This window comes from Eleginops maclovinus, chromosome 8 (genome assembly GCF_036324505.1).
Source record: "Eleginops maclovinus isolate JMC-PN-2008 ecotype Puerto Natales chromosome 8, JC_Emac_rtc_rv5, whole genome shotgun sequence".
Taxonomy (NCBI): domain Eukaryota; kingdom Metazoa; phylum Chordata; class Actinopteri; order Perciformes; family Eleginopidae; genus Eleginops; species Eleginops maclovinus.
Window position 1 is genome coordinate 12240358 of NC_086356.1, and position 125773 is coordinate 12366130.

The 125773-nt window shown below is 40.0% G+C and overlaps 12 protein-coding genes and 1 long non-coding RNA gene across 22 annotated transcripts; 8 read left to right on the top strand and 5 right to left on the bottom strand.

The window, feature by feature from the left end:
- The first annotated feature begins 3691 nt into the window (after window positions 1-3691).
- On the top strand, window positions 3692-7390 carry LOC134868865 (PR domain zinc finger protein 12-like). Its single transcript, XM_063890213.1, has 5 exons — window positions 3692-3983; window positions 5382-5572; window positions 6134-6289; window positions 6534-6648; window positions 6954-7390. The coding sequence occupies exons 1-5, from the start codon at window positions 3767-3769 to the stop codon at window positions 7388-7390; spliced, it is 1116 nt and encodes a 371-aa protein (XP_063746283.1). The 5' UTR covers window positions 3692-3766.
- Window positions 7391-10038: 2648 nt separating this feature from the next.
- LOC134868793 (uncharacterized) lies at window positions 10039-11243 on the bottom strand. The gene is made up of 3 exons (XR_010166315.1): window positions 11117-11243; window positions 10531-10620; window positions 10039-10448 (listed from the first exon to the last, which is right to left on the bottom strand). It is a non-coding gene; the product is annotated as an uncharacterized LOC134868793 (long non-coding RNA).
- A 1395-nt stretch (window positions 11244-12638) lies between these two features.
- Window positions 12639-20941, top strand: fbxw5 (F-box and WD repeat domain containing 5). Of its 3 annotated transcripts, XM_063889770.1 has the most exons (11): window positions 12640-12753; window positions 13404-13684; window positions 14578-14773; window positions 14901-15058; window positions 15216-15399; window positions 15541-15689; window positions 16037-16351; window positions 16431-16614; window positions 17025-17172; window positions 17460-17672; window positions 18625-20941. In XM_063889770.1, the coding sequence occupies exons 3-11, from the start codon at window positions 14587-14589 to the stop codon at window positions 18911-18913; spliced, it is 1827 nt and encodes a 608-aa protein (XP_063745840.1). In that variant the 5' UTR covers window positions 12640-12753; window positions 13404-13684; window positions 14578-14586; the 3' UTR covers window positions 18914-20941. The 3 variants fall into 3 exon arrangements, with proteins under 3 accessions (XP_063745841.1, XP_063745840.1, XP_063745838.1); XM_063889771.1 differs by lacking the exon at window positions 13404-13684 and having other exon boundaries at window positions 12639-12753; XM_063889768.1 differs by having other exon boundaries at window positions 13404-14773.
- Window positions 20942-25051: 4110 nt separating this feature from the next.
- traf2b (Tnf receptor-associated factor 2b) lies at window positions 25052-38780 on the bottom strand. 2 transcript variants are annotated; one of them, XM_063889127.1, is made up of 11 exons: window positions 38600-38780; window positions 34251-34453; window positions 33320-33398; window positions 33039-33137; window positions 30579-30740; window positions 29451-29525; window positions 28914-28988; window positions 27789-28013; window positions 27381-27684; window positions 26987-27135; window positions 25052-26441 (listed from the first exon to the last, which is right to left on the bottom strand). In XM_063889127.1, the coding sequence occupies exons 2-11, from the start codon at window positions 34424-34426 to the stop codon at window positions 26223-26225; spliced, it is 1563 nt and encodes a 520-aa protein (XP_063745197.1). In that variant the 5' UTR covers window positions 34427-34453; window positions 38600-38780; the 3' UTR covers window positions 25052-26222. The 2 variants fall into 2 exon arrangements, with proteins under 2 accessions (XP_063745197.1, XP_063745198.1); XM_063889128.1 differs by lacking the exon at window positions 38600-38780 and adding an exon at window positions 38147-38303.
- On the top strand, window positions 38292-44273 carry coq4 (coenzyme Q4 homolog (S. cerevisiae)). The gene is made up of 7 exons (XM_063889129.1): window positions 38292-38922; window positions 39573-39725; window positions 41852-41948; window positions 42055-42157; window positions 42272-42401; window positions 42952-43045; window positions 43776-44273. Exons 1-7 carry the CDS (start codon window positions 38721-38723, stop codon window positions 43957-43959), a joined length of 963 nt encoding a protein of 320 aa, XP_063745199.1. The 5' UTR covers window positions 38292-38720; the 3' UTR covers window positions 43960-44273.
- Window positions 44274-45922: 1649 nt separating this feature from the next.
- On the bottom strand, window positions 45923-53404 carry bspry (B-box and SPRY domain containing). The gene is made up of 8 exons (XM_063890049.1): window positions 53367-53404; window positions 52961-53084; window positions 51663-52085; window positions 50916-51014; window positions 48537-48767; window positions 48363-48388; window positions 48147-48271; window positions 45923-47176 (listed from the first exon to the last, which is right to left on the bottom strand). The coding sequence occupies exons 1-8, from the start codon at window positions 53402-53404 to the stop codon at window positions 46641-46643; spliced, it is 1602 nt and encodes a 533-aa protein (XP_063746119.1). The 3' UTR covers window positions 45923-46640.
- A 2186-nt stretch (window positions 53405-55590) lies between these two features.
- Window positions 55591-61942, top strand: zmynd19 (zinc finger, MYND-type containing 19). Its single transcript, XM_063889130.1, has 6 exons — window positions 55591-55943; window positions 57516-57575; window positions 57687-57793; window positions 58961-59101; window positions 59372-59552; window positions 60310-61942. The coding sequence occupies exons 1-6, from the start codon at window positions 55893-55895 to the stop codon at window positions 60451-60453; spliced, it is 684 nt and encodes a 227-aa protein (XP_063745200.1). The 5' UTR covers window positions 55591-55892; the 3' UTR covers window positions 60454-61942.
- Window positions 61943-64170: 2228 nt separating this feature from the next.
- Window positions 64171-66386, top strand: tmem141 (transmembrane protein 141). The gene is made up of 5 exons (XM_063888863.1): window positions 64171-64358; window positions 64539-64605; window positions 65602-65685; window positions 65786-65896; window positions 66165-66386. Exons 1-5 carry the CDS (start codon window positions 64305-64307, stop codon window positions 66224-66226), a joined length of 378 nt encoding a protein of 125 aa, XP_063744933.1. The 5' UTR covers window positions 64171-64304; the 3' UTR covers window positions 66227-66386.
- A 3793-nt stretch (window positions 66387-70179) lies between these two features.
- sapcd2 (suppressor APC domain containing 2) lies at window positions 70180-83416 on the top strand. 2 transcript variants are annotated; one of them, XM_063890133.1, is made up of 6 exons: window positions 70180-71179; window positions 76048-76181; window positions 80386-80532; window positions 81101-81202; window positions 81718-81828; window positions 81931-83416. In XM_063890133.1, exons 1-6 carry the CDS (start codon window positions 70399-70401, stop codon window positions 82057-82059), a joined length of 1404 nt encoding a protein of 467 aa, XP_063746203.1. In that variant the 5' UTR covers window positions 70180-70398; the 3' UTR covers window positions 82060-83416. The 2 variants fall into 2 exon arrangements, with proteins under 2 accessions (XP_063746203.1, XP_063746204.1); XM_063890134.1 differs by having other exon boundaries at window positions 81721-81828.
- Window positions 83417-86175: 2759 nt separating this feature from the next.
- hcar2 (hydroxycarboxylic acid receptor 2-) lies at window positions 86176-90307 on the top strand. The gene is made up of 2 exons (XM_063889283.1): window positions 86176-86826; window positions 88263-90307. Exon 2 carries the CDS (start codon window positions 88291-88293, stop codon window positions 89161-89163), a length of 873 nt encoding a protein of 290 aa, XP_063745353.1. The 5' UTR covers window positions 86176-86826; window positions 88263-88290; the 3' UTR covers window positions 89164-90307.
- An 80-nt stretch (window positions 90308-90387) lies between these two features.
- On the bottom strand, window positions 90388-94698 carry LOC134868273 (zinc finger protein 436). The gene is made up of 2 exons (XM_063889282.1): window positions 93721-94698; window positions 90388-93180 (listed from the first exon to the last, which is right to left on the bottom strand). The coding sequence occupies exons 1-2, from the start codon at window positions 93917-93919 to the stop codon at window positions 91568-91570; spliced, it is 1812 nt and encodes a 603-aa protein (XP_063745352.1). The 5' UTR covers window positions 93920-94698; the 3' UTR covers window positions 90388-91567.
- Window positions 94540-105464, top strand: LOC134868272 (PH and SEC7 domain-containing protein 4). Of its 3 annotated transcripts, none has more exons than XM_063889280.1 (17): window positions 94540-94771; window positions 95689-96089; window positions 97799-98500; window positions 98817-98898; window positions 99063-99384; window positions 99707-100681; window positions 101374-101454; window positions 101568-101680; window positions 101782-101840; window positions 101948-102037; window positions 102130-102173; window positions 102277-102449; window positions 103004-103074; window positions 103608-103756; window positions 103859-104003; window positions 104195-104341; window positions 104658-105464. In XM_063889280.1, the coding sequence occupies exons 3-17, from the start codon at window positions 97985-97987 to the stop codon at window positions 104937-104939; spliced, it is 3249 nt and encodes a 1082-aa protein (XP_063745350.1). In that variant the 5' UTR covers window positions 94540-94771; window positions 95689-96089; window positions 97799-97984; the 3' UTR covers window positions 104940-105464. The 3 variants fall into 3 exon arrangements, with proteins under 3 accessions (XP_063745350.1, XP_063745349.1, XP_063745351.1); XM_063889281.1 differs by lacking the exons at window positions 94540-94771; window positions 95689-96089 and adding exons at window positions 97294-97443; window positions 97663-97684; XM_063889279.1 differs by lacking the exons at window positions 94540-94771; window positions 95689-96089 and adding an exon at window positions 97254-97443.
- A 6533-nt stretch (window positions 105465-111997) lies between these two features.
- Window positions 111998-123841, bottom strand: pax8 (paired box 8). 4 transcript variants are annotated; one of them, XM_063888884.1, is made up of 12 exons: window positions 123718-123841; window positions 121209-121366; window positions 118488-118629; window positions 117937-118134; window positions 117577-117653; window positions 117247-117372; window positions 116603-116781; window positions 116253-116373; window positions 115789-116028; window positions 115331-115432; window positions 114012-114098; window positions 111998-112947 (listed from the first exon to the last, which is right to left on the bottom strand). In XM_063888884.1, the coding sequence occupies exons 2-12, from the start codon at window positions 121228-121230 to the stop codon at window positions 112877-112879; spliced, it is 1365 nt and encodes a 454-aa protein (XP_063744954.1). In that variant the 5' UTR covers window positions 121231-121366; window positions 123718-123841; the 3' UTR covers window positions 111998-112876. The 4 variants fall into 4 exon arrangements, with proteins under 4 accessions (XP_063744954.1, XP_063744953.1, XP_063744956.1 ...); XM_063888883.1 differs by having other exon boundaries at window positions 118488-118653; XM_063888886.1 differs by lacking the exon at window positions 121209-121366 and having other exon boundaries at window positions 118488-118653.
- Between the last annotated feature and the right edge of the window lie 1932 nt (window positions 123842-125773).

Below are 125773 nucleotides of genomic sequence, written 5' to 3' on the forward strand. Positions count from 1 at the left end.
CCCCATACCGTCCGCTGCATTGATGCGCTGCAGCTGTTTCCAAATCCAGCCCTTGATTTTGATCCTCTTCCTTTTTTAACACACCGTCCCCCAGGACACTCCTGACCTGGGGGTCCTTTGTGGCTGTCTAATGATTTAGTTGTTCCAGGATCCTTCTCAGACAGAGGTATGATTAATATGTATGTAGACCAACTTCAAACTTTATTTATTTTCATTTTTTCTCTTTTTCAAGCTGGATTTGTTTCGTGCTGCAGTAATTGAACCCTCCACATAAACAGGCATTGAGTTTAGGAGGTGGTGTGTTTGTTTGTCCCCTTCCTTATGGACAGAGGAACAAAAAAAAACGTTGGTTCAGATCTTTAAAACATTTTTGAACATATTACTTAGTGGAGTTAAAGGCACAATCTGTACTCAAAAATGACCAACATATCAAAGAACAATATTATACACTTTGCAAACTGTTGCAGGTGTATAGAACACATTTAATTCGACATTAAGATATGGATATATTGCAGTTTCTGTAGGCGTGTACTCTACTTTAAATCTGAGGGAAATGTTGCACTTTATAGTCTACATTTTTATATAAAGAGACTGTAATTCATTTAGAGAATTTAGCTGCATTCATTCAACAATCATGTTGTTTTACAGAAGTTGGATTTAAAATCAAGACTTTCTTGTGTTATTTTTTTTACATGCTATATCTACTACTATTCTTTCAGCACCAAGGGCTATAATTTAATTCACTCCTTTAAAAAAAAAATCCCCTTTAAAGTACTGAATGGTTTTCTGTGTCTTATTGATCCGTTTGTATTGTCTGTATAAAGAGCAGTGGAGAAGTATTCAGATCTTTTAGAAAAAGCAGATATTTTAATTGAGGTAGTGCCAAAGGTCATGCATTTAACTAAAAGTTCAAAAGTTTTAGCATCAAAATATAATCAAAGTATTTTAAAAAAAAGTTAATTTCAGAATCATTTATTATGATTGTATTATCAAAGTAACTAAAGTAGTAGTTGGATAACAAGGAGAGCCGTATAAAGTTAATGTAAAATATAATTAAAATCGCATCAGATTTGTCTATAAACACAGTACTCATGCAATGAATCAGATGCCTGTGGATGATGATGGTCTTGCATTGGGTGATGTTTATATTACAGAGGAAAAATCTGCTTTTCTATTTAATATTTAAGGCATAACAATTTAAAAATGTTTTTCTTGCTGTGTAAATTGAGGAACACAGTTCCCTCAAATCAGGCAGGTGTCTTTGTTGACTCCCCCTCTTCACTCCAACAACCGAGGGGGGAGAAAAAGGCTCTTTTAGGGGGGAGGAGGGACTTCCAGCACCTCACTCACCTTTGCAACAGATGAGCCGACCCTGCACACTGTGGCGGATACCTTAATCTGCTTTTAGTGTGTGTGTGTGTGTGTGTGTGTGTGTGTGTGTGTGTGTGTGTGTGTGTGTGTGTGTGTGTGTGTGTGTGTGTGTGTGTGTGTGTGTGTGTGTGTGTGTGTGTGTGTGTGTGTGTGTGTGTGTGTGTGTGTGTGTGTGTGTGTGTGTGTGTGTGTGTGTGTGTGTGTGTGTGTGTGTGTGTGTGTGTGTGTGTGTGTGTTTCTCCGCAGCAAGTCTGAGTCACTGCTTCATAAAATGTGTCTAGAATGTGACTATTTAAATCGCGTGTGTTTTTATGGGGATTATGTTTGTTTATACTTCACAAATAATTGTTGTTACTTTATTATTTCTAAGATGCAAAATGCTTTTGTTTCAACCAAAATCTAAGATTTGATTTAGTTACTTTGAATTTTATATTCAAAGGCGTCTTTTATTTTCAGTTATTTGGTCATTAAAGCTTAAACGTTCACATGTATTATTTAAACATGACCGAGTCTTTTTTCCCCCTTTTATTATTCTCCCCTGATAAGCGTTAAATTCTGCTTTTCATCCACAAACAAATGCTTTTCTTTGATAGGTTTCCCACCAGCTCTTTGAAATAAAACAATTACCGCATTCTTTGTGCAATAATTGTCAATCATCCACATTAAATTGATAAGCTTTAAATGGACAGAATAATAGCTTAAATAGTTTTACAATGGAACAGCTAAGCAGGATGATTTGCTATTGCTGACATGCCCGCGGCTTTACCAGGTCCACATAATGCCATAGGTTAATGCATAAATAAGCAAATCAAATCCATGCGTTACCCCAATTCAATTCATTTAATTCCTCTTTAATAAAGAAGCGGCCCCACCCCCTGTCCCCCGCCATTTACCTCGGATTTGTGCGATGAATGCTATAAATGTAAATCAATCTAGATGAGAAAGAATCCCATTGAAAGAGCAGAGAAATTTCATCTGGGAAAAGGAGACAAATGTAGGAGGGGCCCGCTCATAAAAAGCAGCTGTTTCACAGTAATCTTTTTTCGTGCCCTGTCACTCACCTTGCCTTTTCACTATCTCCACAGCTAAAAAAAAAAAAAAAAAACCTCCGCTATTGTATTTAGTTGCCATATCTTCTTTCCCATTACATTGCCATAATCCATATTCGTCCAGAGAGGGAGAAAGAAAGAGAGAGCACAACTTGCCCATTTCTCGGACAATCCCCTTGTAGTTGTTGGAGTGAAAAGAGGAGTGCATGGATGTCAAATTGCCCTCAAAACACCATGAAAGATTGATTTGCAGCACTTTTCAGGGGCCTGACATTACTTGGAGGGGAGCTGAATAGGAAACCTGTGAGCCGGGGATGGAATAAAGATGTCCTCTCTGCTGGAAAAGAAGGAAAACTGCCCATTTAGCCCCAGTCCATCAAGCCCGAAAAATAGACGAGAGGAAAAAACACAGAAGAAAAGGGCCGTATATACTCATCTAAACGTTGTCACAATACCGAGGGGGCTCCGAACATCCATGAATATTAAACCGCTTACCTCAACAAGGGCTTGAAAAAGTGAACCACGTCAAAGCAGCTTTGCATTTTTTGCATGCGAACAATGCTGTAAGAAAAAACTCCACGTCGAGCTTGTTGCCATTCTTGTTATTCCCGCGCTAATTCCTCACAAAAAAAAAATAATATTACCACCGCATGAATACCAAACGCATGAGAAAAAATGGGCGAGCAACTCCCAGACTCAATGACCCACTTCTGCGGGCAGAAAAACTTAAACCGTCAATTAAACTTTCAGTAAACGTGCATTTTTCTTATCTTCTGAAACAGTTATTTTTAAAATATTGTACAATTGTTTAAATGTATATTCTAAAGAGAGCAACCTGTTGTTTTCATGCACCATGATCTATTTTTACAACACTATAGGCTTTTTTGCAGCTTTAATCTTTCCATTTTCTGATCTTCAAAATACTCAAAAACGTATTTATCATCATTTAAAGCAATTATGATGAATTTGCAGTTTTCACAAAAACCTCGTTTTCATTTAAATAACTTGGATTAAGTGCAGAGAATGACAAATAACTTTTGGCCCTTCTTATTGGTTCTCTGCTGTGTGTTTTAGTGTCTCTGCTGGTGTGCTGCAGCGGGCAGGTCCTCCCGGTGAGGGGTGTGTCATTAATAAGTAATTAGACAGGGGTCACACCAGCCACTTATATAAAGGGACCCTCACAGCCTGCAGGGCAGCTTTACGCACAGACTGTCTGCAGCAGAAGGACGCACTGAGGAGCAGCTCTTGGTGTCCAATTCTTCTTCTATACTCCTTACTGCTTTCTTTTTGTCGCTTCACTTGCAGCTGTTTATTATTTTAGAGGGTTTTCTTTTTTTATTTGCAACATGGGCTCCGTGTTACCCGCAGACGCTTTGGCTCTCAAGTCTGGATTTAAGTGTCCGAGCCGCTCGCTGTCAGACGTGATCACCTCGGACATCCTGCACAGCTTCCTGTACGGCAGGTGGAGGAACGTGCTGGGAGAACACCTGGCAGAGGAGCGGCACAGCAGCAGCCCCAAGACCGCCTTCACTGCCGAGGTGCTGGCCCAGTCCTTCGTCGGAGGTAGGCTGACATCCTGGTTTATTATGGGGCTGTATTTAATACATGTAAATCCTGTTTTATCATACTGTTGTGCATGTTTGGACGTTTTTAGTTCAGGTTGGCTGCCTAATTTTAGTATGTTTTTATACGTTTTAATTGTATTGAATGTGTGTTTTATGGAAATAAAAAATAAGATTGTATATTGTTATGTTCTAAAGGCTGCACTCACCTATGTGTCCCCTCTATGAAAATTCCCCAAAAGTTTATAACTGAACTCCATGAGGACTTTATTTATTGCAATTACAGCTAAATTTGGGCATTTTCCCCCAATGATAATAATAATAATATAACTTCCCACATACTGCAGAGACACTAAATTTAACTTCCCTTTCCGTCTTAAACATTTATTTTGCAAAGTTTTTCTCACTAACTTGTTGCTGTTTTACTGCTTTTCCCCTGATTTTGCTGCTTTTATTTCGACCCATTAAACGCGTTAACCCTATAGCGCTCTGGACCTCGCGTTTAGAGGCTTGTTAGGCGTGTAACTGCCGCTGATTGAAAGACGCAGGGCATTAAATTCATTTGGTTAACTTTGTGCTTGACCTGGGAAAGTTTCCACTTAAACCTCGAGCAGAGAAAGGTTTCTTTTCTTTGAGATGTCCCGGGTTTTTATCCCGCATTCATCAATCTCCGGACAGTCTCTTTTCCTCTCTTGGCAGCTATGGGGCTCCGGAGCTTTTCTCTTTCTCTCTCCTTAAAAGATTTGCTGTTCCTCGCATAATGCACCGTGAAGGCTAAATCTAATGCTATTCATTGCATGTCAACCATCTAATCGCCTTTCCATTTTTTTGTTGCCGAAATTCCTGAGTCTTTTAAACAAGTCCTCGTTTCTTTCAGCGCAAATTTATTGCTACAAAGTTCTTAAAAGGATAATGAATTTGGAATTAGCCGTTTCTTTTCCAGTAAACTTTAATGAATATCACATCTGAAGCATGACAAATTGTTGGACCCTGGGCAATAGAGGACCATTTAACCCCTGCTCGGCTCGGCTCACAGAAAAAAATCTTTGATTTTGACATTAAAGAAGCGCACGATTTTTTTCTTTTCTCCCTTTCTGGTGCGGGTGAAAATGCTTTCCTATGGAGTTTTTCTGCACAACAAAAAGTTTCAATTCAACCAGATAATCGAATTAAACGGAGGATCAGGTGTAGCTTAATATTTCGTGACTAAAATAAGATCCAGTCGATTTGCTGCTTTCAGGACTTATTCAGCAATCCTGTTTCATGAGATCCTGCTGAACAGTTTAGTCTCCTGGAGTTGCATTTTTGCGCAGTTTTACTCATGCATTAAAACAGATATAATGATTTCTGACATTTTGTTTCCATTTTGCATGCTAACCTTTCTTCTTTCTTTTTGCAGAGGTGCAGAAGCTGTCCAGCCTGGTGCTGCCCAGTGAAGTGATCATTGCGCAGAGTTCGATCCCTGGAGAAGGTCTGGGCATCTTCTCAAAGACCTGGATCAAAGCAGGGACCGAGATGGGCCCGTTCACAGGGAGGGTCATATCCCCGGAGCACGTGGACCTGCTCAAGAACAACAACCTCATGTGGGAGGTGAGCAGAAAATTCCATTTTTTAATGGATGAATATCACATGATATGACCAGAGATGTCCAGAGTATAATGGCAGTTCTTCGCCAGTTGATCCGACAGTGTTCAAGATTAAATCTTTTTCAGTTCAGTATAAAGTCATAGTGCACAAAAAAAAAAAAAAAAACATAAAATATCATTATTGTTTTTAGTTTAAATAACGACTTTGTTGCAATTTTAGTTTAGCTACTTACTTTACCGAAATGCTGTTTGGGTTAATAAAACAAATGATGTTACAGCAAAATAATATTTTATTTCTTAATATTTGGTGGTATTTGTTTTAGTAACTTGGTTTCAATTTATTTAATCACATTACTGGAAGAAGAACAAAAACATTCCTGTTATTTTAGGCCAAGGTTACAGCATAGTATTAGCTGCAACACTATCACAAACCCTGTGGCCCCCCTTTTTTGAATGGGGGCCACAGGGGAATCCAAGCACAGTGTTGGTCCGCCCATGATCCAGAGGCTGCATTTTATATGTTCCTCATTATATTGACGCCTTTTTCCTGCTGTTGTGCTCTCAGGTGTTCAATGAAGACGGCACGGTGCGTTACTTCATCGATGCCAGTCAGGAGGACCAACGTAGCTGGATGACTTACATAAAGTGCGCAAGGAATGAGCAGGAGCAAAACCTGGAGGTGGTGCAGATCGGCAGCAGCATCTTCTACAAGGCAGTGGAGGTGAGAATCAATTTTAAGTAATTCTGTTTATCTGTAAACAATGACTCGGCCTTTGGAGGCTTAATAGGATTTTATTGACAACCAACAAGCATGTAAATGTATTTTAGAGCAGCGCCGCCTGTTGGCTAAAATGAAAATTGATTATGTGATTTCTGTAGTTTGGCATATTTGGTCGTACGGTTGCACCAGAGAAGCAACTTTAAATCACATATTTATTTGCGGACTTTTTTCGTGTTTTTCTCAGACTATCCCACCGGACCAGGAGCTTCTTGTCTGGTACGGAAACACCCACAACACATTCCTGGGAATCCCTGGAGTTCCGGGAATAGACGAAGAACACCTGAAGAAAACCCGGAGTGGTGAGTCATTTTATGGAACAATGTTAAGGGTTACAGCCTTTTGAATCTGTCTATTATCTATCCCAAGTTGGGAAATTATTTTTGTCACAAAAGCATTTTGACATTCAATGTACAATAATTACAACATTTCTTTAAAAAAAGAATAACATCCAAATACATTCAAATGTAAAAACTAAAAACAATATAAACATATTTTCAGTAGCAAATAGAGTACCACACAAACTTTAAAACATAAAAACTATAAAACATCCAAATCTGAGCCAAACTTTAAACTCATCCTCCCCTCTTTTTGTCTCCTCTCTCAGATGACTCCCACCCCTGTGACGGCCCTGCCTCGTGCTCCCCTCCAGCCCCCTGCACCACAGCAGGTCGCATGCGATGTGTCATCTGCCACCGTGGCTTCAACTCCCGCAGCAATCTGCGCTCTCACATGCGCATTCACACGCTGGACAAGCCCTTCGTCTGCCGCTTCTGCAACCGCCGCTTCAGCCAGTCCTCCACTCTCCGGAACCACGTGCGCCTGCACACCGGCGAGCGGCCCTACAAGTGCCACGTGTGCCAGAGCGCGTATTCCCAGCTGGCAGGCCTCAGGGCTCACCAGAAGAGCGCGCGGCACAAACCGGTGGCACACGCGGCAGAGCTCGCCTCCAAAGTGTCCCCCCCTCCCCAGCAGATGACGGTCATGTCCCACCAGCACCAGATGCCCCCTATGGTGCACCACATCCCCACCATGGTGCTATGATGACAGAAACATGTAGGAGAAAGACAGGCAACGCTGCACTTTAGACAATGGGAGTAAAATGGACCAGGATGAAGAGACAGGCCTTCATAAGGAACTGAATGACTTGATGTGATAAAGCATCTCATACATTGTAATATGTTGCCTTTTTGTATTGCTTATAGTGATGTGACTGAAATACAACTCTGAAGATTTTTACAAACATGTTGTTTTCTGTGTGAGCTTTAATCCAAGTGTCATATATCACTGTCATATTTAAACTGTGTTTATTTCACATCACAACCTCACCAGCTCAGGTGAAACACAGTCAGAGATTTATACAACGAGTAGAATCCGGTGTGCATTGTTTCAGCCGCATCCACACCCACACTGTAAACTGAGATTGTCACTTTAAACTTGCACATACTGTATACTATACTGTTGTGTAATTGTAAAATTGTATTGTATGCTACTGTACATGTGAATGTAAATACATTTGTGCTCTCTTCTATTCTAAATAAATATGATATGATATTACAACAGTGGCGGGCCGTGCATTTCACACCTAGGCCTTCAGTGATATCCTACAAAGTCCTACCTGAATTATTCCACCTCTTAATACCATCATTATGACGCCATGGCTCTAGAAACTATACATTTAGACAGAAACGCAGTATAACCGGGCGTTGCATCACCTTAACATAGTCAAGTACAACAGAGTTATATTAATATTTCCGAAGCATTTATAATCAATACATCAGCATTTACAGTTAACTTAATTAATCAGATTATCTGACAAACCGCTCCTTGACACCTGTGTCTGTCACATAACGCAGAACAAGTGCCAGCTGTGCTACATTACCCACATCTGACGTCTCGTCCACCATAACAGCGACAAAGGGAGCTTTTTTAATCTTCATTTTGATCTCTTCTCCCATCACTTCAGCAATAGCATAAATCAGGTCGTTTTGTATTTTGCCTGACGTCCCAGTAAACATGTTGTTTGTGGACAGGTGGTAATGCAAATCTGTGTTGTTCTCAGCAAGAAAAGAAAGAAGCTCCACGTAGTTTCCTGTTTCTGGACTCGGCGCTTTCATCGTGTCCCCTAAATGAAAGTTCCTGTTTACCCAAAAACAGGACACAATCAATCAGTCTTTCAATAATTCCCTATTTTTGTTCACCCTTTCGTTGTGGAGCTCCGTTTCCCTGCGCAATTTGCAGTGCCTCTCGGAGGCTGTGAGCCAGGGGTACCGCTCGTAGTTTCCCTGCTGTGCTAGGCTCACTAGCGTTGGAGTTGGTCGTTCCCTTTTCAAGATGTGTAGCTTTACTTGAAAGTTCGTTTTGAAAATGGCGTTGTAATTATATCTTCGACCAAATTGATCTCTTCTCCTCCTTCAGCCATTGTGGGTTGAAAAAAATAGCTTGTAGAAATCTACACAAATTAGCTCGCTCAAGTTCTAGTTCTGTTTGCTAGCTTTGCCCATAGACTGTATGGCTCTGCCTACTGCCTAGCTCTGCCTCTCAATAGTGCGTATCCAATCAGAAGATGTGCACGTGCTAACGTTAGCGTACGCCTGCTAGCTGGCCCGTTGTCGCCACCTCGAAATCTGATTGGTTAACGCCACAGTTTTGTTTGCGTTCACTTTAAGCTACAGCCGCCCGCACTGTTGATTCTGAAGGCCTAAGGGCAGATTTCTTTGACCCTAGCAACACATTATGGCTGAAATATGATTGGATAAAAGCTCTAACATAAAGGCCAGCCCTCCAAATCTCGTTCTGAGGCTGGAAGCAGCGCAGCCAAGACGAACGCTATAAAATGAAGAGAATAGACTATGGGGAATAATTTAATACGTATTTGTGGAAAAAATATATCAAAATTTAATTTATATTCTGATGATGTTTAGGCCAGCAGAGAAGGCCTTGCTGGCCCTGACGGCCCACCACTGTATTACAATATGTTGTGTACGTCTCTTTCATATAGTTAGACAGTGATTTATCTTATGATATAGTACCAAAATGTAGGGGAAATAGTCCAACACTTAAATGCTTCTTTTATAAGTGATCTTTTAGACAAGTATTCAGAATGATTTTAATCATAAAAATCCCTTTGTTAACTCTGTGTCAACTTGTCCTGTAAAGAAGTGATTTATTGAGATTACATTTGAACCTTTTTTTGGGAAGGTACCTTTTGTTAATGTTTATTTTATAACCTTGATTATATTCATACAGTCTTGCTGCAGAATATGTTATAGTTCTTTATACATGCAATTACAAGACATTAAAAACTAAATATTAAAAAAACTAATATATTAAGAAGAACAAAAAAACACCCTTTCCAACTTTCAAAAATTAATTAATATTAACATCAAGCATTTCTTTATACAGTATCATGTTTTTTTCTTAAATGTGTTTTTATCTTTTTATATAAAATGCCAGTTATGAATGGTGGACTATGTATAATGTGTACTCTGAATTAGTGATTCATTAAATTCCCTACGATGAGCTAGAGAGTTAAAAACTTGTTTTGAATATTATTCAAATACAAAATCTTATTATTTGAAATTGCTATACTTAAATGAAGCAGTTTCCTGTCTCTTTTCAGTTAACTGCAGTTTCCTTTTCTTCCACATGCCGGCGCTAGATACTCAGGAAAAAAGAGTCTTGAGCGTCACTTTAATGACACCTAATGTTTATTGATACATGATCTTTACTTCTAGCGGGAGAAGATGGATGGATCTTTACAACCATTTATTCATTTGAGTGAATGTATTTTCTGCGCTGACCACGTTGCATTTCAACTATATAAATGTTGTGTACATACAGCAAATGTAAACCTTCGAGCCACTGCTGAACTTGTCTGCTGTCAGACATTACCCAACTTCCCAACAAGGAGTTTTCAGGACAAGTCATCATTAAAACAACAACAGAGCAACACAGATCAACATGCTGCAAGTACATACATTTAAGAAGTAAATAAAATGGAGGAGAAAGGTGGGCTTCTCTTCTGTCCAGAGGTATTAGGAAGAATTTTGACTGGACGATTTTCCATCACTGGAGACTGTCCACACCTTCTGCTCATCACCTTACAGAACACCAGAGAGTTTAGACCATCTACATTGATATTCATTTAAATAATGGTACCATCTCACCCAAACTAAAAGCACCTTTATACTGGTATAGACATCCTGATGTAGTCCTGTTCTTCTTTGGAGAACCACAGCAGGAAGCTACCATCTCAGAGGCATGGCGCAGAACTGAAGGAAGACAATATGTAACATACATTAATATATTTTATCCGTTTGTTGTATCAACCACACTGCTTGTGAGATAATGTTGTGGCAGGTAACCTGACTCCACCCCTATCAGGTTAAACATGCTCCATTTTACAAACGAACTTTGTTTTTTCAGGTTATTCATTGATTCAAATATTCATAGTTTTCTTTATCATATGGCAACAGTTAATGTAGTTGGAAGTACACACATTAAATCCCATGCTCCTCTAACGATTCAAAAATAAAGTGATGATCTAAAAAATTAATTTAAAAAAGTGAAAGAGACATACTGTTGCAAGTAAAGTTCAGGTATAATAAAATACTACATATAAAATACATAAGATGAAACAGGAGGCATTAGGGCTTTACTTCAATGTGTTCCTCACCAAACGAATAATGCTGTATACTGTATGTATTTCATAACAAATACATTTTTTTATGTTGCCATAAAATTGTATCATGATGTTTGAATACTCACCGGAGAACAGATATCACAGCATGGCTCCACTTTGCGTTATTCCTGACCAGTGTGTCCTGCAGTCATCTGCTTTCTTGTGATCAGTCTCTTGGGTAATGATGTGTCTGCACTGACACTATGAGACAATGACACAGCATTTCTGCCCTACAGAGACACTGGTACTCAGTGTCACCACACAGATACAGGAAGTATAGTATTACTTATGTTTCCATTTCACTTCAAAGACATGAAAACGAGGAAAAAAGGAGTTATTGCCACTGGCAGTAAGATAATAACAGAAGATGATGAGGGATCTTAAAAATAATAAAAAATATCAAGTCATATGTCTATCATGAGCATTTGGTTGTGATAACAACTGCAAACAAGGTGCAAAGACTGGGAAGTATATTTGTCAGTATATTTTATTAGATAAATGAAGTGACAAACATTGTGTCATATTAATGCCAACAACAAAGTATATCCTTTATTTAACCAGATAAGTCTCATTGAGATTAAAATCTCTTTTCCGAGAGAGACCTGGCCAAGAAAAGCAACAAGAACAGTGTTACAACAGGCGGACGAATACAACACAAAACACAGAAGACATGGTAAAAATCAGTCAGTATGGAAATAAAGATACCGATAAAAGCAGCCAGTCAGTATAGAAATAAAAGATACTGTTTAAAAGCAACCAGTCAGTATGGGCCTCTTTTCTCAATTTGTAATCTTCCCCATTTCCAGATAAAGCTGACAGTTGATACATGGTTGTAACAAATAATAGATTGTTTTTGATCAATTTGACAAAATTAAAAATAAATAAAACGTTTTAGCAGGAAACTAACAGAGGTAAACAGTACTCAGATATTTAGTGTAGAAGTAACCATACCACATTTAGTAATACTGTATCAAACATTTGACTTGAGTGGAAGAAATGTATTTACTTCAAAGTCACTGTTTTTTTGTTCTTTCTGAATGAGCCATTTCAGAATAACATTCTTTATATTAGCCTATATTATTGGATAAGGATGATTGATGCATGTACATCACTTTAATGTTGCAGCTGGTAAAGGTGAAGACAGTTTTGAATGTGCAATGTTTGCCTCCGAGACAAAGAGGTGTCGAAGTATTTAGTAACATAATATGCTTCACGTTTCTTAAACAATGTCAGTGTTTGGGTTTCACGGTTTCATCTGAGCTATATGAAAATCAGGAAATACTTTAATATAGACATTGTATCGAAACAATAAAAGTATAATACAATAATAACAATGTTGTTTTTATTTTATAAAAAAGTTTGAAAAATAATATATAGACAATATAAATAAGGAATACAAAAAAAACAAGCAAAGGGACAAGACACTATCAGCCTTGACATATTTACATTATGAGACATAATCTTCCAGAAGAATTGCACACTTCCTTTAAACCAAATAGATTAGAAATACATGTTATTGTTCTACTGTTTTATAATACGATGTGCGGTAAATCAGGGATTCACTGATTTTGCCTTGTCGGTACGATAACTCTGTGATCTGTTGGTAGAGTCTGGTTCTCGTTGATTCACCGCTGCTGTGGAGGATTGTTGTCATTTTTCAGTAGCTAGCCTTTAGTGCTAGCTAGACGTCTGATTTTCTCTTCAACATACTTTGATCCAGCAGGTGGGTCATAGTTCATGTCAACAACTTTATACTGAGACAAGCGTGTTAACTACTGCTACGTAAGCCTCTGTTTATAAAAGTAACCACGAGTTCTCAAAAATAAATGTCGTAGTTAAAAGTTGAAAACAAATGTCAGCTAACAGCTAGTTAGCTAGCTTAACGTTAGCTGGATTGACATTTCTGGCTAGCATAGCTATACATTAATCTGTTAACGGATTTTGCTGAAAACACACACAAAATGCCCGCTAACTATCAGATGTGTAGTCGGTTAATATGTAGTAGGACAGTAGGAATGGTGGGCAGTTTATTATCAGTGTAAACACAGTAACTTGTTATGGGATTTACGCACAGTGAACAAATGTCCATGTTAGGTGATCTTTACACGACGGGTTGGTTCTCCAGGGAAGAATTGCATTAATTTAGAAGGAGAAAGACCAGAGTACTGGTTGTTTGTATTTAAGTTGATTTGCTTGAAACTCTTTTACTTGGCTCGTAATTGAAGAAATGCCACGCTAGCATGGATTTGTTCCATTCTGCTTTTGTACATAAACGCCTTCTTTATGCTTCCCTTAACACGGTAAAAAAAATACGGTAAGAGGCCATTATGGAGTATCCATCCATCCATCCATCTTCTCCCGCTTTTCCGTCAGGGTCGCGGAGGTAACAGCTCCAGCAGAGAGCCCCAAACTTTCCTTTCCTTGGCCACATCAACAAGCTCTGACTGGGGGATTCCAAGGCGCTCCCAGGCCAGTGAAGAGATATAATCCCTCCACCTGGTCCTAGGTCTACCCCTCGGTCTCTTCCCAGCTGGACGTGCCTGAACACCTCCCTAGGGAGGCGCCCAGGTGGCATCCTCACTAGGTGCCCGAACCACCTCAACTGGCTCCTTTCAACGCGAAGGAGCAGCGGTTCTACTCCGAGTCCCTCCAGGGTGACTGAACTTCTCACCTTATCCCTAAGGGAGATGCCAGCCACCCTGCGGAGAAATCCCATTTCGGCCGCTTGTATCATGTATTATGGAGTATCTGTAAATGTAATGACATGCCAAACATGATGATGGTATCTTTATCGAGCTGTTCTGACAGCAGGAGACTTGTTTGGCTGAACACAACTCAGTTCTAGGTTTTGCATTGTAACCCAAACCAGAGTAACAGCCCTCAACTGCCAGGCTCAAATTAGTCTCCTGAGAGGGGGAAGGGGGCTGAAGTTATTTAAGGATGCTGGGGGCAAAATAACATGAACATGGTTATACCAATGCGGTTTCAGAGTCTTTCTCCTAAAGTCATTCCTCTATTTTTTTTTAAAACTGCAACAAACACGTATTTATTTATTATTGTTTATCTGCTATTTACAAGATTCTAGATCTTCCTTCAGAAATACTAAATAGTTTTTCAGACATGTACCCCTTACAATACCCAATAGTACTCTGGAGATCCCCTTATTGTTTGTACCTTGGAATAATTTGATATAGGTTTTTTAAAATAAATACATATACTACTTATATAATAAAAGGAAAAACCTGTATTTATGTCATGACATTTTAAATCAATCAACAATATATCAAATACAAATCTGGCTGAGATTTTGAATAGAATATTACTCAAACATGTATTTGATTAAATGGTAAAGCACTAAAAAACGTAGTTCAACCTTTTGTTATCATTTAATATTTTAAGAAAAAATTGTTGATAGCAAGATGGAAATAGATTATTTAGAATAAGATCTTATCTTTCATAATAATCTTTAATGACTGCCAAACTCTATGTTAAGGGGTTAAAGTGTATTTCAAATAACTGTGTGTGTGTGTGTGTGTGTTGTACACAGGATGTTAGGATGGAGTGTGGGCCAGTTCTGCCGGACAGCCTGGTGTTGGAGATTTTCCTGCGTCTGCCCCATGAAGCCGTGCTAAGTGCTGGTCTGGTCTGCAGACAGTGGCTGGCTGTCTCCAGAGATGAGTTCCTGTGGAGGGAGCTGTTCTACAGCTTCTACCGCATACCTCGCTCTGTACCTCGACACCCAGGTAAATAATCAAATGTCACTGAAGAATATAAGTCGCTCAGTAAAACAAAACTCACTGATAACAGCTTTGTGGATCAATTCTTGTACTGTTTACACCCTTAAGTAACTCCTTATCTTAATTTGTGCAGCATCGGTGTCATGGTACAGGGAGTTCAAGCGTTTGTTTGACTGCATCCCCTGTGTGGAGGTTCAGACGCTGGTAGAGCACACTGACCAAGTCCTCCACTTGGCTTTCTCTCACCGGGGTCACCGCTTCTCCTCCTGCTCCAAAGACTGCACCGTTAAGGTAGGCATTAAACGATTATTCAGGTTACTGTCATTGCACATCTTATTTTCTTATCTTCTGCTGGCGATGTTTTTTCTCGGCTATTTGCAGCCCATAACTTAAAGATAAACATTCACTCTCTTCTTTCTAAACCTGTCCTCTGGCTTCTTGTGTGCAGCTATGGGACACAGAGCGGCCAGATGGAAATATCTCCATGGTGCACAGCTCCAGCATGCGGCAGTTTAACTGGGGCTACACCCAGTTCTCCCAGTTCAACGCTGACGACACCCTGCTGCTGGTGTCTGGTGTCTACCTGGGCCCACACCACTCCTCATCTGGGGAAATAGCTGTCATTAGTCTGGGTAGGAACAAAAAAAAATACCATAATAGTCATGCTTCATTATTTTCTGTTAATCTTTTATTTTTCACAATCATCTTTGGTGGTGGTCTTTCCTGAACCTGTGTTTCCCACTCTCCCATTCTCCTCATGTCTTAACACACAGATAATTACACACTGTTGTCGCGTGTGAGGAACAAGCCGTACGATGTGTTTGGCTGCTGGCTGAATGAGACCCACCTGATCTCTGGGAACCTGCACTGGATAGGCAACATGACGTCCTGCTCCGTGCTCTGGCTCAACAAAGCCTTCCAGGTGAGACGCAGCCCAGCAGCCGTCGTCAGAGATGTGAAGATGAAGCATTACAGGAAAATAGTTTGGCTTGTATTTTGTGGCTGGGTAATGTTCACAAAGTTGTTTTTCTCTTCAAGTCTTCACACAGTTCTCTAACACATGCTGGATTGTTGTGTTTTTTCCACTGTTGCAATCAACATAGAATAAATATGATATTAATAGTTATTATAAATGTGGTCTTTGTGAAACATTTTGGTTTAACTTAAAAGCTCACAGTTTTGAAATATAGAAGTATGTTCTCTTGAATTAGAATAAAACACGTCCTCCGCATTGTCCGACCTCCTCATCCTTTTCTCTTCCTCTAACAGGATGTTGAATCGGAAAACGTCAACGTAGTAAAGCGCCTCTTCAAGATCCAGAACGTCAACGCCAGCACCATCCGCACAGTGATGGTGGCCCACTGCCGTCGCCATGACAGCCCGGACTTGCTGCTGGACTACGAGGCTCAGTCTCAGGCTCGGAGGCAGAAAGAGCAGCAGCAGCAGCACCAGCCGCTCCTCTTTGACCTTGGGACCTCCGGCAGTGAGGAAGAAGAGGAGGAAGGGGAGTGGGGTGAGGCTGCGAGGCTCCCCACCGGCCGCCATCCTCAGCCCACCATCTCCGGCCTGGATCACGTTATACAGGTGAGTAAGGTTTAAAACTGTAGCTGTTCCTTTAAGTGATATTGTTCTTCATTCTGCCTCTTTTCGTCCTTCCTGTTAGAGTCGTAAAAATGTAGGGCAAACGGAGATGGCGATTGAGACCCATTTGGCTAAGATGATGGGCAAAGCGCACACGAAGGCCCCTGACCCCAGCCTCATCGTGCCCTCTGAGCCCGGGGAGGGAGAGGACAAAACGTACTTACTCTTCACTACTGGCAGCCTTACGTACTCCCCCCACCAGATAGGTAAGATCCATTCAAAGCTAAAGCATGCCGTTATAATGACAGAAATGTGCTGAAACATTTATTAGAAGTTGCACACAACGCAGTGAAGACGCAGTCCTTGTTCCCTAAGAGCTGTTTCAGCTGTTGTCCCTTAATTGTGTAATAGTTTTCCTGTAACAGTTACCTCTTCACCCCTCCATTGGTTTCCAGTCTCAAGGCACATCTCTTCTCTTAAGTGTCTTTATTATATGCACGATAGCAGGCCTGACCACACTCTGGTTTTGTGTTTTATTCTCAATGTTTCTGCTCTTATCAAACCGTACTATGCTTCTTCTTATATTCTCAAAGCTGTTCTTATTTGATTGTTCCCGTGTGTTTTCTTTCCTTCTGGTCAATATTTTAAATGTGCTCTCGAACAAACTCGATTTCAGGTATTAAGCTGATTAAGCCCGACCAGATGACCACCAGCGGTCCTGTGCTCGGGGAAGAGAGGAGTTCAGATGAGTTTTTTGATTCCTTGGACCATGTTATTGATATCCACGGACACATCATTGGAATGGGCCTTTCTCCAGACCACAGGTTAGTGAATGATGTTCAGATTCAATGTGGAAAATAACCTATACAGGCTCATACGTGTACGTATGAACTTAAATGGCGACTAAAGATAAATAAAGATGCTAAAACCTCCTTGAAAAACTTTCCGAAACAACAGAAGCTATCTAATCTGTGCGTCCTCATATTTATTGCCGTATAATGTGTGAGCACACTTTGCTTTCACAACCTTAAACCTTCATAACCTTTAAAAACACTGTATATCATAAAACAATTATCTATCTTGAGTGAACTCCTTTTCTTTCACTTATCAGGTACCTTTATGTGAATAGCCGGGCTTGGCCGGCTGGGTGTGTGATCTCCGACCCGATGTCTCCTCCTCCCATCGCCGAGGAGATCGACCTTCATGTCATTGATCTGAAGAGTTTGAGGGAGGAGAGGAGGAGCCTGCGTGCTCACCGAGCCTTCACGCCTAACGATGAGTGCTTCTTCATCTTCCTCGACGTCAGCAGAGACTTTGTTGCCAGGTGAGTAACAAACTCCATCAAATTTTCCACGATATATGCAGCTTTCACAAAGTGGCTGTGTGAGGGAAGTGATACTGCAAATTGACACAACCCGTGTCCTTAAAACATCCGTGTTTTCCTGGGAAATTATATAAACAGATGCATCACAATGATTCTGTTTTTATATTTCTCGCATGTTATTTATAGATTCTCTAGCTGATTTGGCATCGACATCTTACAAAATGTAGGAAAAACACTTGCAATATTACATTTAAGATTTCATTTAGGACTTCATAAACAACAAAAAAAAGGATTAAAATGAAATGTTTCTCTGAGACTGTAAGGAAGGATATAACTCTGTAGGATTGTCATCCCAGAGGGTTTAAAAACAAATACTCCAGATAGGACGTTCTCTTCGGGCTGCAATGACTGATACATAACTGAAAATATTTCTGAAATTTCCTTCCAAAAGGCATTATGAGAATAGAATCTTTCCACTTGTAAAGATAGTCTATGAGAGTGAAACCCCCCCACCACAGACAGAAGTGTATATGCTATGTGGGTGGCATCATAACATCCGGTTATGGTGTTTGAGAGGCATGGGTGACTCCCAAAGCAAATGGGGTCATCGACCACAAACTCTTTCAATGGGTACAGAAGTGAGTGTTGTGAGACCTGTAAAATATTTATATAACATAGAAAATTACCTTTTGCGCGTTAGTTTTGTCTATTAGCCGTTAGTGACTTAAAAAAGCCCGAAAAGAACTTGATATAGTCATTTTTTTATGGTTGGTACCACTTCGTTATTTCTAGTATATTACTATAAAAAGTTAAATGAATCAGAAGTATCATTTATGAGAAAAATAGTTGTTTATTTTGCTCTTTTAAAAAAATACTGACAATAATGTGGAAATAACTTCATCATGGAGGCTTCACTGACTATCTCCTCTCCCTCCCTCCCCCCCTCCCACAGCGGAGCAGAGGACAAGCACGGCTACATCTGGGACCGCCACTACAACATCTGTCTGGCCCGGCTGGCACACGACGACGTGGTGAACTCGGTGGCGTTCAGCCCCGCCGACCAGGAGCTGCTGCTGTCTGCCAGCGATGACTCTACCATTAAGGTGTGGCGCTCACCTCGCATGGTCCGCCTGGCGCAGACCCCCTCGCGACCGCGGCGACCCCGCGGCATCCTGTCGTCCTGGCTGAGCCGCAACAAAAACTCAACGTCTGCCAGCAGCTGCGTGAACGGAAAACCGTGAGTCAGGTTGGAAAACACTTGAAGCGGCAGAGAGCGAGGGGAGGAAAGTTTGATCCTCTGCGGTGTGAATATATTTATATACACTCCATGTATATGTACAGTGTGGTTACAGTAGGTGGTTTTGCTTGAGCTCAAGGTGTTGAGCCACACATCAGTGCTCAGGTAACCGGAGACGGGATGTGATGCGACTCAGGGTTCAGCCACAAGAGAGCGCTGCTGCACCAGAAAAGGACAGAAACAGACTGCTGACAGGAGCGATGTTCCCATGGGTAGAGAGAGAGTAGAGCTGACTGACACCTGAATGCACCAGACAGACGTCCAAACAACAGACAGTGTTTTTTCTGTTTATATCTTTAATGTTGAGCAGGTCAGGACTCCTGGACCTGAGGTGTAAGTATGTGTGAATGTTCTGCATAGACTTTGTCAATTTAAAACATTTTCTAACAAATCTTAGTTGATAAAAAAAAAGCCCAATCTTCATATTTACTCTTATTATCAGCAATCTGAGGCTTCTGTTTCAAGGAATGAGCTGCCAACAAAATACATGAAACCCTAAAGACAGATGGGATGTAGGCTGTGTTTTTTCTGAAAGCGTTTTAAGTATCATGCATTATTCACCTACATTTGATTTGTTTTGCTACCTTATAACTTCACTTTTGAGACAATATTAGCCTCTATAAGTGGCCCAGCTCTCCGTATATTTTTCTGTATGTGGCCCTCGGTGAAAATTGTTTGGACACCCCTGTAGTAGAGCAAACCCCCTTTCAAGACTTCTGAGACATTTACAAGAAGACTCTCCTGGCTGTTTTTTATTTAAAAATATATCCGCTTTCCTTTACATCTTCCCCTCTTGAAGTCTAAAAATGAATATGATATTGAATGAAAACGTTCAGTAAATTGGCATCTCATTAAAGTTGTATCTCTGTTCAAAAACGTCTAAATGTAGACATGTTTAGTAAGAAATGCCACATAAATCTTTCATTTAAAAACAATATGTGTGGTACACCTTAAATGAAGCACATAGCCATCATTCGATTAATTTGAAAGGGATATCTTTAAGTAGGACAGGAAAAAGTGGAAAAAACCTTCTGCTGCCTCAAAACCAAAAACAAAACATAAGCGATCAACGTTGATGCTTTCAGTTGCGGTTTAACCATCACAAGGTTCAGGTACTTTACTCGGTAGATGTATTTCTGTTGAGAGTCCCTTGTGAATAAAGTGGTGACTGATTGATCATTTAACTACGAATGTGGGTGCATTTGCACGTCATATGTTCAGAGTAACCTGTGGGAATTTCTTTATCATCTGAATCTTCCAACTGAAAAATATTTCCCTTTTGAAATGTGTTATAAGTCATGAACTGGTTCCTTTTTACAACTTTCTTATCTGTAATTTCTTTTATTGTAGCTCCATCAAGTCAATACGTTTCCTGTCCTCTGATTTCCTTTTCTAACTCCCCTGAAATAAAAAGCATGCCATGAATGGCCAGACGTCTGCAAAAGTGTACGATTATTATTATTTTCAATTAAATATTTTGGTTGTTGTATCAAAGGGTCAATGCAGGATACCCTGCAACCTACATGGTAACCATTGAACACATTTCCTTGTACTGCTACTGTTATGGTGAATAAAAATGATCTGATTTAAATTATTTCCTCCATTGCATGTGGAGAGATATTTAACCCTGGTCCACAGCCATGCTAACATGCTAATCTAACTGCTCGCTGTAAACAAGGTCGTCTCAAATGTGACACCTCATCTCCCCTATGCATGGTTTACCCACAGGCCCCAGTTTAACCGAGCCGTGTTAATGTTCCATTTGTGGTGCAACACGAGGTCATGGAAACACCCGCATTTATTTAGCAACAACACCTTTCTTTTCAACAGTTTGACTTTTGTCGTCATACGGTTTGGTTTAACTTTCAAGAAATATGTTGGGGACTTTTACAGTCTCACCTTTTGTATAACCTCACCTACTGCTATGTGATGCATATTCAGAGTTGTGAATAAAATCTTGCAGGCAAATACATTTTCTTCGTCTTACTCAGTTTAGCTTTCAGCATTCAGAAGACGGGTAGCTGTCAACCACAGGGACCTAAGGGACCGTCAACAAATAAACGTTGAATGACAAAATACAATTTCATTAACTCTGCTACCTTGTTCATTCTTTGGGATGTGCGGGAGGGGACTGCGCAGTGGTCTGAATCTCCCATCATCAATACAAGATTTAAAAAAAAAGAAAAAAGAATGCAACTCTGGACAGAATTAAATGTTGTGAAATTGCAGAAGCTTGTGGAAACGATGCCACAGCGTTTTGGCCGGGCAGTGAATATATGCAGCCCTATATATATATATACATATATATATATATATATATTTTTTATATATATATATATATATAAAAAAAAATATATATATATATATATATATATTTTTTTTTTTATATATATATATATATATATTTTTTTATATATATATATATATATTTATATATATTTTTATATATATATAACAGTGGTATGCAAAAGTTTGGGCACCCCTCTGAGATTTCATGACAATTTGCTTTTCCTTTATAATAGAAGATCACAGCAACAACATTTGTTTTCCTACAAAGATGTAGACGTTTTAGTGTTTTCCAGACCAAAATTCTTAGGGTAGCATTACATAGTTTTATTATAATAAAATAAAATGCAAAAAATGGGATGTGCAAAAGTTTGGGCACCCTTATAAATAGCATTCATTTCAACACCTGTACGGATTTATAGCTGACAGGTTGCTGCACAAAATTGCTTTGATTAGCTCATTAGACCTTCAATTACAAAGACAGGTGGAACCAATCATGAAAAAGGCTATTTAACATAGGTAATAGCTGGCTGTGCCTGGCCTAGGTTCTTTCTTAGGGAGTGGCAAGATGGGGACCTCAAAACAACTCTCCACTGACCTGAAAGCTAAGATAATCCAACATTATAAATTAGGAGAAGGGTACAAAAAATTATCTGACAGGTTTAAACTGTCTGTCTCCACAGTCAGAAACGTAGTTGTGAAATGGAAGGCCACAGGAACAGTCCGTGTGAAGGAAAGATGTGGTAGGCCGACAAAAATAGGGGAAAGGCACAGGCGAAGGATGGTGAAAATGGTCACAGAGAAGCCACAGACCACCTCCAGAGAACTACAACAACATCTGGCTGCTGATGGTGTAGTTGTTCACCGTTCCACAATCCAGCGTACTTTGCACCAGGAAGAGCTCATTGGAAGGGTGATGTGCAAAAAGCCTTTCCTGAGTGTTAATCACAAGAAGAGTCGCATGAGGTATGCAAAAGCACATCTGGACAAGCCAGAAGCATTTTGGAACAAAATACTGTGGTCAGATGAGACCAAGATTGAGTTATTTGGTCATAACATGAACAGGTATGCATGGCGAAAAAAACACACTGCATTCAATGAAAAGAACTTGTTGCCCACTGTAAAATTTGGTGGAGGATCTATCATGTTATGGGGCTGTGTGGCTAGCACAGGTACTGGAAAACTTGTTAAAGTTGAGGGCCACATGAATTCCTTACAGTACCAGGAGATTCTTGACAAGAATGTTCTAGAGTCAGTCACAAAGTTGAAGCTACGCCGGGGTTGGATTTTTCAGCAGGACAATGATCCTAAGCACCGATCAAAATCCACCAAGGAATTCATGCAGAAGCACAGGTACAATGTTCTGGAATGGCCATCCCAGTCCCCAGACCTTAACATCATTGAAAATGTATGGATTTATTTGAAGAAGGCTGTCCATGCACGGAGGCCAAGAAACCTGACTGAACTGGAGACGTTTTGTGTGGAAGAATGGGCCAAAATACCACCTGCCAGGCTTAAGGGACTTGTCTGTGGCTACAGGAGGCGTCTACAGGCCGTTATTGCAGCAAAAGGAGGCAATACTAAATATTAATGGAATTATTTCTTAGGGGTGCCCAAATTTATGCACATGCCTATTTTTGTTTGAATGCACATAAACATGTTTCTGTTTGACCAATAAAAGTTATTTCACTACTGAGATGTTTCTGTTACCATAAGGTATAACATATGTTAAAATGAAGTTGCTGCTTCAAAAGCTCAGCAAGTGACAAACTGATGCAGTGGTTTTCCTAAGGGGTGCCCAAACTTTTGCATACCACTGTATATATATATATTTTTTTATATATATTTTTATATATATATGATTTTATATATACAGTGGGGCAAAAAAGTATTTAGTCAGCCACCAATTGTGCAAGTTCTCCCATTTAAAAAGATGAGAGAGGCCTGTAATTTTTATCATAGGTACACTTCAACTATGAGAGACAGAATGAGAAAAAAAAATCCAGGAAATCACATTGTAGGATTTGTAATGAATTAATTGGTAAATTCCTCGGTAAAATAAGTATTTGGTCACCTACAAACAAGCAAGATTTCTGGCTCTCACAGACCTGTAACTTCTTCTTTAAGAGGCTCCTCTGTCCTCCACTCGTTACCTGTATTAATGGCACCTTTTTGAACTCGTTATCAGTATAAAAGACACCTGTCCACAACCTCAAACAGTCATACTCCAAACTCCACTATGGCCAAGACCAAAGAGCTGTCAAAGGAGACCAGAGACAAAATGGTACGCCTGCACCAGGCTGGGAAAACTGAATCTGCAATAGGTAAGCAGCTTGGTGTGAAGAAATCAACTGTGGGAGCAATTATTAGAAAATGGAAGACATACAAGACCACTGCTAATCTCCCTCCATCTGGGGCTCCACGCAAGATCTCACCCCGTGGGGTCAAAATGATCACAAGAACGGTGAGCAAAAATCCCAGAACCACACGGGGGGACCTAGTGAATGACCTGCAGAGAGCTGGGACCAAAGTAACAGAGGCTACCATCAGTAACACACTACGCCGCCAGGGACTTAAATCCTGCAGTTCCAGACGTGTCCCCCTGCTTAAGCCAGTACATGTCCAGGCCCGTCTGAAGTTTGCTAGAGGGCATTTGGATGATCCAGAAGAGGATTGGGAGAATGTCATATGGTCAGATGAAACCAAAATAGAACTTTTTGGTAAAAACTCAACTCGTCGTGTTTGGAGGAGAAAGAATGCAGAGTTGCATCCAAAGAACACCATACCTACTGTGAAGCATGGGGGTGGAGACATCATGCTTTGGGGCTGTTTTTCTGCAAAGGGACCAGGACGACTGATCTGTGTAAAGGAAAGAATGAATGGTGCCATGTATCGTGAGATTTTGAGTGAAAACCTCCTTCCATCAGCAAGGGCACTGAAGATGAAGCGTGGCTGGGTCTTTCAGCATGACAATGATCCCAAACACACCGCCAGGGCAACGAAGGAGTGGCTTCGTAAGAAGCATTTCAAGGTCCTGGAGTGGCCTAGCCAGTCTCCAGATCTCAACCCCATAGAAAATCTTTGGAGGGAGTTGAAAGTCCGTGTTGCCCAGCGACAGCCCCAAAACATCACTGCTTTAGAGGAGATCTGCATGGAGGAATGGGCCAAAATACCAGCAACAGTGTGTGAAAACCTTGTGAAGACTTACAGAAAACGTTTGACCTCTGTCATTGCCAACAAAGGGTATATAACAAAGTATTGAGATGAACTTTTGTTATTGACCAAATACTTATTTTCCACAATCATTTGAAAATAAATTATTTAAAAATCCTACAATGTGATTTTCTGGATTGTTTCCCCCATTCTGTCTCTCATAGTTGAGGTATACCTATGATAAAAATTACAGGCCTCTCTCATCTTTTTAAATGGGAGAACTTGCACAATTGGTGGCTGACTAAATACTTTTTTGCCCCACTGTATATATATAGGGCTGCATATGATGATTATTTTCCTTATTTATTAATGTGCCAATTTTTTATTGTATAATCAATTATTGGTCTACAAAATGTCATAAAATAGTTAATAAAAATAAGGTAAGAACCAAAATCATTTCTAAATCTCAAAGTTATTTCTTTAAATATTTTAAATATTTAAATATTTACATTTTTCTATCCCAATTATTTTTGGGTTCAATGAAAATGTAAGAACTAAACTTTTCTGCTCTCCTCTTAGAAAATGGTAAACGTGAAATAAAAAACATATAAAAAGCCATTAGACAAAAGCAACAACAAATGTGTAATTTGTGAAATATGATTTAGAACTTTATTAGGATTTTCAAACAAGTTAACATCTTAATTATGTGTTAAAGATTAAGGCAACACGTACAACTCCACACATGAATAAAAAACAAAACAAGAGCACTAGTATGATAGTTAAATAAAACAATGAATGTAAAATAACTATAAGACAAATTGTTATGATATATAGGTTACTAGATTTCTAAATACTAGATGCAAAAACAGGAATTTGTGTTTTTCACAATTTGAGCTTCTATGAATTAAACTCCATTACTGTGTTTTGTCATGCCTTTTATTTTCCTCAAAATATTTAGTTTGTTTATTTTTCATTTCTCCTTATTTCTTATACATTCGAGCTATAAAGCGGTTAGGGTGTATGTTAGGACTGACCTAGTTTTGGTAACTGCAGCTTATTATATACACAGAAACAAGTTTTATTTCACAACTGTAATTGTTTGATTGGTTGTCTACGTGATAACAAGTTAAGCTGTTATCACACTTCTGCTTAGGACAAAAAGGCTTAACATCATGGAATTTAAACAATTTGATTTACAGGGAATTTCAGGTGGCGTGTATTATTTGTCTTTATTTGTTTGTCAGAGCGACCGATTGCACCTAGGTTTAGAGAACAACATATTGTAGATTGGAGTATGGAGTATTATAACAGTATATACCATAAATACGGTTTTTACTGAGCATATGTGTTATAAGTTATGAGCTTTTACTAAAATGCCAACAGGGTCCCATTAAGATGATGGAGGCTTCTTTATTATAAAATAAATATTTGTCTCTTACTGGATCAAGGAACTGCCGTTTCTTAACTCGTGATATTTATATATATAAATCATGAGGGTATATATGTATGTATCCATGTATGACACACTAGTGCCTGCATCCTTGATGCTTACAAAAAATGAGTTGCTCTACAAAAATAGATACTTAAACCACTACAGTTTCACTACCGTAATTCTTTAACTCACCCTTATACCTCCGTCTTAAAGGGACCACTGATGGCATTCTTAATATATATAGTTTAGATATAAAATGTCATGTCTTAGATACAGTGTATATTTATATGATATTATGTAAATATATATTCTATTATGTTCCTAACATTTTATTTCTGTCTTGTTGTCTCAGTTTGTCTTGGTGTAGCTTCCACAGTACACCCTACAAGCCTGTGAGGTCTACAATGGCTTTGATAAAAATGGTATCATCCCTCAGATATGGGCTCTTGCCAGCGAGTCTGGCGAGCGGACAGAAGAGCGGGCAGCCGCTGGCGATGTTCATCTCGCTGATCGGCCGCTGAAAAGAGGTGGAGGTGACATCTGGGCGGAAGGCATCGATGATGTGCTCCCTGTTGTTCTGATCCAAGAGCATCAGCGTCACCTGCGGATAGAGAAAGAGCAAGTTTTCAGCTAGTCACCCTGGCAGCTGTGGGTTAGCACTGAGCATGTCTATAATAGTATTCAATTATTTCAGGTATCTGTATTTGAGTGATTTGAGTCTTCAGAGAGACTTCTTTGGTACAACACATCATTAAGTGCAATGTGCTTGTCCAGCCTTCAGGTTTTCAGAGTCCAGAAAGGTTTCTTGTGTTTTCTTGCTAAACTTAACAATATCAATAACTATATTTGACCACTTTACTTTAAGCAACCAATGACTGCTTATATGCGAAAAAAAAGATTATAATGTATTATAGGTACCGGAATTATAAAACACCATTGTGCTTGCTAAAAACTTTTAATGAGGGACCAGAAAATATGAAATATTATGATACTTGATCTTATCGTCATTACAAAACGCTTTATAATGTGTGATAATCTGATGTGTATCATTTGTGATTTTAAAATATGAAGTATAATAATTCAGTGTTGTGAGAAGATTACGAAGTGTGTTTTTTTGTGTCACCACTATTGATGAAGATTTGCTACCTTCTGACTGAATGGCCATTTGAGCAGAGCGTCGCACTTTCCCCTCATGACGACAAAGAACAGCGAAAGGTGAGTTCCTCGACCCGTCCCATCGCCATTCAAATATAGCCTCAGACACATTTTGTAGCCGTATTTGCTGGAATAAAATGCTGTGAGGAGGAAAAAGAAGAATGGAATCAGAGCCTGGAAACAAGGTCATGTGAAACACGAGGGAGTAACATGTTGACTCCCTCGATAACAAGGGTGTAGGGAAGTGGAATTTCCCTCGACAGCACGCCAACCAATCATAGAAACCACATGATCTTAGCCTACTCAAGTTCAAAAGCAAACTTTTTAGCTGAGACAAGAGGCCTTTGAAATGGATGATAGGTGTTGATTACGTCTTTTATCACACCTGGAGAGAACATTGCAGGTGTTCGACTGGCCACCGCATCCTGTCTGCGGCGTGAGAAGTCGGAGATTTTCCACACAAAGATCCCGTCGTAGGTGCAGAACTGGAGTTCACGCACCAGTTGCTCAGTTTCAGACAGCTTCAAGTCCCTCATGTCGATTGTCCGTTCTAGCTGACGCACTTTACTGGAGAGATTTTCTATTTTGTCCTGGTCTAATCGATGCTGATGCGCGAAAGCCTCCAACGTAACTGAACTGCGCTCCACCTCTCGGTTCAGGACACACACAATGTTTTCCAACGCTTTTACCTGTCAAGAAAAACAAACAGCAACAGATATATTTAGACCCTCATTCAAAAATATAAACATACAGAAGGGTGTTAAGAAAGAGGATTTCATCCTTTGAGACTCACCTTTTTTTCTAGGTCCACAGACTGCATGGAGGCTGCAGCTCCAGACCCCATACTGACCCCCTCCTCAGGGGCCCTGTACAGGCCCAGACCAGAGTCCTCCTGCCACTCTCCGGGACCAGAAGCATCGGCGAGCGGCCCAGCCAAGGACAGCACCATGGGCAGCAGCAGACGCAAGTGCTCCATGGTGCTGCTGTGCTCATGGTCGCTCTGCTTCCCGTTCTCTATCTGAGAATCAACACAGAGCTTGGTTAGGTACTGCTCAACTGAAACCGTGAAAACTGCAGGACATAAATGGTGTTGAATAGAATTGGGGCGGTTGTAATAAGCAAAGTATAGAAACCGTTTTTCAGGATTTACCAATCATAGATTATTTTCCATATACAACATGAACAAAAGGAATCTCACGAAAACCTGCTTTGAAATCTTAACATTGATAATATCAAATGTTCCAAGACTACAGTTTACAAAATGTTTTTAAAAATGGTACATTATATATTTATTTTATTAGGAATCAAAGGGTTTAAGCAGACCAAACCCATCTAATCAACAGGACTGTGTGTGGAGGAGTCTGTCAGTTGCAATTACAATCTCAACAAGCCACAGGTTTGAATTCAAATGTTGCTCAATTCTGATTGGTGCACAGATGTATGTGACATCATCTTTTTGCGACTGAGCCCACCCACTGCTTACCAGTGAAGCCAGCTCAGAGAAAATGCTTGAGAAAAACATGTGTTCATACCACACTAAATCTGAATGCCAGAGGGCCTTTAGCCTAGCACAATGACTGGTAAAGATGGAAACAGCTGCTGGTTTCAACTGGGGAGTGTACTGGTCTATATTTATGTCTCTTTTAGGAAAGTATAATCATGTAGTTGCCTTGGCTGTGCTAGGCCAGCTCTTCGCACCCACTTTCCTTACATGTTTTTTTGCAGGTTTGGCTGGAAGGTGAGCTGGCAGATTTCCTTATTGTTTTATGTCATTCAGTTCATTGCTTTGAGCATGTGATGCAATATACAAAATCATTTTAACAGACAGTATAGTTTTATCTTATGTTATTTTATGGGTCTACTTCAATAGAAAAGAAAGTAACAACCCAATCAAAAATGAATATATTGTTGTACGTACCACATGTTTACAGCCCACATCACTGAAGGGACAGGCACTCTTTGACTTAGCACAAGATTTGCTGTGGTCACTGAACTGAAGGTAGAATAAAACAAAATTAAAGGTTAAGTGTCAGCTGGCAAACTTCCAACATTCTATCAATGTGAAAGGGAAAGTTTGTTAGTCAGACAGAAAGAAACTTAGGCACTCATTCCTTAAACCCCCATTTGAAAAAACACTTTCATTTTCAGGGTTACAATCTGGAATTCACATGCATCTCGTTTCATACTATTATCCAATTTGTATCATTTTGAGCATTTCTACAGCATTGTACATATGGATTAAATCAGAAAGTAATGTTGCATGTATAATAAAGCTATAAATGCTCTTTGTAGCATTAATCTATTCAGATGATTCAATATGCAGTAAAAAGAAGTCACCTGATGGTTGCAATAAAGGTTTATTTTAAGGTTATAGCAGCTAAGAGCCTTTATTTGGAGAGGAAATTGCTAAGCATTTTCCGTGCCAAGTAAATATTTAAAAAGGAAGAGCTCAAACCTTTTCTCTTGGTATCTTCTTCTTGCCACAGTCTTTGCATTGTAAGGGGAACTTTGGACAGATCTCATCATGGGCCTAAAAGACACAAAGGTTATAAATATAGTAAGTAAGGTCATGTTGTGGACCCGAGACACACAACATTAGAAAACAGAAACACATTAAGACACAGAAACGGATGAGGTTAAATATTATATTGTTACGTAACGAGCATAATAATGTGAAAACGCCACGTTGGTCCCAAGCAGTGAAATGCGCAGAGTCTCCCAATGATGGAAAGAATCGTACACAATATATAGAGAAACTTCACACACATACACATTCCAATCCTTGCACACTATCCTGCCCAGATACTTGTTACAGATGTGTAGGTCACTGTCTCTTGACCTTTCAGGCACCAGCCTCACTTTCCCAGAGTACAGAATAACAATGTCATGTTTGAGTGATTGTGCACACAGTTGAGGCCCCTTTCTGTAAACTTTTTGAATAACACTTGGTTCCATACATTGATTACATTAACATTCCCTCCTTTTATTCAGAGAGTTTCCAAAACATTCAAATAATATACTTGCAAATAACCTACTGAGTTCTGCCCTTGAAAGTCCCAAAAAACTTTCTGAAACATACTTATCAAATGGATAAGTATCCCACTCACAGCAGAGATCACAGGTTACATGCATCTACTCACAATAGACAAAAAACCACCTTCTTTCATTTTGACTTAAAATGTGGAAGAAAAGACTAATGCACTAATCTACTGATGCAACATCATTTAGGAATATGAAAGAAAAAAATAACTCTGTTTGATTAAAGAGGAAACAATCTAATAGTCCCATCCAGGTTTAAGAAACATCATGTAAATTACATCTCTAATAACAGGGGGATTGTAATGGCTCATCGTCAATCATAGAACCTTGCAGGAACTTGTACGTCCAATATAAGAGATCTACTCCTATTTGTGGATAGAAAAAACTCTGGTAGCAAATGTTCTTCAACAAGTGAGTCTTGAAGCATACTGTAACTGGCCTCCACTTGTTCTGCTTCTGTTGCTTTGTCCAGTCACAAATATTGTTTTGTGTCACATTTATACATAATCCACCAGCAACAGCTTTACACTAGGTAACGCCTCACCTTGATCTCTTTAAAGTTGAAGGATATTTTGCAGTATTTGCAGTTGAGCGTCCTTTCTTCACATTCTCTCTCATTGTGTCTGTCCTTCTCCGAGCGAAGGATCGTGTTACTGCAGGCCTCGCACTTTATCCGCTCAAGTTCACAACGGCCTTCATGCTGAGCCTAATAATGGAGGACGGAGACATAATTACATAATCGTGTCTGGTATTCACCATCTTTTTAATGATACCAAAGAAGGACAGATGTGCTCCACAATAGAACAGTACACTTGGCATGCAAAGGGTGTAATTCAATGGGAATATGATTGAATCTTGTCAGTTATGATAACGCACCCTTATCATTGTTAAGATTACATTTCTGTACAAATGCCAGACACACCCGTATGGGAGTATACAGGATGTTCTGACTGTTGAAGAACAAAACGTCTTTTAGGTGTTTGTTCTCCACAGCATACATAAAGAGGTGAAGGGTAAAAACACTTACTAGAATCAAAAAAGTAATTATGATAATGTAGTTTTGATTGTAATTGGGTATTTTCATGTTACCCATTTAGGGAACAAAAAAAGAGAACCTGTTCAAACATCTGACCGTAACTAGGGAATGGGAGATGAGGAATTAGGTACAAAACACAGAAGCTCCAAAATGAAAAGGTGAAGTTCAACAAACTGGAAAAAGGATCTTTTTATTTAACTCTCTAAAGCAGGGGTGTCCAAACATTTTTCACCGAGGGCCACATACAGAACAATATACGGAGAGCTGGGCCACTTATAGAGGTGAATATTGTCTCAAAAGTGAAGTTATAAGGTAGCAAAACAAATCAAATGTAGGTGAATAATGCATGATACTTAAAACGCTTTCAGAAAAAAAACAGCCTACATCCCGTCTGTCTTTAGGGTTTCATGTATTTTGTTGGCAGCTCATTCCTTGAAACAGAAGCCTCAGATTGCTGATAATAAGAGTAAATATGAAGATTGGGCTTTTTTTTTATCAACTAAGATTAGTTAGAAAATGTTTTACATTTTAAATGACTGAATTTATTTGAAAGTTGGGCTCATTAAAATATTTTAACAGATATTTGAGAAGTACAATATAAGACAAGCAAAAGCTTAATTTGTGGGGCCATATTCCATTATACTTTTAGAATTTGCTGAGGGCCGATTCAAAATGGCATTTGAAAAATGCCGGGAAAGGAAGGGTGGAGCTTGAATGTGAGGTGGAGCCTGTGGGTCTGAGCATGTTCGCATTCATAACCAACCCACAGCATGCAGGAGCCACAGAGCAGGAACTAAAGGTAGGCTATCATGTTTTCGCTTTACTTTTCAGATACGCTAAACCAATTCTCGAAATGAATAACAACACCCAATATGAATCATCTTTAACAGCTCTTGAGTCAAATCCCTCTCAATTCTGAACCACTCTGACACCACGTTCAGTCTTTTTTTCCATCTAGTTCGGTTCTTGGCTAACTAAAGACATCGCACATTTTCCACAAGACCGTTAAACGCTAAGACGGCAGCACACAAATGTTCACACAAACACACGAGTGTCTCACACAGCCTGGTAATCATTTATTTCAAACTGGAATTAATTATTAACTACGTTGTCGTGGAAAGCCAGCACATGGTTTTCTTTAAAACATCAGCAAGTTAACCAGTCGGAACCACATTTGCAAATCATGCAAATCTAATCTCCAGGCATCAGCTTGATGTTCTCATTTAAATATTTCCTGCCCTGATACTATCTTTGTGTCTCCTGTGTTGTGCCAGATCTAGATAGGGTTAAAAGAAGCTGTGTTTTTACAGATAAAAACAACTGGAAGTCAACTCTAAAATCCCCCTCCCCAAACACACAGTTACTTATATTAAAACTAGACATCCAAATGAAGATGACACACAGCTTTAATGATTATTTATGATCACAGCACTATGATTATGGAACGGGGCTTTTCTTTGTTTATAGAAACCACAGAGTGTCTGAATGACGTGGCTCGTTGTCTGAAGCTGTTCCTGTTTTATTGTGTGTACATTTAGGATTTCCCTTGTGAACTAGGTAAGCCAAAACCTATGTTCAATAAGTCATGGTTAAATCAACCATGAATAAGTAAATAAGCTAATCTCGAGTGTCCTACCATAGTCTGGTACTTTCCACTCTGAATACTCGTTATCCAAATGGGTAACATGGGGACTTTCCAGGCTGCGTATCAAGTTTCACTTCCTGTTTCTCTGCTCTTTCAGCATTGCTCGGAAGCATGTAACACACCCAAGGGTACAACATTTTCAGAATGTAGAATATTTAACAGAGAAAACCCAGTGTGAGAAAAAAGGGTTTCCAGATAATAAGAAATACTGACAGGACAGGTGTGGGTGCAGTAAACTGACCGTTTTTCATGGTTAAAAACACTCAAGCAGAAAGCACTGAACACATCCACAATGACAAAAGAACAAAGTATTTATACTTCACCTCATACTCTTTTATTGAGCCTGTCCAATCACAGCCCTCGTTCAGACACCTGGCAGGCAGGCTTGCTATTTCTCGGCCTGCAGCATTGTCTGGAAATGCCTGGGCGAAAAAAGAACAGGGATGTCAACTCACAGAGCACATTATTAAACAAGCAAATAAATGGCTCATTGTGTAAGGCTGTCGTGAAGTAAATATTCTTTTGAATCAGGGTGGGAGTGAGGCATGGTGAGCTGTCATGAAATAAAAATGTTGGCTGAGAAAAGGAATATTTCATAACTTACCTCATTACTATTTAGAATCGAAAAAGGTTCTTCGTATATCTCCTCTTCGCGGCAGGCTTCACAAGGCTTTGGGCCAGAACTGACAGACAAAACAGGTTTGTGACTTCATTGTAAAACACAGTTTCCTGCTGGTTTATTACAGAAATGACTAATGATCACTACTATGGACCATAACGTAATAATATGAATAAACTAAAAAAGCAGTGTAAAAAAGGTTTAGCACTAAACAAACTCTACGAGAATAATGTCTTAGCTTTTGCATGATTTAAGGACACACACACACACACAAAAGAAAATCCTGTCTTTTCAAATACCATGCATAAGAATCAGCACAAACACACACACACAAGTACATGTGAAATTATCATTGTAACATGATGTTTTCTCATATAGAAGGCAGAAGTGGTTTTCTAACAGGTCACGTGAAATCACCTCAACTTCAGATGGGGTTATGAAGGGTAAAGTTAGGTACATGTTGTTTTACACGTACTGAAATTCAAAAAGCACAGGCTCTTGAGGTTTAGTTGAAAATGTATAGTTGTTTCAGTTGTAACCGAAAATGATTCAGTTACCTTATGTTTAATCATACTGCCAAAGTATGATTAAACATCATGTTAAACAACAACCTATCAGTAAAGAATTGACTCAATGCATGAGGCAGTGAAATAAGGAACAGAAAAGGAAACAATGGACACCTTTAGAATGAGTCAGCATGGTCAGATCCTTGTGATTCACTCAGTAAAAGAGTCCAGTCATGTGAGGGATGAGTCTGAGTAAAGTAATTGATCTTGGGTGCAACAAAAACCCAGGAGGCGAGCAGAGATAAGAACAGAGGATGTGCTGAAGCATTTCCGGTAAGAGGGTAAGCATTAGGGGGTGAAGGGGTTGGAAATTCACATGGCTGTGGAGGGTCTGTGGATCTCCAGTGTACCTGGTGAGCTGCTTGAAGCAGTGTACACAGAAGCGGTGTCCGCACTGTGCTTGGACAGGCTTCCTCAGGACCTGGTGACACTGCTGACATTTGTACTTATTCTCCATGGGCACTGACAGCACACTTTGAGGAATCCCTGGTAAAGAGCTGGGGCAGTCCATCGAGATGTAGGCCATTCTTCTCCATCAATCTGGTGCAATATCCTGTGAATGAATACCAGACATAAAAAGCTGTCAAACGCAAACCGAGACATTCAGAAGTACAGAACATTTCCAAACATGTGTGCAATGTGTTTACTCTGACATAACTTTAGGGTACACCCTAATTCATTGGAGGGTCACCAATTGCTAGTGTGATTCAGAGTTACACCTATTGGGAGTGTCAGAACATGTGAGCTGTACTGAAAGTGCAATACCTCAATAATCCATGCCTAAAGTAAATATTTGTACAGTGACAAGATAATAAGGCTGATTTGTTACTGAGACTGTGGAACATTCAGCTGCTACAGCCTGCAAACAAACATGTTTTATATATGGCATGCTATCAATGAATGGGTTTCATAAAAGAAATGCAAAAAACCATTGGCTTTGCAAGATTCAAATGGATGTAAAAACGCTGCGGCTACAAAGGAGACTTTGAGCAAGTTCATTTTAACGAGACATCAGGAGAGGACATTTTTTTAGGCCATAATGTATTGGCTAATTCACCATGAGCATGCATTTGCTGAGAGCCTTAATCGTGCATTGTGGTAGAACGGCTTGTCCTTTCGCTTTCCTGACCCAAGAAGTCTATATGATATGAGATGCGTGCAAAGCATTATCTGCTGAGAGATACAGATCTTTGACTGCGATAAGTTGCTCTAGAGAGTAACCATGGTGGATGGAGAAGAGGGCTAAGTAAAATGATATAATGAGATTGTGTGATTCTTTATATATATGTTTGGTATCTTGGGTGTAATATTAACCTGTCTTTGGCTCTTTCTGCTGTACAAATAAAAATGTCCACTCTGTGGGACGAATGAAGGTATTCTGATTCTGATGATCGGCTGTTTGCAGCACCATCATGTGTTCAATCTTTCACCTCGGGATCTTTTTTGCTTGCATAACAAAAGTCTTTCAAATGTTGTGCAAAAAAGGTTGTGTCTATGAGTCACGAAAACTGCATGCTACAATACCTGACCCCAAAAGAATAATTTGCACTTCTCTCTGGGCTTCCACCTAGTGGTTACTATATGCTCTGCACATCATATTAAGAAAACAACACAATCCCTAATGGATCAGCAGTATTCTTTATAAAACCCTCTAATTGTATGGTATCTGTGTTTAAGATAATGTACGATTTTAAATGTAAAGCCCCCATTTTTAGGATTTGAATATCTCTTCCTTTGGTGCCACCTTGTGGAACAACTTTTTAAACTGTCAACGAGTCGTCCAATGAAATGAGTTGGCGATTCTGCACATTTTCCTACCAATTAAATAATATGTTGCTTTAGTATTGCTTCGCGCGAGATACGGTTTATCAAGTTTATTATGGTTACACAATAACTGACCTCTGCTTGTGTAAGTGACTCTTCACAAGTGGAGCAGAAGTCATGTTGTTTCATGCACGATGAACCACACTACTCCCCATAGCAATGTCAAACAGAACAGGACTATCCACCTCTATCCAAACAGTTATAACCTACTCACGAGGCTTAGGGCATGCACCATCAGCCATTACTTTATGTTCTTTTAACAACCAAAAACAAAACTCTACTGATTGTGGCTAAGATATATACTATCAACAGCTTCCAACTCAAAAGCTATGGAAGTGTTTATGACATTAACTCAAACTAGGCTGCCAGGGCCTCAACCTGTACTAGTTCAGTGGTGGCAGTGAAATTTGATCAGAGCACAAAGCCTATTGTGTGTATAGTTTCCTGCATGAAGTCAGAAAACAAGATGGAGATGGAACTAATTTTGCACAAGACATTTTTAAACCTTTATAGAAATGTCTGCTCTTTGAATTTCTTGTTACATGTTTAGTCTTTAAATAAATCCCTTATGGTTGTGAGTGGGGTGTGTTTTACCAATAAACCACTAGATGTCATATATTGTAGTTTCCCCCCACGCCTACGTTGAAACCTTCATGACTAAATAAGCATACAACTGTTCGCAAGTTAAAGAGCCTTCACAATGGTGCATGCAAGTAATATAGTTCAACATGTTAATGTAAGTGTCTTGGGAAACTTTGCTTAGAAAATGAGCAGCTTTGCATGCCACAACAGAAGAATTTAACCTTTTGAATCTTTCTTCTTGTGTGCAGGAAGAATGTGAATATGTAGGCCAAGTTTATCTGGTTTGAAGTCAGTATTGCACTGAGTAGTGCAAAATGCCACTGATGTTTACACAAAAAACACACAAGAAGTTCCATTGGGTTATTCTAATGTATTTCCCACCTTCATTATTTGAAAGTACACTATTTATCCAGCACAGAATGACAGGGAAACTAAGAAAATGACGAGCCTGTGTGAATAGGAAGTCATGAAGTCAGTGCTGATGTGGCTTAAAGTTAGGATGACATCTGTATAGAGGAGTGGGCAATAGTGGTTCTGGGCTCAATACTTTACTGTGGCCCTCAAACTAATTTGAAGTAGCTACACTGAAGTCTACAAAACACAACCTTCAAATCTAGTTTTCACAATAAACATGATCACAAGACTAAAAGCAAGAGTCTTGCTTATCATGGGACTTAAATTGTCCCAAGGGATCATATGACCAGTAATTAATTAGTGGCCTTTAGCAATAATAGTCAATAAAGTTACATAATCTTTCAAGCAACATGCATACTCCCTTGCATACTTTTCTATTTAATTCAGGATATTAAGCAGCTAAAGATACATTTATTATAAATAAACTGCATTATAAATCATTTTAACAGAGTTTAAAACACAATATGTTGTCATACTCTAAAGTTTAGAGTCATAACTATCATGATTTTTTAAATTTCTTAATGTTGATGCTGTTTTCTGTATGAGTTTAAAGGTAAACATATTAACATGGACACACACACACACACACACACACACACACACACACACACACACACACACACACACACACACACACACACACACACACACACACACACACACACACACACACACTCATTAAAAGCCCAATGCTGCTTATCATTGGAAACACACAGCCTGATATCATTCTGACACATCAGCAGGGCAGACTGTGACAAATTCAAATGTTGAAACATGTCCAAACGTAGGAAAAAAGGGAGCCAAGCCTTAGTTACACACTCTTTTTAAGTGTATGTATCCATAATAACTTTGAGAGAGCAGTTATTATACACCCAATGGGAACTATCATTAAATCAGGCATGGAGAAGCCATATGGTGATTTCTTTGTCATGGACTCCACCATGCTGAGTAGTGTAATCCAACGACCAGTACAGTCTGTTATGTTTCACTGAAAATGCCAGAAAGAAGAACTCAAGTACCATAAAAACAACTCTACTATTAAAAGACTGAGCTCTGGTTTAAAAAAAAGAAGAGAGAAGTATTTTCAAACAGGCTTTCAAGTTACAATTGCATAACAGTTGAATAATTGTGAAAGAATGAACACAAGTAGCTTCTCTTTCAATCAAAACATACCCTAGAATGTTAACTACAACAAAAGCAACCTTATAGTGTTCAGATTAATAACTTTAGTATGACAAACAACCCTCACGTCCTGCTTTTTACATCTAGTAGCAGCTATTTGAAGCCAGAGAAAACACATCCTCTCTCCGTGCCCACCCTATGTTGTTGCTCATGTTGCTCAGTGTTTCTTTGATCCCCTGCCAAGGGACTGCAAACCTCTCTGATATGCTGCACTCACATCAAATAAAAACTGAATTTAACTCACCCTGCTTGCTAAGTTTCTCTGTTATCCGACAACACGCATAACCCCCAACCTCAGTACTTATATGTTCACTCCCTCATGTCCCTCCCACAGTATATTAGAAAGACTCATATAGTGGGTTGTTCTGAGTCACATAAGCAGCACAACAGTCGAACATTGTCTTATGGGAAGTTACACCGTGCTTTTATAATACCGATTAAAATCTGCAAGTATCATACGTAATGGTTTCTGCATGTGTTATTGGCTGAAAAACAAGAAACAGGGTTGCTAAACAATTAGCTTTCTTGCACTTTAACGTAACGACACTTTTCGGTTGGTAGAGTTAGCTAACTTACACAACTTTAGGCTAATTTGCTAAGATACGCGATGTTTGACTAACCTATTACTTCTGTATCAGTTAGTAAAAAAGCTAAGCTAGTGCTCTGGCCAGCAGAAACACCAGCTCAGCAAACTAACCTTGGCGTCTGGACAATATCTCTGCAGAAAACAAAATATCGTCCGGTATTGCTTGAGAAGGGCAGTTCAACCTTTAGCTATGTTTACGTTTTTATTCCTCAGTGCGCTTATTTTGTGATATATGTCAGCTGTGGGGATCGAAACGGTGGACTGTGTAGTGTTAATAGTAAACTGCACGACTCCGCCCCCTCATCCGGGCTGTACCGGAGACGAAAGCGATTGCAAAGCTGGTGACGCACGCGCATTAGCGTCAACAATGTGGCTGTCCTTCAGTAGACATGTTCAGCGGTTGAATCATTCACCATACGTTTTGCTCTCGAAAGGTATGCATTTCTACAGCTAACGTTACATTTTATTTTACAACAATGATTAAGATGACAATGCTTTTAAGGAAATCTAGCTATCCAAATTAAATGTAACTGTTTTGATATAGATGCTGACGCATGTCGAAGCCTTGTTTGCAGAGAGTTAACAGTTTCACTATTCAGCTTACAGCTATGTTTAGCATTATCTAAATGTAAATAACCTATTCATTTTTATTTATACGTATTCAGATACTTTATTCCTAAGTAAGATTGTGTCCACATTGGGTGAACATTATTGCAGTTATCCCCAAATAAATGTCAGTAATTATGAATGACATTTCATAAATCAGCGACAAGTCAATGAGTATTATGCATGAAGACAAGCAGCTTTTAATCGATGATCTCATGCACTCTTTTATATATCTTGTTACACATTCAGGTTTTTAATCCAACATAAAAACACCCTGTCCCAGGACATGTGCTGTATGCTACATCTTGCAATATTATTTTGCTGGTTTTACTGGCTCCTGTAGATCAGTTGTATTAGGATTGATGTGCATGAGTTATTATTGTTGTAATAAAGCAACTATTAACTAGTGTGTAATTTCTTTGTCTTGGTCCAGTTGTCGAAAAGTCATCCAATGTTGCTTCTCCCTTTTTGTCAACAGTGTGTGTCCACCAGGTGCACAGCAGTAGCACTGAGTTTACGGACAGTTGCTATGATGGGCTGTATCCTGGACATATACACACCACTCCCATCCAGAAAGCCCTGTTGGCTGTGGGGTCAGGAGTGGCTGCTCTACAAAACCCCTACAGACATGGTGAGACTCACACATATAGATGAATAGAATTATCCCACAGAGAGGAAATTTACTTTTGCATTTGACCCATCCTTGTGTTAGGTGCAGTGGGCTGCCTGCCATATGTACTTTCGGGGACTTGAACCAGGGAATTTACCTTTTGTTCGCTGTACATCTCCCTTTCTTCTTTGTTTTGATTCATAAATGTCTTTTAAAGGGCAAGGTGGTTAAGATGGATACAACAATATAGGCTAAATTCAACATCTGGGTTTAGTCTGGCTGGTGACATGCTGCATGCTCTATTTCTACTATCAAGTCAAGGCAATCTCAAAAAAGACCCCCAAATAGCCTTCCCTTGTATGGTTAAGTACAGTTGTACAGCCCACTGACAGACATACTGTATAGTCAAATATGGAGATAACTGCTGGTGATACAAAAGAAAACCCCCTAATGTTCCTAATGTTCGAAATTCATCAAAATCCTTTATATTTTACTCCTTTCAGGTCAATCTCTCATACATTAAAGCCTAGTGGGAAGTATTTCACTCTAAAGGTATTGCTTCTTCAAATCACTTTTTTCTTGAGCTTTCAGTAATATCAGATGAAAAAACACATCTGGAAAAAAATGTAAGTTGTTGAACCATATGATAAGAATATCTGGTTACTTAGATTGTACGTACAGTACCTAAGGAATGCTAACATTTATAATATAGACAAAGACTTTTATGTGTCATATTACAGTTAAATGAAACCAAGAGTCAGGGGCAGTACCTTAGGTTTCTTTTCTCATGAACTGTTCAAGTACCGTTACTCATTTCCATTCTTTTATTCTCTGGAGATCTCTGTTACTGTACGTACTTCTAAAAAGTCTTGAAAACAGAAATGAAATTATACACCGAGAGGCCACATCATTCAATGCAGTTACCCAGAAATTTTGGGAGGAAGAGAGCACTAACACCTGTTGTGAGACATAAAGCATAAAGGCCACACCGTTTTTTTCACTTTTAGTATCAGGTGATATCCAGAAAAGATAGATCCTACAGATATAGTCTTTTTTGAAACATTTGCTCCATCCTGCCTGGCAAACACCTAAGTCATTCTTACGCAGGCTGTTTAAACTATCTAAATCCAAACACAAACAATGACGTGGCTGTTTGTCAATTTGAGCCAGACATTTGTCAGACTTTGAAACTCTACTTCAAAGCCACAAAAGACATTTAACAGCTGTTTTCACAGGCTGACTAATACTCTCTATGGTGAGTTATTTGGTTTGGGTAACATTTCTGGTATGCCCCTTAAATCTAGTGTGGTGTATTAAATCTGTTCATACATACAGTTAGTTAAATCGGTTCATATATACAGTTAGTTACTCTCCGAGGTCATAGAGAGTGCAGGGAGTGATGTTGTGCATCAGGGTCTTGTATAACAAACCTCTGGAATACGTCAAAGGGCCTCCATGGATGAGTAAGAGAAAGACATGTTGGACAAACATATATCTCACCTTAATTGGGTACACGAAAGACATGTCGGATGAACATATAGTTCACCTTATTTGGTCACACACACACATTGGACACGCACACACATTTTCTCCTATCAAGTCCATGCACAAAGACATTTCGGGGGGACTTCCACAATTGGCTCTGGGAACCTCGTATTGCCCGTGTTGGTGTATGATACTATGCTGTTTGTAATAAACCTTATTATATACAAGCTGGTGTCTCCGAAGACTTCTTCCTCATCTTCACAAACATCTCTATAAGATATATTTCACTAGTAATTTGATGCTAGTCGCAAAAAATTTTTTTTTAAGCCTAAATGTACTACATTTCCATAATTGGACGTGAAATAAAAATGTTCTAAAAATCTCTATATTGTACATTTCATACCATATCATTGTTCTTATTTTGGTTCTTTATTGTCCCACTGGGGGAAACTCGGGTAAAAATAAAAAATGACAAACATCACACATATAACAGTATAACATTAAAGACTAGAAGAAATATGATCAAATGTTCAAAAACAGGATTGGATAAGATAAATAATGAGTGTGAAGTGCATAGATGCAGTGAAACAATTACCTTTTGTTCAAATTGGGCTTTTTTTATTCATTGCATTGGGGATAATTTCATAAACCTTTCCCTACAGACATGGTTGCAGTGCTGGGGGAGACGACCGGACACCTAGCGTTGATAAATCTCAGGGACAAGATGAGAAATGACCCTGAAGGCAACACTATCCTAACGTGAGTCACTGTAACACTAAACAGTAACTTTTTAAAATAGGCGCTCTTTAGCAGTATTTTCTATATGGCGAATGAAATGTTTAATGAATTTTACTTGTTAATGCAGTGAAAGGCCCAGAATCCGTCTGTCTACGCTTAATCTGAGCGAAATGGCCTGTCTGCCTGACAGATCTTTTGGGAGGGAATACTGTCGTTTTCTGGAGGACAATGTGAGTGCTTGTGTTTAGACTGATTACAATAAGATGAACACATTTCCTCAGTATTCCCTGATTTTAAGTTTCTGTTTTGTCTTCACTCCTGCATTAACTTTCCTGTTTTGTCAGCATGTGACTCCAGACTCAAGGGCAGACGTGAAGTATGTGGACAATGAGGAGCTAGCTTACGTTATGCAGAGATACAGAGAGGTCCATGATTTACTGCACACCTTACTTGGCATGCCCACCAATATGTTGGGTGAGTAACATATTAGTCATTACATTTCCAACTCATCCTGCACAAATTGGGCATCTACAATCAAATAATGAATGAAGTTAAAGCAACAACATTTTTTTACTTGGCAAACAATGGCAGTGGAAGGGTGCACCTGGAGCCACACATTTGCTTTCTGACAGAACAATGATTTCCTCACCAGAATGTGTCATTTCCTTGTTTCCATTCCCAACTCTCTGTAAAAATATCCTGCTTAACAACGCCATTTCCTATATATTGCTGACATATAGCTTTCTCTTCCCCTTTGTTCTAAAAGGAAAATGACACTCAAAAGCAAGTTCGCTTAAGAAACTTAAGAAAACAAATGAAATAATAAAGTGTTACCAAGGCCATTGTAACCCCTGATTCGAGTCCGCTCCAAAATGTAATGTGTTCTTTGGCTAAATCTACATCCTTCTACTAAGTGTTATGCACATTGAGCCGGTAGTTTTTCTTTCAATTGCTGAAAAACCAAAAGCATATGGTTATAATCTTGATAATTCTTTCTTTTTCTCTCTGTTCTTACTCCTTTCAGGTGAAGTGGCAGTGAAATGGTTTGAAGCTGCTCAGACTGGCCTTCCCATGTGTATGCTTGGAGCTGTGTTGGGGCCACTTCGACTGAATCCAAGGTACAATACCAGATTTTAAACTGCAACTTAGTACTGTACCAAGGACAGTAAGAGCAGTCAGCTCCGTAGTAGTAAGAGCGGAGGTACAGTTAGTTACAGTTTGCGTGAAAATATTTGATTTACTATAATATTCATACTCAACTGTTTGACTCAAAAAAATCTGAGCTGATGGACACAGAATCAGTGCTCTGATTTGCTCTGAATGGTTTTGGCCAGCAAAGACCAAACATTTTCATCATGGATTAATTTCCTGATTTGTTTCTTGATTGACGAGTTGTTTTTATAATTATTTGATTTGTGACAACCAGATGACTTATTTAGTTTGTCTAAATATATGCTTAAAGCTGAAAGTTTTTGCATTTTTGTTGAAAAGGTAAACGACAGATTGAATATCGAAACAGTTGGCAATACCTTTTCTTACCACCTATCGATTTGTGAAGTGGCCTCTTAAGCTGCATGGGACTCAGCCTTGCATCTAACATCTAACAAAATATGTCCTGACAAGCAATCTTTTTTGGCATTTGTTCTGCTCAGACAGTAAGAGGAAACATTACTACCATTGTTACCGTTATGATGAAACAATGCCTGTAAACTGTCTCCCAACTGTAAATCATTAATCCTTCCTCATTCAGTAACTGAATTTCCTTCTTTGCTGTTTTATAATAGGTAACACATTATCTTTACATTCTTGCGCCATGCTAAACTCTTCCTCTAAAATCACCTTTTCTAGCCGTCTACAGCAGCTGTTCACATCATTGGGCCCTTGGGCTCTTCACAATGGTCGTCGGGCCCGCTGCGTCCTCAGTATCTTCTATGAGAGACGGTGGGAGCAGAACATCGAAGACCTCCGACAAGAGCTCAACATAGAGCCACCTCCTGTCATACTCAGTGCTACCAAGAAGCGAAACACATAAGGAAAGACAAACAAAAAGCAGAATTAAGGAATCACCCTTGCTAAAAACTTTTAAAAGCTGGGGAAAAACTAAGATATTTGAAAGGTTGTACACTAGAAATGGACATTAGTAACTTCTGAAGAAGTGAGGAAATTGCACAGTTGCTAAACTTTGGATTTCCCAATCAGTTGAGTGGGGTAAAATCTTCTGATGAAATGCTTGAGTTTTTATGTTCTGCTGCAATGTGAAAGGAAGTGTGTATTTATTTAAAGAATACAAATAAATGAAAAAGTGTATAGTTTGCCAATGTCATATTAAAAGCCAGCAGGTATTGACCCATCTCTTATATTCATTTTGGTCCATCAGCATAATTGTTTTGCCAATTGTGAAATGGGAATTTTGTGACACATTTTCCAGTTTATCATCATTGTGACTATATTCAGTGTCATAGTTTTCAAATTGCAGTTGCACACTTAATGATGGGAAAGGAGCAGATGCCTTTGTTATCTTATTGCTATCACAACATACATATGATACATCCCCTATTTATAGTCAGAATAAGGAACAGGAAGTATATATTTATTGGCAGGAGTATGAGAACTGTGTCAAAAATCTCCTTTAGTTTTGCTTTTTCAGTTCAAAGCATACCATAAATAAACATTTCATCATCAGGTGATTTTATGATGAAGTGTCAAATGGGAAGAGAAGTTCCCATAGTATAAGATAAGATAAGATAGACCTTTATTACTCCCTGAGAGTCATTGTGCAAACAGTGCAGGTTTTGTGTGCAATCCAGGTTACTGTTAGTGAGGTTCATTGTTAACCCCTTGTTGTGAAGCCTGATGGCTACAGACGCAAAGGAGTCCCCTGGTGCTTTGTGCTGTGCCGAGGTGGGATGAGTCTGTGGCTGAACATACTCCTCATCTTCACTGGCTCTGCATAGAGGGGCTGGGAGGGGTTATCCAGGATACTGTCCAGTTTCCTCCTTGTCCTCCCCTCGGCCACCTCCTCCAAATTGTCCAATATATACTGTCCAAGCACACATTTCGTTTCTTTTGACGCAATACACAAAATAAGCATGTGCACAACTCATATAAACATTTTACAACGATGATGATGATGGGTTTCACTCAAAATGTGAATTATTTTTAAAGTGACATACTCAGTGATAGATCGTACCGCACATGTTCTGATTGATCTGATTGACCCTAATGGAAAGATGTTTTTATCCAGTGTGCTTTTGTGACAATAGCCCGATTAGAATGTATTGCCTGTTACAATGTTACACCACATAATCAGGAGAAATATACTGTATGTAATTTGGACTCCATGAACTGTGTAAGCTGCCAAAATAAATAAATCAACATGCCAAATAAATGCAAAATAATGTAACATGCTGAAAACGAATTGAAGGGGATCAAATCTAAGGTACAGTGAGGAATTTAAAGCAGAAATATCAATGTATGTCACATCAATTTAATTAAGATTTTTTACTAAATTGGATTAAAGATTCATTATTATGACATTGCTGCCACCTGGTGGTTTCTGAGAAGTAGTGGAAGTGTTCACATCTGCTCTGCTTCATGTTCTGAGGTTGATTCACAACTTGTCTTGACCAAAATCTTGTTTAGTTTTGTGGACTCACATTTTCTGGTCTTCACATTCTTCTGACCTGAGAGACTTTGCTCGGTTTAGCCAGTGTCTAATATAAAATGGCTATATTATCTCTACAGAGCTTAACAAGTGGGGAAATGTAACTAGGAAAATGTACTCAAGCACTTAAGGAACAATTTGAGATACCTGCACTTAACTTGAGTATGTTCATTTTATTACTTCATTTTATTTCGGAGGGAAGCATATTAAAACATGTAGTTATTGTTCCTCACTTCAAATATTAGACAGCTTTGGTAACTTAAAGAAATAAGATTTTTTTCTTTGGAAGATGTCACTTTAACCTCTGAGTGATTATAAAAGACAAAAAGGACACATTTCTGCTTATTTTATTATTTAAAGTCTATTTCCTGATTATGCCAACATATCTTAACTTGAATAACATTTTCAATCAAGGACTTCTAATAGATTTACTCCATTTTCACTTTGGGGTATTTATATTTATACTTGTAATAATAAACATATAAGTACTTTCTTTTTTAGTTCTATTGACATATCTTGTGTTCCTGCCCAGTCCATTCAGGTACGCTGATGTTACAATTTGACTATACTTACTTTGCCAAAATAAAACTCTGCTCTTGCATAAAAGAACAAATGTGGGCTTTTCAGCTGTTAACTGGTTTACTGAGCATATGTAGTAACATCATAACAAAATATTTCTGTTGTGAGTTACATTATAAACAGTCCTGAATCAACCAGTGTCATTTTTTTTTTCTTTCTATGAAGAGTCTATATTACACAAACTGAGGCAAGAGAACATTAAAACTAAAAAACACTGCCATCGTTTGTCAGTCATACAAAATACTGTTACAGGACTAGTTTATAATAAGTTTTACATATGAAGTTAAATGATATGATTATTTCGAAATTAAAATCTATTAAATTGTTAAAAACAGTACAAAATAGAATCAGCATCTAATAATAAAATAAATACAAATTCACACCTTTTCCTAACTGCACAGATGGAGGATCATATTTACATTGGAGAATATCTTCACATGTTTGAGGTCATTAAGTCTTTTGGCTGGGTGTCAGTGCAGAATGGTGATACTGCGGTCTGTCACGGCAAACGCGGGCAGCAGCGGGGCGTTGAAAAGGTGTGTTACCGAGTGCAGCACAGCGCTGGAGTCTGGTTCGTAAAATAACAGTGTCCCACTGGGCCAGTCCAGCAGCAGGCCAATCCTCTGGGGTCTCCTCACCACCTGCAGGGGCTCCTTCCTCCCCGCATGGCAGAAGGAATAGTCCCCGTCGTAGTGAGACAGCACCCAGGACTGGCTGTTGTACCCAAGCCGAGCCTCGTTCCCTGAGCCTTTGCGCTCCAGAGAGGTGTAGCAGACCCCCACCTTGAAGGCGCCGCTTTCCCCAACATCCACCACCCAGCTGTGGGTACCAGAGGACATGGACAGAGAGCCCAGAGCGTTGGGCCAGCAGTCGAAGCGTGCCGGGTCGTAGGGCAGCGATTGGCGATGTTTTTTGTTGGAGAAGGTCAAAGTGTAGAAGTCATCAGAGAGGGACAGGAGAGGACTTACTGTTCGCTCATCAAACTTTAGATAAAATGATCCATAAGCTGTGGGAAGAAGAAACATGTGGATTAACGGTCAGAAGCCTATAGAGGCCAGAAGCAGGTAAACAAATAAATGGCTTGATAAATAAACATGTGTTTTTCAATATACCAAAAAACCAGTAATTGAATGTATGTTTTATATGCTTCTTTATTTATTTACCTGCACTATTTCTTCACTTTATTTCAACACCTGCTCAGTTACACAAAAACCTTCCAGGCCCCAAACAATCACTGTTGTTTCCAGCTAGGGAAAAATATATATCAGAATAATGTATATTACTGATTTGAACAATATATTTCTAGAGCTACTGACAACAACACAAGTTAACAAAGTTCTGTGTGCAAAATATACAGAAAATGTATATTCACAATTGTCTATAGTGAAACACAAGTATATAGCATAGTTTAAAGAAAGCAATCGATATTTTTTCTGAGTAGAAATGTTATCATTGGGGGAATAGCACGATGGTAATAACACAATTATTACACCTGGGCTTTGTCTACTATGACAAGTCAAAACCTGCTGTGAAAAAGGTCTTTGATTTGTTGTTGAATATTTAAATGATTAAAAAATAATAGATGCAATTCATTTTCAGCTATTAACAATCCTGCAGTAGGAGTACAAGTAAAACTTAAATTAAATATTAAATTATGTGTAAATAATTCAGGGCCTATATATTTTTCCATTCATTTCTTTATGTACTTTTGGTTTCTGTGTCCACCTTAATACAGTTGTATTTTAAGTGTGATTTATTTGCCAAAACAAATGCACAACAACAAACACAAAGTACAGATTAATTTTCCATTTTTTGCTAATGAAGTTGATATTGGGTAATTTGAGCCACAATAAATGGGACTAGAGAATCTGATTTAGTGTGAGACCTATTGGCAGTAATGCTAATGGCTATTATAGTTGAAGGCAATGATCCTGATAGATCTGTCAGGTTTTCATGAAGATTCAATAAGTACTAACCGTTTGGCCCCAGCAGCACTGCAGTGGCCCACAGGCCTCTCAGCAACTTGCTGTCGCTGCAGGCTGAGTTCAGGTTGAGCTGCTCTGTGTCACAGGGCTCCCCAACCCCATCCGCCGCCTCCACCCTGACAAATAGAGAAGAACATTTTTTACCTTTCTGGTATGTGCTGAGAAAGAAAGAAATATGCACAAGCAATGTTGAGTGTGAAAGATTACCTCTCAGCTATCTCCTGGACACTCGTCTGACAGACAGGAAGAGAGTGATAAGTCTTCGGGGCATTACAGAAATCAAGGACCAGTATCAGGTTACACTTAATTAAAGAAGAAGTTCTTCTATTTCTCAAAAAAATTCCCCAGTCATCCCTGAACAAAAATGTTCTTGTCTCTCACCACCAGTTGTGCGTCCGAAGTGTGCGTCAGTGTGTGCACCAGGCTGGAGCGTGTTTGCGTCAGATTTGCCAAAGCCTTGCTCCAGTGGGCTCTCTGGGTGAGGAGGCACTGCTCCACCCGCTCCTCCTCTTTCTGCACCTCCTCCAGGAGACGCTGCTCCTCTTCCTCCAGGGCTTCACGCGCTGCGATGACCTGAGCCAGGATATGTTCCCTTGCCCTGTTTGCCCCTACCTACGCCAACAGAGAGCAGAAAATAATAAATGTAAGACTTCTGGTGGAGGAGGAGAAAATGACATGTTTTTTGGTCTGATTGCACAACTAAATCATTAAATGGGAGTGTATAACATAGGTTTAATTGAACTTTTAAGGTTCTCATGCACATTTGTAATGACTCCAGTTTTATAAAAAATCTTCAAAGTTTGTGACATGATTACATGCTTAAATCATGCATTAAAACATATTTTCAACAAACTGATTAATCTCAAATAATCTGTGAAAAAGGACCATTACACGTTGTCAGAGCACAAACCCGCAGGCAATATAAGTCAATCAACCCGCCCTGCTGTTAATAAAGAAGTACATCTAATTTGTTCACGACTCTGGGTCTTTCCATTGATGAACATCTAGAATTACTTATTTGGAGAGATGAGTAAAGATGAGTCATGTGCCTTTGTTTATTTTAGTTTTGATTTTTGTTGATACAGTCTTGCCTTAAATGTAGGTACTTAGTAGTAGTAGTGACATTGTGGGACTTTTGAAAACAAAAACACTTTATTTAAGCAGGTTAGTACTGGTATTAAATCTATAAAAGAAATAGGTAAAAATCTATTTTTCTAAGGAAGTCCTGGAAAAGACATCAGCAACAGGTGTCTAAAACAACACACATGCAAAACCATTTATCATATAAGAAAACACAAAGTCTGCGATTACATTCAGTTATATACCTAAAAAGAGAGACAGGTTAAGCACATCTGGGTAAGGAAGCAGCCTTTAATAAGCCTCCAAACCCTTAACTGAATTTTTAAATGCTCTTTTGGTATCAGCCTATCGAGCTGCAATTCTGTCTGCAAGTGGTCTTAGGTGGCAGGGATCATTTAACACTGTTTTCCTCTTTCAGTGTGGACTTTAGGGACAGAAAGTGGTTGTCATAAAGCACAGTATCCAATTAATCAAACATAAGGAAACATCAGGATAATAGAGCCCCTGCCCATGTTTCTGTGCACACAAGCCGCCAAATGATTGACAGTGGGCGCCCATAAAACATAGAGGTAATGACACCACACAATGACTTCCCATGTTTGACCTTAAACAAACACAAACAGCTCCAAAGATTCACTGACCAGATTTTGAATCCTATGCTTTGTTTTCACAGAATAAATGTGTACAATGTTGTTACAGAAACACATTTGTTTGGGGACTTGATTCTTGCTCAGATAAGGCCTCTACGTATTTGTCTTACCTGCCTTTGTTTGATTTTCTAGTGTTAACTTGTTACCTAGAAAACTGCATGGCCGAGCCTCTGAAGACTTGAGACACCCATTGTGTTCAGGGAGGTTAATAAATAAGGGTGCACTGAAAGAGGCAACCTTTGTTTTGTCACATGGTGGTGTTCAATAGGCTGAATCAGCGGAGTTATACATGCCTAGTAAACATACTGTGTTTTTGTTCTCTCTTACTCAAGCATTTACAACTGCAAAGTGTTATACCTGTTTGGATTAGAATATGTGAATCGCTTACTGTTATAATAGTTAGAGACAAAGTCAGTGTAAAGTCTGTTATACAAAACACCTACAGTTGTATTCCTAAGAACTATGAATTTAACATGAAATCGTTGTAATATGAATGTTTTTATCACAGGATGATGCCATTTTTTTCAATTCTGATGTGTGACAATATCGGTTTCACAGGTACAAATGAGCTGATACAATACAATATTCCAAAATCAATTATGCGATCTCTCAGGCTAAAATGTCAATCATTCACGGATTCAAGCTTCTCAAATTTGCAGGATTTCAGTTTCTATCGTTTATTACATAATTGAAATCCTAATATTTGGGGTTTGTAACAGTTGATCAGGCTGAACAAGCAATTTGGGTGAGGATGATGCTATTTTTTAAAACTTTGTTTTGACTTTAGATTGAGCAATTATTCAGAAGAAATCAGTCAGTAGGTTCCACATACATAAAACTCAACACGTGTCTGCGCAGTTTGTCACATGGGACTTTTCATAAAGCCGAGCCAGCCAACACCAAATCACTGTAGGCTGCTTGTGAAACAGTGTAGGCTTTACTGGATAATGTGTATCAGTGTTGAGGTTGTCCCCCCGAGAGTGTGATCATAAGTGTGTGGTTGATTGGGTGGGGATCACAGGTTTCTCACCTGAAGCTTTTGCTCTTTGGCTGTCAGCGTCTGCTCGATAAACCTCTCAATCCTCAGAGCCTGCAGCTGCATTTTCTCACACACATCTACCAGATGGTTCTGTTGAAACACACACACACACACACACACACACACACACACACACACACACACACACACACACACACACACACACACACACACACACACACACACACACACACACACACACGCACACACTCATCAACTGGAGGAGACACAACAAGAAAATCCTGTCTTTTCAAATACCATGCATAAGAATCAGCTAGAAAAAATACATGCAAACTGTGGCACACCCAATAAACAATTACTTACATTGTCAAATTTGTCAGAACAATTTTCCACATTTTTCTGTCAGTCCTTATATCTTAATAACAGATATAATCCTCAACATAGTGAGTGAATGTAGGAGGAAGTAGGGGGAAAAAGTAGGACAAATCCAATCTTTCATGAAATTATGTTAAAAGAGAAATCGATGGATATTTTCTAATCCAGATGAGGACAATTATTTAAAACTGTCGAACAGCAAATAGAAATAAAAAGGTTTTAAACAAACATTCAAACAAAGTGAAAGTAACATTCCTGGGCTATATCTAACCCTGAAGTAATCCCCATAAAGAAAACATATTTACCTTTCACATGTCTTAAGCTAATATAATTAAATCTACGCCAAAACTCAGGCAATACATTAAAAAACTGACATTAATCCAGTATCCGCAGTTCACTCACCCTGACTGCGGTTACTCTGGTGGCCACAGGGGTCACAGTGTGTCCGTTGCAGGGGCCCACGACAGCACAGTGGGAGCAGATGAGTCTTTGCTCTGTGCCACAGAACCAGTCCAACTCGGACTCATGCTGCACACACATCTCACATTCCCCGGAGAAGATCCCGGACTCCATGTCCGCGGTTTTCGCAGCCGGTGTCACCGTGGTGTCCCCATCCGCCGGCTGCTGCTGCTGCTTCCCACCGCCGCTCAACACGGAGAAAATAGGCTGCTCTAAATCCATCGGCTTACTTTTCGCAACATCCAAAGTGTTCTCCGAGCCAGTCGGTGAAGACGGGGATGTTAACTCGCAGGTTATGAGTTCCTCGGTCATGGCAGAATAACGCAGCAGGTGCACCGGCAGAGCTGGAGACGCACCTACAGTAACCTGCGGCGCAGTAATACAGGTGGAACAGGTGAGCAGAACACGGAAGTAACACGGACATCAGAGGTCAGAGCTGAGAGAGGGAAAAAAGGTTTCTGCTCTGCTGGTTCTCTGTTGTTGGATTTGGGCGTTAGCTTATAACCGTTTTAGAATTGTGTTGTTGCATAATAAATCCCAATAAACCTTTCATTCTTTAAAACCTTCTTAAATGTCCAGTTTCTCACCCCTTCTTTTTATCTGTTTGGCCACCTTACAATTACATTTTGTATTGAAAACATTGGCCAATACATTTAGATTATTTGCTCTTGTTTATTTAGTCTGTGTTTAAGTCCAATGTTTGCACTAATGATGTCTGCAAATAAACCAAAGTGATAAAACATTCTGATGTGTTAAAATCAGTAACAGGTTTAAAGAAAAATACATACACAAGGATTGACATTTTTGAATATCAGAAAACATTGTCTGATAATTAAAAAACACTTTCCTAAACAGTGGATTAAATGCCCCACTGTAATATTAGGAATGTTTTTGCCCTCGTCTCTAGTTGTTATGTTATAACCCAATTGATACAATTAAATGTATTCTTCTGTAACTTCATCTGACAAGACTCTTCACAAACTATTTACATCAAACAAAAAATGGAATTTCTTTCTTAATTGTGTTTGTTCATAATGTACAATGTTCACATTAGACATCAGAACTCTAAACGAATATAACCTAAGAATTATTAAAACAATTAAACTAAAGGTTGGGAAACATGTCATCCAGGCAGGGATTGTTCTTGTTGTTTGACTTTTAGTTGAGTCATTTAATTTAGAAGTTGCTTACTTTACTATGTACATACTTTTGAGCAAAAAACTTTGGGCGAAGATAATCACCTTTTCCAGGGCGGAGAAGTGTGATGGATAAACATCATGTGTGTGCCCAGAGATCAGGTGCAGCCACACCTCGAAGACAGCTCTGTTTAGCAATATAGTGAGTAACACCCACTGTCTGGAAAAGCTAATGAATTCAAAGACAATAACAACAAATGTTCTTTAGAAAGATGGTCTGTTTCATCGATGGCCAGGCCCTTTCATTTAAAATGATTGTGCAGGGAGTTGGTTTTGGTTGCAACCAGCATCTCAGGATATGTTTCCATTTATAAAGCAACAGTAGGGTGTATCCACAACATTGACTAACATTTCCAGTTGATAATCCTAAATTATTTTTACTGTTAACAATATGATTAGGCCGTATAATTTGACAAGCTATTGTTATCCTTATAGGACTACACAAAAAGACCTGACTTCCATGTAGGCCCACACGGGTGCTGTAACCATGTAAGTGTCTTTTTAAACGAACTGTCAACTAGACAAAGTATAAACTGTCTCTTACAGTTTATTGTGTGAAACAAAAATAATCAATGTGCAATAATCCATTCTTGAGTCCTTGTGCTAACTGAATATCTTTATTTTATTGGAATATCATTTCCAAATATATTTATTTTATTTAACATTGTGAATAATTGCTATAAAATCCAGTTGCCTATTTTAGCATTCTTGCTTTCGTCAGTAAATACAACTAATACAAGTTTCCTTTTAACTTACTTTTAACGCTGTGAAAAGAAAAATTAAGACAATTGGTTTAAATATTAGGGGAGTAAAAGGCTTTGCATGAGTTTCTATCCTTTTCGATACCATTACTTTTAAAAACTAAGCTTTAGAAAGAAAGAGTTTTGTTAAAGCATGAGTTTGGAGGGAAACAGATCAAATCTCAAGAAATTCAAACCAACAAAAGGAAATGATACACCTCCCAGCTCCATGTGTGTGAGTAACTCGATAGGGGTGATTGAGAGAAAAAAGTGGTGCCTTCGGACTCAGACAAGGATCTTCCACACATTTCACCTAAAATGGGAACAGCAAAGGACAGGACTGCTATCGTTTCCAACATTAAAAGCTTTTTTTGTATTGGGATGAACTAGTAACACAAGCAATGCATGCTTTATATCAACTCTTCCTGTGTAATAAGTTTGTTGTGGAAGAAAGAGCTGATGGACTACTGTTCGTAAAAAGGGAAAAACAATAACACATAATAATCACATTGAGATTGCACACGGAAACTGCTTTAACATACCAAAGCATATTCTTCTTGAAGAACTAACATTACATTCATATGTTTGACTTTTCAATACACTAATACACTCATTAACTAAAGTACATTTTTGCCTTATATGATTGGAATAAGATTTATTGGGGAAACACTGCTGATCATCATTAATGATTGAAAACATTTCTTCAGTAAAAATGCTGTTTTTCAATAAAAACAAAAGTCTGGTGTAGGGAAAGTGTAAGGGCACTGTGAAAAGGTATATCATTTTATGTAATGGTTACAAATAGCCCAGTCTACATTTTTTTTCAGAAATTTGAATTATTCTTCTGAAAATCTTCTACATTTTCTGTGATACAGATCCTGATCCCTAGAGAGTGCTCATCTGCTTAGCTAACTGCAAGAAAATGCTGCTGATAGTGTGTACGGCCCTTAAGATCATTTTTAAGCGATCAAAATTAGGATAAACCCTGTAAGCATCAGAGCGTTGGGATACAAATAATAAATCGTACATTCCTTTAAATTTGAGGAAATATAAATTGCAGGTTAAGTTAAAATGTCTTTCCAAAAGGGTCTGTCATTCTAGAATGATATCTTTCTTTTTGCTTTGACAGTAGTAACAGGAAGGATGTGACACTGATGTACAGCATATAGGCTACAATACTCAATGGTCTTGCATTATCAAGCCAATTTAGCAGCAAATGTTTTGACGTCAAACACAGCTCAGCAGATGAGTAAAAGGCATGGATCTATAAAAGGAACTGGATTCCAAACTCAAAGAGAGACATGCCATTATTATTATTAGGCTACCCCTGCTCAGCACATGGATTTCAGCCTTCATTACAATGACGTTGTGCAAATATAAATAAAAAAAAACTTTTGTAAATTCAGTCAAAGTTTCAAAAATATATAAAATCATAAGAATAATAATCATCATAACTTCCGATTCAAGATGTTAAACTAAGTAGGCCTATATGGGTGTTTCATTGTCAAACCACAAAGAAGCAATTCATATTAATGCCATTTGTTATTCATTGCAAATAATTATTTACGGGACAGCACATTGTTTTTCTTCAGTTGAAAGTTTATAAAATAAATCTTCCTTTATAGTGTCATTATAGGTGAAGGATGGGAGTAGTTCAGTGCCTCCCCTAAATACCATCAACATAGCTTTGGGATTGGCATCCATTAAAGTAGCACATTATTTTGAGGTGAGTAAGATATTATAAATAGACATCAAATAATAATAATTAAGACCATGTGGCTTAAGCAACAGTTTGACAAATGTGTTTTGTTAAACCGTGTTTACCACTGGCCAATACCCATCCGTCAAACATTTCCCGCGAAAAAATCTGGAAGTGGTCACGAGAGTGTAATGACGTAATACCTGAAACAGGCAGTCGTAAAAAATATTCGTTTTCTGTTGGACGACATCATCGGACGCTACGTATGAGAGAAAACGTAACGCCAAGTCCGATTGGACCGTATCACTGGTGGCTTTTCCCTTCCCGCCCCCAACAGCTCGGCTTTCCTGCGCCAGCAGCAGCATCGGTGTGTCACCGAGGCTAGGCTGCTGCGGGAGAGACCCGGAGTCAGGGCGAACACACAACCAGTTCACCCACACTGGCATCGCAGCGGGGCTGAGGGGCTGCCCCGGCGACCTTTAAACCTGAACACCGGTTCGGTTGGATCCTCTGCGTGTCTCCGCCGCCCGTCCTCCTGATGTCGGACTTCAAGCTGGGGATCGTGCGGCTCGGCCGTGTGGCCGGGAAGGTGAGCTGAATCCCAGAACTGCCATGTGCGGCCGGGAGAGGAGGGCCCGCGGGTACCACAAAAGGCGATGGAAAATGTGTTCCGCGGTGACGGGTCTATGCTGATGAACAGCGTTAATGGTTATCAACCCATTACCTTAGCAGGAGTAGCACAACGTTAGTGATTTTACTTGCAATGCTCGGCTTAGAGGAGCCGGCCGAGGCAGACTGATCTTCTGTACCTTTCGAAGCTAACGCTAACTAGCATGTAGCGGGTTACTGTTATCTGGCGTTAAACAGTGGAATAATAACACACATGTAAACACAGCGGGTCGTATCTGTTCGTTACCGGTGTTGGGTGGAATGGAGATGGCGGTTGTTTTTTCTTTCCGACGGTGCGTGTTTTCTTTTTTTAACGGTCGGTGTTACTGTTAGCACTGCCACGCTAACTGTGTTATTTGGATTACACGGTGAAGTGTCTGCTAATGAGGAAGCCATTGCTATGCTCCATCAACTGATTTCTTTTGTGCAACGTGACGAAGCTAGGATAGCACACTTATTCCACACCTGTGTCCGAAAACGTACATGTTTTTTTGTTGTTTTAGTTGCATAATTACTATTCAACACTGATGTGGCGTTAAACTGTGGCTGAATAATGATCACGTTCCTGGCTGTTCGTGTCACAAGACACTCAAGAGTCCAGAGCCTTTTTAGTTGTATCTGAGGAATCAGTTACCCACCTGCTGAGTGAGAAAGCTGCAGTCAGGAGTCACACACCTTATTTACAAAGTCACTCCTGTTAACAATGGACTGGCAGTCGAGACAAGTGTCACATTGCATGTTTAAACCTTATGGTATGTGGACACCACCACCCTGTGCTGAGGTGTACCATGCTCTGTGTAGCGTGGAGCTACTGTGTTAGTATCTTGTCACGTGCATTTCAGGAACTCCCCTCCTTCCTACAGAGGTGCTCGGGTATAAAGATCAACACGAGGCTCTGATGCTCCTTTTTTTAAATTTATCAATATGCAACATATCGGGCCCTTAAGTGGTTGATTTGACGTTGGATCAAAACAGCTGAGGCTTATTCTCGTGATGACGTGTACTTTTACAGTTATGTCTGTGTTTCAGCTGTCACCTGTAGGTCCAAAATATGACTTCAAACATACCTGCAACTGCTAATCATTTGTTACTGTAGTAACCTCCTAAAAATTTTGCACGTCTGTACAGAATACTAACATGCATAAATATAAACTAAAGCCTCATTTGGAAATAATTTATTTTTCATGTTGGACAGCTAACAAAAGGACACAAAGCTTGTTGCTACATTTTAAATTGGCTGAAAGCTATTGCTAAATCCCAGATTCAATTGAATAGTTTGCTGATAAAAAGAAAATGTATTTGATATGTGATTATTTAAATAAATTGTACTGAAATGGCATTTTGTGAATACCTTTTTTAAATGATTTGAATTGGTTTTTCTCATATTGTTTTACACATTGGGTTTCATGTAAAGCCTCCAAAAGATGGCTGCTACTGTGTTAGCTGTGGTTGTCTAACATACAAATATTTTCTCTCCATTCTTTAATTTCAGACAAAATATACACTGATTGATGAACAGGACATACCGCTTGTGGAAAACTACGCGTTTGAGGTAATCAATTAGTATCCAGCTACACGTTTGCATTTTTTAATACAAATATTGCTGATATTGCGTTCTCAGATTTTTATCAATTTTTTAAAAGGATATTTGTCTCTGTTCCAGGCGCGCATGGAGGTAGATGCAGATGGCAATGGAGCCAAAATCTTTGCCTATGCTTTTGACATTGGCAAAGGCCGCTGGGCAGGAAGGCCTTTGCATGAGCTGCTCTGGTAAGTAATTTGTTCATATATATATAGGCTGTGGCGCAGTGGACTTGTGCGTTGATCATCGGATCAGAGTAGCACAGGTTTTTATCCCCACTTGGGCCAGACACTTCACCCCAAGTTGCTCCTGTGGGGATTGTCCACTTAAATGAGTGTATGTAAGTTGCTTTGGATAAAAGCATCTAACATGCAATGTGATATGCAAAGGATTTCTTTTCTGTTGGAGGGTCTGGGGTTAAGACTCATAATAAACCCAAACTTGAAAGAGCCTGATCTAAAACTGTTACATTTGCAAGATGATTGCTAAAGAGGGCACTTTACAGCAGCCATTGAAACCTTGGACAACCTAGGGATGCACCAGCTGTGCTTTTTTATCTCAAGAAACTGTATTTTTATCTATTTCCCTGTGCAGGCTGGTTCTTCGTAGCTGACTCTGTCCTTCAGAAACTTTTCCATGCTTGTATCAGTAAAGCTTTATTAAAAAAGGACTAGTGGACCAGCACATGTTCTCTCAAAAGTTTGGCATTAACATTCACTTGTTATTGGTCTTTATCTTAAGTATTATGAGCTACACATATTTGTTTTAATACCTAGAGTAAGTATAAAGTATAAAACCCCTTATATCTAATTACCAAATTGTTATTAAAACAAGGAAGAAGCCGACATGCAGCAAAGGACATCTCCCAGCACATCTACATCAGTGGATGTCACCCTAATGAGCCCTTTTCTGTTTTGATTATAAATGAAATATTTTCTAATTAATTTAAGTCTTAATATATTCTTTCGATTCATGAATTTGTATTAAATGAAATATTCTGAGAATAGTTTGGATTTATTGTGATCAATCAGCTGTTATACAAGGAAGGGTTGGGACTGAGCCTGGAGCAAAAATGTGTTCAGCGCAGGTACAGTCTTTGACCTCATGTTTGTTTAAGTTTATGAAAGAAGTAAATAAATCAGCCAAAGGAAGGCAAAGAAATCAAAGCCTGCAGAGTTTTAATTGGACGGGTTTTAACATGTGATTCAAGAAGCACAGCCCTGATAATGTTTTAAATATCCTACAAGAATGAGCCACTACATAGTCAAAGACTCCAGACTGCTGGAATGACTGCTGTTATTTTGTAACTGGTAAGATACTGGTTGACTTATTATCTGATACTTGTCTTGATCCAGGGAGAAGCACAGAGGAGGCATCGCCCCCAGCTTTCAAGTCATCCACATCAACTCTGTGACCGTGGACAACAGGTTAGACAACCTACGACTGGTGCCAGTGGGCTGGAGCCCCAAGCCGGAGGAGATTTCCAGCAAACAGAGGTAAGACTACAGCTGTACTTTTTGGAAGTGACTGAATTATGATTTATATCTCTGTGTAGGAACATAGAGTACTGCACGTGCTGGATGTTGTGTTTGTAGGCACAGCCAGTCTAATTCTTTGAGGCCATAGCAAGGCATGTGTTCTATACCTGCAGTTTAGAAAATAGATATAAGCAATTGCCCCATCATATACGGTTTCTTACAGCTAATTCATCAATATTTATTGTTACGAGGCCTTACGATTCTCCCCATGTTCTCTCACCTGTGCAGAGAGCAGTCTCTGTACTGGCTGGCCATCCAACAGGTACCGGCCGACCCGGTGGAGGAGCAGTATCTGGAGCTGAGCCGCACACGCTACTACAACGCTAACGGGGAGCTGGTGGAGGAAGAGGAGTGCTCCTGCACTTACTACGAGTGTCATTATCCTCCTTGTTCACTCATCGAGAGGAGGGTATGCACTGGACTTTTTGTTACACATGCATGATATTGTTGTCAGATTTGAATCTATTTACTGTTATTTGTTTTTGAATGACATTTAATTTATGTTATTAGAGGAAAAAATGAAAACTACAAAATGTTCCCTTCCAATCTAAATTGTGTTTATTTTTACTATTAACACTTGAAATGAGGAAGACCCTCGCATTTGACCAACTACCAAATGTAAGCCATCATTTAGTGTTTCAAATTTAACGTGTTGTTAAAATTTCCCAAAACATTTTCCTCCTGACAATGAAGAAGATTTTGGTTATATAATAATGAGAATGATTATGAAAACTCATTTTGATCACAAAAAAAAATCACTTTTTGAAATTAATCAGGGATGATGTAGGAGGGATGCCTTGAAAATTCAAATCCAAGCCTTTTTAAGGATTTCCGAAGCACCTGTATAAAACCCTGACTATGCTTAATATCTTCTTCTTCTTCTTCTTCTTCTTATTATTATTTTAATTTGGCTTTATATTTGAAAATTGCTCAGATAAAAGAAAAAGCGTGAAAATGTTTGAAATTGCAATGATCTGAAACGTTGTGTACCACACTGCTACGGTGTTGGGAAAGTTTAGAAAATGCCTGAGTTGGACTTTGGAAAATGTGTAGGTACCCTTTGTAAAAAAGAAAATACAGCACATTTTTTAACCCAAGTACTGTACCAGTGCATGAGACAGAAAAGCCCAGAGCCAAACATTAACGTGTGACCCTTCTCTCCGCAGCTCCGGGAGTTCAACATCTGCGGCCGCTGCCAGGTGGCGCGCTACTGCGGTTCCCAGTGCCAACAAAGGGACTGGCCCGCCCACAAGAAGCAGTGTCGCGAGCGCAAGCGGGTACTGGCCCTGGAGTCGGAGCCCGAGCGATGATCTGCCCTCATCCTCGCCTGGGTAGGGAGGAGGGAGAACAGGAGAGGGAAGGGTTAGACTCATGGGATGGGAGCAGGGATGAAGAGCAAACTGGGGGAAATTGCTGACAAGAGACTAACGACAGAGGACTAGGTTGGTAGCTGGATTGATTGATGGGTTCAGGCGGTAAGAAGATGGAGGAGGGGAAGGAGAGTAAAAGCAAAAAGACATCTGCCACTTCCCAGAACTGTTATTCTCCATAGCTTGCTTGCTGGATGACGGGGAATGGTATTATTTTTTTTCATGATTTCTCGAGGAGGGAGACCCTCGAGCTCTACCTGCTGCTATGGATTTTGTATGCGTGGGGGGGTGGGAAAGTTCTTGTCAATGAACTGGACAAGCTTCTTTGGACCACAACATGGATACTTGTCGTCATCCACTTTAGTTCCTCCAGCCAGCAGCTGGGTGTGGGGACGTCTGTGCAAACGGGGGACCCCGGTCATTCAGCTGGTACAACGGGACATGGACCTTCTCACTGTATTGCTCCCTCTCCGGTGCACAGGGCTGCTTCTTCACAGTCATCAACACCTTAGCCGCCTCCCTGTCCGTCATACTCCCCCACTCAGCTGACACTCATCAGATATATTTCACTGATTGAATCACACTACCAGTATTGAGTGTGTATGTATGTGTGTGTGTGTGTGTGTGTGTGTGTATATGTGTATGTGTATGTGTATGTGCTGCCAGTGTGTACTGAAGGACATTGAAATGCTCAGCATTGGTTGTTATTATTATGGGCAGGTTTAGTGTATGGCTTTTGTCTTCATAAGGGGCCATATTACACACGAATTGGTCGGTTAAAATCTCTTCACTGTTATATAGTAAAGTAGCTGCCAAATAAAGGCATACATTTTTCTCTACAAAGTTCTCTCCCCATGAGTTTTTTTTATTTTTCTATCAATTTAATGCGACTTTTGGTACCACGTTAGTAAGAAACTGGATTTCATTTTTGTTTTCTTTCAGATATTTCCAAATTTTCCAGCTGGTATTTAAAAAGCAGTTCTGGGTGTTTAAAAGTTCTTGTCTTTGTTATGATCCAACACGTTTGTTGGTCACCGTATGAGAAATTGCTTGCTTGTTTATCACAACATAATAATTTATTGTTCTCCAGACAAACAGTATCCATCTCTCTCTGACTTTCTTTTCTGATGGTTATCTCTACCAAAGTCTACTATGCCCCGTAGTTTGGCACTCGTGTATCTGGTTTAAATCCCTCCAGTCAGTCTTATTTTGCTGGTTTTTAACAGACATCCTGTCTTTTTGCACCTGCAGGGTCATGGTATGCGTGTGCCGGGGAGGGTGGCAGCTTCTTGTGTGAGAGTTTGCTCTATGGGTTATTTTTTTTAAAGAAATTCTATCAATGGAGCTATATTTATTTAAACATTTGATTGTGAAACATGTTTTTGTCCTGGTGATATTTGAAGGCAAACGTTATAAAAAATGGACAATATGGGACCTTTTTATGTCACATCGTTTTGGGCAGGAAGGGGGGGGGCTTGAACATTTCAAACCCGTTACTTGATTGTTGTTTTTCTTTCCTGATCCTAAATGAATAAATTAGTCCTCCTCAGTGTTGCCCTTCCAGATTTTCCATGAAAACACTGCACACCGTCATTGTCTCTAAAAATCTTCCATGTGAGAGACGTGTTGGAGCATAAAACTTGAATTCCCCCCTTTACACAACTTTTTGGGAGTGTTTCACTTTGCAAAGTGGTTTTATGATCTGAACCATCTCAATTTGGAACCACGTCAAAGTGAAATTTGTTCCGTGTCAAATTTATCCTTAATCGCCTGCCTTCCTTGTATTTCCTACAATGAGCACCTGCTTAATGTCTCCTCCTGTGTCTTAGTTGAGGAGTCCAGACAGTTAGTAAGCATGTAACTCACAGATGTACATGCGACTCGTTGATTGTTTATTTTGTATGTGTGTGCGAACAGGTTTTCAACACTGCACTAAAGATTTGGCTCCCATGTTAGCTTATTTGTCATCGATGGGTCGAAAGGGAGGGGTTTGATTTGGATTTGGAGTGTACAGATTGTGTCTGAAATCTTTGTTTTGTAAGAATATAAACATTAATCATCTAGAAATAAAAGAGCTACAATATGTGAACGGAAGTAAAGTTGGGAGGGGGGGGGGGGGGATAACTGATTGTTGCTTTTCCAATGTAAAATGATAATAAATAAAAATGAACCTCTACCTGTTTACCATTCATTGATGCTCGTGCACAAGGTGGAAATATCTGTAGTTTTAATCGTTATGTAGGAAATGATCTGAACACGGGAAGTCGTTTAGTAATAAAAGCAATGTAAAAGGATTTCGTGTTAAAATGTGAAATATTGAGATTTTCTTATAGCTGTTGCGATTTTTATTTCTTAACATTTAAATTTGTGGGTGCCTACAAGAGAAGGTAAAGAAGTTAACTGATGCATTTATGTTGTTGCATTTGCCTACAATAACCGTATAGCTTGTTATAAGCCTTATAGGAAATGCTTTCAGACGGTCTTTAAACGCTTCATAGATGATAAAGTAAAGTATTATCCTTTTTGTTCTAATCTGCACATCCCTTGGACCTTGACCTCCCATTGCTTTGTGAAGCACTTCCAGTTTAAACTCTTGTATGAAGTGCTCTTTAAATAAAGCTTTTTTAAAATAACTATTTGAGAAATTAAAACAATCACAAGTTGTTTATGAGATACTTTTACATGATATTACAACAGCCATAGGGCATGATCCCCTTAAACATTTTATTTCTAGTATATTTGTGTAAAGGTTTAATTTCTTTAAAATGTATTAGTCCTTTCTTCAACTCTGTGGTTTTAAAACGTGTATCTTTGCAGTCCATCTATTCTTTCTTCTTGGTCCTGTGTAACAAGAAACAGATGGGTGGTAATTTAAGCCTCTGTGTTGTTACTTAGTTGGCTTCTCTCCATCTTCTGGGTTTTCTCCTTCTTTCTCTCTTTCTCTTCTACATCTTGAGGTCAGTGTGGTGTCAGGGTTCAACAGAGGGGTCGGCAGGCCCTGCTGTTATCCTGGGGCCACAAGACAGAATACTGTGATGACTTCATTGAAACACCAATTTTAGTTTGTTACCTGGGTCTTAAAGGTAATGCCAATGTAGGTAAAAGTTAACAATTATTTGCAAGCATGTTATTGGTCAAATATATACAGTATTATAGTATGGAATCACTCATGATAGATGAAATGTAGTTTACAACATTTATTTATTTGTTGGTGTCTTTAAGAAAAAATATACCTAAACATGAACAAGACTTTATATTCAGTCTTAAAAAGCTTATTTAAACTCAAAAGTTCAATCTCAACATGTTATTTTAATGTAATATTATGTTTTTATAATGTTTTGTACCCAACCAGAATAATCATTATTATACCCTTTTGGAGAATATATTCATCCTTTGTTATGCTTACAAATATTACTGACGATGCATCTTTGCTTCAAATGATATCACTGACAGAATGACTTCAATCTTTTACATGAAGGATCTGTGCACTTTGATTTTTCTCCAGTTTAGAGCTTTCAGGGTACACAGAGACTAACTCTTTGATGAGTATCCCTTTATTAATATGTGCTGTTTTTGTTGCCTGTCATTTTAAGGTTTGCGAGAAATTGCAGTACTACCTCCTCCCCGTTAGGCGTCGCTAGTACTTCATACAAACAGCTGTTACTCCCTCTTTCTGGATTTTTTGGTTTGCAGTACGGAAGTTTTATAACAGAAGGGTTATGTGTAAAGGTTCAGCAGCATGAGCTAATGATAATTTCTGTCTAACCTGCAGCTTCATCACTGTCAACAAAATGGTTAATATCGGTCTCACCAGAGTGGACGATGCGGTGTCAGCGAAACATCCGGTGGGTTTTTGTGTTTATCTTCTTTTCTAATTTCTGCAGCCTGAGGATCTCTGGAGGGCACAGACTGTCCAGTGAATAAACTGCTGCACATATTGTCCCTTTTCTATTGTGTCATAGCATATACCTGTTTTTAAACCGTGTAGTAAAAGCTGTGTGTTTGTTGTCACTTCGGTGTTACAGGGTTTGCAGAGTTATGCTGCCTGTCAGTCTGGTGCCTTCATGAAGGGGACCAGTACCTTTGTACTTGGTAAGTTTTGTTTTTTTTTCCAATTAAAAAGAAAAAATGTATTATAACCACGGAAATAAAACATTTATACTCTATTCTATTCACATTATATTGGATTATTTCCTTTATGCCAGTGGTTATTTTAGTGTTCCTAAATCAGTCCCTGAACCTCACAAATCTATGATTATATTTTACCTGGGTAAATTCCTACATGTCTATAGATTAACACAGAATAAGAAGTTATTTCACAAATAAAACTACCGACAATTTCTTCTTTTTTTTTTTTTTTTTTTACCAATGTTTACCATGGGAGGGAGCTATAATCTGCAAATATTTCTGGTATTGGTAATGGCACCGTTTTACATGGTGCAAACTGAACTCAACATAAAGTAATAACGTTTATTAATATAAGTTTAGATTTACTTAAATCTTGAATTTCTTTGAATATAAAGATAGTTACATCTATCTTATATGAGGAAGGTATAAAAACATCACATGCAGATGCTCGTTTAGTTGTAATTAGCATAGAAAAAGGAGTAATGGCTGCCTTAATTATTCTTCAACACAATGGACAATGTTTTGATCCTCCTTGGATCTTAAGCAGGTGAAAACTTAAACCTTTATGTGCAGGATGATAATGTTAGCAAGGAGTGTTATGAATACTGAATGAGTCACATAAACGTCAAGTGTTCATCGTGACTAAATCAGGTGAAGGTTAGAAGAATCTTTATTATTCACACACATGCACACAGCAGAGCACACACAGTGAAATGTGTCCTCTGCATTTAACCCATCCTAGTTTTAGGAGCAGTGGGCAGCTATTGTACTTTACAAAGTATCATGCAAAACCTAAACTTTAAACTGTTTGTTTACTAGATATTTCTCATGTTTTTCTTAGAAATGGGCAATTTGGCAATCAACTCCAAAATCTTAGCTCAAAAACAATGGATTAGTCAAATCAGAGCGGACAGCCCAAAAAGAGATGCCATTGAGATGTGTCATTTGTTGCTTATACAGGTGCTGGCTGTTTATTTGCCATTCAGAGTATCCTCCAGAAGAAGCTCCCTTATCCTCTACAGTGGAACCTGCTCGTTTCAATACGTGAGAAATTAAACCTGCTCCTTAAAAAAGTTTAGCACACAAGACTGTAACTCCTATCTTGCCACCGATATCTCTAACCTGTCCTCTCTTTCTCCCTCAGTGGGGTCTTCAGTAGGGAGTTATGCTGTGACTCGCTGGGAAACGCAGAAATGCACAGACCTCTGGATCTTAATGGAAACAGGAAAAGTCCCGGACAGATCTCCTCCGCAGGGTGAGTTCATTGTGTGGACACAGACCTGCTCAACATCCCTCTTGGCTCATACTGAAGGTTATGAAACTTAGGTGTGTTTGAGGAGTGAACTGCCTTGTTTTGTTGGATCATGTTTAAGTAGGCAGGCGTCAGCATTTTATGGAAGTAAACTGATTTTATCTCAACAACATCTATGCCAGCTCTTTTCATCAGTAATAATAAACCAAATGAAGGCAGTTTGCAGACTTTAATGTCTTTATATTTGTCTCTCCCTGTGTTTATCTTTCAGTGTCTGAACCAGAGGTCTCAAAAGCACCTGAGAAGACAAAATATGGTGACGTGATGGACTGAACATATTAACACACTTGTGAATCTACTGTATATAACCACACATGTTTAGAAAATGTACTATATATTAAGAAAATGATAGACTTTGATAAAGTGCTGGTTGTGAGATGGTACATATTGTATTTATTGGGGTTTTCTCTTCAATACATCAAATGAAAGTCAATTTCCAGAGTTTGTGGAGCTTCTGTATTTCATAACAGCATTACTGTGTGGATAAACAGATGTATTTCCCGAATCATAGGTCAGGAATCAGTGTGGGTTTTTAGGAGGAATCCAGCGTTAAGCTTGTGATCTGGTATTATTTTTTGGATGTGTTTGTTTGACATGCAACAAAATTAACACTGCACTGCCAAAACCAACCACTAGTTGTCATTTTGTACCTTATTGGATTACTGTTAGTTTAACCAAACCGGTAAGTGACCAGTCTCTCTGTTCTTGAGATCATCGATTAATGATTCATTCTTTTAAATATTTGAACATTAGAATATTTTATGACTAAATATTGTAATTTATATGATGAAGGTAGTAGAAACCAGTAGCAGTATAAAATTATAATTGTGACACTTCTTCTGCAGCAATTTGTCCTCAATCCAAAATAATGACATTCAAATTAAGAGTCCAAAGTCAACTATATTTCATGAATACCAAGGACAATTTGCAATGTTGTAACAGCCAAATAACTCTTAACTAAGCATCATGAAGCAAGCAAGAAAAGGACCCTCCGAAGTCGATGTGTAGTAATAAAAATCCCAGAAATATTCAAAGCTAAAAAAACAATACTATGAACAAACTCTGAATCTCTATAATGAAAGTGGCCAGTCATTTCCCGTACAGGGTTAGTAAAGCCTAATGTGCCTCGTTGGAATTGCAAAGATGAGAAAAAACCTGAACAGGGAGAATATTGATAATATAAGTGAGAATAGAAATGTATTACACACCTCCCCATAGAGACATTCTGGACTCAGCATCATATGTGGCACAGTGCTGATCTGTTCTGGCAAATATCCACATTTAAAGCTACATTTGGAACTAGAGTCATGCCCCCATCTAACATTACCCTTCCCAAATCAGATCAACTGTGTGAGATTTAAAATGGGTGATTATTGAGTAGAGGCGGAGAAGTGTCTGACCAGATCCTTGAAACCTGTGGACATTTGATCTTTATTCTAACTCAAATCTAGAACTGCTACCAGTGTTTCTTAAAAAATGCTGATAGCTACTTAAAATGCATTTAAATTAGATACTTCATTATAAAATGTTGAATATACATTCAAAAAATGTGTGCTTATGATCACATTTGGCTTTTTTAAAAACACGGGGACCCAAGCTGTACTAGTTTGTACAATAAAGTATTAATCACATGAACCCTGCACCATGCAATGCCGGTCTTTGGAACAATAGAGTCTTTCAAGCTTTAACACCCTGAGAAAATGAAACAACCAATGTCCAGACCCTTGATTCACTGAGTACAAGCAAAAGAGAGTTCACTGTTTCGGAGAGCTCATACCAGTACAGTGGAAACCCTTTTTACGGTGTCTGTTAAAGAAAAACTGCATCCAAAGATAACCCGAATGAGAGAAGATAAGATAGTAGCTTTGCTTTAATGTTCATTTTTTCTTCTCTATTTTTGTGCAGCTTAAATCCACCCCCGCTATTGCTTCCCCTGCTATTACATCCTCCCACTATAATTCAAATCTGATTTAACACCTTCAAGATTTGAAGGATTTGAATTCACTTTCGTGTCTCCCTGCAGAAAAAAAACAAGCTTCAAATTTCTTTGTCACATGAACTGATGCTGCTGAAGGGAAATACTTCAGAGAACGGAGAGCAAACAGGAGAGAATGAGGGCCAAAGCTGTGTGTGTGTGTGTGTGTGTGTGTGTGTGTGTGTGTGTGTGTGTGTGTGTGTGTGTGTGTGTGTGTGTGTGTGTGTGTGTGTGTGTGTGTGTGTGTGTGTGTGTGTGTGTGTGTGTGTGTGTGTGTGTGTGTGTGTGTGTGTGTGTGTGTGTTACATGATAGTGACCCCGGCGCTGAGGATCTGTACATGTTCGATAACTAAAACAAACAGCAGTAGAAACTGGCACGCTTTGCAACCACTGGCATGCCTTATGAAACCTAAAGTGTGTGTGTGTGTGTGTGTTGGCATCACTGAATGTGCGTGACATCATGAGAAAGGGAGATGAGGAAGGCAGGAGTTAGTGCTCAGTTGTCTGACCCTGTGAGGCGAGGGAGCTGAGCTGCAACTGGACAGTGAGTCTTCTCCTCTTTCTTTCTCTTTCTATCCAACTCTGGTTATATAATAACTAGCAAAAAAAGCCCCAAAACAAACACTGTTTACAGCTTTTTAATTCCAAATCACACACTGGAAAATGAATCATAATCTATACTCTGAAACACTATTACTGGGTATTTGATCCCTCTCTTCCCCCGAGTCATGATCAATTCAACAAATTGATGTGTTAACAAGAACAACTGGTGTGTGATTGACCATCAGAGAGAGGGGGAGCAGCACATAATTGGGGATTTATTGATTATGTGTCCTCTCTTTCAACCCTTCTCACATTAAAAAAAAAGTACAGTGAAATCAAAGTATGGAAAAATGTGTGATTCAATACCTGGTACAACAGGTTGGTAAATTACAGGAAGTCCTTTGTGAAAGTGCAGTACCTTCAACATTAATCACTGCTGAAGATGACGACAAAATGAGAGCTCAAGTCTGGGCAGGTCAGAGATAAACATGGGTCTGTGCACAGATATGTGTGACTCACCGCTAAAGAAGAGAAAACAGAAGAGCTTAACCTAAAAACAGAGATATTTGCAATGTTTTTTGACTCTGTGAAAGTTGTATTTGAGTTGTGTGCTTGGATTTGGAGCACATTGATTTCAGCTATTCCAGCCTGACTGGTAATACATCCCGTTACATAATGTCAAAGCTGCTAAGATGCATGATGAAAAGTTCTTTGGTGGGGGGAAGAAACACAATTAACACTTCATTAAGATAGCATTACATGACATTACATTGTCATTGTTGCCCCTTGTAAACCCATTTGGGGGGGTTGGGCTGTTGTCTTAAGTGTAACAAAATAAATCAACAGTTTTAGGCTTTCCATTTAAGCTGTTACAAATACCAGTAAACACAAAGTCAAACCTTTTTATAAAAGAGCCAAGGTAATGGAAATAAAAAGGGCTAAAATAGGGTATGGTAGGTATAAAATACAAAAATGTAATTCAGCTACAGTACAAGAAGATGTTGTGCAACTTTATACTAATACTTTAATAATAGAGATACATGTTGTGCTATACTACCCTTTATGTGTCTGACGGCTTTAGTTATTTTTCAGATGACAATTTTATGGCCATTCTGGCAGTGATATTTTGTTTATTTCCGAATGTAGCGGTTTAAATGTAAACTAATTTAGGAAAAAATCCACATTGGAGGATTATTTTGTACCTTTATGGGTAAACACATTTCACAAGTTAGGCCTTCAATGTGACATTCATTACAGCGATTATACTAAAAATATTTACTGCGACAGTCAGATATGCCATCAAATCATTAGTGTGTTAAACTTTGATTTAAAATGTAGTCATGAAATGTCATTAAATTCCACACAAAGTTTCAGGTTATTTAATGCTGAAACATAGGGGCTCTGCTCCTCATTACCACAGTGTGTGTGTGTGGCTGTAAGGTGATAGCTTATCCAGCTCTTTGTGATTATGTGTGTGTGTGGGGGGGGGGGTGGGGGGGTGGGGGGGTTGATCATATGCAGCCTTTATGAATAACGTCTCAGCATTAGTAATAACAAAAGCACAACTCAAACTGGAGTCTACCTCAAGCCTGAACCAATGAGCGCTGAGCTCGTGCACACCGCGACCAATGGCTGGTCCTGGGACGATCTCGCACAGCCGTTTGAAGGGCGGTCCTGTATGGAACGCAGTCCTGGGTAGAAAAAGGAAAGTATGCATCAGGTCAGCAGAGTTTCGACGGGAAGGTGGACGGTCACAACAGTGTATTTTAAAACATTTTCAGGCTAATTCGCTTTAATAGGACATGTGTTTTCCTGCTGAGTAGGCGTGTACTAATTGCATCGTTCTGAATCGTGGGCTGTGTGTTTACATACAGTTAGCGAACTTGTGTTTTTGATTGATTAGTTGCAGTGCATTACCAGCTCATTCATGGCTCTGATAGTGACCGATCAGGGCTCCAAACTGAACGGGACCTCGGCGATTTACGGCCGAGTTGGACCAAGAAAAGAAGTGTTTCAAGGCAAGACGGAGGGCTTTAGAGCCGCCAAAGTGCAACCTAAAGAGTCGGACTATTCAACAGATGGACTGCCAAAAGCCTTCCTACACAGCCTGAGGACCCTGTTTGACATTTTGGATGATAGTGGCCGAGGCTATGTCCACATTTCGGAGATTGAGAGCCGCTGGCAGGGGGCCGACACACGGGACCTGCCTGGCGGGGTGCTGGGCTGCCTCAGGAGGGTCACCCCACCGCATGGCTGCCTCACCTTTGAGCGGTTCGTTGCAGGGCTGCGCTACTCCATGCTCAACCCGGAGCACAGCGCCCACTTTAAGGCCCAGGCCGCGGTGCACCCACAGCAGGCACTGCAGCAGAAACCCGCCCCGCTGTCTACATGCAGCGTGGGGACTCGGGTTGAGAACAAGGTCCGTCCGCTGGGGCCGAGCAACGTGACCAACACCCTGCAACACCGGTCCTCCTCCCTGCAGAGCCGGGCCAGGCTTGAGGACGCACCCGGGTACCCGGCGTGTGTACCGGTGCGCTACGGAGTGGGCTTTGAGAGGTCAGTGCGTTCGGAGCAGAACTCAGGAGCTCCGGCGGCCGGGGTGTACCGGGCCGAACCAGGCCATGCCCCAAAACCCACACAGCCGCAGCACAGCCGGGTCAGGTCCATTGAGTCTCTCGCACTGGAGTCACCGCAGCTGCAAGGATCAAGTAAGTGCTACCATGAAAGTTAATTGTTATAAATGTTGTATATGTGTGTGAGGGGGTTTGGGACAGTTCACTGGGTTCATTTAGGACTCATGTCAATAACTAATTAACCTGTCAAGTTAAAATCCATAACGTCAACACACACGCAATACAAAATGCAATTTAGCTCTGATATCGTCTGCCAATCAACAAACAGCTCAAACTGATTTTGATGTCGTGCAGTTTTATCTAGTTTATATTTCCATAAACATTGTCTCAATTTTTTATTTAACTAAAGCGGCAGTGGCGTTTTAAAACGCTAATTTCCCCCAAAATGGTTTCCATAAGAGCATACAATGGGATGTCTTTAATGGCTTGTTTGTCTGTCCAAAAGTTAAACATATTTTATTAAAAATATTATAAGAAAGAAAAGCAGTTACAATCTGCAGTTGTATCTGCATTTCATCCTCATCCCATTTGTCAATAATTTAAAGTGCAACTTTTTTTTGCCTCTTAGTTTCAATTAGCTGCTGACTTAAAAACAGACACTGGACCCCCCCCCCCCCTTAGATTAGAGTTGATGTGTCCTTGAATACACTCCAGAACACAGAACAAAATACACTTGAGAATGAATTCACATGAACAAGTCACCTGATTATGTGCATAACTGAGTTGATATGTCCATTGCTGTATTGCCAGCTTCTATTACATATTCTAATCAAATTGGAGGCAGTGATCCATGTAGAGCATACAAGTGCACAATGTTGGCAGTGTGCATTCATTTGCATTTCAGTAAGTGTCGTCCAAGGGTAGCCTTAAACATGTAAAAACTGTTACTTCGAAAGGCTGTCTTTTCCTAACGGGGGAAAAACAGTTATTGTTGGTTTTTGACAACAGTCTTCTCATGTATCAGTGTTATGTCACAGCTTAAACAGGCCCTGGTTAAGTGACTCTGCTGGTTAGTTGAATAATTTGCAGTTGTTAACCCTAGGTCAGGTCAGAGGTCGTGTCAGAAATTCCAGCAGGATTTGTGTATCTGGAGGGTTTGCCTTGTAGAGAAGGCATTCATTCCTGCCACGGCCTCGCTGACTCTGGAAAGGATAATGGTCAGATTTATCCACGTGCACTTGTTCAGTTTTTCTTTGCTGAGTAAGATGCAGGCTGGATGATGTGCTGCTGAGTAAATTCCCAGTTTGCCTGCTCATTATCTTGTTCACATACAGGCTCTCGCTCTCATATAACTCACTTTCGTTCATCTTTATCTCTCAATCGCACACACACACACACACACACACACACACACACACACACACACACACACACACACACACACACACACACACCCACGTCTGTCCGAGTTTGCATGATCTCTGTATAGCCAGGCCTGTCCGGAGCTGTAAGAGTGACACTTGCACATTCCTCATCCCTCAGGGCTTTCACAGCTTCGTACACTTGCATTACACTCATGTGTGAGTGTCTTTGTTCAGATAGAGAAATAGTAGATAAATACACTGCATGTTTGTGTAGTTATTGTCAGATTTTTTTTAAGCTAAAATATTAAAGTAATAATGCTTCAGTATATTTCTAATTCCATTTGTTCGTATACCACATCTCGTTCATTGCTCTCATTTCCTTTTTGCAACACTGTGAAAGCTTGTCACTTACAGTGGGGCAAAAAAGTATTTAGTCAGCCACCAATTGTGCAAGTTCTCCCATTTAAAAAGATGAGAGAGGCCTGTAATTTTCATCATAGGTATACTTCAACTATGAGAGACAGAATGAGAAAAAAAAATCCAGAAAATCACATTGTAGGATTTTTAATGAATTAATTTTCAAATGATTGAGGAAAATAAGTATTTGGTCAATAACAAAAGTTCATCTCAATACTTTGTTATATACCCTTTGTTGGCAATGACAGAGGTCAAACGTTTTCTGTAAGTCTTCACAAGGTTTCCACACACTGTTGCTGGTATTTTGGCCCATTCCTCCATGCAGATCTCCTCTAAAGCACTGATGTTTTGGGGCTGTCGCTGGGCAACACGGACTTTCAACTCCCTCCAAAGATTTTCTATGGGGTTGAGATCTGGAGACTGGCTAGGCCACTCCAGGACCTTGAAATGCTTCTTACGAAGCCACTCCTTCGTTGCCCTGGCGGTGTGTTTGAGATCATTGTCATGCTGAAAGACCCAGCCACGCTTCATCTTCAGTGCCCTTGCTGATGGAAGGAGGTTTTCTCTCAAAACCTCACGATACATGGCCCCATTCATTCTTTCCTTTACACGGATCAGTCGTCCTGGTCCCTTTGCAGAAAAACAGCCCCAAAGCATGATGTTTCCACCCCCATGCTTCACAGTAGGTATGGTGTTCTTTGGATGCAACTCTGCATTCTTTCTCCTCCAAACACGACGACTTGAGTTTTTACCAAAAAGTTCTATTTTGGTTTCATCTGACCATATGACATTCTCCCAATCCTCTTCTGGATCATCCAAATGCCCTCTAGCAAACTTCAGACGGGCCTGGACATGTACTGGCTTAAGCAGGGGGACATGTCTGGAACTGCAGGATTTAAGTCCCTGGCGGCGTAGTGTGTTACTGATGGTAGCCTCTGTTACTTTGGTCCCAGCTCTCTGCAGGTCATTCACTAGGTCCCCCCGTGTGGTTCTGGGATTCTTGCTCACCGTTCTTGTGATCATTTTGACCCCACGGGGTGAGATCTTGCGTGGAGCCCCAGATGGAGGGAGATTAGCAGTGGTCTTGTATGTCTTCCATTTTCTAATAATTGCTCCCACAGTTGATTTCTTCACACCAAGCTGCTTACCTATTGCAGATTCAGTTTTCCCAGCCTGGTGCAGGTCTACAATTTTGTCTCTGGTCTCCTTTGACAGCTCTTTGGTCTTGGCCATAGTGGAGTTTGGAGTATGACTGTTTGAGGTTGTGGACAGGTGTCTTTTATACTGATAACGAGTTCAAAAAGGTGCCATTAATACAGGTAACGAGTGGAGGACAGAGGAGCCTCTTAAAGAAGAAGTTACAGGTCTGTGAGAGCCAGAAATCTTGCTTGTTTGTAGGTGACCAAATACTTATTTTACCGAGGAATTTACCAATTAATTCATTAAAAATCCTACAATGTGATTTCCTGGATTTTTTTTTCTCATTCTGTCTCTCATAGTTGAAGTGTACCTATGATAAAAATTACAGGCCTCTCTCATCTTTTTAAATGGGAGAACTTGCACAATTGGTGGCTGACTAAATACTTTTTTGCCCCACTGTACTTTTAAAGACTCTTTTTCATGTGTAGCAGAAAGAGGTATAATGCTATTATTTTTATATATAATGTTGCTTTTTACAGTTTAACATCAGTTGCTTTTGTGGCTTTAGCTAATCCCTGCAGCATGTTATTTCCCATTTAGTTTGAATGTAAAAAGTGCTGTCCAAATATATTTTGTCCACTTTTTTTGGGGTAGTGTCCGTGCTGTAATCTCTCCCATGCAGCCAAACCCTGCTGGATTAGGACAGATTACAGCATACGGGCCAGGGCTCACTGAATCACTGCAGTGGTGAAATCCTGCCCAACACCCTGGACATCACCACAAAGTCCTGCCACTCTCATCACTTTTTTTTGTGGTTCTGTAAAGCTGCAGTGGTGCTTACTCAAGAGTTCAAATCTAATCAAATACCTCAGTTAATATGTGGGAAATACCACTGAGATGCTTTGCCAAGGTCACACACAATGTACAACTCTTCATTAGACCTGCATGTCTTTAATTTGTGATAGGAAACCCTCAGCCACAAATTGAATTGACAAACACGAAGGGGCAGAGATTCAATACGAGTAGAAAGAAAACCAGCAGAGAAATCTTTTCTTTGTTTAGAAACGGCAGTTTACAAAACAATCTCAACATACAGTACAGTCTATTTAGACATTTTCAATCATATCTTTTTTGGCAGATAGGGTTTGCTTCCCCTAGTTCCCCAAGCACAGAAAGAGTCAAAGGTTTTTTTAAAGCGCATGGCTAAATACCGTTTTAGACTGTTAAGTGGACATAAATCGCAGTCTTAAAACATTCTAAAACACTTGGTCTTTCGCTTGATTACAAAAATCATCCTAGCCTTTTTAGGAAGCCTTACCCCGATTGTTGAAATCTTTACATTTCATTAATTGAAATATGTTTTGTCTTTTCTCTGGAGTTTGTTTAAACTCAGATACTTCACATATTTCCTTCTGCTCCACTGAACTCATCCTAGTAAGGTAATCAAAGAAAGGATCAGGATTGAGAGTACAGCTCCCTCATGTGGTGCACATGAGGGAGCTGTAAACGCAGCTGAAACGCATCGTTGGGTCTTAATAAATGATTTATCTGTTATACTTAAAATGTTCTTCACTGTCTGTCTACATACATGGATGTATTTTGCCCAAGGATATGAAGTATCACACTTACTCACCAGGAACTGAGTTAGAATGCATTATATACCGAGAATCAAATACACTGCATTACAACGTACTGATTTTGAACTGATGCATTACTATTGCTGATGGACTTAAAACATGTCCAATAAAAACCCATTGTTGCTGAGTCAGAATTTTGAGACTCACCCGGATTACCTGGGAATTGGTATTTTGATGATAACACAATGAGTGTTTCCCCTGAAAAAGAGAACAGATATAACTGCATATGTTAAATTGCGCGCATGTGTCATTGCAAGCCCCCTGTAATTATTTTAAAGCACTGCCTCTAACAAGTACATTTCATGTTTTTAAGTGTCCCTCTAAAAAAATTGTACAGTGTATTTTTCTCTGTGTTATGTTCAGCAGACCACAAGTTAAACTGCTGAGTGCATACCAGACCACATTGTTGCAATTGATTACATCTGTGTGTTTTGAATTTGTCTAGGTGTTGGGAAATCAGGTCTACCAAGATCTCACAGCGAATCAGCAACAGGATTTACCGGCGTCTCCAGGCGACATGGGCGAGGTCGGGATGAGCAGAGGCGGCATACCATATCCAACGGAGTAGATTACGGAATGGTTGGTACACAAACACCAGACACACACACATGCTTGGGCTTGAGCCTAACCTATGATTCTCTTAGAATAAGATCTGATTTCAGTGCTGTACATGCACACAGTTTTTCCCGTTGATAACTGGTTGAACGGCAAACCAGGTATGTGTCATCAGTAGTAATGCGTGGGTCTTCTGTGGATCCACCCATTTTCTGTTTATTTACCTGTAAAGCACCCCACTTCTCTTACAATGCCATTTTAGTTGAGTTAAAAACCTCTGGTCTTGAAGTAAAATGACAGTTGAGGCACTTTAAAAACCTAAAAAAACAGATGTTACTGCAGCCTAAAACTCCTCTTTTCACTTTCTGTTTACATTACAGCTAGGTCAACACAATATGTAGAAAAATATACAGTTAAATATTGAAACAGATAGTTAGAAAATTCCTTTCTTCCAACCCGCAGAATACTGCTTTAATACCAAAGAAATACTTGTTGAAATCCAATACTCTTGTAAGGATACAAAAGGAAAGAACATTTGGTACTTGTGGGTTATCTGTCGCCACTTGCACTGCGAACTGGCTGTCAAACTCACGCCTTAACTTGGTCACTGTGCTTCGCTTCATATACGCCTGGTGCTGGGAAACATCCTCTGCGAACTTGGAAAACTGTGTGATCAACTGGAGCATTTACATGAGACAGGTATGCGTCAACAGCATAGCCAACCTAGAGCAAACCAAGATCGGCGACAAAGGAATTGTGGTTGATATCAATGAGTCCGTTCACGGGTTAATGTTTGTTATTTTGAGAAACAAAAATAATTTAAGAAACAAATAGTATATTTTTGGGAAAATGGTGATATGATAACACACATCTTTTTTCACTGATACTGTTTTCCACCAACACAAGACACTCATGAGTGCTATACTGTTTTTTGAAGGGTTTATCGAGCAACTTGATATCGCGACAAAGATTTGTTCCTCATCTCAGCACAAACAAATAGCATCAGAGTTTGGAACTGTCAGTTGGATGGCTTATTCCTCTAGTACATCATTTCTCTCCAATGTATTAGAAAGAACTGAGTCTTCAGTCAAAATGTTGTGTCGATGTCACACATGACACATTTTGAAAGATGTTATCTTTGGTATCTGTTCATATTTTAGTTGTGTTGATATGGTAAAAGGAAAGAGGATCAGTAGCAAAGGACTTTTGGATAGTCTGACAGGACTAAACTAAATTTTGCTGTGATGGAGGCTGGAGGGCAGATTTTGTATTTACATGAAAAAGAAAACAGTACAAGCCGGAAAATTCCAGGAAAAAGTTTTCTGGTAGTGTCTCTTCCCTCTCTATTGGCCCCCACATTCTCCTCCCACCCCCTCAGCCCACTGCCTCCTCCCCGACTCTGCCCCTCCCACCCTCCAGTCAGAGCTCATGCCTCCCTTCACTCTGCGTCTCTCCCTTTGCCTCCACATTTCTCACTCTGTTCTAGCTCTGTTTTTCTCCCTGTTTATATCTCCGTCTCTTTCCTTCTCGGCCTCTATGTCAGAAGAGACTGACTGACCGAGCCCCCCTCCCTCCCTGCCCCTCTCCTCCTCCCCCTTCCCTCCGGCCCTCCCACCCAGGCCGATTTGGCCCCCTGCTGCTCTGATGGTAGTGAGCCGGGTCGGGCCCAGGGGCCTGGTGGAAGTAAAGGACTCCCTCAGCCGGCCCGACCCTGCCTGGACAGCCGTGTTGGCTGCCTACACCACCGTCTTTATCCCCCTCAGCAGCGGCCTGTACAGCAGCAAAGCCCTGCACTTTTTCCTCTGGGTGAGTAGGGAAAGAGGGGGAGACAGATGGCAGAGAAACAGAGATGGTTAATGGGATACAGGATAGTAGAAGTTTGTCTTTGTGTGGTTTTGAAATTATTGCATTTCAACATCCGAAGATATGCACCAGGTTGTTTCGATTGATAGTTTATTGTGTGCTAGTTCTATGGCTCTAACATGCTGTTGTGATGTCAATCTTTAGGGTTTGGAGTTAATTGTACAGCAGATTGCCAGAATGTTATCGACAATCAAGTTTGAAGTTGTCTCAAGCAAAACTACCAATAATATACTGTAAAGCGTCTCCCAAAGTGGGGATTTACTACTTGTTCTGCTTTGTATAATCCTAAACTTGATATCTTTGATGTTGTTTTACAAAAAAAGCTAGAATTTGATGGATATTATTTCATAAACTAACACCTAGGTGATTAATCTCTAGAGTAACTGACATATCAATATGGACATGTTTTACTATTTCCAAGGACATTGGTTCTTTTAACCTGTCGGGGTGTAATGCTTCAGTTTTTGGATATGCAGAAATGGATTGATGACTTGATGAATTTAGTTGATGGACATAATTTTGATTCTGTTGATTGAAAAGAGAAAAAGTGCTAATGTATAAGTGAAGGTTTTTTTTAAGGATTGTGCTGCTTTTTTCTCTTTGAAATAACACTATTTTAATATGCAGTATTTATATTTTATACTGTTTAAGTCAATCAACTGACCGAAAAGAATATTGGACAGATGTATCCGGATAAAAAGTGGTTCATCCGGCTGTAAAAGTATCTTTGTTTCAGGGACTTTTGAACTGTATATTGCCTTTGAGCTGCTGTGGTATTGAGGTTCAGAACAAACTGTTGTGTGGTGCTTTGTAGATGCAGTTTGAAAGGCCGTTATGTTCTTTGTGTTTTTGTCGAACAGCTTGGGCAACAGGCGTCATGTTATTGTATGTGCGTTGTTGTCCTGTATTCACTCCTGTTCATTCAGCCATGACAAACATACATGCACACACACACTCTTCCATAACCTTTCAGCCATTTGCCGCTCTGTTCCCTCTCTGTGTGTGTTTTTTCTTTCTTTTATAAACGGTGGATTTTCCTGCCTGTGGACCTACCACATATTCATGCAGCCTGACACTGGGTCATGCTTCATTCTAGACCTGGACCCCTCATACACCCTCCCCTTCCCTAAAACCCCCTCTTCCTCTGTGTGTTCTCTCACTTCACGCTCTTTGGGAAAGAGCATAAATATGTTGCACAGGATTTGAGTTCAGACTTGATGAGCGATGATCGGAGGAATTTACTGAGCTACGCAGGGATGGAGCTGTGGGTGGATAGAAAGATGACACACCAGGTGGCTGAATGCCAGCAATGAGGCCTGCACTGTGGCAGTGTGGACAGCCTGGTCAGCACAACTCAATGCAGCCTCACACACACACACACACACACACACACACACACACACACACACACACACACACACACACACACACACACACACACACACACACACACACACACACACACACACACACACACACACACACACACACACACACATCTCTCCTCCTCTTTCACACACTGGGGCGGCCATAGTTGAAGTGCTGTTTACCCCATTCTTAGGTTGCTGTGCGGTTGCCATGACAGCTGTGTGATTGCTCCTCTAAACATTGTTCAGGATGGGAGAGAGTCCGGCACAATTGATACGGCACCATTGTCTCCGACCCACAAAAGAGTTTGCTGCAGATGCCCTCGTGTGAAAAGCTGGGAGTCTGTCTACCGATGCAGACTGCTGGCAGCCAGACATTAATGATTAGATTTCATCTTTAAGGGGCCCTATTATGCTTATTTTCCGCCTCATGTTTGTATTTAGTGCCTCTACTGGTCACATGCTTTAATGTTCAAAATGCTCTTTATTTTTCTCATACTGCCAGTGCTGCAGCTCCTCTTTTCACCCTCTGTCTGAAACCAGAGTCCAGTCTGCTCTGATTGGTTAGCTGGCCGACTCTATTGTGATTTGTCAACCACTTGAAGATGTCCCGCCCCTTAGCCAATCAAGTACAATGTGTTGGAGCGCTGGCCAAAGGAAGCGCTTGTGTTTCGTAGTGATGTCAATATAGTAAACAAAGTAGTCCGATGGAGGCGTTTCAGGCAAGGGGGGGGAGGGACTTTGGGATTTAAGCTTTTGCAGATCATTTGCATGCAGAAAAACATATACAACAAACTACAAGAGAGGGAAAACTAGAAACAATATATAATAGGGCCCCTTTATCCTTTCTAAGTGATTACAATGACATGTGTTCTACCTCAGTGAGATCTATACAGAAAAGGACGTTAGGTTTTTTATCTAATGACGTTTCTCTTTTCTGCCCCCTCTTTTTCACTCTTCAACAACGTACCCCTCTTTTTAACCTTTAACTCAAACAGTTGAAGCAAATGAAAGAGCTGGAGCAGGAGAAGGACTCGCTACTGGCGGGCCTGGAGGTGGTGGAGCGGGCCCGAGACTGGTACCAGGGCCAAATCCACAATGTCACAGAGAGACAGCGGCAGGTCGGCCAGAACTCTCACTGCACGGTCAGTGCAAACTCAGTGGTCTAAAGAGCTCAAATATAAAGTACTTGGATGAGGCCTGTTGTGTTTGGTTGTCATGTTTTTTTTGCTTTTATTGATATAGATAGAAGGACAAATATCAAAAATATCTTTACATGAGAGCATATATCAAACATATAATATATCAAACCGATATATAATAAAGATTTATACTGTAGCTGTTGAACTTAGTGTACTGGTGGTTTTGTTCTAAACCTCAATTCTATCATACTTTCTGTCTGTTCCAAAGAATGCAAAATTAAGGCATAATAAAGAAAGGGAGACATTGCTTCTTAATTCAGTAATCCGTGATGGTTTTTTATATGCAATGTCAGTTGCAAAAACATAGCTCTAATATATTGTGAATTTAAAAAATGATAATGTTCTTCCTCAGAGTATTAACTTTCTAATTTATAATAACCTCTTCTACCAAAGCTTGTCATTGGTTTGTTAAATAATCATTCCACCTTTTTATAATGATGTTTTTATGACCTTTAACTACTTGTAATCACCACTGCTGTATTTAAATGTATTTTATGTTCTGTCCTCACAGGATTTCTTCACAGAAGCTAATCAGAGTCGCATGAATGTCCTAATACCCAAATTGCAAGAAGTCAACCGCTGCCTTAATGACCTTATTTCCTGCTCTGGAATGGTGAGTGCTGCCTGCCCCATTTATATTGTGCATTTTATGTAATTCTAGCTAAATCAAATGTTCTCAAAGACTCACAATCTACATTTATTTTGAATATAAATGGTCATATGGATGGACTTCTTCATAGGGAAGATCACCTTGTCAAATTGAACCTTTTAAACCAAGGGCTCAGTTTTAAATGTGTGGACAAAGTTAATCTTTCTATCATATCACGTCATAACTGCCAAGCATCAGCATGTTTATACTGTCACTGTGAGCATGTTAGTAGGCTAACCGCTGTGACTAGGAATAGCCCCAGAGCTGCTAACATGACTGTAGACGAGAACAATTCTTAAATATAAAACACTTTAACACAAATTCGTATGACTCAAAGCTGAAGGCAGTAAATATTCAAATACTCAATATGGTGCAGGGGAAATCCTATCTTTACATAATTATGGGAAGCTGGATAAATTTAACATGTAGGTTAATTATAAACAATTTTTAACAGTGTTTGGTCCCCCTTTATTTCTCAGCAGTCATTTCCCTCTAGCGCTGCTCAGAAAGCTGCTAACCCGCAGCCTCCAGTTCCAGCTCCCCCACAAGCCATCCAGAGACTGAAGGACCAGAACCGACTCCTCACACAAGTAAGACTCAGTCTGCACACTTCCAATACACAGAAGTCTCTAACAGTTACCAGTTGATGTTTTCTGTCAATCACGTCATTTATTTTCCTTCCTTCTTCTCAGGAGGTGACGGAGAGGAGCGAGCGCATCACACAGCTGGAGCAGGAGAAGTCTGCCTTGATAAAACAGCTTTTTGAGGCTCGAGCCCGCGGTGCGCAAGACACCAGCACCATGGACTCCACCTTCATCTGAAAACCGTTACACTCCACCCCAAACTATAGCATGTTTAGCACCAGCTAAGAATTTTCATGACGCTGGTCCCAAGCGAACTTTGATAAGACTGTAAGCTGACCGTTGTTTACCCGCAGTGATGCACCTTTTACCCATGCCACGCCCACACCCTGGACTGCAGCATGCAACCACTCCACCCCAAACCAAACCATGCACTACCTAGATGTGAACACTCCGAGAAAAACCTGAACAAAATGACTTGACTCGAGAGTCTTTTACTTGCTTCCTTTAAATCTCCAACTAAGACAAAAAGACTGACATCCCATCACATTTCTTGCAGGATCAAAGAATCTGCAGAGTTCTCCACTCCTCTTTAAAGACTGTTGTTTAATGTTTCTGTATGCTACTCGACTGTACAGGCAACATAAATCCATTAACTTAAAGGAGGGGGGAGATTTCTGTTGGAATAAAATGCCATGTTCTTAGAATTAAATATGAAATAACTGGCTGGATCTGCTTGCTATGACCTATCAATTACATTTTTGTTAGTTTGGTACTTTGATTTAAATGATAATAGGATACACTTTGCCCAATGTCTTTCAGTATTTTTTCCTTTGAATGTAAATGAGTTATAATATGTTTACCTGACATTGGCTTTCTGGGTTTCATTTAGAACACTGAGGGACAGATAATTTGTATATGTTATCAAAGCATGTTTAATGCTAGGCCCTTTGATGAGCTTTACGGAATTTTTTAATATTGAAAAGATAAGAGATGGGCGGAGCCTACAAGCCACTGAGATGTAGAGGCAGAGGCAGACAAGAGAAGTTTGGAAGTTTGCACGTAGACGAGAGCTGAGGAGGACAAACATGGCAGATGGTGAATGTGTCGGGGCCCGAGCTCCGTGGTTGGGAGAGAAACTAAGGAAAATCACGTTGGCTACCTAGTGCTACAACCCCTGTATGTCTTTACAGTGAATTCTTTGCATGGCAGTTAAAGAATATTTATCTTTTGAAAAGATTTCTGTTTAAAACGTTGAGAGTAGCACAGATCTAAATACCAGTTGTGTCCGTGTAAACGTCCCTCTTTACCAGGATCGGTTGAGACTAAAAGTATAAAAATATTCAACCATCCACAAAGTTTACATGAGAAATATTTAGTTAGTAGGTGGCGGTAGGAGAAAAAACATTTTAGTTTTATAAAGGATTTGTACGGTACTGCTGGGATGTCTGCACATAGCATATTGTTGATGTCTGTTTCCCACTTGTTTGATTGTATGTTTTTTGCTGCTCAAATTACATAATGTGTGAGTGAAACTCTTTTTCTTCAGCTTCCTATCAAAATGATGAAATGTAAAATAAAAAATATGACCAAACAAGGCTGACTGTTGTTCTTCACGGTACTGCAATACAATGTCATGAACAAGTAAGTGTAAAACTATTTATTTTGAATCATTTAAAAAACCCCATCATGACTTAAAAGGTAATATTTAGTTTGCTGTCAACAAACAACCCATACAAATGTACACACACGCTTATTCAGGATAATCTTTTATACATTTTTGTAGATAGATTGTCAATTATTACTGATATCAAGATTAATCAGTTCCTCAAATAAAGTAACATAATCTAAACGGAGCTCCTCCAACCACTCAGTAATTTTACTTCTTTTTTGGTCATTGGAAGTGTTAGCAAGTGCCTCTATTTAATTAGCGAATCGTTAAAATGAAAAACTTTTCACAAACAAAGCTTAATATTTCTTGAGTGTATGTTCATGTTGGTAATGCAATTCTGCCATAAATCAAGTAAATGTCCGTGGACTTTGAGAATGATCTGATGTAATTCACGCATCACATTTCCACTTTATCCTCAGATGTGATTAGCACAGCTTTGTTTTAATGAGGAGTATAACTGGAACTCATTCATTTCATCACATCTAAGCACAAACATTGTATAATGTCACATTTTCCTTAAAAAGGTTTGATCTAAATCTCACACAATAGCTGATAGAACCTCTGATAATATCAACGAAAATGTGTCTAAAAAAAACAACAATTTGAAATCTACAAATCTACTGTTTTGATGGGAAAATCAAATGCATATTACAAAACTGCAACTGCCATATTTTGCTGTTTTCATGAAATTACAACATCCACACCTTCCAAATATCACTTAATTGAAGAAGCAGCTGTGTGGTTTTATGGTCTGGTGCAGAATTTAACAGACGTGTGAGGATCTTCTACTTTAGAGAAGTGACACACTTCTCCTGTGAACCTGACACCAGTACAAACAAGTTCTCAAACAGATACACAATAGGAAAAAAAAACCTGGGTCGAGTTTCATCAGGCAGCTTGTCAAGATGTTTTCATCAGCATGAATCACACAACAACATTATATTCTTATTCTTACATTAACATGTTTATACAGTATTATAAATTGACTTTGTTAACATTGTTGGGTCTTATTCATTAAAGCACATTTTGAAGATTTGTATTTAAAATATTTAAATGTTTTTATGTGTAGCTGAGTGCTGGGAAAAGCAGCTCAGGGCCTGACTCCTCCCCGAACCACTCCCCCTAATTAGAGAGAGTTTAAATGGAACCTGCTGCAATCATCCTTCCCCATGGCCCTGTCCTCATGGTCAGTGGTGCAGGTAGGCTGTCTTTGACCACATGTTGACAACAAGTTATTGTCTCTTTGTACTGACTTGCTTATATTTCCTTACAGTTGTCTGCTGACTTCCTATGGTGGTAAGTGGAGCCTGAAGGAATACAAATTGTTTGTACCACATGGCCATCCATTTTTTAACCATTGTTGTACCATTTGTTTTAGGTTTACCTGCTGCTGTTTTGTTTATTGCTGTTTTGTTCACTGCTGTTTTGTTTATTGCTGCTTTGTTCACTGCTGTTTTGTTCACTGCTGTTTTGTTCACTGCTGTTTTGTTCATTGCTGTTTAGTTTAGTTTTGTATAGTTACTTTGGTTTTGTTTAGTTTAGTTCTTTTTGCCAGCTGGGATTTTCTTGTTTGTTTAGGTTCAGTTTTTAGTCTTGGTTTGCTATTCAAGCAGAGTGCCAGTATATGGGGAGGGCTAGTCCGTATCACTGTTTGCTGTGGTGGAGATCACCGGGGAGCACGAATGAGTGACCTACTTGCTGTGACTGGTTTGCTGTGACTGCACCTGTGAGTATTTGGTTGCACCCGAGTGTCACAAAGTAGTATGCGACCCCATTAACTGGCCTCATCTCACCGAGGTTTAACTTATTTTTCTGTTTTGATTTAAATGTCAGCTTTTACATAAAGATTTTAAAACCCTTTTGTTAGTAATAAAGATATTAAACTGTACTATTGTTTACAACGTGATGACTTTGTATTTTCTCTTTTTAGCATCCTCTTCCTTAGCTTCTCTTGTTGTTTTATTCATAATTAATAAAAGTTTATTTTCTGTACAAAACACGTCTCTGCCCCTCAGTACGAACTTGTGCCCAACTCTTTGAAGGTTTATATCTTGGGGTGCAAGTCCCCAGGTGGCGTTGTCGGTCCCCCTTTTATTAAACTTTAATACTCTAGATTTTCACCTCACCACCCCGCCACATATGCTTATAGAACTTTTTATCCAACTACGTTCATTTTAAGGCATTAGTTACTTTTAAGATTGTGATTAGGAAAACAAAATGAAATCAACCAATTCATTGACTTATTATATCACTAAGAAGTTCTCAATAGAAATATGTATGAACTTAACTTTAACCAGCAGCAAAATCGAAGTCATTTAAGCATTATCTATTATAATCCAATCAAATGATACCATACATTGTTCTGAAATGAGCCATTTTGCAAAATCACTTTTACTTCTGGCAGGTATGTGATTATATTTTGATACTATTACACATACATTTACTTAAGCACAATTTTGGATGCATGACATTCACTGTAACAGAGTGCTGCAACTTTAACTTCTGTAAAATTTGAAACATGTGACTTTTACTAAATTTGACACCAACGCCTTTTAAATAACTAATCAGTTTGAGAAAAAGGTCAAAGCTCACCTGTCAGGTGATTTAACGATCCTGAAAAAACAACACTATGTAGATGCCATGAACAAGACTTAGTAAACAATTAAAAACCTACTTTGAGTGAGCTGTGGCGTGAGGTGATCTGCAGTTCTCAGTGGAGATACCTTTCCCTGTGTTGCGAGTTGGGTGCAGCACAATCAAACCGACGGACATCACACCTCGCACATGTCAGCCTCACGTAACATATTACACATCGTTACACTGAATTGAATCAGAAGTGATTTTCTGGACGGTTGCATCAGTTGTTTACTGCTGATTTTCCGTCAGGTTTGTTGCATCATTGCCAATCGGTGTGAATGGATGATGGCTTGCCACAACACGTCCTAACACAAAGCTGTTTTTTATATTTCACAATTTTTCCTCCAACTAATTTTCCCGCTTTAATTATATTCGTTTTCATCCCTTGTTAAAAAAATTAATCTATTCTTCTTTTAATGGTTTATTTTATTTCCTCATTCTAATTGAGTGATGGATGTACATTGGGCCATACCAAACAGTGTGGCATCCAGGGGGAGCTCCTAAGCCTCCACTACCCTGGTCTAGAAGCTGTGTTGGGGGATCAGGATCCCTGAAGTGTTGGGTCATCTTCCAAAATATGTTTTCCGTTCACTTTGAAAGGGAGGGCTCAGTATTGGCTCACATTTTGACAAACATACACAAGGAGAAGTTGGAGATAGGCCAGGTGCAGCAGTATTACTTCTACTTCTCTGTATCAGGTGAGTGACATTTATTTTAAACACTGCTAACTTCTGACATTTAATTTAAACACTAGTTGTTCATAAATATTTATATTTCTTGGGACAGTTCTTCAGCCTTTGGCTTTTACGGCGGCAATCTTGTGTTGTGCAGGTGAAAAGGCCGTTTTTATAGTTGGGTTAAAAATGTACATGTTACTTTTGGATACATATATAGATATATAAATGTTGACCTGGTGGAAATGTAGGCAGGTAGGCAAACACTTGTCAGCCCTTTCATAAAGCAACATTTGACTTACAACCATGGCATCGTGTGGCTATTTTTGAGTTTGTAAAAAAAAGAGGGAAATGGGTTAAGGAGTCTGAGAGTTTAAGACAGAGACAGTAGAGAGGTATCACTTCACTAGACGACTAATTGTCAGTTCAAGGTAAGATGTTACACTTGCTATACTAAACTGCATAGAAGAACATTGAGATTTTACAATATGCATGAGTCCACAGGGTGTGGTGCAGTAAAACAAACGTTCTGACAGAAAATAACACTTTTGTTGAAGGCAAAGTAGTTTGATACTGCAGTATCATGTGTTACCTTTTCAGTTTGGATTTATTTAAGGGAATTATATGGGATTACTGTGGAGTCTGACAAGTTAACCAAGTTTACTTTCAAGTGCTGATTCTCAGATATCCAGGGTGTTATCGTATCTAGAGTAACATTTGTGTTACCGAACTCCATATTAACGGTATATGTCATCATCTGAATACTGGGTGGGTAATTTAAATTTAAAGTGGAAAAGCTATGATGATCAAGCATGTTGCTCATGCTCATTCATCTTATTTGAAGAGAAAGGTTAAGAAACTCATCACACACATTGAGCAACTTTAACATGTAATTTTTATAATATTTATTTTATTTTTTAAATGATATTTGTTCTGCTATATGAATTGCAATATCAATAAATACAGGAATAAGTATCTTTTTACTGAAGTTGGGTTTCTTTTGCAATCAAGTCCGGATCTTCTGTCTTGTTATGCATTCTTATTAAAGGTTGTGGTCAAGAAGCAGCGCCTCTTTTTCTCGTCGGATAAAGAATGTTTCTTGTGGTTTGCGGTGCATGCAGAGCCTGGTTATATAGCAACTAGCGTAATGTATCAAAGAGGGCTTAAATTGGAATAAATAAGGTTCTATCAAAATAGATAAGTCATGAACAATGTTCTCCTTTTGTATAAAGAGCAAAACGGTTAAAGCATGAAGTGTTTATTTGCCTTACTCGACATTGCACGTCCATACTGTGCAGCCTTTAACCATGTGTGTGTGTGATAAGGGATCATTGTATTTTCTTAACTGACCTTTATTTATATAACTGACCATTTTTATTATCACACCTGCATCCTTTTATTATTGCATCTTTTGTCTTTATTAACTAAAGCTGATATGTGTTTGTCCTATTTATCTATAGACCTTTGTGGGCCTCTGATCCTGCTGTCATGGAGATTTCCTATATCAACTCCTCTCTGCTCTTCATCTCCCACCAACCCATAAACAGCACCTCCGAGCAGACTGTTTATGAGACATGCAAAAACATGCCTGCTGTTCTCATTTGGTACCTAGGCCTGCAGTTCATCAACATGTTCCTGGGTATCCCGGCCAACATCATGGTGCTGTGGCTCATCCACAGGAACAAGGGGGACTCCTCCACCTCAGATATCTTCATCTCCCACCTGGCGATTTCAGACGTGCTCTTCTGTCTCATCCCTCCACTGGAGTTAGCCAACATCGTCTTCCTCACCACCAGCAGCACCTGGTACGTCCTGCGCTTCTTCTACGGCATCAAAGACTCATCGCCACTTTTGCTCTCCTGCATCTGCTTGGACCGCTACATGGCTGTGGTTCACCCAATCATTTTCACCGAGCTCAAAGACCAAAACCACAGAGCAATCCTGGCCATCATCGTCTGGATCATCACCCTGGCCTACGCAGCGGCTAAATGTGTGGGCAACATTTTCAACTTCGAGAAGGTGTTCACGGCAATGATCCTCACAGCATTTGCCTTCATGGTGTTCTGCAACATTGCCATTCTCTGGGCGCTGAGACAGTCTGGGCCCGGCAGAGACGAGATGCATCCCGTGAAGAAGAGAGCTTTCAAGATGGTCCTCATCATCCTGGCCATCATTGTGTTTAACTACTTCCCGCCTGTCGCACTCTTCCCCTTCCAGGACTACTTCTCTCCGGACGTGTTTCGCTGCTACATTCACTACTTCGCCTTTGGCCTGATGGACTTCAGCAGCAGCATTCAGCCGATGCTCTACCTGTCCAAGGAGAAGCTCAACTGCTGCCACAGAGGCACCACAGAAAACTAATAGTCATACACGTTTTTATATTTATGAATGTTTTATTGTTGTGATAAATAGTATGTTTTTGATCAGAGGTTGAAAATGCTGATTTGTAACTAGATGTATTGTGCGGTGGGCCCCTCATCGAGGGGTCTTATGAAACAACGTTAAAAAAGAGCATATTTTGTAAATGAATAGGTTTGATTAAATTCTCTCTACTCTAAAAACCTAGCCATGCAGATAGTTGAGTTTGTATTTGCCTGGGTTTTAGAGACATAAAAGCCAAAACAATTAGTTGATTAATCAATCATTTGACAAAATGGAAATTTAAATTGTAATGTTTTTTTCCCTTTTTTTCTTTCTCATTTTTAGAGTAAACAATTGATTGATAATAGTGAAATAATTGACACATGAACAGAGAATGAACGCAACTGTTGCAGCCCTAAGAGTTCCCAAATATCTGAATACAACGGAGGTGATCCAAATGTTGTACTTAAATTATGACAATTTCATCATTACAGTAATTTAGAGGCAAAAAGTTGTCACAATCCGTCAATTTTCCTGATTGGATTTTGAAAAGTGGTCAACCCGTGTTATGTTTGTTTGTACTTCCTGTCTCCGCCTATTTGATTATCTGATTACCTTTTCCCCTGCTGACCTTGATTTTTTTTTACTGCCTTTCACAGCTGCTTCTTGTCCTTCTGGTTAGTTCTGCCTGTATTTAAGTTCTGGTTCTCTGTCAGTGGTTGTCAGATCCTTGTATGTTGTTGTCAGGAGCATTTCTGTTCTGTTTTTGCCTTGCCCTGGCCTGCCTGGATAAGTTCATCCCCGTCCTGCATTAGGACCACACTGCTTTGCTTGATGTTGTGAGACTCCTAAAAAGAAATAATGTCTCAAATAATAGTTGCAAGTCACAAGAAACAGCATCTAAAAGCAGTAAGTGTTGAAACATTTGTGTCTTCACTAGCAAGAAAACTAAACTCTTCTGTCAACATTTGTAAAGTGGTGAAAACAGTTTCTTTAATCTATGCTTCAGGGGAAAAAAACGGAAATGTCGTATGTATGCACAGGCACTGATTTACTGTATATACTGTCTTATTTTTGCTTTTTCTTGTTGTACTATATGTACAAAGAGACCTCATTGAATGTATTTGAATGTATTTGCACTGTTGGGAACATATTAAAAAATGTAGTTTTCTTGTACACATTTTTTAATTTCTAATAAAATATACTTTTAAAGTATAAACAAGAGATACAAACATTTTTTGGTTAATTTTTCTTTTTAATTTAGACACAAAACAAACACACGTAGGTCACAATAAAGTCCAAGTGGAAAACACTCAGTTTAATATACGTCGATGTGCAGGTATATGAACCATTTGCCAAGCAAACAGTAGCCCTATCATAATAAACATAATGTCTAACTCTTCTGGCGTCAGCTTCCTGGAGCACAGTGAAAACAAAACTTCTAAAAGCTCAACATTGATTTAGATCAACATGGCTGACAAAATAATTATTAATTTACTATTGAAAAATGGTCAATAGATACAGATTATTTGCAGCAGCAATATTTTAGTCACGTTATCACACAGATACATTCGTGTCAGTTCAATGGATCCGACCGCTGGATGTATAGTTAAAGTTAAATATACAGCAATATATTCATGATCTTTGTCATAAGTCACTGGTGCAGCACGCATTTCTAACACTCTGGCTACTACAAAGTGTTTACATGTGTGTAGAAGCATCTTACTGTTTTAATTCTCAAACAACAATAGTTATTTTGAACTGACCCCTGTGGGGATATTGTATATTCAAAATGAAAGGTAAGCACCTCAGAAAAAACCAGTGATTCGCTTCAGCAGGGTGGTTAAAAAAACATCCTGCTAATCTGACAGGCATTCAATAACTTTTCATTTTAAGCATTACATATTACCATTATTTGGTACCATACACATGTTTAAACGAACAGTTCTTTTAGGGTCCCATTATTTTCATCAATCAAAATAAAATAATAGATGAATCATAAGTTATTGCTAAATACTTGAAGCTAACCACAGCAAATACAGACAACAGTGTATTGCACTGTACCACAAAAACACGTGCAATTTTGAGCCTGGGAACAGCAGTAAGAAACATAGGTTCTCAACTTTTTTCTGGCACTTTGAACCACAGCACGCATCAACTGCCCTGCATTAAATCAACTCTCCTGCAGTGTGTTGTTAAAAGTACCAGATAGACAAAATACAACCCAGGAGGTCAGGTTTGGGTAGTAGTTGAACACTAGATCATCTACAGACAGCTATAGCACTAATACTCGTATGATGTAGGCTTTGAGATGTGTCTCTGAAAAAACGAGTAAGCTTGATATTGATCAAAGATGAGTTTTTCTGAGGTTTCATATTAGTCATCTTCTATTGGTCCTTTAGTTCTAACTTCTATCAGTGTCTGACAGTGCCTCTGAAGCCGAAGGTCGGTTTGTTTCCGTGTCGCTGGTGCTTCCCTCGCTCTGAGCCTTCTGCTCCTTGGATGCGTGCATCTTCAAGTGCTTCTTAAGGGACGACTGGTCGGTGTAGGTCTTCCCACACTGGCTGCAGAGGAACACCTTCTCTTTGGTGTGCACCAGCTCGTGTCTCTTCAGGTGACCCGACCTGCTGAAGCTCTTGCTGCAGAACGAGCAGCTGTACTCCTTCTCTCCAGTGTGAGTCCTCTGGTGCAGTTTGAGGCTGCTGGCCACCGTGAACTTCTTGCCGCACTCGTTGCAGCTGTATGGCCTTTCTCCCGTGTGCATGCGCATGTGTATGGTGAGGTGTCCTGCTTGGCTGAAAGTCTTCTTGCAGAGCTCGCAGCTGTAGGGCCTCTCTCCAGTGTGGATCCTGTAGTGTGTTTTGAGGTCACCCAAGCCGTTGAAACGTTTGCCACACTGAGAGCAGCAGTATGGCTTCTCCCCGGTGTGAATCCTCTCATGTATACGCAGGTTACCTGCATTGCTGAAAGTCTTGCTGCACTCCTGGCAGCTGTAAGGTCTCTCCCCGGTGTGTGTCCGCAAGTGGACTTTGAGCTGGTTGTGCTCGTTGAAGCGTTTCCCGCAGTGCGAGCACGAGTAGGGTTTCTCTCCGGTGTGTACACGTTTGTGTATCCTGAGCTGACTGGGGTGGGCATACGTCTTGCTGCAGATGTTGCAGCAGTAGGGTCTCTCTCCTGTGTGGGTGCGCTTGTGAGACTTGAGGAGATCAGCACGACCAAAGCGCTTGCCGCAGTAGCTGCAGCTGTGAGCTTTCTCAGCGCTGTGTGTCTTGATGTGGATGTTGAGGGAGGAGGCTCGGCTAAATGTTTTCGGACAAGTAGGACAGCGTAAGAAGTTGTCAGGAACCTCTAAAAGCTCAGGAATTGCAGCATTTTCCTCATGTGTCTCTACTTCTGGCTCCACAACCTGTGTACTCGCCGCCCCAGGGTCTATTTCTGATTGAGGGTTATACCTCAATTCATGCTTCAAAAATAAATTGTCATTGTCACCATACTCCGACAGCGCATTCTGCTCCTCCTCAGTCTTTATTGACTGTCCATCCTGCATGTTGGTGTCAGAAATAATTGTGACTTTAACTTCACTGTCATTTCCTCTGGAGTCTTGTTCGAGGCCTGTAGATGGTGGCATAGGCGCATATGCATCAGGACTGTTCAAATTGACTTCTGTGCTCTCAGTTTTCATTGGTTTCATTGTTAGATTCAGCAGGGAGGAAGGCTGGGAGAGGTCAATAGCACCACTTTCATCCAGGCCAGGCTCTGTTTTAACAGATAACAAGTTTTCTTTGGTCATGCCTACCTCTGCTGTGCTCACACATTGTTCTTTTACCATATGATCAGTCTGCAGTAAAAAGTTGGAGGAGGATATGCTTTCCCTCGTCTTGTCTTTCTGCTTCCTCCTGAAGCTCTTCTTGTCACTGCTGCATATCGACATCTTGAACGTACCCTGCTGCGAGTCGATAGTATAATCATTCCATTCTGAAGAGGAAAACTTTTCAATGCCATCTTGTTCACGAATATCTGTAACAAATTCAAGGTCAAAATGATAAACAAACTAGACCGTGATTTCGAGTTTTACATATCTATATTACAGCCACAATGGCTGAGTAGCTGACAGTCACTAACAGTAACCAGTCGCACACTTTAATAGCCAGTTTTAATCAAAAACATGATATTTGTAGTATTAATTGGCGTTTCTGCATTCTTAAAACAGCATTGCAGAATAACATTATAGGATACACATCTACTGTAGTCCACTGTAGAATTCCCTGTGTGCTACCATCATCAGTATGGGCAGCATAGTAGCCTATTACAGTGTAATTAGTACTGTATTAAACAGTGATCTACAAGCCAATTTCCTACATCAAATGTTCATCTATGTTTAAGAGTGCTTGCAGTTTCCGTTTACTGCTGCCTTTTGTAATGTCTAGGTAAACACAATTTGCTGACTACGCAGTGGATGCTAGAACAAAAGGTCAGCGGCTGCATGAAGCTCCACTGTCGGCTGTCGAGACAAACACAGACACCCCAACGTTATTTACATAGTGAAGACAACCATACCTCTAGAAGCAGAGTCGGTTCTACTCTGTGCTAACAGCAGTCTCTTCAGGCCCTCGTTTTCGGACTCGATCCTGTGTATTGTGCCCTGGTACTCGGAAAGGGTCCGGTCCACTGAATCCAGGATGTCGCTCACTGTGGCTTTAAATATCTCATTCAGAGATGACTCCAGGAAGATCTTTAGATCACTCGGCTTAGCCATGTTAGACCGAGTAGTTGAGCACAACTCGCCAGATGGTTTGTACACGGTTGGAGGTATCAGGATAAAAAGTGGGTGTGAGCATAGAGCCCCCAGGAAGTACGCCGGCCGTTGAAGCCGAATTGGGGGATGGCCGTAGTGGTCAACCAGTGTTACTACACCTTCATTGACGTCATTTCGTCCCAATGACTTACATGGGGAAAGCGAAGTCTGTAAATAACCTAGAACTTTTTGGGCTAAATAAACTTCTCAAACGAACACTTTTAGCCCTTATTTAAATAATTGAAGAGTAAAAGTTGTCAAATGACTGAGACGACAGCAGGAGATCGGAGAAGGGGCTAAAGGGAGCTTCAAGTGCGCACGCTCTGTGAGCAAAGGACCCGGATGATCCGGGTACTTTCTGAGTCTACAGAGTCGCTCAATTTTCGGCTTCATGCGCCATTAGGCAACTCTCATAGGAATGAACGGAGCTGTATCCAGTTCTCGTAATACATCCCTGGTGTGTGTGGTCTGCTGCTGCTGCCGTGTGCGGAACAAACAAAGCAAGGGCAGTCGCATGAAAGTGACGGCTAGATGATGGTTTTGTTTTCCTTCAGAAATGTGTAGCACCCCTTACTGGTGTGGAGGGGAGTGGTTTAGCCGGGGCCCTAGCTAACGTTACTAGGATGCTTTTTAAACAAATAACCACGGTGATAAATGGTGTTTAAATAACAAGAAGAAGAACTGCAAAATTGTAGCAGTAATACTTGGTCATTACTAATAATACTACTAATACTACTAAGTATAATCAGCTAGTACAACCACTAGCTAGCAACTAATTCACTGCAACTGCAAGGATGCTCACATAAATGCTAGGTAATGCTAATATTTTAATACCAACGGTTATCTGAATGCTATACATGCTAATGACACCGCTTACAATGTTTATTAAGGTTAGCTTGTTAGCTACACAGAGTGTGTAGCTAATTGTGATATAATGATAATGTAAAAACGTTGATTATAAACGAATTTTGATCAAACTTAATATTATTAAGGTCCTCTAACGTTATTTTCACCAAGCTAATGTGTTAGTATGCTCGAACGTTTACATAAACTTAGCTAACGGTAACAAAGAAGAACACAAGTGTATAATCATATCATTTTAATGTAATGTCAAAAGATTTACGATGATACTTATTATAAATGCTTCTACTAATAACAAATAACGATTTCCCTGCTGCTTATAATCATGTGGCTAATGATGGCAAATTATACACAGACTAACGTTAATGCTTGAACTATTTTTCTATTATAATCAATAGAGGGGTTAGATAAATTGAATAAAGGAAAATGTATTACTTAAAATAACTTAAAGCCGACAAAAATAAAACAATGTGTGTAAAAACTATTAAAAGAAGGAAGAACTTAATAAGGTCTTGTTTTTATGTAAGCCTTTTAGAACAACAACCCATGTCTGAGTTAAACGGGCTTTTCTGCCCACAGTCAGACACCAAGCCAGGAAACCAAATTCAAGTGGTATCACGAGCCATGTGCGTCTTATGAATGATGTCTATTGAATCAGGGTACCATCTGGTTTTACCACATAATTCTTCATGTCATATGCAGGAATGAAGCTGAGCCACTCCCCTCACCTGTGTGCTTGCATGCCTTTAGGGAGGTGGGTGTGTAGAGGAGGCCTCTCAGGTGTCTCTTAGCTCATCCGCCAATCACAAGGTATCTTTTCTTCCTTCCTCCTCACTGTCACTCAAATTCTCTTTTCCTTTTTTCCTCAGCTATACCTGCTGGGAGAGAAACAGGACAGCGGGAGACTGAAGTTTGATCTTGAATTTGCGAAAATGGACAGGAAGCATGAAGAAAAGGGAGGAGGGCCTAGTCCGGACTAGGACTTGTGACTTGCATTCATTGTTATGCGACACCACAGACTAAAAGGCTGCGCGGCTAAAAGAGAGTGAATGTGAGGCTTGTTTGTTGTGTGCAGCAGGGTCAGACATAATCAACTGAGGGTTACTTGTATGCTTGGGTGCATGTGTGTTTGTGTATGTCTGTGAAGGTGCAGCACTTTGACAGCGGCATAAGCCCAGTAAAACACAGCAGTGTGTCTCTCTCTCCCACAAGACTTAGAACATCACAAGTCTGCCGATCATATGATGGTGCTTTAAAGAGCCTGGAGGGGGTAAGTCATGCTTCACAGTTGAAAAGATTCCTACTAATGGGTTTTATTTTAGCTCTTTGAGGTTTGAATATGTTTAAATTAATGTCTGTGCCAAGATAACTGATGGTAATGAAAGAAACAGGGAGTGTTTATCCCCCTTAGAAAAATACTATTATTATAAATACAAACATTGAAGTCATTCCACAGCTTTCACTTACTTCTGAGTTCCTCTTTTTATTTTGTCCTCTCTGGTGTGCTGTAAGAACTCCCCATTCATTGTACGCAACTTCTCCTGGTATCCTTCGCTTGGGGTATTCTGCAAGTTTATTTGAGTAACAGTTTCACTAAAACTGAAACTATTCTTATTTATTTTCGTTTCTGTTTTCTATTTGAGGAAGGTTATTAAAAGTGCATCTCTCTAGAAATGTCAAGCATGCATTTGTTATGCGTCTAAGCATTTCCTCCACTGTTTGTTTTATCATCAACATTGCTGCTGTAGATCAACTGTGTTATACACAACATTCTATCTAAGAGAGACAAGATATTATAACCAGTACTGTATTATATAAAAATCATCAATTTCTTTTTAAACTGTCAGATTCTTACTGAAAAAAAAACTTGAACTTTTATCATTTTAATCAGTATCAGTATCTATTTTTTGTTGCAACAGAGTTTCATCTTTAGGTTCAGGTGACCCTCTTTGCTAATCTTTCTAAACTACCTTGCATATTTGTGTAGCATTTGCACCCTGACAGGAACTGCGAAGTGAGCACCCACACAGGAAATGTGGTCATGGTCTGTCCCGGATGTTGGTTGCGTTACATGAATAAAACAATTAAGATATTCAGAGAAGAATATAAATATCAAAAAGAATGACAGAGAGGGAAATATAGATATAATATGAGTTCTGACATTTTAACTGTGTTTATCGCCAGTACAAACACAGATGGCATTTTGTTGTTGATGTTGTGTAGCTGGCCTTGGTTTGCGCTGTAATCCTTTCACACTTTAATCCTTTGGCTAGAGTCACCACACAGTGTGCTGATAAAATCATAAATACAGGACGTAGGCAGTTAAACGGCCGACCAGAAACAGCCCTTCAACTCCACCTTCTGTCTCTTTCCTAATCCACACCATGCTCTCTCTCTCTCTGTCTCTCTCTCTCTGTCTCTCTCTTCCTCTCTTTCTCATTCTATCTCTCTTGCTCACTTGCTTGGCTGGTTTTTCTGTGTCTGTGGTCAGGAAGTACAAGCATGTCAAAAGTCACACCTGCTGTACCACTGAGACAAGTTAAAAAACAATTGACAAATGAGCAACACAGGCTCGAAAACAGACATAAACTTTCTCCAGATTGGATTATTTTGGCACACAAGTGGTGAGTGTTTTTGTGCTATCCGGGTTTTAAAGATATTATCTTAGTTTTTGATCCGAGCGTTGTTTGTAATTTGAAATGCTGTTCTCAGTAGTTATAAATGTACTGTTTCTCATAGATGAATAGACAAAAAATTTGAACCAAAATACAAACTATTAATCATTACGATTATTCCACAACCAAACATAGTAGAGTCTTATGAACATCTTTTTTACATTTCAGAGCTAAGCAGATTTCCCTGGAGGTAACCGAACAACTTGTGACAGGCTATCAGATTTAAAAACATTGATAGGGAATCCCTCACGATGCGTGTGTGGTAAAATGAATTTTAACATTAATATTTTTTCTCTTATTGCAGATCTGTGAATGGCACCATTGGAGTTTGTTACATTCTTCAGGCTTTAACATTTACGGGATCTTACAAAATGATCAACCTTGATACGGCAGAGGAAGACATTTTATAGAGACACGACATTTACAGTTACAGCATCTTTCACCCAAACCAGAAACGCCCCAACTGCGGAGCTGACTGAGATACGAGCTAATGGAGGAGGAAAACGCGTGCTCCTCTCTGCCAGATGTTTCAGATTCAGTGTTTCAGGAGCCTCAACAAAACTCATGGACCTCCATCGACCATCGGTACGTCAATGGAGAGCAGGAGATTGTCGTGTGGGGTGAAGCAGAGGAAGAGATAAACCAGACACACAAGACAGATCAACTGAATCTCTCCCCGAAAGAAGAACGAGAGGCTTCTGAGGAGGCAGAGGAGTGGGAGCATGTAATATGGCCGATGCAACCCATGCCCTGCAACAGTCCTCCACTTTCTTTCGCCACAGTGCAGTGGGACATGCCAGATCTTTCCCCAGAGAGACCTTCACTCATGACTGACAGCAGCTCGGCCAATGAGCCGGACTCTGGTGCCGTGACGACTGGAGACACAACTTCCCCATCTGAAGGCGTTAACTCTGAGCTCCTCACACAGGGGGACAGAGGGGAAGAAGAGGAGTTTAATTCACGGCTCCTGAATGCAAATGTAGAGTGGACAGGAAACATCTCAGAGGTATGTAATGAACATGAGGAGCTTTAAAAGAAGATGTGATGTTCTCATGCTGCCTTCATTTCAAACTCTATTTCTATGTATGGTTAAACTTTCAAATTTCCTGTGCCATTAACACTTCCTACTTCACTCTGGCCTCACCGCCTCAGACTTTTACTATTTAGAGACACATGTTTGGTTTGCTGTGGTAGAGTGGACATAATGTCGGTCAGATGAGGCTCAGAGTGAAGCTTCTTTCTCGTGCAGCCGCTGGTAATCACAAGCTTTTTTCCCCCCACAACTAATGTAAGTGATCAATGGTCTGTATTGCAATTTCCAGCCACGTGAAGCTTCAGATGTGCCAGAGCCACCGACACAGGAAAGCGAAGGTTCACCACATGAGCAGGCAGACAGTAACAACGGTACGTATTACTCAGAGACCACTTTAATGAGTTGTTTAGTATCAACTGTTCTCTCAGCTCAGTATTCAAACTCTTGGGCACTTGTGGCCTGTTCATCTTTATTCTAAATAACTTCTGGTGTAACAAAAAAAACCCTGATGTTCACCTTCTTTTCACTCTTCCAGGAATCTTACTGGGGACGGACTCAGATGAAGAGGAGGCACATTCCGCAGCGTCAGATCCCGTTAACTCGGTGGACTTACTCGATATCCTTAGAGAAATTGACAACTCCGAAGATGAATCAGACAATTTTGTAAATTTGAAACTAGAAGAGCAGGAGGAGCCTGCTGTTTCGCTGACTCGGCAGCAAGACTCTGAGGAAGAGCAACCTTCATCCAATGGTGTTGAGAACGTGGAAGAAGGCAAGGGGGAAGATAAGGAGCAGATAAACGTGCTATGCGGGGAGGAAAGTGAAGAAGTGGTAGCTGTCAGCTGTCTGCTTGATGCGTGAGTAAAATGATTTTAAGTTAAGAACGGGAACAGGAAGTTCCTTTTACCAGTAACTGCATCCGCAATGTTAATCATGATACAGCATTATGTGAGGGCAAGGCAATTTAATAGAGTAGGAAGGAAGCGTGTTCCACTGGTTGGCCGCATAGACACAAAAAGATTCTTTACTTTGTTTGATTTTTAGCCTGGGAACACAAAATATGATGATCATAACTGCTAGATGCTTCAAAACTAAGAGATGTATTTATGCCAGGGACCATTGAGTGATTTTAAGAGAAGGACAAATTAACTAAATTGCATTTTTATCCACACTTTGTAGGGAGCTTCTTGCAGAGCCACAAGAAGCTGCTGATTCTGGACCAACCGTAAATCCAGATAAGATAATTGATCTGTTGCAGTCAGAGCTCTTGGAAGAAAGGCGGCACTCAGAGACTGATGAGGACATAGATATAGAGGAACCGTTACATGAAGACCCCATAGTTCGGACTGAAGAGCCAGAAATGTGCGAAGGTGTAAATCAGGACTCTGAACAGTCACAGGCTGCGGACGAAAACGAAGGAGCGTCAAGTCTGGCTACAGATCATACAGAGAGCGTAGAAAAAACGTCAGAGATTGTGGAGAAAGTTGAGGAGACAAGTTCTTTAGATCAAGGTGATTGTGACCAAGTAAGATCACAAGACGTAGTGCTTTCCTCCGAGCCTGCAGTCACTGAGACAGAGCAGCTTGGGATGACTGAAGAGCCAGAGCAGATTCAGGCAGAAGTGTCTAAAGACTCTGACCAGTTAGTACAGTCACAACATCTGGAACCAGAGATGACAGGAATGTTAACTCAACCTGAAATTGCAGAGCTGCCAGAGGACTCCACTCAGTCAGAGCCGACAGTTTGTGTTGATGCTGGACACCCCGGAGAGACGGAGCGGCGAGAACAGACGGAGCCATCGGAGCAGAATGAGCAGACCCTGCAAACGAGCGACTTGTCTCGACCGGCGCTCTCCGAGCAGGCTGTGTGGCCGGAGACAGATGAGTCAGAAACAGCAGAGCAGCTGTCTCCCGACACCAAGGTCGCGCAGCAGACAGAGGAGGCCGAGTTCAATCAGGTGGACAAACAGGCTGAGACGCCACATCAGGGTGACCAAGATGGTGGTGCTAATGGAGAGACACAAACTCCTGTGACTGCAGTGCCTCATATGAACGGAGACGAGGTGAACAGAGAGATGGCCTGCCGCCTCGCTCTGCGGCTGTTCAAGCTGGAAGATGTCCAACGTGCAGACGTGGTGAAGCACTTAGACAAAGAGTAAGCATATATTATAATTAAGATATTTTTTAACTCTCCTTTATTTTTTACCCATCACTGGCCACTAGAGCTGCAGCGGAAGCTTCTGTGCTGCTATAGGGGCTGAGCCAGAAAACTCTGAAACGCTCGGGTTATCTCGGCTACCAGTGAATAACAGAAAGTCTGATTCAAGATATTTTGTTGTCATATGTACAGTTTAACAGGCAGTCACACTGTACAATGAAATTCTTACGCTCCCATCACCTAAATATCAAGAAACTATACATACAAACAAATGTGTACGATAAAAACTACCTTAAAGAACATTTAAAAATATAAGTGGACAAAAAAATCTGTGGCACAACCAGGGGGTAATGATATCTCACATTTGAAAAATACGAGTGTTTTATACTATGTTACTCGCATTACAGTAAAATTGTTTATTTTTTGGATGTTTTTGACATTAATTTCACAGCAACAAACCATTTCTTGTAATTATTCTGATATACATTATCTTGGCCATCATATTCAAGAAGCTGTCTTTTTCTAAAATCCAATTTATATTAAATGCCACCAATTCACCACATATTGTCAAGAATTTGAGATAAAGATACTTGAATTGTTTCCTTTACGACACAGAAAAATGTCTCAAATACATGAATTATATAAAGTAGTCAAAACGCTGATACAGAACGTGTTTTGTCTCTGTTTAGTAATGACTTCAGTCGTGCTGTCGGGGAGGAATACCTCAAACTCTTTGACTTCACCGGGCAGACTCTCGATCATGCCCTAAGGTAAGAATTCTGGCCTGAAATTCATGCAGTAAACCCTAATCTCCCACAAAACACACTCATAAAATGTCTTGCGGCCCTTTTTTATTTCTTTGCCGTTTGTCTTTCTCCATCAGATCTTTCCTGAAAGTGGTGGTGCTGATCGGAGAAACGCAGGAGAGAGAGCGCGTGCTGCAGCATTTCGCCTGCCGCTTCACCCAGTGCAACCCCGACACCTTTACCTCCTCAGGTGAGCCTCAATCAGGTTTGACTTTTCTGCTTAAGACGCAGCATTGAGAGCTCATATGTGATGGATGAATGTCTAATTTCACCTCTTTTTTCCCTCCCCAGAGTCTGTGTTGGCTCTCACATGTGCTTTAATGCTTCTCAACACTGACTTGCACGGGCAGGTGGGAAATATTTATGACTGTTTACCACGCTACCTTGTTTTCTGCCCTGATTTACCTGATGATCTCTGTGAGGCCTTTAGTAAATCTTGTATTGTGTGTTTTGACAGAATGTAGGAAAATGCATGTCCTCGTCTAAATTTGTGTCTAACCTGGATGGGATGAATGAAGGAGAGAACTTCAGCAAGGATCTCTTAAAGGTAATACTGTCGCTGAATTTCTTTTATTAGAAAGCAAAATTAAATCCCGTAAGTAAAGTAATTAACAATGTTTCTCTTCCTCTGTATTGCAGAGTCTTTACAATTCAATAAAGAGTGAGCCGCTGGAGTGGGCGATGTAAGTGCACTCATGAGAATATCACAAAATGTCATTTCATATCATCTGTTCTTCTTCATGCTTTACAGATGTAATTTAACACATCTGTTTTTGCATGTTAAAGTGATGAAGAGGAGTTGAAGAACTCTGTGTTGTACGACGATGACACCGGAGTAGATGCGCCGCTGCGTTCAGAAGCCAACCCCTTCCAGGACGTTCCTCACGACAAAACGGCCTCTGTGGCCAAACAGGGATTCCTCCAGAGGAAGCTGCACGCCGACATAGACGGCAAACGCAGTGAGTGAGACACGGACACCAGGCGACCTCTGGAGATCTCAAAACACTATCGAGGATTTAGCCATTTTGACATTAAAACATCAACACCAAGATCAGGTTCTATGCCAGACAGGGTTTGGTGGGGAATGTTGGGGGAACATAATCTTACGGTGAGCTGAGGATGTCCTTGACGTTGCCAGAAATAGACGAGATGTATTGCAATAGGTCTGAAATAAGAGAAGCTGTCATCCTAAAAACACTCATTATTTCATCCAAATATTTATTTTAAAAGCAAAAACTTCCTTTGGACAGCTTTTTTCTTTTTTCACCTACTGTGTTGAATTATAAGTACATGTGTTACACCTTTTTTACAGATATTTGGCCATTTTCATCTAACCTCGGTCAAAATGAGAATGCAAATTAGATGTGGCAGTGATGTAGTAAATGTTTATTCTAACCGTTTTCTTTTATATTTCTTATTATTTGACTATTGATGATTTATTTGTATTCTGTATAATCACCACTAGTAAGCGCGGTTGTCAGTTAAACACCTGCTGAATGTTTCTGTGTGGCAGCTCCATGGGGGAAGAGAGGCTGGAAGACTTTCTACGGAGTGCTGAAGGGAATGGTCCTTTACCTACAGAAGGTCAGTGACCCAGCTTTTCGTTTTTCAGAAATATCCATTCGTACATTGGCTGTATCATTGTCTGTTCATTTTTCACATTTGAAGCTTCTACTGAGGTTTTTCTAATTAAAGCATTGAATGTCTGTCAGCATATTTTATGACTAGCAAAACTAGCAAAATATTTTTTTAGACAAAAAAAGTAGTTCATGGAAACAATAACATCAGTCTTTCTTTTTCACTCTGGAGTAATTGGCAATGTTTGCATCGCAGGAATGGGAAGCGATCCCACACAACCACAACCATCTAATTCTACCATTGATATAACACTGATAATATTAGTGTAGCCTGATTAAATCAGGGTTTAAACAGAAAGAAATGTGCAAAGAAAGTCGTGCTTCATCCGAATGTTTAGAAGTCAAATGTCAACACAGTGGAAGAAGCTTGGGTACACTTGGTACGCCTTAATTTGGGTTTTTAGAAAGCACTCAATGTCAAAATGAAATATTTGTTTTTGCATCAGTATAGAACATGTTTGGTGTGTTTGTTTTCATCAGGATGATTACAGGAAGGATCAGCCGACTAGCGAGGAGGTGGTGGTGAGTGTGCATCACTCTCTGGCCGAGCAGGCGGCCGACTACACCAAGAAACCTTACGTCTTCCGCCTGCAGACGGCTGACTGGAGGATTTTCCTCTTCCAGGCCTCGTGAGTTACAGCAGTGTGTGTGTGTGTGTGTGTGTGTGTGTGTGTGTGTGTGTGTGTGTGTGTGTGTGTGTCAAAGACTCATTTTAACTGTTTTCCTCTCAGATCCAAAGTGGAGATGTATTCGTGGATCAGCCGTATCAACCTGGTTTCGGCCCTCCACTCCTCGCCCCCGTTCCCCGCCGCCGTCGGCTCTCAGAGGAAGTTCTTCCGACCGGTCCTCCCCTGCTCACAGTCCGCACTCACCCTGGTACACACCCATACTCCTCTTATCTCTTCTCTCATTTTATATTTATAATTTGGTGTATGATTTTAAGTTATTTCTATATTTTTTAGATGTTCAGGTTAAACAGCAATAAAGCTAGCATCTTTCCCTTCAAGCTACTGGTCATAAAATACTAAAATGAATTGAACAATCTGTTACTTTTTTTCCCTGTGCAGGACCGTCAGCTGCAGTCTTATGCAGGAATGCTGGTATCCTTTAAGTCTGACTTGTCGTACCTGCATGAAAACCTGCCAGAGGGCAGAAAAGCCAAAGCAAAGGAGCTGGAGGAGCATCGTGTCAGGGAGGAGTACCTGCAGCATGAGGTAATGACCGCGCTGTCAGGCTAAGCTTGTGAAAGGGAAAAATAGCAATTATTCTCTATAAAGATTAGTTGTTTGTTATATGAAATGTCAGAAAATAGTGAAAACGTCCATGAGAATCATTCTTTTCTAAGATGGTATGCTAAGTGTTGTTTTTTTATACAGAAATCTATAGTATATGCAGTTTACTGCCATTGAGAAGAAAACCAGAAACGATTTACATTTAAGAAGCTGAAATCCCACTATTTTGATATTATTATTATTTATTTATTTTAAATCACTAAATTGATCATTAACTAAGTTGGCAATAACCCAACAGATGTGTCGCTATGAGATCTACATCCAGTGCCTGGAGGCATGGAAGGCAGGGAATAAGACCTGCACCAGTGTGTTGAGCATCGCAGACCTGAAGCAGTTTGATAAAGCCATGTTTGCAGACTCTGTGGGGGAGGAGGAGGAAGGCAGGCTGATAAAGTCCCACTCCAGCCCCTCTCTGGACCTCGAGATGGCTCCTCCGACGGTGATCAAAGTCAGACGCAACATCTCAGAAAGACGGACTTACCGCAGGACCATTGTTCCCCGATGGAATAAAGAGACCTAAGAGGTATTTTTATGACCAGTAAAAAGGAAAGCAGATTTAAAAAAACGTTGCTGGTGGGACTTCAGTCTTTTATTTTGTGGATATCTGCCTCAGGAGGTTTTTTTCTGCACTTTTACAAAAATAAACCTCAGGGAATCCCAAACCCTCAATCTCTCTCAGGATACAAAGCGGGAACCTGACTGATTAGCTGAGTACCTCAAAATGTCTGGACATAATTTATTTAGCTGTTTGTCTTAAATCTGTTTTTTTAATAGAACTCAAAATGGTACCAATATGCTTTCATTTGTGTTTTGTTTTTGTTTTTTTTCCTTAAAATGTCAACCACTAGAGGTTGCTGTAGTACAACAAAACTGTGAGTGAATGCGGGACAGGATGTTTTTAAAAAAAGAATCCATTGCACTTTTATGGTTTTAATATGTGTATTATTTGTGGATGGTACTCTTACATATTGTTTTTAAATGAAGGGTTTATTTCCAAAATGTGATGTATTTTTTTCTTTTAGGTAAAAATAAAATGTTACTTCTATGCATTTTTCTATATTGGTAAAACAATATTTACAGATGTTAATACTGATCTGACTTTCCTACGTTTGAATTTAAATACAATAAATAGCAGAAATACAATGATTGGCTCAACAGTTACAGGTATTTGGGAGCTGATATATCAGATAAAAACTTTATGAACAAGGTAAGTTAATAAACATAAAGATGCAGTTAATATTTCAACAAACAAAACAAATCTTCTCAGATTTTGTTGCACTTTTTACAAAAAACTGAGAATCTGATTTATTATTATTATTGTTATTAATGTAACTACTATTAATACTACAACTACTACCATTACTAATAATAATCTTATTGTTTTAACACAGTAAAAAGGTTGCTGTCGTTGTGTTTGCACTTCGATAACCTTATGCATTGTACATTTCTAGGTAATAATCTTAAACGTTTTTTTTAATGAAAACTGATGCCATAGATTAAGAAGGCTTTCAAACATATTAATATTAGTCACAGGGCCACAGTGAGAGTTACATATTAAACACACCTATGTAACGTACTTATTACCTCGAGTTAAATCGCTAAGAATGTTTGTCTAAATCACGGGGTCACTTTAAATACTGCATGTAATAATTTGTGTGATTATAGTTACTAGTCTTTTGAACTACAAAAAGGCAGAAAAGACAGTGTGTGTGTGTGTGTGTGTGTGTGTGTGTGTGTGTGTGTGTGTGTGTGTGTGTGTGTGTGTGTGTGTGTGTGTGTGTGTGTGTGTGTGTGTGTGTGTGTGTGTGTGTGTGTGTGTGTGTGTGTGTGTGTGTGTGTGTGTGTGAGAGATCGCTCTCAGTGGCACGGGCTCCAGTTTGTTCTCTTTCAGCCTGACATGTTGAGCAGCAGTCGACCTGGGGCGGTCAACAATAAGAGCAGGATGTCTGGAATTAAGACCCCCCCCCCCTTCCCAAATCTCACACACACACTCACTCACACAGGAATGTGATGTGACAATAGGAAACGCAATGAAGAACACAGACAATACGGACAGGGACTGTTTGGGTGTCCGGATTGGATCAAGGCCCTGGACAATCGGACGTTTCATTAAAGCCCCTCGCTCAGATTTATTTAAGATTCTCCCTCCTTGACTCCCATCGGGTTTAACAGATCATCTGCGGCGATAGTTAACGTAATAAGGCTCAACTTCTTGTCCTGTGAATGGAAGCACTCTCCATTCATTCACAGGAATAACAACAACTCATTAAGATAAAGTCAGATTCTGCAGATGAGGGTGACTGATGGGCCACGAGAGTGACAGGGGCCCGGGGCCATCATAGCACCTCTAGAGGGGCGGGAGGCGACGCTGAAAGGAGACGCCATCTCGACTAACCTACATGCTCTCGGGACTGTGACGAAATGTTACAGCAAGCGGCGGCCATTAGTGCCTATTCTTCTTCATATCAAATTGAAATGTTTTATACTGTCTGGGACACAGTCTGTGCTGGAGGTGCTCGTTGTGTGGTGGCGTCACACCGGACCTCTCCACCAAAAGCTTCTTCTCACTTGGCCTGTGGACCATGACTTGAGCGGCGGTGGTGGCCTTGTTTTGGAGTGCCATCCCTCTCCTCCTCTCCAACAACAACAATGATGGCTGGAGCAGCAGGGGCTGCATTAGCTTCTGGGTTCAGAGGGCATCCTTCCCAAGGAATTGGCCTGTTTTTGTTCCATCTGCGCCACTCCATTCTCGAGCTTTGTGAGACTCAGTCAGGCCTGGGTGGGTAATTAAAAAGGCAAGAGCTCAAGTTGTGATCATTAGGGGCTTGTCCAGCATAGGCTCGAAAAAAATAAAGACCCCGACACGTAAGGTCAGCCTTTTTTTTACGCTTTCCTCCTCCCCCTCTCGCACAGCGTTGCTCTGAACATTGCTTAACATCCACTCTGAAATGCCCTGTAAATATAAGCACCTGCAAACAGTGCCAGCGAACATCAACTTTACTGTAAACACTCCGATTCATCCTGTTTGTTTCCCGGCCTGAATGCTCCTCCTGACGCACATTCTCCATCTGCTGCTGACGCCTCACACGCTCTACTTGTTACTTTTTATCTCTTATCCAACTAACACTTGATTTCTCCCACTCTGGCTATTGAAAACAACTTTTTTTTGTCTCCCTCTTGGTGCCCCCCCACCTCCATCCTTCGCTCTTGACTGCTGCTGCTGCTGCTGTGATTTCTCCGTCCAGGGCCCTCGAAGCCTCTCTTTGGTCCTTTCAGCGGTTTTGTTTTTCCACTCAGACTCCATTCGCCTCTTTCTCTGAGACATTAACTAATAACGCGTCTTATTCTCTCCAAGCGTCCACTTACACCCGATATCTCTTGTACTTTTTGTAGAAACCCAGCAGTGAATGAATCCCACAATAGTGTAATTTTCAGTGAGGAGTGTTATTCCTTTATCGCGGTAACTTGATTTAAAAGAAATGGGAGGCACTGGAGAAAAACATATTTCGCTTCCAGACTTTTCCCCCTGCAGACTGCACTCATTAGTATTGCTTTTCTCATGGCCAGACATTTCATTTTATTTGCCTATCAGACCCAAGCATGAATCTCTCTTTAGATTTTCATCAGAGCTCTTTAACAAATGCTGGCTTTTTATAGCAAAGGAGCCTCTCATTGAGAAGGGTAAAGACAAGTGCCTTGCTTAAGGGCATTTAAACGCATGACCTCTTTTTGCCCTCTCCTCTTCCACTCACACACTCCTGCCTCTGACAACAGTCCTCGGGCACAGACTCAGTGGCTTTTAAGATACAGGACAAACACATACCGGTGGGCGCTCCATGGGTTAAAGCGACGTATAGAGAGCCGAGCAAAAATGTTTGTGGACTTATCTCCTCAATCTTATCTCAATTTAGCTTCCATTGCAACAGAAATCAGCTTTACCTATAGCCCAGATCTATAAGTATTTACATTTATCCATCCTCTGATTAATAATCTTTAAACTATGGTGCTTGAAGGATAAAACCGCATTACCGGGAAGTGTTTGTGATGTTGAATGAGTTGTGTGTTTGACTCCCCCCGGCCTCCACAGGTCAACCCGCTCCCTCAGGGCAGTACCTGATACCTTGCAGATTTTATCCACCTCCATGTGTGTGTGTGTATAGTCCTGAATGTGTGTGTGCTTTGAAAGGTGCGTTTTTCTTGATGTCTTCCAGTCAATAGCAGCTTCCTGCCTTCAGGGCCGGTGTGTTTAATAGGCTGGTCGGACACAGGGCACCTGAGTTTCCTCCCTCTGCCTGCTCCACACAGAAACACCCTCTGTTTGACCACTTTGCTCTGTTTGACTGGCACATTTGTTCCAGGTGCATTATGGTTAAAGGTGGAGGAGATTAGGTATCTTCTTGAAATGTGAGGAAGGTGTTGTCATTTGAAGTCCACTCAGGTGTTCGGAGGCTCTCAACATTCGGGTGGTCGGTCCACCACTTTGGTCCAGACTGATATATCTCTACAGCTGTTTGATGGATAGCTATGACGTTTTGTACAGACTATAATGGTCACTGATGATAAATCCTAATTACTTTCTTTACTGTATGACTTTTCATTTAGCATGTGAAAGAATTCAGTTACTTTTGCTCAACATTTGCTGATTAGCATCATTCTTTTTTGTCATTCATGTTGCTAGAGCATGAATCCTCTGACTTTGGTAATCCCTTTTAGTCTAAAACATGAGGGCAATGTCTTACCATCTATAGATTTTTAAATTTGAAATGTAGTGTTTGTTATCAGAAGTAGAAAGTTGCCGAATTACTTGTTGTTGCCGATTATTTCAAACACATCCCAAAGATTTTACTCAGAGGAAGGTCGAGCTTGAAAGTTTGGGTTTACTATGACACTTAGTACAGATATTCATGTCCATATTAGGATGCTTTTTAACAACTTTGGTTTCATGTTTTTAGTTTCTGTGTACATGCATGGCTGTAGACGTGAAGGGAGTAGTTATAAGTGTGAAGATGGACAAAGAGAGAATTTAAAATTCTGCACCAGGCTAATCTAAAATTGTTGAACACAGCTTGCACAGTCCAAACAGACAGAAAGGTGTAGTGGGAGGTGTGAAAGCTCACTGGTACCTTTTAATGGAAAGCTGGTATTGGCGAAGTGAACACACAAGAATCTCACACTCATATTCAGAGAAAAAGATAGCGACTCATTGCAAAAAGACAACCAAGAGCTCTGATAATCTGCCATGCTTTGTCCAAAGCAATTAACAAAAAAGGTGATGGGTTCACTCACACAATCTGGGTTTACTCAAGGGCCACAAAGAAGCCTGAACCGGGGCAGGGCCCACACAGCAGCGCTACCATTCAACGTTTAAAACAACAGCGTGTTCTGCAGCTCATTTAGACAGACAAATTCTGTCGGCCTACATAATACTTATTTGCCCGGGCTGAATTGGTTGGCCCAGTGTCTCAGGCCCAGAGATAAGTGGAGAACTTTCCAGATGACTGATGCAGGACAACCCCGACCCGTCATCCCACTGATTGCCACACACTCCTCTGCTGCCTTTTTGGCAGCAATTTCTCCAGGGGCCCCCATTCTGTCTTTGAGTTTGTCCCCATAATGGTGATGGGACACATGCCTCTTCCTCCATCACACACACACTCACACACTGACACAGTGTTAGTATGGCTCTGTGTTAAATGTAGTAAGTCCCAGTCGCCCCGTCCTGCCAGCTTTGTCTGCCCTCAGCTGTTCCGGCCCGGTGCCTGTATTGTGCTGCCGGGCTCATTACCAGAAGCACTGTGGCCCGAAACCTCCTCGCTAATAGGCCCAGAGAGAGACCGAGAGGAGTTATTTCTGCAGTGGCTTCTGTGTAGCAGTCTAATGCTTTGTTTTTTACTCTTTTGGCAGTTAAACTGTTAATGTTTAACTCTAACTGCTGTTATTTCTCTGGCAGACTTAAAGCGGTTTGAGGAATTTGAAATAGTTTTGAGTGAAAATGTACTTCATTCCTGTGAGGCGCATGCACTTGAAAGCTCCTCTGTATGTAAGAGTGTATATGGATGTGTGTGTTTCTGCATGCCTGGGCAGGGAACAGGAAAGAATGAGGGTCCAGTCAGTTGATGGGCTGTCTGGAGTGGGCCAGGCCACTTGGACCACAATGGGATGAAGTGCAGCTATTGTTTAAAGTTTACAGGGTGTGTACAGTAGTACAGCGGCCACAGGAGACGAGTGTAGAGAGGAGAGACAGGAAAATGGTGAAATGTGAGGAGAGAGAGGCTTGGGGAGGCAGAGAGAAAAAGAAGTGCATACTGTAAACAGAAAGATGTCAGCGCTAATCTTCATCAGCAGATGGACACCGCTCAGACTGAACTGATATTGAGGACTTTAAGTGATTGTCTCAGAAGTCAGACAAAAACTGTCGTACATTAATTTTTTTAAGTTGTGTAATTAGGTTTGATGGGTTCTTTTATGATGAGTGAGGCCATGAACCACACAGAAGTTTGTGAACTGAGAATAACTGCAGAGGTTGTATGGTCTAATGAGACTAAACAGCATAAACCCAGCTCAATGGAGCAAGTTCAAGCGCAGCCCACGGATGGAAATCCTGAAGATTCTAAACACAGTTTAATTTGAAAAAACAAAGATGTATGATTTTATTAGCAGGACAGAAATGGTTACCCAAAAAATAAAACCAAAGAGGAGTCAAAAATAAACTCACATAGCATATGATGGTGATGAATATTTGGTCCCTACAAAATTGTATAACATTAGAAGGCTAAATGTTGACCTTAATAATTTAAATTGAGTCTACATTTATTTTAGGCATAAATACGACGGAGTATTAGGGCCACATATGAAGAAAAACATTTAGCCTATTATAAGGCCTACATCACATGTTTTCTCATCAGTATTTTCCTCTTACTCATTTGATTGCAAAATTAAAATAATTGTAACTCTAAACTCACTAGTATAACAATCGCTACATATGTGCAATGTGCAACGGTACTTTCTATGCTCGTGCCTGTTTCAAGTGGTGCAGGTCTCGGTGGTGGAGTGCGCGCGGCCTGTCCCTCTCCCTCTCCATCATCCTCGCGCCATCCCGCGCGGCGGCACCAGGTGGGCCGCGGCAGCGCCGAACCGTGGCGTCGTTAACGCGCCGCAATTACGAGGCCGCAAAGAGGGACGAAATAATTGCAAATAAAACTACATGATGCAGAAAATAAAAAAAGAAATTAAACAGATGCGCGTGTTTTCAGGATCGTTGCTTTCGTCCTTTTAAAATGCTGAGAGCTGCAGAAAAATATATGCCACATTTAAGCATGTTAGTATGAGGCTATTAATACCTATAATCATAATGATCATTATGCTATAGAAGCAGATATATATATAAATTGCGCTTGAAAATAAACTTAAACACAGTTAAATACCTCAGCTGCCTTGTTGTTGGATTGCTATACTTAACATATCAAAATATTAAAATCTTTACATTTAATACAAATTGTCATAACACAGATTTAGTTGATTTTTATCTTGTAAAAATCTAAGCCATCCTTTAAAAAAAGACAACAGTAAAAACACAAGTAAATTTGTCATGCTTTAATTAAAATAATTCTTTAGAAATTCATTATTTACATCTGCAATAATATTAATAACAGTATACGAAAAAATAGTCACAGTTCTTACCAAACATCAGCATGACAACAAACTAAATTTATTTGAAGCAAAACAAATGTATTTCAAGCCTTGTTGTTTTTGTAGCCAAATCACCATTACCCCCCTCCCTCATCACTCTCTGAGAGAAATAGCATCACTTTCCCGTAAGTAATTCATCATTTACAATATGTACATATTGCTCGACAAATACATTAATCTGTGAGGGGCATTTGTGGTCATTCTGTTGTGATTTTGATTGAATGAGTCACCCTTTAGTCTGTTTTCAATACAGGAAAAGCTCTGAATTTACAATGAAAACAAGTCATAGAAATTAAATTGCAAGCAGACACAGATCAAGAGATTGAATCAATTTGAGATGATAGGTCAACAAAGTATTGTAAACAAAAGCAGGCATAGTTCAGTACAAAGAAGTTGCATATCCCTATTGACTGGATCAGTGTCAAGTTGCAGATGAAAGAAAGTCTTTGGCCAAAACAGCGTTAAAGAGCTCTATACTGAAAAAATGCACCTTGGTGTGAGACGTCAGGCTGAGTCTCCGGAAACATGGGAGAAGTTGTACCCATGTGTAAACGTGCGTGAGTAGAAGTTACCCTGGGCCACAGTACCAGCAATGACAAATAAATAACATATGAGCAGGTGTGGTAAAAAAAAAGTGATGCTGGTTCAACAGCAGAGTCTCAAGTTCACATCCAGTTTTGACTTTCATGCCTTGGTCCAAAATCAGACGTGTCAGCTGATGTTGTTTTAGCCCGGGTTGAGTCACATGTCCCATGATGCAGTCTGGGACTAAAGGTGGTCGTAGGCAGCTGTAGACGGAGGAGCGGTGCGGGAGGCCGTGCTGTAATAATAGGGCGAACCTGCGGGGGGAGACACAGATGGAGGCCTTTAAAACAGGGAGGTGTTGTTGGTGGTGGATCAGACTTTCTTTATCCATCTTATCTGAGGTTTTACAGCAGATGGTGACGCTGAATGTCTGAGCTGGTCCCACTGTTTGTCCGGCGAGACTGGATTGAGTTAAACCCACTTATGACTCTTACAGAATAAGTGAAAAGATGAGAGTAATACAGGACTTTCCTTTTCGGAGCAGTTTGCTGTGGAGGACATTTTCTCATAAGCACAGCTGACATGCCTCGGTACTTCTAGAAAATGAGCTTCTATACACACATACACATCTGTCTCATGCGTAGGGCAGCTATCACCTGGTGTTTATAATGTCAGAAATAGTAAAAGATGTTCATCCTTAAAGTCCCTGCCGACTACTTGAATGTCTTATTTTGTCAATGGAATAATTTTTGCAGCTGTAATGTCCTTACGTAGTTCTGATGAGGACAAAAACAGGGTTAGGTTTAGATCCCTATAACTCTGCCAGTGACATACAGTGATCTTGCTCCATCAGACATCCAGACATAAATGTGCTGTATGTCCCCAATGTCAGTGAAAATAACTGATGTTGTGATCTAATTTGAACTTTCAATCATTAGCATGTCTTTTTTAGCTTTCTGCCAGTAAAAGTAATTGAAATTGAGCATCTGATTGTAAATTTGGCAAATTACTCCTTTGCTTTTGTTTATTTTAGACATTTTATGGTATTGCTTTGTGATCCAACTGCAATGAAACGCTCCTGATTAAACATGGCTTTAAATCAGTACTAGTAGTAAGCTTTATATGTGACTGACGCAGTTTACACCACTTCCTGGTTAGGTTTCTTTCCTGAAGACATTATCTAAATTTGAGTCATGATGAAATGTTTGTGAATTATAAAGTCAGTAGCTTTTTTACATTTTCAGTGTGACTTTTACAGGTCAAATTTATTAGTATTTTTTTTATTATGGAGGTCACAATTATAGCTTGATAGTTTACAATCAGAGGGAATGCATTAGGTTTGTCATCAGTAAACAAACAGCAAAGTTTCCTGACTCACCCAGTATGCTGGAGTTGGTGAATCTCCATGCATCACTGTAGGTGTATGGCGAATGGCTGTAGGTCTGACCCGCGTAGTCTGTGCCTGCTGTGAGATAGAAAATAACATCAAACACCAGCTAGAGAATATGGACACCACAGAGACTGTTATTGTTATAGAGAGAGATCTACAGTCGGGTTGTTTGTGTGTGTGCCAGCGTCTGCTCAGGCTAAGCTCACAATTCACCAACAGTTAGTACAGCCTGTAAACCATTAATCTGTGGTGCAGGTGGATGGCTGAGGGTGAAATCCCCCGACCCAGTGGTGCATGCAGCCCTAGCTCCTGCAGCCCCTTCATCGCTCCTCCTCCTCTCTCCTTCCTTCACTTCCTGCTTTGGCCTCTCTGGCACTCCTCTTTCTTTCCTTTTTCTTTTTTAATATCTAATTGGTAATTATGTTGGCTGGAATGAATCCCGGTACCCCCCCACCCCACTTCCACCTCCTCCTCCTCCTCCTCCTCCTCCTGTCCTAACCCCCCCCTTTCACTCAGTAATTGTGTATCAACGCTTCCTCACAGCAAGCCCACCAGAAAAATAATAAATCAGACCCTCTCATTTCGCGCTTCGGAGGGCAGACTTCAAATAAAAAAAGGCACATCACACACACACTCTCCCTCTCTGGTCGTATGCAGGCATCCTGACATAGACACACACATATACACACACACACACACACACACACACACACACACACACACACACACACACACACACACACACACACACACACACACACACACACACACACACACACACACACACACGACAAAGACCTCCTCCTCTTCGCTCATACCCAGACTTTACACCCCCTCCGCCCACCCTGCATCTCCCTCCTGGGCCCCCTGGTTCCCATGGCGATGTGTGGTCAGAGGTGTCTGGGTGGGGGGTGTGGGCAGCAGGGTGGAACCCCCAGCCTGTTCCCTGTATACCCCCTGGGCCCACGTGCACCCACATACACACACACACATACACACACACACACACACACACACACACACACACACACACACACACACACACACACACACACACACACACACACACACACACACACGTACACACACACACACACACACACACACACACACACACACACACACACACACACACACACACAGTTCACCACCCTGCCTACTCATTGACTCTTCCTGTTAATCTACAATCCTCTCTTCCTGCATCACCCTCCCTTACCTCCCTGACTCATTTGGTTCTTTCCATTTTCCCTCTTAATTCTCCATTTGACTTTTGTAGTTATAGGTGAAAGCAAGCTTTTAAAAATTACCTGCTACCATGCCCGTGATGGTGGAGGAGGAGTATCCTGCCTGGGCCGGAGAGGGGATGTGAGGAGGGTAACCCGGCAAGGTTGAGCTCACCATGTCACGCCCTAAAAACACACAATTTTAACCTCAGGAACATTTGTTACAGCACAAGATGCTCTGGTTTAAGGTTTGTTTTTGCATTGATTACATCAATGAACTTGTTGTCTGAACATTAACGTATAGTACATTTTGTATGAAATATTAAGTACACAGAACTTGATATTTCATGAGGAAGATTTAAACAAACTCTCTTTCACTAATTTCTGACAATTTAAACTTTCAATTAAATCAAATAAACATGGATTAATACATAATAGAAATAAGAATATATGCTAATTCCCCCCTGTGAAAAGTTGTACAACACAAATGCAAACACATTTATTATGAACATAAACATGAATGAGATGGATGCCTTCATTACCTGAGATGATAGACTGACTGCTGAACTGCCCGTACACTGGTGCATGATGGGAGAATGAGTTGAAGGCGTTGGGGTAATGGTTGGAATGGCTGCAGCTGCTGCTGACAGAAACGGGCTTCTGCAGCGCCTGCAGCTCCACGAAGGCCAGGTTGGACGCGGCCATGTTTGGGGAGGGGCTCGTGCTGGTCACCTCTGGGGACATTTCCTGTTTCAGACAGAGCGGCAGGGACTGTAGATGGTCTGAGGCAGCCAGAGTCAGGGTGGGTGAGAAAATGAAAATGAATGGTGAATATGAGTGACAAACCAAAAGTGAAATGTCAAAAACAACGAAAAGTGAGTGGCGTTGGGACGCTGGTATGCTGTTGTGCAACAGGCAAGACAGGCAGGTGCTGATGGTCAGCCTTCTGAGGGCTTCGACTTTGTGCTTGGGTCAAAGGTAATTATGTTAACATTTAGACTCTCACCGGTCACCATGGTGTAGCCCTGGTGCGCCGCCAGATTCCGTCCAATGGCGGAGCTGGATGTTGAGAGGCTGGTCTTGGCCTCATCGAGGCTGCCATTGATGAGGGACAGCGGGTACAAAGTCTGGGGATGATTAACAGGGATTAGCTATTAGTGCATGTAGGAATAAATATGCATATGTGCACGTGAAAACACAAAGGCAGAATATACATGTTTCCAGTTTGAAATACATCTGAAATAGAAGGAAAATGAGAAAAATGGTATCTTCATAATTATTGTGCTTAATTTAGAACTGAATTTAAGCATTATTACATTACACTGTGTGAATATTGCAAATAATGCTTGTTTTTACCTGTTCTGTCTTGCTGCTAGTGGCCGAGCTGAATGAGTCTGGGGGATAGTGGTGGTGACGATCAAACCCACAGTCCAAGTGCTGCGTGGCTGAGGAGAAGTGATCCACCCTCATCTGTTTCCTCGGGACGCCTCCGCTGCCCTGAGAGTCAACGCTGTGCCGACAACTCTCCTGATCACCTGAGAGACACAGGAGAGGGTGAGCAAAATATCTCTTTTGCTTTAGTGTCATCTGATAATACTTGGGAAAAACATAAAAAATACTGAAAGGACTCCAAAAGAGGGTACCATGAGGTTAGTATTTAAGGGTGTGAATGAAGTAATTATTTTAAATTATATTCATCAGAATTAAAATCTTTACATTCCCTTTCTGTTTGTGCATTTTGGCCCAAAGTCATAAAAGGTACAATTTCACATTTAATTAGAAATGTGTAATATTTTGAGTGAATGAGTTCAGAGCATTGTGTACAACAGATACAATCAAAAACTAAACCTAAGAAGTTGTTACTGGAAAAAGTAGAGCAGTACCCTTTTCCATCTTTTCAACTGATACAATTGTGATGGGGCTTCCTCCCTATACACTGCCACAATCAATCAAAAATAGTCCCAATATTGGGTGTGTCCTTCATTTGATCTAATTCTTACTGTCATCGTGGCTCCTTTTGCCCTCGGCGCTGGGTTGAGGGATACCCAACAGTCCGCTGATGGAGTAAGTAGAGCCCAAAGAGTCTGAGTGTGGAGACTCTGGTGGGGTGACGGCGGAACTTGGGACTAAGAGGAGATAAACAAAGACAGACAGATTTGAGACAGAGAGCGGAAATGATACTGTACATGCCACAAGGTCACAAGCCTAATCCTACATGAGCGCACTCTATCTTTAACCTTAATCCTTCACCGTCACATGATAATTCTCGCTGATATGGATGATACAGATACAGCCTCCATTGTGCATGTGTGTTTACGGTAAAGACTTACTCAACGTTTGTCCTGGACTCAGGCCTTTTCCATCCAGAGGCAGGTTGAACGGCTGCTGGACCTTTGTTCGAATTATTCTGAAACAAAAATAAACAAACTCAAATGAGTAACTGGGAATTGTACCTTTAACACTGACTGTGAATTCTGTTTGTTGGGTTTAATGATAGCATGTAAAGCGGAAAGTTCAGAAATATCAGTTTTGTGTTGAACCGTCAGGAAATGTAGGCTTCAAATCACACAACATCTTCATAAATGTTCCTCATTCATCTTTCTTTGAATTCAAAAAGTCACATATCTCCATGCCGCTGAGCCCTGGTGGCTTACTGCTAACATGATTTCATTCATAATTCAGTTTGTCACCTGTTAATGGAGCTCACGCTGGGCACCGTGTCACTGTCACACACTCCCTCCGCCAGCAGTCTGTCCCTGATTTCCCAGGCGAACATGGTGGGATTCTGTCTCTTGTAATCTGCGATTTTATCCACAACCTTCGGGGTGGCCACCTTCGGCTTGGAGCCACCGATCACTCCAGGCTTGATGCTGCCTGTCTCGTAATATCTGGAAGAAAGTTACAGTTTTAAGTCGTTACTTTAGGCTTGGTGGTCGCACAAACACCAGTGTTCCTTGTACACTGAAAAAAGTAAAACGTTGACTTTAATTAAATGTATTATGTAATAATTATAGTAGGTTAGTTGAAAGCAATACAATTAAGTTGAAGCTTTATTTTAAAAGTTGTATTTAAACTCAATATTATCGCTTTTAACTAACCTAATACAGTTTTGTGAAATGTGTTTACATAATACATTTAATTAAAGCCAACGTTTCAGTTTTTTTAGTGTGCCTTATCAGTCTCTCAAGAGGTCAAAGAACACAACCAGGCTGATTAACAGGAGGTTAGGAAACTCGCTTACCGTCCCAGGATCTTGCTGACGCAGCCGTGGCTGACTCGGAGCTGCCGGGAGATGTCACAGGGCCGGACCCCCTGGTGGGCCATGTCCACGATGCGTTGCCGGATCACCTCCGGGAGTGGACGTCCATTAACAAACATTCCACCTAGTTGGTTAAAACCCCCATGACCTGGGGGAGGAGGGGGGATGAACACTCATAAATGTCTTGGAACATGAGACCTGGGAAATGCCGACACATCAAAGTCACACACACCTGGACACACAGGCTGCCCCTCCAAAACTACCAAACTATATAAAGGACTATATTATGAATCCCTTAAAGCTCTCCCTGTGGTCTATATCATACCCCTCATTGACAATGGATAAATCACACAACCACTGCACTGCTTAAAATGACAAACACACACAAGCTAAGTTTCTTTCTATATGAAATGCATCATCAACTAATTTAATGTTGCAATGCAAATGATAAAGTAGCTGTCAAAGGATGTTAGGGATGTTATAAAAAAGTAAAGTAGCTAAATATATTTACTATAAACCTATACTAAAGAAGGTTTTTCCCCAGACAGAGTATTATGTTGTCTTTCTTAAAATGACCTGCAACATTCATCATCACTTTGTTAGCAGGCCGAAGATTAGCTCTGTCTTTTACTGTAATAAATAACTGTAGCAGTGCCGGCGTTGTCAGCAGCGTAATGAAGTTCTACATTTAAAAAGTCGAGGACACAGGAGGAGATGAAAGCAGCGAGGAGAAACAAACCTTGAAGAAGATTGTTATGTTCATGTTTCAGGGTTGATTTCTTAACAATAATTTAAAAAAGGACATTTAAGGTGAATTGATCAATAAGGTTGAGTGTACATTTTGAGAAGTCTGTTTTTGAATCAATATCACTATTCATTTTGTTTAGAAAAAATATTATTATGGAATATAAATAATGCATATAAATGTATTATGCCCCCCCCATTATACTTTGCCCAGCAGCAAAGCTTTAACTTTTAAATGGATTATTGTTTGATGACTTCCAGGCTAATCACATGCTTATAAATAATAATACCTGCAGGATACTCTCACAATTCTCATTTTTATTGCTACTGATTTGTCTTTGTGTGTTTTCCATTCATTGTAAATCATTTGTTGTTATTTGCTGAAAGAATATTTGTGTATGTTCTTTATGTACTCTGTACTACAATATATTATACATTCGCATTTTACCAGAAGAAGTTACTTTGGTATATAATTAGCATATTAATCTGCTTTCCAATGTTATGTCATTTAGAGACAAATGCATTTGCGCTTAAATGCTGAAAATAATATGAGATCAGGAACAACTGCAAAAAACAAATAGAACTGCCACACTTTGACTGTCATAAACATACTATCAAATATAGTTTGCACTTTAATTAAACCCCAAAGATCTGTCAAAACTTGATCCTGCAAAATGCCACCCTACAACAACAGAAGAGCTGTTTATCCCGGCAAACAGCAGCAGACAAAGCGCGCGCTGCGTTCAGTACCAGCAGCCTGCACATCTTCTCTATAGACTGCACGGTGGTGACTCTGCAAGAACACCATTGCTTTTAATTTAACCCATTGAGACGCTTCTCTTTTCTCAGCCTTTTCCCAGCTTTCATTTCCACATCAAACAGCGAACATGGGCCGACAGGAGGGAGGGAGGGAGCTGGGGGGGGGGGGGGGGCGGGGGGGGGGGGGAGCGAGGGGAGGGAGGAGGGGGGCCTCTATTAACGCTGCCAGCGGAGTGTGGAAAAAAATCTCCCCGCCAAGCTTCATCAACCTGCAGGATATTAAAGCCGAGCAGACCCGGGGGGCGGCGATCATGCGCACACGTGAACGCGCGCAGTGCACTAGACGTCTTGTGCACGCCAAAAAAAAACAAACAAAGCGTGAATTCATTACGAGGAAAAGTATAGATAGATAGATACATGTAGAGAGATCAGGGGAGGAGTGATATACATTAACATCCGACAGCTTTGAGTGCCAATTAATTAACTTCCTCAATGTCCTGCACAACGACCAGAGAAAAAATAACACTTCGTTCCTTTAAGAATCAAAGTGCAGACCAGACCCTCTCTCGGTGTCCCATTGTAGGATGAAATTCTCCAAAAAGTGTCCAGTATTGGGCTGAATGCCATACAGACGAGCATAGTTCAAACCCACAGAGGTTTTTAGGTTTTTTAAATGTAAGTGTCCAAAGTTTCCAAAGAGGCCAAATATATGTCTGGCAAAATGCACAACTTACATGGAAACATCATGTAGGATCAATAAAGAGCTGTAGACGCTCATAATGGTACGTTTATGTAGTTACTCCTTTATATCAGTTTGAAAACATTAAATAATGGTATTACACACTAAAGTTGTAAGCAGATGGGGCTTTTTGTGTTTATTAATGTACAGTTCTCCTATGAAGACATATTTTGACTAGTTTCATATATGGATGCCCATAAGTTACTGTTAAAACATTTTTCTGCTTACAGGTAGTCCACATCATTATGTGTGTGAACCATTTCTCTAATGTTTGTATACAGTTTATGAATACTAAATAGAGGATTAAGAAGATTATTTGTTCCAAGCTTCATAAGGGGAAAATAAAAGGGGGAAAGTGGATGTTGAGGGGTTATTAATATAAAGACGGATCACAATTCTCAAATGTGTTCAGCTAAACTGTTCACAGGAGTCTGAGAGGCCAACTTGTGTTGTGTATTTACCTCTTCCAGCGTTGTTGGACATATCCCTGAGTTTTTGGTCCTTGCTCCACCAGCTGAACGTGACGGTCGGCTCCACGCTGTCCCAGTTAAAGTGTTTTTACTCCCCGTCCTGTTTCGTCTGGCATGAGTGTGCTCCTGAGCGCACTGTGGAGCACACGCTGCAGGAGGACAGTGGTTTATCAAACTGGCTGTTTGTCATATGGGATGCCTCATGAGCTCAAACACTCAGCTGGTGGCACTCTGTGAGTGTCTGCAGGGAAATGCAGCTATAAGAGGCTGAAAATCGTCTTCGAATTAGCTGAATCTGTCCGTCTTTCTCTAATTTAACTTTAAATAGAACAGGTCTGTGTGTCTGTGTTTATGTTAGGAACTATAATTGAATAATGAGTATTTGTAAAACATGAGAGATCTTTTCCCCCTTCGGCCAACCCAGATGGCTGCTTCTGTTATACATAAAATTTCCCTTCATTAACCGCTCTGTAATCAGGATTGACTGGTCTCATCAATCTCCTTTTAACTATAGAACCAGAGGGTTTACTTTATTTGGGGTTTTTAACAGAAACATAGGTAATTATATATGTGCATTGGGATGTAGAGTAGATTTGGTAAGTGGAAAAATACACATTGGAGAAGAGGGAATAACTGAGGACTGATTGATTTACCTTTACAATACAAAAAACAACCTGAATCAATTCACCAGAATGTCTGAGGTGACATTACAAATTAAAAGATTTTCTTAAAGATAGTAAGTGTCTGCTTTATGTCTCATTTGTTAAATTAAAATGAAATGAAATCATGAAAAAGAAAACCCACAGATGGACTTCAGAGATGTGTAAAAGTCTTCTGACTTAAAGGGGCTAAATCTGCTGTAAATATGGAAGCAGTAGTTATTGTCAGAACGTGAGCCTTCTCTCTACACTGGATAAACTTCCAGCTAATGAGAGCAACACATTTTCATATTTTAAATTAAAAAATACAACCCATTATTAATACACAGAGTCAAAATAGTACTACTTCATTTCCATCAACTACAATTATTGGAATTGCAAAATTAAAAAAGTAATGTAATCACAAATATTTAAAGCCACTTTTAGTGTTACTGCATGGACCTGTTTTAATGCAATTTCAGTGTCAGTCAGTCAGGTGTTGTCATGTCCTGCTGGGTGGACACTTTAAAATTAACTGAACAATTAGCAGACTGTCACACACTGTTAGGAGATGAAATGATTGAAGACATCCGTAAGTTATAAGTAAAACTTGCTCTCGTTTACAGCTTATAACATCTAATGTCTACTTTTGTCTGTTGTGTAGAGATTAACTTTATTTACAGACATATATTTATTTGAAAGTACACTTGAAAATGTAGTGCAATGTGTGAGAGTTGTCAGTTTAAACAAATGTTAACTTAAAGCTAAATATAATTTCAAGCTATTGGGTAAAATGCATAATTAAAAGCAGCTGAATAGAGTCGTATTTCCAAAATTGCACATCATTTAAAATGTGAGGTAAATAGGCATGTCAAAAATAAAATGTAGCAAAAATCATTTAATTATAAGCGTATTATAATAAATAATACACAACAACATACATCTCAGTAAATGCGAACTCAATAAATAAAGTAAAATTTGGTTGCAATTAGTGTTGGTTTTATAGGGAAGTAAAAAAACATCATATTTTAAATTGAACGATTTTTCAATATAACTGAGTGGCTCTTAATTAGTTTAGTAATAATTTAGCCTTTGTAATGTTAATACTAGTTTACTCTTATTAATTGTTGCTGCTAATAATGATAATTCATTTTCTTCAGCCTGTTGCAAACTTTAAAAAAATATATATTTTGGATCAAGTCTGTAATTTAATCTTTTAAAGTGACATTTAACATTTTAACATATGTTCTCTCGTGTTTCTGTAAATTATTTAAAATTAGTTACATTTTTTAATGAACTAACAGTTTGTGTTAAGGAACAATTCAACATGTTTAGGTTATTCACTTTTTCTTTTTCTGAGTTTAATTCGCCTGCAACAGATGACAGAAAATATCATTTTTCAAACATCAAAACTACAGCTTTTACCCTCCCATTTGGGGACAAAGTGATTTTAAAGCATCTTGGATGAAGCTATATATAAGAGAACACTCAAACTCAAGCTGCAGTTCACTTCTGGAAAATTTCCCATATTATTCATCTCTTTTTCTCACGATGAAGACAGTTTGTATGCGGTGAATTCGGATGATTATTATTGTCTTTTGAAAAACTTTCGATAATCTGAAGATGGGTCACCTTTTGACACCTTAATTACAATCAATCTTTTTTTATTACTATGCCTAATTGTTCGGTGTCTCCCCAAATCAGAGGGACATTAAGCGTGCAGTGTTGTGCGTATTTTTTGGATAATTGAAGCCTCCTCTGCTCCGTTTACATCTCGCTGTGTGTCAGGACTGCGGACCGATTCATCCTTTCAGACATCACATAGCACAAAAAGAGAGTGAGAAATTAAAAAGAGGTCTTACCTTTTTAACGACGGCTCTCAAATTAAAAACGTCCCCCTGCTGCGGGTATTCTGATATATTATCCAAAACGATGAGGACTCTGGTGGTTGTTATAATAAAACACGGTGAGTGTCGGAGGCTGCTGTGTGCTGTGTGTGTGCGCTGCCAAAACTCAGCCAGGTTTTATCCAACCGGGGCTGCGCGCAGGAGGGAGCCCTGCAGCCATTGGAGGAGGAGGAAGGAGGGGGTGTGTTTTACGTGAAAATAGAGGAGCAGCCCCCAACAAAACAGAGAAGAATAAAAAAAAAAAAAAGAAAAAGAAAAGATGACTGACCCTGTGTTTTGATGGAATTACACCCGCGGAGTGACTGTATACGGAAACACTTGTCAAGGAGACGGCTTGTTTTCCATTCACCTGCAGCGACAGCCCCGCTTTAATTAGACTGTATGCGCATGGACACCGGTCCGAGCGCCGCTTTCACACCAGTTAATGTCTGATTTTCTGCTATTAGTCACAGTTTCTCCCTGACAGGTACACTGCACCTGACCGAGGAACATTTTGAACACGGAAGTATAATTTATGCTGAAACCAAATTTGTTTAAAAACTTTTTTAATTGGGGACTATTTTGTGCAAGTGTGCGTAAAAGAAGATTTGTGGTGCAAGCCTCGGACCTTCATTTCTGCACAGACATAAATGATGGATGTTTTAATCGTCAAATAGCCTATTGTTGTTTCCAAGCTCAGACAGTGAATCAGACTTTATTTTAGGGGAGGAACTGCTCATATACAGTTAATGTCTTTATTAAATGAATGCATTTGTCATGTTAAAAGGCTACACGTGTGTTTTTCTTCTTTTTTAAAATTAGTTAACACATCTTAAATCATGAAACAATATCAAATCAGGTGGGAGAGTAATCTATTTCTTGTCAAATCTGATCTTGATTATATTCTAATTAAGATTAATTTCAAATCTAATGGAAAGCCTAAAAAAGAAAAGTCCATGGATCACATATGATTGACTTGCTATTTTCCTGAAATACTTTTTCAAAATGAAATGAGATAAAGCACAGCGAAGGATGATTACCTATTTATCTATTAGCCAGCTCAAATATATATAATTAAAATATGGAACTCGCATAGAGCATTTCATTGTGATGCTTCCTCGTCATTCTCTAAATTTTGCTGAGGAGTTTTTTTGCTTGCACGAAAACGCCTTGAAGCTTCTGTGAAGTGAGTTGATTTTACTTTCTGCACCGCGTGAAACAGGGCTCGTGATGTCACACCAGGGTGTCAGGATCCCCCTGAGTTAAAACGCTGTTAATGTTGTTTCTCACAAGCCTGTAAAACAAACACAACACCTCTAATGACAGCATCTATGGCCCCGTGTCGCCTGTCTGATAGAAAACCAGGTTTATACATCAGCCATTTGGAGCTTCTCCTTTCTGGGAGTTTTCATAAGATTATATAAAACACATAACATACACAGTTTTTTCGCTTAGAGTATAGCAGTTGATCTGTGAGATCTAATTAATAGTTTTTACGCATTTCTTCAGCTTCACGAGAGGCTTGCAACAAGAAAAGAGAACCAAATGCAACCTCAGTCCTTATCTCGTCAGCCTGTGATTGAAGTCCTTCTTTCTTCTGCCATCAGGGCCTCTGCAGGACAATGGGGCGACTGTTTTTAAATAAATACAACCGGCAGAGACTAAAGGGAATCATAACCTGAGATGGAAACAGAGACAGTCCTCTGTAAAGTGACCAGAGAGTAATGACAAGTGCCCGGAGGGGAAAAGTGGCAGAAGAAAGAGAGGTGACCGAAAGTTTAACAAGGGATTAAAACTCTCAGATTAGTATCTATCATGATGATACTGTGAATTAAAATAGAGCGTAATTATATGGGTCAATTTGCCAAGGGGCAGGAGTCACACACGCCCTAAATCCGGACTCATAACGCATAAAGGCCGATATTCATAAGAAAATCCTAAAGCATCTTCGTGACTTCCTCATTTATTCATGTAAGATATACTCAGGATGCTGTTAGATGTCACTCATGTTAATTTAGGATAGGTGTCGTCA

Coding starts and splice junctions, on each gene's coding strand:
- tmem141 (XM_063888863.1), top strand. CDS start 64,305: ATGGTTAATATCGGTCTCACCAGAGTGGACGATGCGGTGTCAGCGAAA. Junction 64,359..64,538: donor CGGTGTCAGCGAAACATCCG/GTGGGTTTTTGT, acceptor TCGGTGTTACAG/GGTTTGCAGAGTTATGCTGC. Junction 64,606..65,601: donor GACCAGTACCTTTGTACTTG/GTAAGTTTTGTT, acceptor TTGCTTATACAG/GTGCTGGCTGTTTATTTGCC.
- hcar2 (XM_063889283.1), top strand. CDS start 88,291: ATGGAGATTTCCTATATCAACTCCTCTCTGCTCTTCATCTCCCACCAA.
- zmynd19 (XM_063889130.1), top strand. CDS start 55,893: ATGTCGGACTTCAAGCTGGGGATCGTGCGGCTCGGCCGTGTGGCCGGG. Junction 57,794..58,960: donor CCTTTGCATGAGCTGCTCTG/GTAAGTAATTTG, acceptor GTCTTGATCCAG/GGAGAAGCACAGAGGAGGCA. Junction 59,102..59,371: donor GAGATTTCCAGCAAACAGAG/GTAAGACTACAG, acceptor TCACCTGTGCAG/AGAGCAGTCTCTGTACTGGC.
- pax8 (XM_063888883.1), bottom strand. CDS start 121,230: ATGTCCAACAACGCTGGAAGAG. Junction 118,135..118,487: donor GTCAGCAAGATCCTGGGACG/GTAAGCGAGTTT, acceptor ACTTTCTTCCAG/ATATTACGAGACAGGCAGCA. Junction 112,948..114,011: donor CACCAACTCCAGCATACTGG/GTGAGTCAGGAA, acceptor CTCCCCCCGCAG/GTTCGCCCTATTATTACAGC.
- coq4 (XM_063889129.1), top strand. CDS start 38,721: ATGTCAGCTGTGGGGATCGAAACGGTGGACTGTGTAGTGTTAATAGTA. Junction 42,158..42,271: donor GTCGTTTTCTGGAGGACAAT/GTGAGTGCTTGT, acceptor CTGTTTTGTCAG/CATGTGACTCCAGACTCAAG. Junction 43,046..43,775: donor CCACTTCGACTGAATCCAAG/GTACAATACCAG, acceptor CACCTTTTCTAG/CCGTCTACAGCAGCTGTTCA.
- sapcd2 (XM_063890133.1), top strand. CDS start 70,399: ATGGCTCTGATAGTGACCGATCAGGGCTCCAAACTGAACGGGACCTCG. Junction 81,203..81,717: donor TTATTTCCTGCTCTGGAATG/GTGAGTGCTGCC, acceptor TTTATTTCTCAG/CAGTCATTTCCCTCTAGCGC. Junction 81,829..81,930: donor AGAACCGACTCCTCACACAA/GTAAGACTCAGT, acceptor CCTTCTTCTCAG/GAGGTGACGGAGAGGAGCGA.
- LOC134868273 (XM_063889282.1), bottom strand. CDS start 93,919: ATGGCTAAGCCGAGTGATCTAAAGATCTTCCTGGAGTCATCTCTGAAT. Junction 93,181..93,720: donor AACCGACTCTGCTTCTAGAG/GTATGGTTGTCT, acceptor AATTTGTTACAG/ATATTCGTGAACAAGATGGC.
- LOC134868272 (XM_063889280.1), top strand. CDS start 97,985: ATGGAGGAGGAAAACGCGTGCTCCTCTCTGCCAGATGTTTCAGATTCA. Junction 98,899..99,062: donor GCAGGCAGACAGTAACAACG/GTACGTATTACT, acceptor TCACTCTTCCAG/GAATCTTACTGGGGACGGAC. Junction 102,174..102,276: donor GAGCCGCTGGAGTGGGCGAT/GTAAGTGCACTC, acceptor TGCATGTTAAAG/TGATGAAGAGGAGTTGAAGA.
- traf2b (XM_063889127.1), bottom strand. CDS start 34,426: ATGGCCTACATCTCGATGGACTGCCCCAGCTCTTTACCAGGGATTCCT. Junction 33,138..33,319: donor CGATTCTAAATAGTAATGAG/GTAAGTTATGAA, acceptor TTTTTCGCCCAG/GCATTTCCAGACAATGCTGC. Junction 29,526..30,578: donor TCAACTTTAAAGAGATCAAG/GTGAGGCGTTAC, acceptor TGTGTCTTTTAG/GCCCATGATGAGATCTGTCC.
- bspry (XM_063890049.1), bottom strand. CDS start 53,404: ATGGTTACAGCACCCGTGTGGGCCTACATGGAAGTCAG. Junction 53,085..53,366: donor TGGGCCTACATGGAAGTCAG/GTCTTTTTGTGT, acceptor TGAATTCATTAG/CTTTTCCAGACAGTGGGTGT. Junction 48,389..48,536: donor CTTCGGACGCACAACTGGTG/GTGAGAGACAAG, acceptor CCTGTCTGTCAG/ACGAGTGTCCAGGAGATAGC.
- fbxw5 (XM_063889768.1), top strand. CDS start 14,500: ATGACTGCCAAACTCTATGTTAAGGGGTTAAAGTGTATTTCAAATAAC. Junction 15,690..16,036: donor GGCTCAACAAAGCCTTCCAG/GTGAGACGCAGC, acceptor TTCCTCTAACAG/GATGTTGAATCGGAAAACGT. Junction 16,352..16,430: donor GCCTGGATCACGTTATACAG/GTGAGTAAGGTT, acceptor CCTTCCTGTTAG/AGTCGTAAAAATGTAGGGCA.
- LOC134868865 (XM_063890213.1), top strand. CDS start 3,767: ATGGGCTCCGTGTTACCCGCAGACGCTTTGGCTCTCAAGTCTGGATTT. Junction 3,984..5,381: donor GGCCCAGTCCTTCGTCGGAG/GTAGGCTGACAT, acceptor TTCTTTTTGCAG/AGGTGCAGAAGCTGTCCAGC. Junction 6,290..6,533: donor TCTTCTACAAGGCAGTGGAG/GTGAGAATCAAT, acceptor TGTTTTTCTCAG/ACTATCCCACCGGACCAGGA.